Source organism: Paramormyrops kingsleyae, chromosome 13, assembly GCF_048594095.1.
Source record: "Paramormyrops kingsleyae isolate MSU_618 chromosome 13, PKINGS_0.4, whole genome shotgun sequence".
NCBI classification, from domain to species: domain Eukaryota; kingdom Metazoa; phylum Chordata; class Actinopteri; order Osteoglossiformes; family Mormyridae; genus Paramormyrops; species Paramormyrops kingsleyae.
The window spans coordinates 14,806,955-14,929,225 of record NC_132809.1 but is presented as its reverse complement, the minus strand read 5'-3'; the positions used below and the strand labels follow the sequence as shown (position 1 = coordinate 14,929,225).

The 122,271-nt window shown below is 44.4% G+C and overlaps 4 protein-coding genes across 11 annotated transcripts; 1 reads left to right on the top strand and 3 right to left on the bottom strand.

Moving 5' to 3' along the window:
* Positions 1 to 1,554: 1,554 nt before the first annotated feature.
* ptpn9a (protein tyrosine phosphatase non-receptor type 9a) lies at positions 1,555 to 27,210 on the bottom strand. 5 transcript variants are annotated; one of them, XM_072698242.1, is made up of 14 exons: positions 27,075 to 27,210; positions 26,128 to 26,220; positions 17,349 to 17,492; positions 14,078 to 14,167; positions 12,667 to 12,791; positions 12,410 to 12,515; positions 12,003 to 12,113; positions 10,049 to 10,365; positions 9,772 to 9,859; positions 9,247 to 9,316; positions 7,908 to 7,986; positions 7,417 to 7,567; positions 5,010 to 5,214; positions 1,555 to 3,484 (listed from the first exon to the last, which is right to left on the bottom strand). In XM_072698242.1, exons 1-14 carry the CDS (start codon positions 27,147 to 27,149, stop codon positions 3,306 to 3,308), a joined length of 1,833 nt encoding a protein of 610 aa, XP_072554343.1. In that variant the 5' UTR covers positions 27,150 to 27,210; the 3' UTR covers positions 1,555 to 3,305. The 5 variants fall into 5 exon arrangements, with proteins under 5 accessions (XP_072554343.1, XP_023678582.1, XP_023678583.1 ...); XM_023822814.2 differs by lacking the exon at positions 27,075 to 27,210 and adding an exon at positions 26,489 to 26,769; XM_023822815.2 differs by lacking the exon at positions 27,075 to 27,210 and adding an exon at positions 26,619 to 26,769.
* A 4,015-nt stretch (positions 27,211 to 31,225) lies between these two features.
* Positions 31,226 to 36,674, bottom strand: snupn (snurportin 1). Its single transcript, XM_023822796.2, has 8 exons — positions 36,517 to 36,674; positions 35,777 to 35,927; positions 35,272 to 35,376; positions 34,683 to 34,779; positions 33,593 to 33,690; positions 32,247 to 32,324; positions 32,076 to 32,156; positions 31,226 to 31,981 (listed from the first exon to the last, which is right to left on the bottom strand). Exons 1-8 carry the CDS (start codon positions 36,672 to 36,674, stop codon positions 31,682 to 31,684), a joined length of 1,068 nt encoding a protein of 355 aa, XP_023678564.2. The 3' UTR covers positions 31,226 to 31,681.
* A 7-nt stretch (positions 36,675 to 36,681) lies between these two features.
* snx33 (sorting nexin 33) lies at positions 36,682 to 51,213 on the top strand. Of its 4 annotated transcripts, none has more exons than XM_023822794.2 (3): positions 36,682 to 36,824; positions 39,251 to 40,698; positions 48,743 to 51,213. In XM_023822794.2, exons 2-3 carry the CDS (start codon positions 39,273 to 39,275, stop codon positions 48,994 to 48,996), a joined length of 1,680 nt encoding a protein of 559 aa, XP_023678562.1. In that variant the 5' UTR covers positions 36,682 to 36,824; positions 39,251 to 39,272; the 3' UTR covers positions 48,997 to 51,213. The 4 variants fall into 4 exon arrangements, with proteins under 4 accessions (XP_023678562.1, XP_023678560.1, XP_023678561.1 ...); XM_023822792.2 differs by having other exon boundaries at positions 39,244 to 40,698; XM_023822793.2 differs by lacking the exon at positions 36,682 to 36,824 and adding an exon at positions 37,566 to 38,421.
* Positions 51,214 to 65,541: 14,328 nt separating this feature from the next.
* On the bottom strand, positions 65,542 to 111,070 carry cspg4 (chondroitin sulfate proteoglycan 4). The gene is made up of 10 exons (XM_023822802.2): positions 110,787 to 111,070; positions 87,263 to 87,426; positions 82,716 to 86,273; positions 81,758 to 82,222; positions 79,109 to 79,285; positions 77,041 to 77,239; positions 75,948 to 76,079; positions 75,116 to 75,276; positions 73,334 to 73,517; positions 65,542 to 71,677 (listed from the first exon to the last, which is right to left on the bottom strand). The coding sequence occupies exons 1-10, from the start codon at positions 110,854 to 110,856 to the stop codon at positions 69,930 to 69,932; spliced, it is 6,858 nt and encodes a 2,285-aa protein (XP_023678570.1). The 5' UTR covers positions 110,857 to 111,070; the 3' UTR covers positions 65,542 to 69,929.
* Positions 111,071 to 122,271: the final 11,201 nt, after the last annotated feature.

The following is a 122,271-nucleotide window of genomic DNA, read 5'->3' as shown; positions in this document are numbered from 1 at the left end:
ATCAGTTAGACCAGGGGTGGCCATTCTTATCTGCAAAGGGCCGGTGTGTATGTGGGTTTTCTCTGCAACTCCCTAATTAGATTAGTAATTAGAGGACCGATTGGCTGAAGAGTCCTCACATCTGGGTTGAACAGCTGACCTAAAGGTTACTACAAAAACCTGCAAGCACACTGGCCCTTTGCGGATGAGATTGGCCACCGCTGAGTTAGACGAAGGAGACGGTGGTGGACTTCATGAAGGCTATTGTCAGTGAAGACGTGGCGCTGCTGAAGACCTTGGGGTGCAGGCAGGAGTGGAGGATCAACGCGGAGGCTGTGGAATAGGAGGGTTCGAGTCTCCTGTGCTTCCCGAGGAGACCGAGGCCCTTGGGTATGTGTGCAGGTCACTCCCACATGCCGGCCACCCGTCTGCTGTTGCCAGTGCAGTCTTTCATGCAGTGGTGTGCTGGGGCAATAGCATCAGTGCAGATGATGCCAAAAAGCTCAAACTGATCCAGAAATCCGGCTCAGTTCTAGGAGTCAGTCTGGATTCACTGGAGATAGTGGGGGAGGAGATACTACAGAACCCCACCCTCTGCGCGTAATCAGCACTTTCAGCTACAGACTGAGGCAGCTGTGCTGCTCCACGCAGTGCTACATAAGGTGGCCCCTACCTTTGGCCATTACAGTCTACAGCAAATCACCCTGTGGGGTGGGGGGTGACCGATCTGAATTGCTAAAACCACTTAGGAACATTCACAGAGCATCCATCCATCAACTTTAGCTTCAAAACATGCTTGGAGATGTATATAAGGACTGACCTTCGGACGAGTGATCAGATATCGGAACATATGATGCATGGAGATGGTCCCCTGTTGTCTTGGATAATAGAGAGGTCATCACTCTCCCTGCTTGACTGAGAAAATCAGGAAACTGATTCACAGGATGCTGTAAGCCACCCAAACTACTACCAAGTACTAGTGACTGGTTGGATCGAACCCCCTTGTCTGATGATTACATCTAAAGAATCCACTGCAAAATTGGGGTCAGCTCAGGTCCAAAGTGAACTGAGAAATAGATTCCAAATTTATCCTTTAATTATAATTGAATTGGCCTACAGCATAGAACACTGAAACCACAACTAAACAAAAAATACCATTTGAAGTTCATTTTGCAACCACCTTGCAAGTGGAATAAAGTCCAATGATATCCAATTTAAATGGCAGAAATGTGTGATTAGATAAATTCAGTAAATATAACCTTTTATAAATCTGAATGCTTGGTAACAGCTCATCACACATCAGAGAAAAATAATTCATACTTGACTTTGATTACACAAATAGATACTGAAATGTGAGTGAATGAATACATCTAATTGTATCTTCAGATGTTATTAAAAGGTAAGCCAAAGATCTCGCAGTAGTAATGCTGGTATTTGCACTGGGAAATATACTTCAGTTCATGCACGACAAAGTAGGGACTCGCTGAGGCATAACATCAAAGAACAAAATGTTTTGAAGATTTGGTAGAAGCCACCTTAAGAGTCATTTGAGACAGAAAAGGAACAAAACGAGTGTGAAGGGATAACTTTTCCATTTAATGAGTTTAAACCTTATTTTTCGACTTCTTTTGGGGATTAGACAGTTCAATGAGGACCTACTACTTAAATATTACTGACAAAACAAAGAACTTTGCCATAAAACAAAAACCATATAAAAATACAAGGGTAAATATAAAGCAAGTATATCAAATTTGATTGTTTCATAATGATCATACAGAAATATTAGTTATACCAGAAAATGTTAAAATATAAGTTAAGTAAAAATTAGAATGAAAACCCGTGAAGTAAATGATAAAATGGGATTTACTCAGTTTGTGCTGTAGATGAAATATGAGTGCAGAGGAGTCAAAGAAAAGTTCTGTGAGCTACAGAACTACAAGCAATTTGAATATGAATTCAGCAGCAGAATGTCAGGTAGGAATGACAGAATGGAATGCATTGCTGCCAAGAGCCAGAGAGAGATCCCAGGAGGTTTTAAATCTTTCGAAAAGGGACTGGACGGTCCCTCTGAAGACAGCCATCCACAGCTCCTCTGGCAGGAGAGGAAGACCCATAACCACAGCCTCGGTCACCTTGGTGAATGAGCAACTTCCTGATTCAGGGGAGGTGGTCTCAAAATAGCTGTACTAACAAACACAAATTCAAGATCAGTTGAATTCTATTGCTACAATGTTATTACCCCGGCAAGACACTGGTTACTTATTCACAAATCTATTTAAAAATATTTCAAAATTAAAAACAAGAGCAAACGAAATGGTCTTTATGGAAATGGGCTGGTCACAGAACTGTCGTGGAATGTGATCAGTGTGGGACAGAAGGCATTTTTGACATAATGCATTGAGTATGCACTGGTTACTGAAACCATTAAGCAATCTTTGGATAGGAAGCTTTTAAAAATACTTGGATTGTACTTATAACATTCAGGCCCTTATATATATAGCATTGGCTAGGCGGTGGACAGGAGAATGTGCTCACAAAACCATCTGCAAGGATTTACATACATAGATACATACATACAAAACAATACAGCTGCTTTACTCCCTCCTTCATTTCAGCATAGTTTTTCCCTGCTGTCGTCGGTGAAAATATCATGACACTGCTGATAAACAGAAAATCCTGACCCAGTTTTCCCTTGAATGCTTCCTGCATATTAAGCAGTCAACTATTTTACTGGGGGGAAAAAAAAAAAAGAGGTATCTTCACAAGTTCGGTCAGGTCTCCCCATTGGCCTGGAGCGGGCCACAACTAATCAGATCTTTAAGGTCTTGAAATGAAGTGCTAATTGCTGACAATTATCAGGACATTGTATCAGGGTATCAGGATAAAGCACCCAGCTAAAGACTCAATATTGACACATTATCCAGCAACAGCTTTGCAGGAACTGGAAAGCAACCCCCCGCTGAGATGATGTGAAGGTGCGTGTTTACCATGATAGAGACCAATTAGACTGCAATGAGTACCTTAAACACTTCAATAATTAGCTGTACAGTACTTCACAGAATACTCAGAATACTCGGACTATAATAATGGGGGGGGGGGGGGAAAGAGAGAGAGCCTAATGAAGTCTGGGTGTTCTCATTCAAGTGAAGGTCATGGACCTTTAACTGGTGGTCTTGTCACCAGCCCAACTGGGATCCAGAGAGGAAGGTCACCTTTCTGTATGCAGTCAGTTATGTTTTGTTCAGTTGGGGATCCCATCGGCACCGTCGCTGCTGGCCCGGCCGGATGCCCAGCCTCCCCTTAGTGCAGCGGCCTCACCGACTGCCTCAGAGCAGGTCCCGCCCCCGAGCGTGCTCCAGGATGGCAGAGTAACAGAAGTAGTACTGCTCTGCTGTCTGGATGCTGTAGGCCCGCTGTGTGCGCATGTGGTGGACCGTCTGCCAGATGTTCAGCGTGCCCACATCCTGCAGCTGGGACAGGCAGATGTCCAGGGCACACAGGGTCCCTGCAGGTGGGTGGGGGTAGAGGGCACAGGAGAGATGCTTAGACAAATGGGGGGGTTGTAAGTCTATAAAGGGCTGGTGGTCAGTCATAGAGACCTGAAAAAGTCAGAGACTTATCCCAGGACAAGGCATTGTGGGACTTTAGAGCCAAAGTTTCCACACTAAATTGATGCAAATCCAAATTACATTGAAATCCAAATCACATTAACAACTTCACAATACAAATCATAATCTGAACACTAATTAATCCTTTAAATCCTATCCATTTTTGAGCATTTTTCTATCCCTTTGACTTTACGCCTGTTACATTGTATGTACATGAGTCAGCCACATATGCTTTACGGTTTTGTTTTCAGGACATTCTGAACTGCTCAGATGTGCTATAATTTGAAGTGTAAATGCTGACACAGTCTTGATATCATCCTTTATATTAGGGAAAAACTATTTGCGCTTATTGAAATTTCTCAATTTTTAAGTCTCATTAATATAAAAATTTGCAGGCAGTACAAATATCTTATAAATGTTGAGATTAGAGTCTCTATGATGCGGGAATGCAGGGGCTTCATTGGGGACCTTTCTATGGCTTAGTACTGTGAAAGGATACATGGTTAGTGCCAGGCTGTAATGAATATCTCTGATTTTGCATCCATTTGGTAACTTGAAGTTATATGATAGACAGCAATACATGTTTTTTTTTTTATTATTTATTATTTTATAACATCTGAAAGAAACTGAAATAGAAAAATACTGCTTAGTTTATGATCCAGTGGATAAACACGGTTACAGCAGATGGCTTTTGAGTCTAATGCGGAATGTTTCTCTTTCTTGTTTTTCTGCCTATATACGCCATGACTGGCAAAGTGATATCTGAGAATGAAACTTAGTCGGCATTTTTGCCTCAAACAAACCGATGCTGTAGCATGTCATTGCGTTTATATATGGGAGGTGTTCCACTTACATGCCTTCTATTTCAACTGTTTTGACAGAGCATGTGAATAAATATTGCAAAAAATATAGATTTTTTCCCCCCCAGAAAGGTAGTGTGTGGATCATTGCAGAAGCTGTTTTCCATCTAATATGAATAATAGATGTTTTATGGTTTATTAGGGATATTTTGGTGGAAAATGTTTAAAATACATGCCTCATTGCACATAGGATTACTCTGGAATGCTTCAAAGCACAATGTTGCAACTTGGACGAACGGATTGAGTAAGTTCTGATTCTAACGACATGCGATTCATGCCTGTGTGTTATACATATCCAAAGTTAGGAGCCTGTGATCTATGGGTGCGAAAATTAACGCGTTTAGCTTTTGTCAGGTTCTAAGCGTTAAACTGAAATGGTAACATAAAACTTGGAAATCCATTTATATGTAAGACTACTATCAAAACCAAAATTAGAGTATTTTTAGAGAGATCCCCAGAGTACAACAGGGAGTACAACTACAATTCCTTAACCGCTACGCCACCTGCTGACCAAAACAAAGTGTTCTATGCAATGTGTGCAAATGCAGAGATTCTCCCATACCTGTCCTGCCAATCCCAGCACTACAGTGGACGACCATGGGCGGTCCTTCACTAAGGTTCCACCGTGATTGGGCGGCCTTGACAGCTGCCCTCTGCTGTCGCTTCACAGTGCCCAGGAAGTCGATGAGAGTGACGGCGGAGGTGGGAACACCGTAGTCCGGCCAGCTGAGGTACTGGAAGTGGGTGACTTGCCTCTGCTCACAGTTCTGGGTGAAGATAGAGTCACAAAGAGTGTTACGGTCACTCAAAGCCACCTCTGTCATCCTACATACAGTACCGTGCAAAGTCTTAGGCAGTTAGAGAAACTGATGCCTAAATGATGTTCATGTTGGTGTAAAACAGATTTTACCTGTCAAAGTGTGTTAGGTTAGCCATTTCAAAACCTCACTTATAGTATTTGCAGCAAAAGTGCAAAACACCAACATATTTTTTTACTTGACCATTAGCACACACACACTTTGGCTAATTAATACCTCATTGAGTCATTTAAATTATCTTAATTACTTGAGTTGGTCATGAAATGTAGCAAATACATGGAACGGCTGAGGTGCCTCTGAGGAGAGATTTAGGAACTGAAGTGGTTCTAGCTGTCCAATGATTTTTCTGGGGATAAATTGTTAGTTTTTATTGTGCTAATATTAATCTGCATATATTCTAATGTTAAATTGTGTGGGTATTTTTCTGCAGAAATGTAGACTTACTGTACAGATAAACAGCATTTTCTTTGACTGCCTAAGACTTCGACACAGTACTTTATGTCACCTACAAAATGTGTGTTATGTAGCCTGGTACATCATTATGTCTAATTAGTTCCAAAATGCCAGGAAGACCACAAACTTGTCCATATATTTTCCATAACTGCTTGGTTCAATTCAGCTTATTTTAATAAAGCTCATTTTCTAAAATAGTTGTCTCAGAGAGCTTTAGACAGAGATCTACAAACATGCACTGCATGCTGGACAAGCAGAAAGAGGCCAGAGGAGAGGAATACATGCACCTTTGGCTGCAACAGAAAGAGCAAAAACCTCTGGGGTCAACTGGCTGTCTGCCTTTCTTGGGCATGCTAACCATGCAGGTTCAGCTCAGATATCAGTAGGAAGGTAGTATTCTACTAGTACAATCCTGGTCTACAGTTGTCCAGTACTGGGTTGTGCGAGTCTGTCCCAGTCAGTACAGGGATTAGGCTGGGAATACAATGGATGGGATGCAAGTCCATCAAAAGGTATATACAGTCAAACTTCGTTACATCGTACCTCGGGGGACATTAAGAATTCGTACATTATAACCATAGTACATTGTAACCAAGTCCCTCAAAATGAATGATAGAACACAAAATGTATATATAAAAAAAAACTTTTATAAAACACCCCTCAAGTTGACACTATGACATACAGCTTGTGTAGTTTGAAGAATATAGTTCCTATTCTGAATAGGAACTATATTCTTCAAACTAGGTTAATATCAGTTACTCATAGACAGCCGACATAACGCAAAATCCACTGCCGGCCTATCGTTCAAATCGCCTTACTGTAACCTAATATCAAACCGAAATTATGCACCTGTATGATTCAATTGGCTGAAATAAATTTAGATACGTGTGTTAGACATCGGTCTTTTGTTAATTTCTTTCACTATATGTCACACAATTACCCCAATAACCACACAGTTTCAGAACTTAGTTCACGTCGGCAGTATAAGGCTGCCATGTATAATTCTGAATTATTTCCACCTTGTCGGTCAGCGAAATCAGTTTCCTTTTAGCAGGCATCTTGCTTGATATGCGGCAGCATGACACCATGCAAAACCATGAAAAAACGGGGGCTGCATGCAAGGAGTCCGGCCGGCGTGGAATGCTTCGTGAGGATAAGTTCATACAGTTAGGCGTTGCTAAGCGATGTAGATGGCCGGCAACAGCCGATTCTGAATTGTGCGCGCGCTCGGAAGATGAGGCTGTACGTTGTAACAAAGGTCAGTTTGCCTATTTTCCTCTGAAAATCATACGTTATATCGAACTTTACAGTGTAAAGGTGTACGTTCTAAGCGATACCGGCAAATGGAATAATGCATTACGCGAATTCGGGACATCGAAATTTGAACGTTGTATTGGTGTAAACGTTATAAACGGGGTACGTTGTAACGAGGTTCGACTGTAGTCACATACTATGGACATTTTAGATGTGCTAATTCACTTAACCAGGAAGGACCTGGAGGATCTGAGGCTATAGTGTGGCTCATCATGCCACCCTGATACACTCTTATATTCATTTAAAAAACCAGTTGCCTCAAAACATCCTATAAATGTCAGGTGTACCAGCACCTCCCATCCACTGGGTGGCACTCAACACGTTGCCATCAGCCTTGCAGTCACTCAATATGGCAGCAGAGTGCTTCTGGCGGCTAGCCCCTACCTCGGTGTTGTGCAGCTCCAGCGTGGTCTGATTGTAGTGGGAATGCCGGTCCACTCGCTGGTTTACGACGGCGATATGGCCATAGACCTCCTGGCCCCCCTCTTCTGGTGGCCAATACTGACCGCACTTATGGCGCCCCCCCTCTTCTGTTCTGTGGACCCGGAACACAGAAGCCCCACCCCCTCTTAGCAAGCGCTCTCAGTACCTTTTAAAAGTTACTTCCATGTTTATTTCGAACTAAGATAAGTATTAACCCATCCAGCAAACATCTAGTACTGTGTCATGTGTTAATACTGACCCATTTATGACCTTACTAACATGTAGAAACAATAACCTTACACACGGAACCTTAGATGGCTGTTAATGTTCAGGTGGACCTGTCACAGAGCATCTGGATGTGGTCAAAGTGCTAACTTTGAAGGTCAGTGACCTAGAGGACCCCTATGAGGAATGTTCTGACTGGAATTTGGTAAAGCCCAGAGGAATGGTACCTTGTCGTCATAACCATGACCAGAACATTCTGCTCCCAGACCATCCTCCAGAAATGGCTGTAAGTTTTCTCCAAAGGTCCTGCAGAAATGGGCAACAGCAGTTATTTTCCTCAAGAATCCCTGAAATGCTGTTTAAGTTACAAGGATAACCAAAATACAGATATACACGTTATTGAATTAGACTATATATTTCCCCTAGGAACAGGCTTTACACCAATGAACCAAAGCATTATGACCAGTAGTATTTGGCTTCCAGTAAAAACGTTCTGGGATATAGTAGTTGGCAAGCTAACATTCACAGTAGACATATTGAATGCGGGAGAAATGGCCAGGGATAAAGATCTGAGTGGCTTTGATAAGGGCCAAATGATTATGGTCAGTGCAGGTCAGAGCATATCTGAAACGTCAAGGCTCGTGGAGTGCTCACAGTAAGTCATGGTGAGCACCTACTGAAGGGCTACGGTGCCACAAATGGCAGATAATTTTGATAATGGTCATGGGAATAATGCGGCACTACACACAGTGCATGGAGACTCCGCTGTGCATGGGCTATGCAGCGGTGGATTTCACTTGCCGGTCCAGCGCTTCCCACAGGTGCTCGACACGTACCCGCATCCCCACTTGATGCGACAGAAAACGGGATTCATCGGAACGGGCGACCTTCCGATGTCTCAAGATCTAGTTCGGATGCTCGCGTGCCCATCGTGGGCGCTTTCGACGCTGTGCTGGGGTCAGCATGGGCAATCTGACACTCATACGCAGCAGGGCCCGACGCACTGTGTGCTGTGACACATTAGTCCTATAACCATCATCAAAATTATCTGCCATTTGTGCCACAGTAGCACTTTTGTTGGTTTGTAGTAGATGGGATAGCCTTCATTTATATTCCGTGTCTAGTCATAGCCACCAAATACCTGACGGCGGTTCATGGTTTTTCCCTCCTCAGACTGCTCTCAGTAGGGTCTCACCATAGCTGATCATAAGCGGCCCACAAGCCTTGCCGTTTTGGAGATGCTCTGACCCAGCGATCTGGCTATAATGACTTGGTCATTGTCAGTCACTTAGATCTTTATCCCAGCCCATTTCTTCTGCATTCATCATGTCAACTATGAGTACCAAATGTTAACTTACCATCAAATATATCCCAGACCTTGACATGCACCACCGTCACTAGACAATCAACATTATTCACTTCTTGTGGGGGAGGTCATAATGTTTTGATTTAATGTTTTGAGGCACTATTCCCCTGGTTCCAAATAAAAGCACCAAGACTCCAGCAGAGTTTAGGGAAGGCTGGACCCTGAAGGATGCTGCATTTAATGACTGCAGGTCTTCGTACCTTGAGTGCCGATGTAGGCATTTTTCTGCTTGTATCCGTCTATAAAGCTGGCATTAATGTAGTCAGAAATCTGAGGGGGGGGGGTGGGGAAACACAGCTGGTTACCACAGTAGCTACACAGACAGCTTTTCCAATTGCTAGTTTGCTGCGGCTGACGAATATAATAAGGGAACAGGACTGAACAAACAGCAAGACTGCTGAGCAAACAAAGAGCAAAGGTGAAAACGGGGGGGCCGTTCCAAAACTTCATTCTGTTCCCGGACTCCAAGGGGAAAACTGCCTGAGCATTGAGGCCGTCATACTGATTCTCCAGTAAAAAGGGTCACGTGACTGGAAAATGCGGATAAGATTGTGCTGGACAACACAGCGCAGCCTGTTTAAATTTACAAAGCTGTCCATGCCGTGTCTGCGCAGCTTTGTAGGTTTCTCTCTCAAGAGGTCAAGGGTGAATAAAATGCAAATTCATTCCCCAGAAACAATTCTTAACTCCTACTGTGAATCTTTCTTAGTTTGGGTGAGACGTACCTCTCCCATCCTTGGCTTCAAGTGGACTCGGGATTGGTCAAGACACAGGACATCCCCATAACGGTTCCTCTCCTGGTTCACAGGAGTCCTGCATGGACAAAAGCGTTTGGCTGCACTGAGAATGAACTCGGCTGCTAAACCAGTGGTTTGTAACCATTCACCTTCAGCTCTTCAATCCATTAAGTCTAATATAACTGCACACGTGATCACACCACACGACCATTTGTTAAACCCAGAGATGCTGTCTGAGGTCTTAGCGGTTAACACGTCCACTCACATGGCACAGTGGAAGGTTCCAGATGGCATCTCCTTTCGGATGTCCTTGTACTCCTGGTAGATGCCAACGCGTTGAACCCGGGCCACGTGAGCTGCCAGTTCGGCCAGGTTCATGGCATCAGAGCCAGGGGTGTGGATGGAGACGTTGCGTGGGGGCAAGCCCACCAGCTCGTCCACCGGGTCCACGCAGCCGTTCTGGCCTGCCAGCAGCTGCCGGTTCCAGCCACATGCGTCCAGGACCAGCAAGCCGCCCAAGTGTTGGGGCAGGCAATCCTGAGGTAGGTGCTGCCTGAGGTCGGCCATCTTTACCATTTGGACCTGCAGAGAGTCAAAGGGAGACGATGAGAACGGTTCAGGTTAAGGGGAGGCAGACGGCTCAGTGATAAAGCAAACTGAAGCGTATCCAGAATCTGACTACGTTGGGTCCGATTCTGCTGCTGTTCCTTTATGTAAGGAAATCTACCTCGAATATATAGTTATGTATGCAAAGCTGCTTTGAATGTTAACAAAACAACCACTTTAAGCAGGTCTTCGCTAACGGAAACAACTGCAAAACTAGGTCAAAATTGTATCATGGCCATTAATCAACTTCCTAGCTGGAGTACAGCTGTTTTCCCCCCTTCTTTTGGGGATTGGAGGTATAGATTTCATTCAGAGATGTCCCAGACTCGCTCACAGAACAGTGCAGGAAATGTACAACAGGACATCCTGGATGATGCCTTTGAATGCTGTTTGCCAACATATAGCTGAAAAAAGTTGAGTCTATCGATACAGGTTTATCCTGCAGCCTAAATGATTTTGCCATCAGGAGGAATGAAATACAACAATACAACAACCAATCCCTTTCATGCAATGACTTCCCAGGGGTCCAAACAACATGTGGACAGACATGAGCAGCCTTTTGATGGCACTATAATGGAAATCTAACCTGAAAGCGAGTGAAATGGATCTGCCTGACAGCAGGAGAGAAGCAGAAAAGGGCAAGCAGTTTGCACACAGCGCAGAGACTGTATGTACATACGTACACACACACACACACACACACACACACACACACACACACAGGTCTAGGTGGCTGGAGCAGCGTAAACAGAGCTTAAAGATGCCATTGGTGAGGAGAACACTATTACAATTGCTGATCCCAGTAGGGATATGGCAAATAAGTCAAACTGCAGTTTCACCCTGTTTTTGGATTCATCAATAGAGAGCATCTTAATTAGAAAACAGGAATAAAAAAGTAAAAAGATTATACCCTAAACCTTTACAAGAACCAGCGCCTGTATTTATAAAGCATCTCAGAATCAATCCTAGGAATCGTGCCAAGACTCTCACTAGGGTTTGTCCTGCCTCAGCGTAGGACGTGAGAAGTAAAGAGCTTCCTATGCCCACTCTCAGTTAGGAGGAGGTCGTCACGTTTGAGAGAAAAAGTGACGCGATGATCTCGCAACACCCAGAGTGAGCAAATGGCTTTAATGGCAGCATTTTGTAGTTCTCTTATGAAATCATGGTGACATTTTGTAGTTCTCTGGTGTTGCACAAATAATAATAAACAATGGTGAACTTTAATTTCGTCAGACCGTGCAAGATTCCTCCTTGTAGATTACGTCATTATATTTGTAACAAACAATATTCCATCTCTGTCAACCCGATATTTTATAAGCTCTGTGTTGTCTGCCATTCGCTGGAATGTGCGTGCTGATCTCCACCTGAAGGCCATTGTCTGGCAGCTTCTAGTGGCTTAGCACAGGTCTGGAGTTCTCCTAAATCCTGCTCAAGCCGGTAGTGCTACTCTTAAAGTGAGGACCAAAATCGTCGTCCCTTTAAGCCTTTTGGGGAACTTATGAGTGTTTTCCTACTATGAGACGTTTACAAATATGGGCATAGGTGTGATTAAGGGGGCTGTCCCCCACCCCCCACCCAGGCCAGGCCTCCTATTTCCCATCCCACCCACCCACCCTCTCTCTCAGCTTCTCCTTCAGCAGCAGGCTCAGCAGGTTGTATGGCACACGGAACCACACCGGTGCTCCCACGATGAACACCTTCTTCAGCCTGGCTGGGAACGCCCCCTGCAGGAAAGCAGGAGAAAGACACACCGGTGTGCATAGACTAGCCTAATGATGCTCTGATGACGTGTCGCGTCTGAGCTCACAGACATCCAAAGAAGATCCCGTCTGAAAAGTGTACACGTCATATACACAACGATCTTGTGTCTTCAAAACAAAAGTGATTTCAAATCGTTATTTGCAATTCCTTAATTACAGGTGACAGCAGTTGATATTAAAAATGAGATTAACGCCATCACAGAGCTTTTGGAGGAAACCATCCAGTGTTAGGTGAGTGATGTCGTAGGCATATCCCGAACCTTGAGGAGATTCAGTATCTTCTTGCTGAGGTCCAGCTCGAAGTTGGTGTAGCTAGAGCCAGCCATGTCGTAGATGAACACAAGGCCATTTCTCTGCGTCTCATAACTGAGAAAATCAAGAAGAGAGCGAGGACCCAATGAAGGTGCCACTTTCAGAAACGGACCCCCGACATCTGTGGGTGGGCCAGCAATCAAGCAGCTTGTAACTACACAGGTGAGACTAAGGGAAGAAGTACAGCGCCCCCCCAGTGGCGTACCTCTCCACAGCCCGGTCCAGCAGGTAGAAGAGGGCCTGCAGGACCACATGGTTTCCCAACTTGTTGGGGTGGTGCAGCTTGGCAGTGTAGAGGGCGATGGAGGCCCCGGCTGGGTCACGGGCGTCCTGAAAGTAGGGGGAAGATGGAGTTTCCTCAGAGGTCCCCATATCGTAACTGAGGTATTCGATGTTATTAGACAAACAAGTTAATCTTAAATTTTGTTTCAAACAGAGGCTCAAAAAACCTATTAGTAGGCAAAAGGCCTGCTTTTCTTTCATTCCTTTAACAGCAAAACACAAAATATTACTCTAGTACTCGTACAGTGTAACTCCTACAACCACCACTAGCCCTAGTTTTTCAAGACCGCCGCACTGCTGGTGTATTTAATTACACATTTTGCTTTGTGGATTTTGCCCAGGTATCTTGAAATTGCTTAGGACTCGAAAAGGGAGAACATGCCATTCCAATACTGTCCACACGGGGGAGCCCAGAGCAAACAAAACAAAAAAGGGAGAGGCAGCAGGCAGAAGGGAAGGCGGATTCAAGCCTCAATTTCATGAGTTTCAAGAGAAGAGAGATATAGGCGCCATTACACAGCATTTCAGGAGATCCAGCTGTTAAAATGCTGAGAGAGACATTACAGGCAGTCAGTCACGATAAAATGTCGTGGGGCACCGGGATTCAGAGGAATCGGCGAATAGGTTTCCTGCGGTCAGCAAGCTGACCAAGCCAGCAATACTGGCGTTTCACATCCCACTTTGCTAAGCAACAGTAACCAAAACATGCAGGAAAAAAAAAAAAAAAAAGAGAGAGAGAGAGAGAGAGAGAGAGAGAGAGAGAGAGAGAGAGAGAGAGAGAGAGAGAGAGAGAGAGAGAGAGAGAGAGAGAGAGAGAGAGAGAGAGAGAGAGAGAGAGAGAGAGAGAGAGAGAGAGAGAGAGAGCCCCCCCGCCCTTCCAAAAACCAGCATGAGTGCGATAAGCTTCAGTAGCCGAATTTCAAATGTTTACCAGGGTCACTTTGCTTGTGTGGGAACAGAGTCAGGCTGTTTCCCCTCTTAACTCACAGCTAAAAATACTTTTGACCGGATGTGAGGTTGGCTGATGAACCGTGTGAGACTGCTTTGTGTGTGTCAGCGTCACCATGGGGGGGCTTGGTGAGATCGGGCTACGGAGCACACAGTGCCGTTCGGCTCATCGCCTTGAAGCTTTACGCCCCTCCCTAAATTCCTGCGACCGATCCCCAGGCATCCCCACAGCCCATGACGACAGCAGGGCAGATGCCAGAGATGAAGATGAGACTCTGCTGGTTGCCGTGACAACACCCAGAGCTGGGAAGCCGCATCACTGCGTGTTGTGATGTATGTTTTTTTTTGCCCCAGCCTGTGTGTACCCCTCCCCATCCCACACTCACCAGCACAGTGAACTTCCCACTCAACAGCTCGGATCTCAGAGGCTCCTCCTGGGGCTGCAGCTTGATGATGCCCTCCTTGAGACGAGTCTCCTGGAACGTGCACATACAGGAAAATAAGCACAGGCCTTACTGCGCACAGCCTGAAAGGACGGCCGGTGTCGCCCCTACGGGCTTCGGCTTACAGTGTCGCCACCATCACCTTCGGCCGGATTCACCGGAGCCACCCTCCCGACCGAAAGTTTCGGCTGAAAGCCACCGACAAGCGATTATGTAACGTGATACGTAACACGAGCCACTTCACCTTGCCGCGACAGGGACGAAGAGGCCTGCGAGAGCTCGCACTAAGCTCCACGGGTTACCAGTGCCCGGGGTCGGGGGGGGGGGGTATCACTTTGCCAACTTCCATGCCCATTTTCAGCTGAAGTTTAAGGATGCATCTGGAAATGTGGAAGAGGCTGCTATTAAGCAGCTTCTGTGCTGAAGTGAACCACCTTAAACAGGCCACATCTGGATCACCATCGCTCTGCACTAGGACAGCCATTTCATAAAGCTGTCACAATTACTTGATTATTAAAAAGCAGTGGTTCAAATTTTCCTTCTCGAGTACTTGGCAATATGACGGAAGACAGAACATAGTGGATGAGGGTCCAAATAAAGAGTGATAGCATCAGTTGTTTGGAAGCACTTTGCATTGGTGAATGAGAATGCAGTTATCGGTCAGTATTATAGAGCAGAACTTGTATTTGCATTGCAGGCCTGCTGTGGTGATATTCATCTTGAAGACGACTTTCGGGTTTGACCGAGTCACCCCATAAGGCAGAGTTAGCCATAGATATGCGCCCTTTAGCTTTTCGGAGTACCCTACCCTGTCTCTGTCATCACTTTGACTTTATATCATTTTGTATAATTTACTTTATACTTCCTCTATGGCTAAATAATCAATGTTACAACAAAAGTTAGCCCTGTCACTTAGCTGTATTATCTTACATAATACGGTACATATTAAACATAAAATTATTTTTTGTGAACATATTGTGAATAGGGCTGAATGATATTTGAGTTGAAAATTAACTATACAGCCAAAGGAACTTATCTACCTATCAAAGTCTGTCAATTAAGTTGGTGATATTGCTGGTGTTCCAGCAGACACAAAGCAGTGCTGAGAAATCATTTGCTTTTGCTCAGTATCCTCTCTACGAAATACAAAATATTTCCATACAGCAGAAGACAAATGTCTTTCCATCACAGGTTCTTGTTTGCCTTTCTCCTCTTCGCTCGTTTATGTTTAAATTTCTCACAAACGAGCCAGATGATGTATGAGTGAGTCAAACAGCAAGGACGAGAATGATTATGAGTCTCAGAGAGCTCATGCAAAAGCGGTAAACTTTAGACATTTCTTTTCTAAACATACGCTAGATATTTTTGAAAAGGAACCATTCTTAAAATTTCCAAGCTTGCTAAATTTTGTTTCCTATGTCAGCAATACCAGCAAATTATCGCAGTCCTTGTCACGTGACAATTGCATGTGCATGATCATATGCATTCATATCAAGCCTAGCAGGGCAGCACAGTGGTGCAGTGTGGGGTGCTGTCACTGCACACTGCCGCTTTGTGTATGTGGGGTTACATGTTCACCCTGTGTGCCGTCTCCAGTTTCCACTGTCCAGAAACATGTAACGTAAATGAATTAGACTGCCTTAAATTGGTATGTGGGACCCTGCAATGGTTGGTTTGTTCTTGCCTTACATCAAATGCAATGTATTATACATTATAAACAATTACTCAATGGGTCGTCAGAATAAAATCAGTAGATTACTCCATTGCCCTACTATTTAAGCATCTGGTCAGGCTTCCCCTACAGTGGGTTATGAATACGATGAGCACAGGTGCATAGGAAGGCTTTAGTTTTCACATCTTGTTCTCCAACAGCTCACACATGCACAGGTGAGAACAAAGCTTGGGGCAGAGGGTCAGGCCTCCATTTGAGTGTTTCCCAATCCGATCCTGAGGGAAACACTGACAATCCACATATTACTGAGTGTTGGAGGGAGCAAAAATGTGAACTGTCTGTCAGGGAGCTGGGAAGGGAGCAAACATGTGATCTGCAAGTTGGGAAACACAGCTCTAATTACCCTAGAGCAGTTTTCAGGTTTAACGTCCAACAGTGACATGATCACTCCTCCAGCCACGGGATTTGAACCAATATCCTTCTTAGCATGGGCACGTTGCCTTACCATGCAGAGTCAAAGACTTTACTTGATAGAAATCATCTTCAAACCATCCGCAAAAGGGACATCAAACAAATTCTGAGTAACCTTTAAAGCAAGTGCACTGAGACTGAGGGCAATGTCTATGTTCTGGTGATGTACGAGCCCCACCGCAGTAAGTGAGCAGCTCTATGGCAGGAATCTGGTTATGAGTATTGGTCCAGAATCTTGCCAACACAGATTCCACAGTGGCTGAAGCAGATTCAGCACTGCTGTGAGTCATGTAAGTTGTAAATCTAATGAGTCCACATAAGGGAGAACAGGGGCTGTGGTTCCATCAAGACAGAAAAATTTTAAACTATCAGTACAGAAGAGAAATAGAACATAAGTGCTGACTGCACTGTCTGGGGAAAGATTTGCTTACCGGTATGCAAGCACAACAAAAAATGTGTTTACTTCAGAGCATAGAGCAGCAAATACAAAACTTACGTAACACATTTATGGAACTGTGCAAACAGGTGGGTCTTCGGCATCTGCTAAATAATAAAAAATAATGCTATAGTAGCATGTGCTAAGCTAACAGCTGTGATGCGAACTACTAATCCAGCAGTAAGGGATGCTAAGCTAACGTCCGCTAAGCCGCTAGCTCTCATGCTGCATGGCGATCGCATGGATCTGCCAGCCTGCCACCAGGCTCTCCAGTTTCTCCGCTGAGATCACTTCCTTTGCTGCTCAGAGCATAGGGCCGGGTTCCCAGGCATGTGAGAAGAATGCAGAACAGGAACCAGCGCTCGCATGGTCAGAGTGATAAGGCAGCGATCCCAGTGCAATGTGACGCATTTCGCAGAAGCCAGCAGGCTGCATCAGCCCTCCCACTTACACACTAACCAGCAGTAATATTATCCGAAAAGGGAGATAATTAACATACTATTTCTGTAAATAGAAGAAAAGGTGATCTTCAAGAAACCTTTGGAATATAGCTTTTGAATAGTACATATCATTGGTTTTCCAGGAACTGGGACATTATTTCGGCAATGAACATCTACTTCCACTCACATACTCACCCTATAGCTGTGGAAGAGCTCGATGGCTCGGAGGACGTCAAATTTTCGAGCCATGAGGAACTTGACAGCCACATTCCAGGACAAGGGAGAGACCCCATGCTGTGTGGTCCACTTATTGATCTCCTCCAGAAACTGCTTTGTGGCCTGAGGAAGCAGGGGGGGGGGGGGGGAACCACCACAATAAATATCCTGGGCTGGTTTTCAGTTATAAAAACAGATGGGATGCAAAGGAGACATCATGATTGTAACAATGTGGTAAAAAAAAGTACATGGAGAGATCAGGAGGTCTGTATATGAACGGCATGGTTAACGCTTCTGGATCACTGGCATACACCAGCTTTGGGGTTCATCCCAGAAGAACTTTCCCTCACGAAACAAAGAGCAGAAACATTCACTCTTAAAATAGCAAAATCCACCAACACAAGATGCTTATTGTCCAAGGCTGGTCTTTATATTTAAATGAAAGACCCCATCCATCTGGCAGAGTCACTTTTCTCTCCCCCCCCCCCCCGAAGGAGCTACTGTACAGATCCATCACGACTTAGACTTCAAAATTCAGGAATAGATTCTTATTATTTTTAAATCACTGCCACTTTAAACTTTGGCACCTTGTTTACTTGTATTTTACTGTGCTTTGCTTGTATATTGTATATATTGTATGCAATTGATCACTCATCATTGCTGTTTATTGCTCCTTATTATTATGCAATGTCTGCAGGGAGGTATGGAAGCAAGTTTCATTGAACTTGTACAAATGAGAGTAAAGGTTTTCGATCCTTGAATTTAACTGAAGCTGCTAAACTCCGAAACGCCTGCCAGCTCTTCGCCGTCACGACAGATTTAAAAGGGCGCTGCGTGGAAGGACAGCGTGCGAAGCTTCCAGGCTGCTCCGGAAGCCTCGCACGTCACTGCTCCCGGCCCCAGGGTCTCCTGGCAGCAAACACCACCTCCCCCCACTCCAATCCCAAAATGACCAGACAAATTCACAGTCTGCACTCTCCATCTTGTGTGACAGGTCACAAGCCTTCGATGATCACAAATGCAATAGGCTTTGTGGAAACCTATACCTTCTGAAGCTGGGACATGGTTCTCCATGCTTGCACTACATGGAGTGTCCTTTTGTAGGTGAGACAAGCTTCTCATTACAGAGTAGAATGTTCTGGGGCATGGTGGTTTGTTTAACACAGTGGAAGCCATTTTGAGCTAAAGGTTAACCGGATTTACGTTAAACATCCCTCATTCTGATGCATCGTGGCGTACATCAAATGATAACTAAACAGAAATGTAGAGAAGTCCTGACTGCAGCACATTCCCACATCCTCTAGGTCTGGAGACTTCACTTAAACAGGAACAAACTGTTTAGTGTATCTCTGCCCAGATATTTCAGCTATTTAAGCCAATAAAATAACCTGTTTTTTTTTTTTATAACTGTGGGTGTACCATCACTGCAGAAAACTTTAGAAGAATTTAGAAAGATTTAGAAATTTGGAAAGTCAGTTGCTACTTATATGCAAGAGGCCTTCTGCTTTCAAAATATGCCACATACAAAATGTATGTGTACATTAAATATATCAAGTGTTCCAAAGCAATTCAGGCGTGGCTTTGACCTGCATGGCCATATGTAGATGAACACACACACACACACACACACACACACACACACACACACGTTCTTCACAATTATACTCAGGTGTCATATAGACCTGAGAAGACTCCTCAAAGCTCTTGTGGCTGGAAAGGGTTACAAGAGGATTTCTAAAGACCTGAGCCTCCATCACTCTACAGATCAGGAAGGTCATTTATAAATCAGAGGGAATCACTGCCCTCCCAAGTTGGGAAGGTTAAAAAAGAAAATCAAAGTAAGCTGGGTTTACACACACAAAAAAAACAACAACTTAATTCAGTGAGAGGGGTGAGCCTGTTTGGCATGGAAAGTTTTGCGATGCCAGGTATTACTGCAGTCACCTCCAAGTGCAGGGAAAAAAAAGTGCCGCATGCAGTATTGAGCAGGCTCTGTTAACCTGCCCAAACACGTCATAACAGGGAATGTGAGAAGTCGTAATCACCTTGAAAATGATTCAGAAATGTGTTACATGATGTTATTTCACAGTGATTTGGGTTTGTATTTTTTTTTCCAGCGCCCACCACAAATTACCATGGTCTGACTGACCACCTGGGGGCACTTCACGTACGACACTGAGAACTCTCAGTTTAGACCATTTGTGAATAAAGACATGGATGTATTAAATATTTTGTGGGTTATCATTAAATAAGACAATCTTTATTTTGAAGAACAGATCACGTCAATTCGGCAGAATAGCCATGTCTGTGGGAGTGTGGGCTCTTGAGTGAGGCCCTTAACCCCCAGCTCCATGGACGCCGCTGCAGGTGGCTGACCTTCACTGCCAAGCTCCCTCTCACCTACAAGTGTGTCTGAGTGTCATAGAGCAAGATGGGGTTGGTGAAGAGAGAATATTCTAATGAAGTGTCACAATTCTTATTAATTCATCTAGAAATCCAGAAAATTCCAATGGGTTCACAAAATTTTTTCCTCACGACTTATCTACCATCCATCCATCACCCTCCGCTAGTCCGGGGTTCGGGTCGCGGGGGTAGCAGCTACAGTAGAGATACCCAGACCTTTCTCTCCCCAGCTACCTCTACCAGCTCCTCGGGGAGGACGCCGAGGCGTTCCCAGGCCAGCCGAGAGAGATAATCCCTCCAGCGAGTCCTGGGTCTGCCCCAGGGCCTCCTCCCTGTAGGACATACATGGAAAACCTCTCCGGGTAGCTGCCCAGGAGGCATCTACTACGGCTCCAAAATGTCTCAATGGATATTGGTACACACTTCCCCGATATTACTCTCTACCAGTGCCCAAGTACAGAAGATTTGACATTTCATTCATAGCTAAAATGATCAATCATTCATACAGGAAGCAGACTGAAATGGGATCCATTAGCTGAAACTGACAGAGGATGCTCTCAGCGAAAGTGTCCTTGGCCCCCGCAGTGTTACATCACCATGGTGGCCGGGGGGAGCGCTGGCCTTGAACAGGCTGCCTCACACACAGAAATACTTTACGGGTGTCTCTAAACCACCATCACAGAGTATATTATTAGCCAGACAGCGCCCTGTACATGAGGATGGTGCCGACAAGCGGAAAGGAGGCCTTGCCCTCTGACTCCCCTGCATCACGGCTCTGCAGTGTCTGCTGTATGCAAGCGGCAGGTCGGATCGAAGCAGGATGTGGGGAAGGATTGGTGAGCCTACACTGCAAAATGGCCGTGGGTGTTTGTCTAATAGTTATTAAACTGCGTGTGTGTGTGTGTGTGTGTGTGTGTGTGCGTGTGTGTGTGGGGGGGGGGGGGTCAGGCTTAGGTTAGTCCTCACTTCCTGCTCCCTTTAAATCTGCAGTTAGCCAGAATTTAGGAACAAAGCGGTGGCCTAAATTGCCTGGTTTCCATGATGCCTGTCCCGCACTGCCTCCTGAACCGGAGACACTGAACAGGAGCCAGCTGAAGATGAAACCCGGCGCCTCGGGAAGACAGCATCAGCAGCAATTAAAGTGTCAGTGTTCAAGGGGAGTTTAAGAGGATCACGAGCACGCTTCCTCCAAATAACTACAGAAAAAACGCCACCTGGACTGAAACAGATGGAGAACGTGCTCCTCGCAGACTTTAGGAAGCAAACACTCTTCACTGTATCATTCAAGAAAGCCATGAAATAGGAACAAAGACTAAATTGCAGAACGAATACTGAGATGGTCTATCAGTGTAGAAGGGGAAGAAGGAACTTCTTCTGAAATCCAAGGTGATTCTGTCGGCCAAGCTGAAAAGCGTAGTGAATTCCTTTTAACAAGCTGATTACTGGCACAACTTTTTAAAGACCGATTAAGAATTACAGAGAAGAGGCCCAACAGCAAGCATAAAAACACACTTCTGCTTAAGACTGTAGTTGCCTTGTCAGTGTACATCAACACAATCGCATCACAATTTGGGTCTTCATGATTTATAAGTAATATCAACAAGCAGCAACATGTGCTACCTCGGTTTAAATGATATATGATCGTTTCAAATTAATTCATAAACACAAGTCTCAAAATATTACTGCTTCTAAAAGACCGTTAGCAACCAGTCCTCAAATGTACACATACTATAAAATAAATGAGCTCCAATGGGCAATGTGATAAACAACCCAAGGACAGGAATTGTGTAGGTTTAAAAACATGTTAAAATAATAAAATAAAAGATGTTTGTAAAAACAGAAGTAATAAGTAAATAGGTTACGCAATTAAGAGAGATTCATAAACTGTGCAGTTTAATAGATATTTCCAGGCTTCTGGGTATAATCGTGGGAATCCCATTTCAGGTGAGGTGCAATGGACCATCTAGTGGTTTAAAAAGAAAAACCTACTTCAGATAAGCTTGTTGTAAGTTTTAAATCAGGAAAAACCTCCCCTACACTCTTATCCAAAATAAACATATCTGCTTCATGACTCGGCAGAACTGCACATTATAAAACTAGATTTTCATTAAATCAAGAGATTAAGCAAGCATGTATTACATCTGTCACATCCTTCAAATGAGGAGACGTTCTGAGAAATGGAAGGATATTTGGATGCAATTTTAGGGTTTGGGTAGAGGTCATCTATCCTTAAACCTACTTGGTCTCCTAACTCTACCAGCTGGAACCTTAAAGGTTCAGTTTGCATGTTAAACTTATGAATACCACTTAAGTGACTGCCATTGAGCAAGGGATTCTATTCCCAACAACAGTGTCACTATGTCTTCCAAAAGATCCAATCTTCACCACCAAAAAAATTTGTCTTACCGACACAACCATAAAAGAAAAAAGGCACAATTAAATTGAACTACTGAGCATTTAGAACAAATAGCCAAACTTCGTCATTCATTGTTTTAAAGGGGATCCAAAAGTTCCAGCAACACAAAACATAAAACATTACTCCACTCATCATTATTTAAAAAATGTGAAATCAGTCTAGATTTTATATATATATATACATATATACATACATACACACACACGCATATACATACATACACATATACATACACACATACATACAAAAAATATTATTTTACCTAAAAAAAAAAAAAGCTCTTTCTGAGAAAGGCAGCTTTGCCAACAAACCGTGAACCCTGGTACCTCCACTGAGGTGATTATGTCACTTTTGTGGTTCCATTTATCTCTGATGTCATCTCCTGCTCCAGGAATCAAAGCTTTTTCCACCAGAAACAGGAGATTGTGTCTTTCCAGTCCTTCATGCATCACACAATGTTTGTTTTCCTCCCTTAAGAGAAGATGCCAAGGTCCACAGTCATGTCATGAGAGTTCAGTAGTAGAAGAGACTAAAGTTCTCAATCTGAGAATTAAAACAAAAATCTTTCAACTGACAGAAAAACCAAATTGGATACACTGTAGAGGATGGTCACCCATAAATTCTGACATAAGGTCAGGGCCATTATGTTTCCAAGTCAAAAATCACTTTTGGATGTCAAATCCCATGATTTTCCTCTTGTAAACAGTGACTTGTGATCATTACCCATCTCAAGCAGATGTATAAACCATTGCTGTATGCCATTATGAACACCTTTGCACTGGGAAGTGTGCCAATCATTACTTTCCCTAAGAGTGCTTAATCTCATTTACAGAAATCTTTAACGACAAAACAGCTAAAACGTTATGACCCACATTTGGAACTCCTACAAAAATTATACATTGTTCGACAGCTATGTTTAGTAAATGCCCCAGATTTCACGCGACCCAAGCCTGCCCGTTCCCTTCAGCCTCGCGTGGGTTTTCCATCCACGATGCAAAAATACACAGTTTCCCCCGCAAGTGATGAAACACTGGCTATGAAACCTGCCCACAACAGACAGTGCACCCCCCAGACCTCTGCAGCAGGTCCAGGGCAGGCCCCAAATCACCAAAACACTTCCAAGTGCTTATGTTAAATCGCACGGGTTAATTTTTTAATGTGGGTATACACAGGTGAGCTGAATCTTACCCAGTGCACCCATGGGTCCAGCCCCCCCATTTCAAACTGTGTTTTGCACTTTAAGTATTGTGTAAACCCTCCCTTTGCCACTGTTTGCACGTTGCGCTGTATACCTCAATATGAATGCTATGTCAAAGCCCAGTTGACTTGACATAACTTGATTCCTTGGTACTGTTTTTATATTTTTCTTTTGCATGTGATCCTCTTGACAAAATATTTGCAAAATGTGAGATTAGGACCAATTTGCTTAGAGTTAAGTTCTAAAATACTAAGAACCGACACAGAGATACAGGTACCAGCATAAATGCAGGCACATGTGGGCAATTGCAATAACAGGTTAATCTGAGGCCCAGAGTCTACATTTGGCTTCTTGCTGCAATCTCACCTCATTAGCATGATTAGAAACACAGATGACATGCTGATACAATCACCTACTTCTGCTACCCAGAGCTGTTCCTGGAAGTCAAATCTCAGAGGAAGGAAAAAAAAAATACAATTTTTTCAAAAATGAAGACTCAATTAAAAGGGAGAGAGAAAACACAAACCCCCAAAGTCTAGTCATGTTTTTACCAGATGAAGAGATTACCGATAAAGCCGGAAATTAATACAGATAATGTTCTTGTGAAAAAAAAATCCCTTTTCTTCTTTTCTCTCTTCGTCATTCAAAAGCATTGTTCTTGTGCTGCCCCACGGCTCGACAATAACACCCGAAGCTGTGGGCGGTTCTTGTAAAGAACCGTCTCTTGAAAAAGTTGGGGGAAATTAAAGGATGCGGGGCAGCCTGTGCACAGGCCTCTGCTGCTGCACTTAACGCACATCTCAGCTAAACATCTTAACGCTAAAGCCAGTCAGCCCAGCTCCAGAGCATGCCAGTTCAATTATGGCGATGTTTACACAGATGTACAAGGTGTGTCATACATCATTCTAACACTGGATGTGAAATCAGGACACTAACGGACATAGGATTAGCTTCAGACAATATTAATGACAAAAGCCTGGGCATCACACTATAATAATCTTCAAACCCTTCATTTTAAGCTACGAGTGGAACATCCGCAGAAGCATCTGGACAAGGGAGCCTCTTGTATTTGAAAACAAAGGTCCCTAGCATGCAGTAAATGCTTCGAAGAGTCTCCTGAGCACTGAATCCTACTGTGCTGGTGAGTCCCTAGGTGGGTGGTAGGGGGGACTCAACCTCCGGACATAGATGGGCCATGATCCAATTACCAGAGGCAGCCTTGAACAGAAGCAAAGTGCCAGCACAGGGCTGCTATCCAGATGGGAGGGAAAGGGGGCGGGGGTTACGTGCTAATCCATTTTAAAATAAAAAGACGTTACCACAATAATAATAATAAAAAAAAGAACTTCACCAGCTGGGTGGGTGATAACTACTGACTAGAATTTTTAAACATCCTTGCATCCATGGTAACATTTGAAAAAGTACCAAATCACACAGGCAAACTAAATTAATGGTGCCAACCAGAGGAAGTCACAACACAAGACATTTCCTGCCAAACATGTTAACGTCAGTGACCCAGCGTTAACCTCCGCTTCATTTCTTCATTACGTCCACCAAACAGCTCGCTGCTACTCCTTAATCTAGCCGTTTCCTAAATGTGCACAGGACAAAGTTAATGCTTTTGTGCAAAATGGCACGTTATGTTCTTTGACTGCATCAATTACTTTCCAGCAGCATCTATGCAAGAGTTCAGTGTGTCGTTTTCAGACCTCCTACTTCGATCCCTTCTGGAAAATAACAGGAAAGCAGCTGTGACACTAAAACGGCGCCACATGATCGCACCGTTATGGGAGGAAACAGCGCGACTCAATGCATTTTGTTACCCGGTCCAGTTGGACACGCCATGCGTGTCAAATCAGACCTGATCGGCCGTGACAGTCCGGTCCACCTGGCCTCAAAGCACCCGAATAGGTGCAGTAAAATTGCGAATGTCCAATCTGACAGATGAGAGTTGCTTCCGATTATATGGCAGCAGGGCCACGACTTCCTGTTGGACACTACGGCTGTGCCACTAACCGCATCCTCCCAGTCCGGAACAAACTACCTGCAGCCACGTGACCGGTGTGTCACCACGGCCACACGTGGCCCTCGTCCCCGCGCAAGCGTGGACAATAAATTAGAAATTTAATGGATACAATGGCTCTGAAAATACCTAACGTACAATACCGACCCTGTGGATAACTCATCGAAAGCAAAACTGATGCAAACCATCCAGCTAGCCATCAGCCAGACGGAAAACGACGTGTCCGGCAATGAAAGCGTTAAATGAGATCGCCCCTCCAGCCAAGAAATTAAAGGGACCAAACATTCCTTAAATGGCGGAGGTACTTTTTTTTCGTTACTGTTACTTGAATTTACAGATATTCCCCCACTCTCTCGTTAACGGAAATTTAGTTGCGAAACCACGGTACAAAATGTTTGCTTTATGTTACGGGCAGCGCAACTGGAGCAAAGAAAAACTTTCTCCCTATTGATATTCCCTTAACCCACTGCTTATAAGCGTATGGTGGGAGGAATCAGCGGCCCTGTACGTCTGAAAAACCAAGAAGCAACACTTAATGAAGAGGACATTATGCCGCGATTATTTAATCATATGCCAACTTTTAAGGAATATTTCCCCGTGTTTGCAACGAATATATTTTACCGTGTTATTTAATCGGCTTTTTCTTGTCCATTCCCCTGTATTAGCGCGAGCAAGACAGATCTTTCACATGTTCAGGAAGACACATTTAACACATTACCTGCTCCTCCTCTGCCGACAAACAGGCGGCCATTCCCCACGTCCGTGTCTGTCTTGTCGATTCGGTTATCCTCACAAATGGCCAGTCGAGATCCTTCAAGGTTTAAGTAATAAGACGCCGTTTTACACAACCAGATATAATCGACAGTCGCGTGCGTTTAACCACGGATCACGTAATCGTGCATGGCAGCCACGATAGTCAACCAGTCAGATAAAAAAATACACACAACCAGCGCGCTATGAAGTAATTAGTATATTTTGGCTTTTAGCTATGGGCACTTTTCCCAAAATTAAGAGAATCACTACAACGATTCGGCTTCATTAAAAAAAAAAAGGCATGTGCATCTAAAAAACAGGCTAACTTAGTTATATGCGATGGAGATCGGCGACCGAGATGGCGAGAATCATGTTCTTCCGACGACCCTAATTAATCATTTTAGAGGTATGTTAGTTAAAAAGTACGGCGCTGCCGAGTCCCGGCGTCACACGCACTGGGAACCGGACCTCACTGAGCCCCCGATGTCCCCCTGCTGGTTACACTAGCAGCCCGGGCGGCGCGAGCTCCCCCTCCATTCATAAAAACGCAAAAAAAAAGAAGGCGCGTCACAGTCTCCGTAACGCGCTCGCGGCCCCCGCGCGCGCAGCGTCGCTCTATTTACATAAGTTAAGGAGTAGAATGTCACCGGCGATGCTTGAAGTTAATTACTCTCCACCCCCATTTTCATCGGTAAATGAGCCCCCTCCACCCCGCATCTCGTCACCGTGCCTGCGCTTTCCCCAAGCCTTCCAGAGTTTTTGTACACTTTCTCGGCAATAAAATATAAAATAAGTACTCATATTCCAATGTTAAAGTTTTCTGATGGTGCGTGACTGGTTCTGATGGTTGGGATTTTGCCATTGATCGGAAGGTTGCAGGTTCAAATGCTATAATCGGCAGAGTGAATTCACCATTAGGCCCTTGAGCACGACCCTTAAGGTCAGTTGCTCCAGGGACTGGCTGACCCTGCTTTCTCGGTTGTGCATTGCTTAAAAAAAACAGCCCCACCCCACTAGTAGAGTGGTACACTATGTATGGCGAAGTCCCTGGTTAAGATTATTCAACCACTGTTTTGTCAGCTACAGTTGCAACCTATATATCAGTTTTAATCTTACACATAGGAACAGCTAGAAGGTGCATCATGTCATCTGCTTTTCCCCCATTTACTGGAAACTACGTCTTATAGTGAGACACCATATCCCATTTTCCCTGGAAGGGCCCCCATCAAAGATATTTTTCTCTCCATCACAGGGGCACTACACCATGTTTGCTGACTTGCAAGGGCACTTCATGAGGAATTTCTACACGAAAGGCACCCAGGGGGAACCTCAAATGTACACAGCCGTAAGGGCACCTTATATGACATCGCATCACGTTTTCTCCAATGGAGAGGCATCGATTAGGACAATTCCCCACATTGTCACACATGGACTGCCCCACTAGAAAGGCACCTATTTGGACACTTAGTCATGTAGGCGTGGTAGAGAGGCCAATTCATAACAGCACCCTTTTACATTGGAAGGGCACGATACAAAGCAATGCATCCCACTTCCTCCACTAGAAGGGCACTCAACGTCACATTTCCTTCCTGATCCCGAGATGCTGGGTTGCCAACTCTCATTCATGACACACTTTGAGCCCTTTATCTCGCACTAGAAATCTTACGGCAAATCTGTATTACTCCATTATAAACCTAAAATTAGCTACTTCAAAAGCATTGGTGCAGTTTGCGAACCCTACAGACTATTTTGAAGGTAAGAAATGTACACAGGCCTACATGTAAGTGTATGTGCATCCGTGTGCATAAGCACAGGCACGCATGAGAGAAACTAGCCAGATGACCAAAGTTGCCAACCCTATAGATGGAGCTAAATCATGTTGAAGGGCAACCAAAGGCAGCGTTTTCGCCACTTTAAAGGGCACTTTAACGACATTTTTTTCAGGCATGGGGGCATTGGGAGGGTTGCCTCCCTGATTGAACAGGCTAGGCCAATGTGACTCAATCATATGCCGCTTTGGACAAAAGCAACTCCTAAATAAAAGTAAATGTAAATGTATTTGGTGCTGTGTCGGGTTCTTGAATTAACACTGTAGTAGCTTTTAAATTGTACATTTTAATTATCCGGAGCATGTTATGTGGGATAGGCTATTGTGCTGCCTGAGGCAAAGCTCACAATTATAATGAATTTCATGTCGGGGAGTGAAACAAATTGCACAACATAAGGTGATGGGAAAATTCCTGTCTGTACTGTATGGCAGCTGATGGCGAAACGTAAACACCACGAAGCACGTCACGAAGCACCATTTGGCCGTAACTCGTGAACCAGTGTAAGGCGGATGATGTGGATATTGGCGTGTGTTCTGCTCAGTGAAGATGGCGTGCCATGATGGACCAAGATTTATTCATGTTGACTTGTAAAGAAGGAGAACCTAAATGTCAACAGTAATAAGGTGACCAGATAACCCATGTCAGGGAGGACACTTCGAGCTAGGATGGGTTTTGTCAACTACCATTTCAATTAAAAGAACCCAGATTTCACTTAAGCAGAGTTCTTGCTGTATGCTGATTGGTTAGTCTCCTATAATCATGTATGTGTCACTAATGTTAATTTGAAACAGCTAGATGAGTCCTTCCATCAAAGAAACAAACCAGTCAAAGCACAAGAATTGAATTATTTAACCAAGCAGGGGAGCCTATCAGTTTTAAAATAGTTTGTAAAACCTGAAGTAGCTCAAGTTATCCTCCCTGACATGGATTATCTGATCACCCTATATCAACAACCTTGATGTTACAAACTGAACTGAATCAGAGGCAAACAAAACCCACAACCGTTATGAACTTTATAAATGCAGGGCATGTTGCTTTACTTTCAGGGTAAAGGGATTGAATATATAGAAGTAAAACAGAAACAAACATGTTTCCTGGAAGAAGATATACCCCTTCATGTTAGGGCAAGAGGAAAGTCCCCTTGCCCCCACCATGCGTCAGTGAGCCCCCTTGGAGAGCAGAGCTGACACCGCTGAGGGAAGTGGGCAGCAGCTTTATGGGCAATCATTACTGATGGGAGATGTGAGAAATCGAAAGCCGTCACTCAGCATTTTGGAAGTGGACAGAGGAAGTCACATGACCGCACACTATAATGTCAGTCAAAACAAAATGCGTTTTTGCTTGTTAGGAAGGAAAAACCACTATTTACAGTATAATGTAATGACAGTCCACAGTTCTAACCACCGCTGGTAATTACCTCTTTAACCAGGCTAAGGTCTGGTAAGCGCTACTTCTGTCTCTCAGTGAGAACTAGGTGGCTCAGAAGGACCTACTCGCATCAGACCATCAGACTACTCAGCACATAACTGACAGCTGTAATTAAACACTCGCTTCTTACTCTACTCATGCACTTTACTGGAGCTCGTATGTGGTTTTCCTTTCATTTCTCTTTATTCCCAGTATAACCATATTGTTCCCGATTTATTACTTATTTATATACTGTTACTTTATGCCTTATTGCTTTTCACTAATTCCTACTATGGTGGAGCTGACTGCCTTTCACTTCTCTGCAGGTTATAGTCGGACTGTAAACCTTACATGTGGCAAATAAACCCTTAATGACACTTGAACTGATGTGAAACGTTAGCATCAGCGTGCCAAAGACCATTAATTACATTACAGTGATATTAAAATGAGTCGTCTTCAGCTGCATTAACTGATTCAATTCAATTCTCCATGCTCATATCCATCCTATATCCCAGCTACAAGACTTCTCTTGTTGTTTGGCTTCAAAATCAGAGCTGATGACAGATTCCGTATGGTGCTGGTAGGCACAGGTCATGTTAGAGCTTGTATTTTTCAATGGGAGTGTGCTGGTATATGCCCTTCCAGTAGGGTCTCCCCCATACACAAGAAAGCAAGAGGTTTGAAAACAGGGCCCTCCGGGAACCATGACTTTTGATGCCGTTCCTGGAAAGTGTCTGGTGACTCATCTGCAGACTCACCCACAGCCAGGTGGTGAAGGCAGCACCGCTCCCCTCCCCCTCCCCCTCCCCCACCCCCACCCCCACGCAGCATCAAGGGAGGAGGGTACCCACTCATTACCCATCATATGGGGGTTGGCCAGACCTGACCCCACATTTTGCGAAATCCCTCCCCGCTCTGGTACCCAAAAAAACAGGCTGTTAATTCCTCCTGTCCCCTGAACCCCAGTCATTCTCCCCTACACATTATACACACAAAATGCTTCCATTACCTTTGTAAACCTTAAATAATATTTTTTTTTTAAAAAAAACACCCTTGAAAGTTAGAGTATAACCACGTGTGGTATATTTGACAGCAGGTCACTGAGATTGCCCTTGTGTGTGGCCACATCTTCTGGCTGCTTTCAGGTTGACAGTATCATCTCCATTTTCCGAGTCCATAGATTACTCAGATTACTTCTGGGATCAGGGCTGCCGGCTTCCCACCAAACACAGAAAAGCCACGGCTTCCCGAGGAGTCATCTTGCTGCCGACTGGTCGGAAACCCGTCTCTACAGCAATGTCCGCCTCAATCCATCCAGAGAGACTACGCCTGCTCACATGAAGCTGGGCGCTGACAGTCAATGCCACCGGTACGCAACATGCTACCCGAGCATTTTCGGCATGGACTTTTGGCCACCCTGCACTCTGTCAACACCCACACCCTAAATAATGTACACAAAAACGTCCCGCTCTGCACCTAGTTCCTGCTGGTCATGGCACTTCCTGTTAACAGCCCATAGGACCTTTGATCATAGCCAAATACATTCAAATGGCTTAATATACACCAACAACATTGACGACACACACACACACCATCTCTGATGTGCTTCTTCCGGCACCTGGAGCACCTCAATGGGTCAACATACTGACCGGAACCAGGTTGGTGCTCTATGTAAATAATTCAGTGGTCTCTCTCAAGCCTGCAGTCGTTGGCATTAATAGGCTGCTGGACACCACCCCCCCCCCCCCTTACCAGGCCTGGAGTACAGTCCTCCAGTCCAACCACTCAGATGGCGTCTCTGCAAAAAGCACTCAATGCACCAGCTGGTTAGACTTCGTAATGGGTGAAAAATACAAAAGAAAACTTTATTAATACATTAGTATGCACGCTTAAAACAACAAAATTTGAAGATAAAATCCAACATTTTAAAATGCCAAGAGACAGAAATATCAAATATACTATGTACATGCATAGTTTCTAAATTCCATTCATTCCAAGGGTGGAGTTTGCGTTAGCTGTGTTAACACACTGCGGTCACGTGAGTTCCAGCTAAGTTCCAACCCTGTCGCACTTACATGCAGGTCCAGAGAAGGATACGGCGCCCTGTATGAACAGGACTGACCTGTATGAACAGGACTGACCTGTAAAGCAATGGAGAGGTCTTAAATGGTGTGATGATGTCACCTTAGCGCTCTTTGACTGAGTGTGGCCCAGGTATGAGCAGCTGTGGTTGTTCACGTGCCCACAAATGAGACAAAAGACAGGAAGCAGAGCCCCCCCAGCTCAGCTCTGCATTCGAGGGTTGGCGGGGGTGTCGCTCCGCGGCTGCTCCTCCGGGGTCGACAGGTGTTCCAGCTCGTAGCGGCCGTTTGGATCAGCCTGCCGCACCTCTGTGGAGACCTTCTTATGCTCCAGGATCTGCTGCAGCTGGTGGCTGGCGTAATCGGGCTTGGTAACGAGGGGGTTCGGGGGCACCTCCACGCCCAGGATGTCGGGCACCATGTAGGGTCGCAGCCAGCCCACAAGTGGGGTACTGCCGGGGGTGTAATGTGTGTGCCGGTGGTAGAACAAAAGCCCATCCACCTGCAGGGGGCAGCATCAGGCCAGAATTAAAACCGCCCCTCAAAAGATCAGGCCGGAACCCCACCCTGTTTCCCCAAGGCAATCCGAGTCCCACCTTGAAGCTGTACTCCACTGAGAGCACCTGTCGGATGGACTGGGCAGAGCAGTCGCTGCTCTGCAGACTCACGAAGCGAAACTGCAGTGAGAGACGGGCAGAATTCACGTCACCGGCCGCGCGAGGTCAGAGGTCAGGGCCGAGAGCATGCCCGCGATGCACGGGACATACCGGGTTACGCTTGCCGACTTCAGACAGGCCTTCGCTCTCCTGGACCTTGGACTGCAGCCAGTAGAATCGGAACTCCGTCTGTTGATGTACAGTGACATGACAGGCAGATGATGTCCTTCAAAAAACCACCCAGTTACCAGGTTACAGTCACATCATTAAACTGTCACAACCCAGGCAGACTCCGCTACTATATAAAACTAAGGATAATGGTTCATCAGTTGGAAAAAAAAAATAGTACTACAGACAACCTTGACTGAGAAGCAGGTATACACTTTCTAAATTATCCATCCGTCGATTGATCTCCTAACCACTTACGCTGTTCAGGGTCACACGGTGACATAAACAAATCCATAACAATTTTATCACAAATTAAATTTCAGGGGCAGCATAGTAGCTCAGTGAGTACAGCTGATGCCTCACACCCAGGGGCGGATTAAGGTGTACAGAGGCCCCTAGGCTACAGTAGTCTGTGGGCCCCCCAACCCCGTCCCCCTCCGCGCCAATGGGGGTCCCCTTGCAGGCTGGCACACGTGGGGCCCCTAGGCTTAAGCCATATCTAGCCTGTGCGTTAATCCGCCCCTGCTCACACCTTCGGTTCACCATGCAGTCACGATGACTGGCGTCTCCAAATTACCCCCTAGTGCATGACTGTATGTGCCCTGCAATGGACTGACATCCCATTCCTGGGGGTACTCCAGGGCCACGGAGACACAGCGAAAATCTGTTGTCAGATTGTCCATCACACCGGCAAAAAAAAAGAAAAAAAAAAGAAAAACAAGAACAGGCTTCAATGAACAGTCATGTCTGCCAAAAAGATCTCTGCTGTCAAGGGGGATGAATGCCCTCCAGGAGCTGCACTCCTCCTGAGTGTGCAAACAGGCAGGGAAAATCATCACAGGCCCCTCGCACGCAGGCCGCAGCCTCTCTGAACTTCTGCCCTTTGGCAAGCGCAGTAGATTACTGAGCTCCAAAACAAGCAGGTAAGGGAGGGATTCCTTCCCGTAATGCCGTCGCTTTCATGCTCAGCAGACCCAGAGGTCTCCCGTGCTCCTTCTACTTATCCCGCTATTCCTTGCCCTGACATGCACCCCCGAAATCAACCAGACTGTCTGTGACCATCATCCTATGCATGGGTGCATATATGCGGGCCATTGACAGGTTCCTTGTGTGTGTGAACATACTTGGCCAATACACCCAATTCTGATTCGAGACACTGATCAAAATAAAGGTTGGAAGGTGGATTGAATTGTAAGCAAAATGGTAACTGAGCATAAACCTGCATATCCAAAGACTCACACACACACAGACACACACACACACACACAATCACACACACAGAGTCTTACCGGACAATCGTACACAGGATGACCTCTCCAGCACATCACGTCCAAAATGTAGTAAGTCCTGTCCACTTCGCTGAAGATACAGTCCAGGATTGTGTAATCTGCCGGGAGACGTTCCTTAACTGGCCCCAATTCCACTACAAAACCATCTTCAGTGCTATACATCATAATTATACAGAGTCAGACGCAATGTCACTATAATAATACCATTTTACCGCAATGAAAACCGCAAAGCACTAATTTTGCACAAGATTACATTGACTTTCATTCTAATCTGTGACACATTCAGTTCCGTCTTATACTATGCTAGACCTCTTCACGGTACTCAGTCGGAGAAACTTGCATCCCAGGAGTGCCAGGCTGTAAAGCAGGACAACAGGCTAGTGGGCTGCTTCACAGAGCCTGGCCCCGTTACCTACGGCAGGCGGAGCACCGCGGGCTGGAGAAAGCAGCTCGATCACTGAGGTTCAGGCTCACATGGCAAACATTCCAGTCATGGTCATTATTTTAAATGAAATGAAGTGTTGGGAAAAAAAAAAACATGACATTTTCACAGCTGACAAAATGTCATTTTAACTATTAGGAAAAGAAATTGACTTTTATTTTATCGAGCATGTGTCAAAAGTGTACAAATGAGGCAAACTGCACGTTACAAACCAACAGCGGTCAAGCAGCAAACTAGGAATAAGGGCATCTTCCGATGAATGCCCAGATTCAAGTGTAAGCAAAACTGGAGCAAGAGCGAAACTATTGTACTCTTTCTGTGCCAAATAAAACCACTTTCCAATAGGAAAAAAAAAAAACAAGGACACCACAAACTCGCAGAGAGACTCTGCTGCATGCAGGAGTTTTCCGTCCTCATGCAGACTTTATATATCAGCCTACGACCCTCAAAATAACAGCATCAGAGACTCGCAACCTCCATTTTGCTGGCGGGGGGTGGGGCTGATTGCAATAACAGTTACAATGTATTATTATTATTTATTTTTTTTACATTTTAATAAACATACTCTGGAGATCATCTCACCCCCCCCCCCCCCCCACTGGTGACCCCCATTTTTGGGCCCTGACTTAGAGGATGAGGAAGAAATACCTTTTCCCATGGCGGAATTGTGCCTGTTGCCCCCGGGAAGCAGAGACGGGAAGCGGTTGATGCAGTAGCCGCTTTTGGTGAAGGCTGCCGTCGATCCCTGATGACAAAGCAATCATCATTCCGAAGAACAATCGAGGTCGTCTGCTAAACAGGCTCTTCCCGGGAAGTGCCACACGAGTTTCTCACAGACTGGAAATGACGGTACATCACATCCCCAAGGCAGGATAAGAAGGCGTGTCTGAAGAAATGACACACTGGCAAACAGCCTGTGAGGATTTGCTTCAGTGTAATAAGCAGCATTCTATATAAATGAGGAGACATCCATCGGTCATAATACGAGGAAACAACACAGAATCAGCTTTGCCTAAGTACACTGGAGTTACACTGTCATTTGTTGTTATAATTGTTAAACATTGTGATGGCTGTCATGTTGCTTCACAGTTATATCTGCTTTGCTATGAAGTTCAAAATCTGCCTCGTTTCTCCAAATAAATCATGAACGCGGGGATGCTGTCAGAGGCCCGTGAGATCAAGGGGCCGCGACCCTGAGGGGACCACGAAGGCGCAGAAGCCATGTGACGTCGCTCACCTTGGAGGCGACGATCAGGGACCTCTTCCCAACAGGACAGAGCACCAGGAGCCACTCTGTGTCCAGCTCCGGAGGCACGTCCACCAGCCACTCTGACAGCATGAGCTTTATGAATGAGTGTGGTCACAGGGGAATAAGGTATTAAACTTTAACAGCGTTTATAAGAATGTGACTGGCAAAACATCGTAAATACTCTGAAACCACAGTATGAATCAAACCTGATACTGCCAAGTACTGATGTACTAAGTGCACTTCATCACCATCAAGGCTTTCTGAGTACTGTACGCTGTAGTTCGGGTGCAATTCATATTCGTTGTTTCACTACCAATGCGCCCTCTTGTGGTCAAGGAGGATAACAGAATGACCACAAATCGTTTCACAATGTGGCAATTTAAAAAGAAACGACTGGGAGGATAAACATGTCTCAATGTAGAAAGTCTCTGATATGCGTCTTAGAATTACACCAATTCTGCTATGTAACACTGAGGATCTGCCTCCTACTAACCTGGTTGGCGTAATGCCTTGGTAGCTTCTTCCTCTGCTCTATTTCCATCTCTTCATCTTCCTCCTCCTCTCCCGCCTCTTCATCGCTGTCATTCCCTGTCCAGTCCCCATCCGCCAAGCGGCGAGCATGGTTTACATAGTTCAGTCTTTTCCTATAAGAGGACACGTGTGGTTAAGAGATTACGGTGAGAGGAATTGGAGTTCAAAGGCAGTCCCAAACAAGCCCGGAGATGCCGCTAACATACAAACCATCACTCTGGTACAGATGTCAGTGTATTTAGGACAAGTGTGCTACACTCATTCAGTCCCTGTAGGGATTTATGTTTTAGAGATTATTAAAACGTTCATGAGAGCATAGCAGTTAATGATGGAGCTGACAGCCCCAAACAGACTGTGACTCGTGATCAGGCGTGACGTCAAGGAGATCCTGTCTGTCCATAATGCACATGGAGCCTTGGACCGTGGGATTTTTGCCAATTGGCCAATTTACTTACAGCATGTCTGGTCTGTCTCTATAAATAGAAATAAAAATGGAATTTTAAGGTCCCCCAAATATACCGATCACCAACGATCGCCTACAATTTGCTAAGGGTGATCCCCCCCCCACTGAGTACCTGTCCCTTGAAAAGTGTCTACATGGCACTGCTTGTAAGTACTGCAGTCATTGCTGCAGATGAAATAAGACTGCAATGATGGCGTAACGGGAGGCCCACAGATACGAAGAAGCCCGAAATCGGCTACTTTTTCTGCAGATCCAGGAAACGCCGCCGCCTCTCGTCCTGCTCCAGGGCGCTGGACCGGCTCTTGTACTGCGAGAGCCGCGGATGGGGCGCTGACGTGCTGTTGGGCTCCACGGATACCGAGAAACCGGCACCGATGCTCCGAGTGAGCTCATCCATCGCCGACCGGTCACCTGGGCCGAACAAACAAGCATCGGGTAGAGAATCCCGATCAACATAACATACCGGTGGAACAATGGGGCAACTGCTGGTTCGATTTTTAAATCAAGTTCATCAGTTGTCAGATTATTGCAGATGACGGTGCATTAGGTGAGTCCCAATTTGCTGGCATCACACATTATACTCAACTACCGAAGACTAATGGAAAACAACATCAACGGTGCGCATCGGGAGCAAACGAATACATAACCTAATATTAAAGACACGTGTAGGGATAAAACGTTACCGAAACGCATCGAGTAGCAACTTAAGCAAACGAGCGACCATTTATTTTGATTGTATTAACATTATAAATAAAAAGCATCCATCAAGCTACTAGTCTAGCCAACAAGCAGCAAAATGTAATCAGTGTTTAATATCCTATATAAATATAACTAACTGTTTACCTTCTACGAATTTGTGCTGAAGAACAGCGGTGGGCCCAGGTGGCGTGAAAGGCCGTAGGAAATCAACACGGAGTTTTTCAGGAGCGCACCATTCGCTGTACGACAAAAAGCATTTCCTGAGTTTTTCGGCCAGAGCTGTATGAGAATGAGATGACAGTGTTTTCAGTTTAGTTTAAAAAGGTATCACGCGGTTCAAGGTGTAATTATAGCACATTCTATAGTTAAAGCATGTTAAAATAAATATTTCGACTTTTAATCCCTATGCATTTTTAATCTGATTTGAAATATTCATGCAAAACCGATTTGCTGAAGAAACAGGAATTGTAGAATACAATTATGAGAGGTCCGGAGAGCTGTAATTGCTGCAATGGGAAGATTCTTAAAAAGTTAAACTTTATAAATAAAACAGTTATATGCAATAAAAAGAATATTTTGACTTTGTCAATGTATTGCCTATAATTTCTGATACCTAGGTGAATAAAAAAATATCAATTTCCATTTCCATTAAAAACGTGATTTATGGCTGACTCCAAACATTTTAAATCTATTTTTTTAATTTTAATTTAAAGAAAAGTATTATATTATCAAGCTAGCCAGTGTACGTGTCAAAGCATATTCCTTTCCGCCTGTAAGCGGCAGTGTAGTTGTTGTTCTTCTTGCACAGAAAGGGGGGAAATCCTTCAATAAAAACTTTCCTCGATTGTCCCTACCCTCACGTCACGGAAAGAGTTACATTGTTACTTGGTGGAGATATAGGGTATTGAGAGATACGGTCCCGGCATAACACGAAAAAGTCTATTTTATTCTGCTAGTACAAGGAATAGACAGCACCATCTAAATGTATAGGTGTCCTTAAAATGGAGCAAGTTTTCAAAAGGACGTGGATTGAGCCCACAATGCACTAGGATATTATCATATCTCTCTTTTCTTTTCTGAGCACTTGTGCTTTAGGTTGGAAGGAAAGATTGCACCGTTTTGGTGTCGTGTTTTCTTTCTGCGCATTTGGGATGTACAACACGCCGTCTCCCTGTTTTCCCGAAAACCCTGCTCGGTTTTCTGGACTAGCCATCAGATCTCCAGTTTAACAGGCAGCGCTGGGATAAGAAGAAGCGATTTACTCTTTACTTGGTGGGATTAACTTTTGGATTTACCGCGGCGCCGCATCAGTTCTTAATCTACATTTTTGGGGATATATAGATACATGGGTTTTTTTCTGTCTTAAGGATCCAAACAGTAAATGAAGTTAAGATTGCTTCAGACGAGATGTAATGCAGGAAGTATTTGAACAGATATCTTTAGAGGTAAGGTTTACTATCCGAGAAACGTACATATATTCGCAGAGATATAGTTGGGGCATTATGAAACCGTCTGGGTTTCCTGTTTGTGATGTTTACGGCATTAACGGGCAATCGATCTGAGCTCTGATCCGTCCAGCGCAGACATTTAACCCCAGTTAGTGGTATTTACAGCTACTTTCGTGAAATATAGCGACCATATTCGAAAATTAAAGTCTGACCTATTTGAAGGAATAGCCTGATGAAATGAGGCTGAAGAGCAACCCATTAAAAATAAGACCAGAATTCAGGGCTGCGCTTTAATTCCATGCTTATGAGGTCAGTCCATTTTTATACCAGTGTGTAAAATAAGCACTTCTGGATAATGTTGTATTTCGAGAGTTTCTGACTTGCAATAAGAAAAACTACATTACAAGCGATCTGGTCCTGTTGAATTCCTAATCGTGAGTGTTATATTTAGTAACAGCACACATCTGGAAAGGGGAATGCTTTGCACTAAGTTTTAGTCTAAAGCGAACTGAGATGAATGATCATCGATTCGGTTGTCTTTTTGAAACAAACCGGTATAGCGAGTTAAAGCCTAGAGCTAGATTTTATCTGGTTAGCTTGAGCCGCCATAATTAAAAATACATGGGTTTTGTTGCACCTTAAGTCTTGGCGGTTCGAACAGGTGTAGGGCCAAGTGCTTGCCTGGAATTTACAGCAGCTGAATGTGAGGTTTTTGGTTTTGTATATGTTAGTAGACTAACTCTGTCAAGGGAACAGTGCAATGATCTGCTGCTTTAGGGAGGAAAGGGTTTCAGTCTAAACTGTTTTTTGTTTTTTGAGATCACAGACAAAGCAAGTTTTCCGTCAAAATGTCACTACGGGCCAAAGCACTGTACACCTTTCAAAGTGAGAACAAGGACGAGATCAATATCCAGGAGAATGAGGAGCTGGTTATTTTTGATGAGAGGCCTGTAGATGGCTGGTTACAGGGTGAGAACAGTCGAGGGGAGAGGGGCATCTTCCCAGCCTCCTACGTGGAGATAATCCGCCCCCGCTCCAACTCCAACATAACGGACAACTCATTGAGCCCTGCAGGGTCTCCAGGAAATGACTCCTCCTATTTCCCCTCTACCCCAAACACATCTTTACGCCTGCCAAGCTATGAAGATGACGATTGGGATGATTGGGATGACTGGGACGACAGTTCGACAGTGGTGGAGGACGGGGATCCTCGGCAAGGTGTTGGGGCCAATGGCCATGCACACCAGAGCTCCTACAACAACCCCAATGTCCACTATCGGCCCAAGCCCCATATGGAACGACAGGACAGCATCTCCAGTTCCCGAAAGGGCAGCATGGTGGGCCGCAACCTCAACCGCTTCTCCAGCTTCGTCCGGTCGGGCGTGGAAGCCTTCGTACTGGGTGACGTGCCCATGATGGCCAAGATAGCGGAGTCGTATACCATCGAGATGGGCCCAAGGGGCCCCCAGTGGAAGGAGAACCCTCAGCCTTTCACGTGCTCCATCGAGGACCCCACCAAGCAGACGAAGTTCAAGGGCATAAAGACTTACATCTCCTATAGGGTTACACCAAGTCACACGGGACGACCTGTGTACCGCCGCTATAAGCACTTTGACTGGCTCTACAACAGACTGCTGCACAAGTTCACCGTCATCTCCGTGCCGCACCTGCCAGAGAAGCAGGCCACGGGACGCTTCGAGGAGGACTTCATCGAGAAGCGCCAGAGGAGGCTGATCCTCTGGATGAACCACATGACGAGCCACCCCGTGCTGTCACAGTACGAGGGCTTCGAGCACTTCCTCATGTGCGCCGACGACAAGCAATGGAAGCTGGGCAAGCGGCGCGCAGAGAAGGACGAGATGGTGGGCGCCCACTTCATGCTCACCTTCCAGATTCCAAACGAGCACCAGGACCTGCAGGATGTAGAGGAGCGGGTGGACACCTTCAAGGCCTTTGCTAAAAAGATGGACGACAGCGTGATGCAGCTCACTCACGTGACCTCTGAGCTGGTGCGCAAGCACCTGGGGGGGTTTCGCAAGGAGTTCCAGAGGCTGGGGAACGCCTTCCAGTCCATCAGCCAGGCCTTCACGCTGGACCCGCCGTACAGCTCGGACGCCCTAAACAACGCCATCTCCCACACTGGCCGCACCTACGAGAACATCGGGGAGATGTTTGCCGAGCAGCCAAAGTATGATCTTTTCCATATGCTGGACAAGCTCTCTCTCTACCAGGGTTTGCTGGCCAACTTTCCAGACATCATTCACCTACAAAAAGGTAAAGCCTCCTTTTTAACTTTTATCTACTTGAAAACTTAAATGGAGGCATACAAGACTGTTGTAAATTTTAAAGAAACACATTCATTTATATTTGTTGTTTTATATATGGATTTAAGTCAACTGTCATCCTTTTTAGCAGTTTGATGTCCCTTTGATGAGATTATTGAACACAGATTATTTTCAAGGATCATTTTAAGAATAAGGTTAAAGGTCAATGAATCTAGTGGATATGGAGAGATTTCCAATGTCTAGGAGTCAGAAGTAAACATGGCATTAACATTTGGCATGAATTTCCTGGCTCACTGTGGTGTCACGCACTGCGTTCTTTATCCGGTCATCTCTGGAGCACATTAGCATGGGCTAAAAATGACAGATCTTTGTCTCCAGATGATTGGAGCCAAAGATGATGACCTTACAATGAAAAGAAAACGAGAAATTAGCCTTTTTTTGTACTTGGTAAGCGTGTGTTTGTGTGTGTGTGGGGGAGTTGCTCATTTTTAGGTTGTTAAAGTCATCAGATTCCTTTGAAACGCTTAGTAAAAACCTGTTCAAGGCCTCAGGCAGGAATTAAGTTTAATTCTGCTAGTGCTGCTTGTTTGCTAAGTGCTAATAATCAAGGGGTGGAGTTGGGGAGGGGGTGGAGTGGGGGGGGGCACAGCGCCAGCGTCGCCTTGTCCTCGCCGGCGCACTGCAAACGTATGAGAAACTTGACTTCACTCATTGTGCTTGGGTTGATCTTGTGGATCCTCTTTGTTTCTTCTCTCCTTAGCTAGGACGCGTTCGTGTCATCTGCTCCAACTGTAAGAACGAACAAACGAGCACAATGAAATGTGAAGCAATCGGATGAGTCGCAGTAGCAGCTGTACATTAGCATGGCTGCATGACTGCAGTATCTCTCAGGGAGTTTGTCAGTTTGTTGGGCCAATCCCTACCGATCCTGAACCTTTGGGTTGAGTCAGCAGACTGTATCGAATGTCAGACTTGCCCTAATGAATATTCATGATGAAAAAAAAGTGGTAAAATGATGCCCGTACTGAAGGGTGGAGAACAATGGCTCGGTTGTCCCACGAGTCCTGGTCACTCTGCTCCCTCCGTGCAGTGCCCCGAGTGACTATGGCAACCTGTCACCGTGGAGATGTGTGTTGACATACAGTGACAATGTAAGTAGCACTTCAAAAGCCATGTCGGGGGTAAGAAATCAATGAGATGGGTGCATTTCCAGAAGGAATGTGAAACGGACCAGGTCTGAGCAAACAGCTGCGGTGGCATCGCCGCTACGTGAAACAGATGTGCTGCGCTGCCAGATGTTCTCTCCTCTATGGGGGTTTCTGTCAGATTTCTACTTCCCATTCGTGGGCAGCCTACATCTGTAAAGATGGGTACCAGGTGTTCTGCTGGGTCATATGACCAGACCCATAACTCTTCCATTTCAAATCTAATTTTTTGCCACATAAATAAGACACTTCAAATGTAGTGGGGGGTGGGGCAGTTGTGCCCGATCTTTGGTGCAGCCTGCATTTGTTTTAGCTAAATATATTGCATCATATCTCCCCTTAATCGCCTGTAATGCATATGACAGGAAAGGCAGGGAGACGAGAGAATGTTGACTGTGTTCAGAGGTCTTTGGTTTATGGAGGACATGCTGGTGGTGTCTGTGCATTAACGCCAGGAATCAGGAAGGGGAGATATCAGGATTAATCATCCTGCGACATCAGCCAGTTGACCTTGACTCCTTCAAAGAATTCCATAGCCTTTGGCCCTGACCATCCAGGCCATGACTTTGTGCCGAAAGCAGAGATCATTCATGAACCTTGTGGTCCTCAGCTTAAGACTCCACCAGCTGCAGCGGCTGAGATCCTGCACAAAGGCTCAAAGCGGCGAATGAGCCGCTAGTGGCTCATTGGACGGGGGTGAATGACTCGTTCCCGATGGGGGGCGGTGCTAAGGGCTGAAGACTCAGTCAAACAGCGGTCATACCTCAGCGTCCCTGTCTGCAGGAAATATGTGTGCTGTCACAGCTTGGAATTCACGCACCATGTTGCTGAGCATCACATGTCCAAACCTGTCAGATTGGTGCCTCTAAAAGGGTAAGAGGGGGGAGGGGCATGCTGCATTTACTTCTCTTTAGATGTTAACTCAAATTTGCGAGTTTGTTCTTCTGTAAGGGAATGTGCCGCTGTTTTCTCTCCAAATCGGGTTTTTGCACAGCAGTTTGTGCGTCGCACTTTTATACGCATGCCTAACCTCACACAAGAATGAATGCATAACTATGTAAAACACCCCCCTGGTGTTCTGCCATGAACTCCATCTGGCTTTAGTTAAAAACAAGAGAGTTAAGGATGAAGTGATATGAAATGTTGTTCCTGTTGTTATAAACAATAACAACCACAATAACAATAATGACAGCAATAATAATAAAAGTAATTATCTGCAATTTATCCTATTATTGTTAATATTATTATTATTATCATTGTTGTTGTTGATTTTGTCCTTTATCACTTATGTCACTATGGATATTACCATGTTCTGTTTCTTCTTTATTTATTATTGGTTTTCTGATAAGAAATGAGGAAATTCCTGGGTTGAGAGGAAATCTGACTGCTTTATATAGGTGAAATGTCACTGGCTTTTCTTTCTCTGGAATCCCCCTCTGCTTGTGTGTCCCTGAAGTTTACTAAAAGTGTTATAGGAAGATCCAAATTTGCTCATAACCCTGTATTCCCTGTATTTTATTGAATGCTAAAATGTGCATCAGATTTGCTTTTCTCAGAAAAGAGGGGGAAGCTGGTATGAGCAAAGCATACTGACTTTGTTGTTGTTTGTCAAATTAAAATAGAGCCGCTTCCCTCATTTCTTACATGCAAAAAAAATAAAAATTGGCCCATGGACAGAAGTCTGATGCTGCGCTCATCCACCGGGCCCCGAAGCGATCGGCGCTCTTTCACCGCACGGCCGGAGTCCAGGGTTTAGATGGGTGACGCGAGGAAAGTATAAAACGGTGCCATGTAGCCTGAGGGGACCCTGGAGCGGACGGAGCGCCAATGGAACGAAACGGCCCAGACTGTCGCTGGGGAACGGTATGCGGACTCGGAAGAGGTGAGCGCTATGTTAGCTTAGCTTCCCTTAGTTCTGGTGCAGACTTTCCATTACTATGGTGCTGTTCAGTAACGGCTGGGAGAAACACTAATGGGCTCTTCAATACCACGAGTAGAAGATAATCGTTAAAGAATGGCTGCTTTAGTCCAAAACTGGGCTGTACGGGGAGGATTTTAACAGGCAGTGTAGTTAAGCTACTGGGTACGAGTACTGTTATTTACCCACAACGTCCACCTCCCTGCAAGCACACCATCTTCTAGAACAGGGGTTGTGTTTGTGTGAATGAAAGAAGCCCATTTACTGCCCAAAAAGGGGAAGGTATAGAAGGTGACCCCCCCCCCCCCCTCCATCTGCCCTCCATCCTACCGCCACCCTCATGCTGGTGTCCACCTGTTATCATCTGGGCGCTGCCTGCTTCTGGTCATATGAGCGTCAATGCTGTGTACATCTCCACTGAATGACTTACACCTCCTTTTATCGGTCATAAGCTTCAGCTGTTTGTTTTATCGGAGAAAAGCAGAGCAATAAAGGAGGGTGCAGGACTGGAAATGCGCGGGAGGCCATGAACTCTCACAGCTTTGAACTCTGGGGCTCTTGTGCAAGTTGTCATAACAGAGATTCGGGCCGCGTTACAAAAGCTACAGCGCCCCTCCCGGGGATGGGCTCTGGCCAGCGGCGCATCGGGAGGGAAGTAGTGTTTGCGTACCTCGGACGTGTCCCCAGATGATGCCCCTTATCGTCACCCAGAGCTGTAGAGGACACCTTGGCGCTATTGTCACCCGCAATTTCAAAGAAGTGCACATTTGGTGAGATTTGCCAAGGAAGCATCCATCTGTGGTGGTAAAATCAGGCACGTGGATAGACGACTCTTCGGGCCATCTTCCCCGGGACCTTGCCATGTTCTGTGGAAATCTGCTTTTGGTTGTGGCCCTCCGCGTGACCTTGGTCATTCTGCAGAACTCTGAAGCCAGAGCCCTTTCTCTTTCTCGAGGATGTTTCTGTTATGTCAGATTTTTGTGCCGCCCTGTGAAACTCAAACCCTGGCTTCTGCTGTTGCTCCGCTGGGTGGGTGGGTGGTGGCCGGGGGGGGGGGTGTTTGGTTAAAGCTTTTAAAGTTTTTATGTGGTACCGATTCGCAGTGTGTTCCCTGGCGGGAGGGTCCCGGATCTCTCCTTACAAAAATGGGGTCAGACTGATTTCCCAGTGCTGCAGAGACACGCAGAGCTTGTAAGTGTGGCATGGCTGGAATGAGACCTCCTTCCTCCTCCATTTGGGGGCGCCGGCAGACTATAGGGTCATATCCCTCAAAGAGGAGTAACAGGAAAGCCGCCAGCCCATGTGGAGCGTTAATCACTCCGCTGATGGTTAATCTTGCTGCCCTTCCTCCTCAGTTAAAACTTGGATTTGGTAAATAGTCTGAAATGAAAGGTACTTCAGAATAACAAACATCTCCTTAACTGTGATCTCATCTCTGTGCCCTTCTCCTGGGAGGGAAATGTCGCATGCGCTGTTAAAGCCCTCCGATTGGCTGTTTGTGCTCTTCATGGTTTTATGGCGTGTGAGAGAGTCTCTGTGCGAGTTTTGCCACAGCTCTGGGGGGGACTTGGGCTGGGAGAGTTCATCACCATTCGCAGCGCTTGGCACAAAAGCCCCCCCCCCATCTATGCTTTGTGTTGCTCTCAATTCGTATTTGTTTGCCATTCAAGAAAGCCGTTCTATCCCGCCGGGTCATCTCTCTCATTGTGTGACAGCAGATGGATCACCACTGACCGGAAGGTCAGTATCTTGGTCCAGTCCCTTTAAATGTTGGGATGAGGGCCATTTCAGTGAGTGACATTAAAATTAAATGTATTTATGCACTACAGAATTAGCTGTGAGCAGTGTCTGTGTGGAATTTGTGTGTTCTCCCCATGTTTGTGATGGTTTCCTCCATGTACTCCGCTGAATTAGCTGGGGCCAGTGTCTGCGTGGAGGTAACATGTTCTGCCCGTGTTTATGCGAGTCTCCTGCAGATACTCCGGCTTCCTCCTGCATTCCCCTAGTCAAATCCCCCTTGGTCTGTGATTACCTGTCATCGTGTCCAGGGTGTCTAATGACTAGTGCCCTTTACTCCTGCTAAAGGAAATTGCAAGCAGATTGCTGAGTCTGGACTAAATCACGTTAATTGTGCCAAGTCGTTTTTAAAACCAAGATGGAGTCCTAAAGTCCTTTTGATAAAATTAGGTTTTTGTTTTAGCCAGTCTTCAGTGCTGCTGCTTAGTGTCCCGTTGCAGAGATTCCTTTGCTGCCCCCAGCATGGTATCGGGCTCAGGGTGAATCCATCACAGGAGGTGGATGGGAAGGTTTTCCGTCATGCCGACGGTGTTTCGATCCGGTGTAACGTGTGCGTCTCGCGTGCAGCTACCAGACTTGGTCATTGCGTAACACCAGCATTCCTGCTGAAATGGGCCTCGGTCCCCCGGGCCAGGCCTAGCTGGAAATGGTGTTATTCTTTGTCCCGACCCTGCCCCCCCCCCCCCCCCGATTCCCTCCTCTCCCTCGCTCCCCTGTTTGTAGTGTCTGCTGCTACCTTGTCTGTTCATGTGGAAAAAGCATTAAAGTGGGTCAGAAGCAGGGTCTGCTTCTCTCTGTGCCCCCCGAGACCACAGGGCTGGGGTGGCAGGGGGGGCAAACCCATGAATCCTTAAAATCTTAAGCTGTCATCTTAAGTGTAGGCATCTTTTGTTGTACGTTAAAGAAGATTTTTCTTATTAGCAGATTTAAGGTCAGTCCCCCCCGTTCAGTTTTAGGTCTCCGCAAACACATTTATTACGTGCTAAACTCTGGGCGTCGGCACATATGAATATGATTACAGTAACAGCTCTTCTCAGCATGGATTACACTGGCATTAAGGAATCTGACCCCTTCAGCACTGCTGTGGGCGTCTGAGTGTTTCTGTGTGTGTGTGTGTCTGTGTCTGACTGTCTGCGTCTACGTGTGTCTATGAATGTGTGTGAGAGTGTGTGTGTGTGTGAGAGTGTGTGTGTGTGAGAGAGTGTGTGTGTGTGTGTGTGTGTGTGAGAGTGTGTGTGTGTCTGTCTGCGTCTATGTGTGTGTGTGTGATTGTGTGAGTGTGTGTGTGTGTGTGATTGTGCGTGTGTGAGAGAGAGTGTGTGTGTGTGTGTGTGTGTGTGTGAGAGAGTGTGTGTGTGTGTGTCTGACTGTCTGCGTCTATGTGTGTGTGTGATTGTGCGTGTGTGTGTGCGTGTGTGTGTGTGTGTGTGTGTGTGTGTGTGTGTGTGTGTGTGTGTGAGTGTGAGTGTGTTGCCCGGTCCTGGGCCTTCCCTTGCTACCCTCAGCAGGCTCCCTGAGATGCCCTCTGGCCAAGCAGTGAGTGGTGTGGCTGGTCCGTTTCTGACTGTGACTCAAGTCTCAACCAGCATGATTCCAGGTCCTGCTTTGTCAAAAATGAAAGCAGAGCCTGTTAAACAGGAATGTGCCAGACGGGGATGCTTTAACCGGACCTGTGGCTGAAACAGGGTACGCTACCATCTAGCATCTACCCATCCTTCCCGCCGTGGGTAAATGCATCAACAACAGCAAGTGAAGCAATTCTTCAAGTATTATTGGCGCTTTGGATTCTTGGGGGTGTGTCCGTCTTTCCAGGGCAGGCAGAGTGGGAAATTGCTCTGCTGATTAGCCTTGTTGAGCCATGTGCTGCTTTGGCGAGATTTCAGAAATTGATGGTTAGTTAACCAGGGAAACCCACAATAGATATCTGTCAGGTATTTTCATTCATGAATTCAGGTTGGAACGCATGAATGCCAGTCATGTAAGTCTGTTGCCGAGTGTCATACTTTAAATTGGTAAGTAGCTGGAAGAAGAACTGGTGGGTTTTACCTCCATCTTGTATGATGTAAACTGAACAATACCAGTGGCGTCACAGTGTCGAGTGCTGAGGCGTTGTGTTTGTGTATGAGCAGGTGACTGCTTTGTTTCATGGTACTCCGGGTTTGAGGTGCGATCTCCGTTTGCACATGTCTGCCTCTCCTGTGTGCATACCTGGAGGTGAATGCTGTCCCACCCCATTGGTCATTCGGAAAGCCTCACCTGTGTGCATACAGGGTTGGGATCTAACAGCTAAAGATAGGAAGCTGCCCTTCTGAGGGCAACGTTAACTGGGCGTGCCCAGTGTGCGTGGCCATGGGTTACCGACATACACACTGGGGGTGGGCGATTTGATGATATTAGATCATGAACGATTAAATGTCTCCACAGTCTGCCTTTACGGAGCGATCGTTAGCTTCATGCTACAGTGCGCATTCCGTCAGTTGCAGTTCTATGGCTCATAAACGCATCTGAAGCTGTTTTGTCAGCCGAATTTGTTTCGACGCACCGGTTAACCGGAAATAGCAAACGGTATGTAGTGCCTTGGATTCCTTCCTCTCTCCATCTTGCGCGGTCGTCCCAACGTGCAACATGCAGCACGTTACCCGTTTGGTACCGTGGCGGCATGGGTGACATGGAGGAGCTGGTAGTTAAAAGGAATTTGACATTGGTGATATGGATCTTGTTTGAATGGCACAAATAAGAGTTATTTTATGAAATTCGCAATGATAAGGTTGGCATGTCAGGTAGCTGCACGATGGCCTTCAACACCTCAGAAGAAAACCTGCTGAAGAGTTTTGGCTTTTAGGTTTTATTATGTTTTTGGGCTAATTTTTTTTAAAGTAAGGGGATTAGTTTGGTTGTACTGTTAAGTAACTTTCAAAATAGTCTTAAAAATGAACATGAAAGATAAGACCGTGGATTGCGATCCTGCCTGAAAAAATATCGTGATGTATTTTGGTCATATCGCCCACCTCTAGTGCAGATGTTTTCAAAGTGGTGTCGAAAATGACCGACTGGACACCAGGCAGACCCACCCACATGCTGTGATTGACCTGGTTTGCCTATGCCCTTACCAGGTGCCTTCGCTAAGGTCAAGGAGAGCCAGCGGATGAGCGACGAGGGGAAGATGGACCAGGACGAGGCGGACGGCATCCGCAAGCGCTGCCGGACAGTGGGCTTTGCCTTGCAGGCGGAGATGAACCACTTCCATCGGCGGCGTGAGGTGGACTTCAAGGAGATGATGCAGGCCTACCTCAGGCAACAGATAGCCTTCTACCAGCGGGTGGGCCAGCAGCTGGAACGCACCCTGCGCATGTATGACAACCTCTAGACTGGCCACTAGGGAGGCGCTCTTCTGTCCCGGGTCTGCTCCGCCCCCGACTTGTACCTCCCACCACTGTTTCCTTCTCACGATGCCCCCGAGACTCATCCCTCATCCCTTCTGCTTTTTTGCACTAGGCAGCCGCTCTCCTTCCTACCCCTTCTTCCCTCTTTCCTCTCCACATCTCATGTTCTTAACTTCTCCGATGGTCTTCACCCTTCACTCCCTGTAAATCTTCCTCACATATTTTCTACGTGACCCAAGAGAAGATCCACGCAACCTTCCATTCCACCTCTGGGGCAATAGGGGCGCCTTCTTCCGGCGGGCAGACATGGTGTCTCAGTCCAGGTGCCCCAACTTGCTCCACAGAAGGTGGCGTTTTATTCCAGTGGAGTGGCATCTGAGTGTTTCCATGGAGGAAAATGAGGACGTAACAGCGTCGGCTAGCCGTGTCGTTGTCACTGTCATGGCTGGATGCAAGGCCTTAACGTTCGGTTACCTGGGAAAACCCTCAACATGGATATGTGTTTATTTTCATTTGTGAAATTTATATGACGTGACCAAACACAATTTGCACACACATCCACGCAGTTTATTTAAATATGTTGCTTTGTGTAATGTATTAGAAGCTGAGGTTGTATTGGGATGAGTGGAATCTGTTTTCCCTGCAATCTCCGTAGGCCTCAAAGCATCAGTTAGCACTAAACACCTCAGAATGGCCGAGTTACCTATCCAAGTTTGATGCCTCTCCATTTATCTACAGGGAAGAGGCATGCGTGCGTGCGTGTGTGTGTGTGTGTGTGTGTGTGTGTGTGTGTGTGTGTCAGTGGGCGAAAGGGGAGGGGTTTAACGCAGCCCCAGCTTGCTACACCTGGGGGGAAGCATGTGACACTCCTGGGCCTATCACATTTATTTAATGCCCGCCCAGCTGGTCTGCTTAGGCGGTTTCAGGGTCCTAAATTACATCCCTTTAGGAACAGGGCACATATGTGTTACAGAGGGAAGTTAAAAAACAAAAAATACTATTTGTAGCAAGTGCCTGAAGGAAACAAAATGTAGGGTTTTTTTCAGCTGCAGTTACTTGTCTGTTGGAGGTGAGGCATGTCTTGGCACTTTTTAATGGTTTATTTCTTTTCCCATTTCAGAGGAGCCTGGTCAGGGGACCTTCTGGATTATGTCATGTCTGAATTTAAATGCTCGGGCAGTACTGTTCATTAGTTCCTTATGTTGAAATGTTGCATTGGTCTTAACATTACTTGATAATATTCTTTTTTGCTTTAATATTCAGTGTATTTTTTATTTTTTTGAAGGGATGCCCTGTAGCACATTATTTTTGTTCTTTGAACAAGAAACGCTCTGTGATACATAATTTCTATCACCAAAGTTGATGTACCCAGTCTAATTCCATGTTAACCTGCAAATTAGTTTGGTGTCCTGGTTTTACAAGATCTTTTCACAGGAAAGCTTTTGGGTTCATTTCTCAGCTTTTTATACATGATTAATTAAAAATGGGCCTTATGAAAAGTTAACACCATCTAAACTCTAAGCAAGTGGAAAATAAGCATTATCTATTAGTTGCTTTGTACTTTGAATTAGCTATTATAAATTTTGAAATAATTTATCTTAAAAAGCAAAAAAAACTAATGTTTTCTGTATGAATCAGTTCTTGGGCAAGGTTTCTTAAATGTTTTTACCATAAACTCTGGTAACCGCAGAACCACAGAGAATTTTGGAATCATTTGTGCTATTCAGAATCATCTGAACTGCATGGTCATTGAAAAAAGACATTGCAAGGCTTTTTAAGGACAACTGACTGCCTTGGGATTCTGGAAAAAAAAAAAGTAGGTCACATGTCAAATTAAGCCTGTGACCAGGAATTCTGGACCCAGTTTTACGGAGCACGGCTTATCCTTTAACAGAGGAAGTTGCAGGTGTGAACTTGATGTCTCTTCGGTCATGTGACTTGTAGTCTCCGGACACTCCTTGTTTAATGTCACAGGCCTGACAAATGGTCACGTGTAAACAGCTGTGACAGCGATGTCATTCTTTCCGGCTACAACACAGCTGTTGCACGCTACAGTGGTGTGGCTCTACCAGACCAAAGTGTCAAACCATTTATCGAGGTTTGTGTTTATTCCCAGGGATTGAAAAATGTCTTTTGGCCTTCTACTGTAAATAAGAAAGTTTTACATTCCTCAGAAAGAAATAAAAATGGAAAAAAGTAAATCTATCAAAGATTTTTTTCTTCTTATTTTTTATTGAATGTATTTGTGAAAGAAGGAGCTTTGTGATGTTGTGGAATGAAATTAAAGTGATAGAAGAATTAAGAAGACTGACAGGCTTTGCTTACTCTGGTTAACAAATGGTAGGATGTACAGAGGTATCTGGATTGTGATACTGGAATCCTGGTTTGTTTGTTAGATGCTGATGTGAAAGCTGAAAAATACTCGTGTTTGCTGGGTTGCAAGGTGACTCAGTTCCTGGGCCTAATTTATTCCTTACTCTGATCTGATTCCTTCCACTCCTTTCTGTTTTCATGTCTTTGCTTGTGGTAGTGTTACACAAAACTGTTCTGAGGGCAGAATGAAAAATGTTTCGTTCAGAGAGAACCAGTCAGATTCAAGAGGAGGTGGGTCCAAGCAGCTAGAGGAGGGAAGACCAAGACATCCTCTGTAATCTGGTTATCTCTCTGAACCAATCGTTTTTTTGTTCTGCCCTCAGAACATTTTTGTCTCCCATGAGCGGTCTCTCTTCTTCATCCCAGCTGGTTATATCTTGTACTTTGACAAATGAGAACCACCCGTGCTTCATTAACACTTGACTCTGTGGTTTTATTGGCTGAGTAATTGGCTATTCCAAATAGCAACCAAATAGCTTTTGTTTAACCTTGGGTTTTAAAAGGCCTTTTCACTGAATTTAAACAGGTTGTTAACTGAAGGGCATGTGATCTCACAGGTGTTGATGCAGTAGCCATTAAAATGTATTCCCTAAAACTCGCCCATTTTTAGTTCCCGATAACTAGGATTGGGCCATGCTTCATTACAGAAGATGTTTTTCCTGCACACAAATATTGATAGGCCTAACAGGAAAGTCTGCACAGAACAGCCCTGTACAGTTCCCCCCCCCCCCCCCAGTATCAGTATCCCTAAGGTTGGCTGTTTGGATTGCTGCACAGGGGAGATGTTGCTTGCTATACAAGTCGAAAGTGAGTTGCATGCTGGGAGGTCATTCACTGTGCTCTTGGAAAGCTGTCAGACTATAGTGGCATTTTGACAGAGAGGTCTTATTATGGGTACGGTTAAAAAAAAAAAAACAAAAAGCCGAACAGATGGTCACTTCCTAACGCAGATGGTTTCTTCAGATCCGTCCTGTAGAGACCCCTCTGCTGCCTGCATCTTGGTGGTCAGTCTATTCTCATCCTTCCTTCCGTTCAGTTGTCCAGCTTGTCGCTGCCCTTCGCCCAGGTGCAGTTGTGCTGTTGAGGCTGACAGTAGCAGCCTGGATGTGGGCACAGCGATATGTGCGAGGGCTACGGTTAGAAGCCAGGCTACTCCAGGCTCTAAGCTTCTGTGTGATGTCACCATACAGGAGCGGGGAATTATTTACTCAGCATTGGGAAATTGTACAGTTCTGATTGGCTTGAGTTGCGTGGTCACTCTTATTTCCATAAAAGAAACACTCACTCCCTTGTAAAAAAAAAAAGTATCTCTGAAACTGTGGGGAATCTCATAGACTTGTGGTTGGGGGGGGGGTCCCTAATGCCGCAGCTATTATTACAGCATAGAGGGAACACGTTTTGGGGCTGACTTTACTTCTGACATCCATGCCTCTAGATGTTTGACATGCTTCACGGAAAATTATGTCGTACGTCGCCTGTCAAGGCCCTCGCCACAGACGGTGAGGAGAAAAGAACCAACTTTAGGGATTTTTTTTACCATTAAGTTAGCTTAGCAGAAGCTATAAAACTTAGCCTGAAAGATAATAGCTGTTTTAACATGGGGAACTTTAGCTGTTACTGCGGAAAATATTAGAAAGTTGCTGAGAGTGAAAAAAAGCACCTAAATGCAGTACTTGTTTTGTCGTATCTCATTCCTGGCCTACTGGGGGAAAAAATGGCCGCTAATATGCAGCGGTTCATCAGTGTGGTGTGACAGGGTTTGTTATTGTGTACATCAGTGCTTATGAACATCTCCGTTTGAGGAGTGTAGGACAGCAATAGACCATAGATGTATTGTATCTCAGATTTGTGCTTCGTAGAGATGGCCAGGCTGACTCCAGGGGTCTCCCGGAAAGTAAGATGCCTTCAAAGCAGTGCATCGCCACATGTGTGCCCCCAGTGCTGAGTGGGTGTAGATATGCTGATTCTGCTCAAACTGAACGGAGACATTCCAGTGGTTTAGCTTACGTGGCCCCAGCCTTAGGATGGAAATTCGTGCTGATGGCTCTGTGTTTATGAGGGTCGTCGGACAGAAAATACGACGAAATGTCTCATTCTCCGCTCTCCTCAGCGCTGCCATCTTATCCGAGGCTCTGATTGCCCTTTTGGATGCTGTGCAACGACCGTGCGTTATGTTTGTGTTTTAAAGTTTATTGTTTATGTCTCACTTTTCCGTAATCGATGCGGTTTGTGTAAATCCAGCCAGAAACATGCATGCTTAGAATTTGGTATCAGGAATGATGGCAAAGGAAGTCGACTTCACCGTATCAGAGCACGACCGCCTCAAATGAAGCTTAGAGGACAGCGTGCGTCACAAGTTTGTTTGTACTTGTGAAAAACTTTTCTTTGTGGTCAGGCAGCAAAGTAATTGCCCTGAGGCCACCAATTATGAACTGAAGGAAAAATAGATTAGCCAATCAGAATAATTACGAAGAATATCAGTATCTGGATAGCATCTGAAGGATGATCTTACTGGTACCATGAAGGAAAGCAAAGGAACTTAGGAAGTGTTGCAATAAACATCTCATAAAGACCTGTGATTCTCAGGGATGTTTTAGTACAAGACAAGTTTTTTTTGTTTGTTTTTGAGCAAATTTTATACACAGAAGTCATTCAACACGCTTCATACGAAAATGATAAAATACAATAAATACAATTGAAAATAAAAAACTATTTATAGTTCATAGAGCAATTAATCAGTAGTGAAATAAAAAATCTTGTAAGATGTTGAAAGTAGTATACGTGCATATTAAATTAAAATAATGAAATTGATAATGGTGATTTCTTTCCTAGCAGTGGACACACCCCATAACTGATCCATACAGGTGCTCTCTAAGCTTGCAAAGAATGCCACAGCGACTCCAGGCTCTCAGTAGGTTTAGCGTGAAGACTGAGAGCACTTCAGGCATTGTTCCTCATTTAAGCAGTTGACTGTTTAAAGCATTAATTTTTCCTCCATGTTTTTGGTTAATAAATGTCTTTAAACTATAAGAAGGTACTTGCTGGAGACCAAGAGGCTATCCCATAATCATCTGAAGATAGCAGGGGGGTGCAGTGGTTAGCGCTCTTGCCTCACACCTCTGGGACCAGGGTTCGAGTCTTCTCCAAGATTCCATCTGTGTGTTGTTTGACTTTGTGAAGTTTCCTCCAAGTTCTTCAATCCAAAAGCATGGTAAGGTGAATTGGGAGTTACCAAATTGTCTGTAGGTGTGTGTGCTCTGCGATGGGTTGCTGCCCTATCCTTCATTGTTCCCTGCCTTCTGCCTGTAGCTTCAGGCCTCAGACCCCTGCAGCCCTGAATAGGACAAGCGGATGCCGAAAATGGATGGATCTAGAAGAGCACTCTCCTTAGAAACATGACCACTCTCAAGGTCATTCTTTAAATGCGTCAGATGTGCACCTGTGTTGTCAGGGTGCCTGTTAATCCCTGCGGACACAATGGCTCGCGTTATATAATGTGTAATTACAGTGTGTCTCTATGGGCACAGCTTGAATTGTGTTGATTACGGGCTCGAATATGAGGATCTGTATCTATGCAGCAAACCTTGCTCAGCCCATAAGCTCTAAAGAGTGACAGGTTTGCGTTCCGGCAAGTCTGGGCGGGTCGTATATATATACACCTTTCTGGCACTCAATGAAGGGCAGGTGTGAATCATACAGGGTGAAAGCAGTCTGCAGTGTGGTCTTTTTCACAAGGCATGGGAATGTTCTAAAGGTGTGGTTCACCTGTCCACATTTTTGGCCTGAGCCATGTAATCAAGGGCTTTGTAATTAGCTGAAAAGTAAAATCAGTTGTATGGAGCAGAACAAAAAATGCGGACTGGATTGGCTGAACGTCGGACCTGCTCCCTCTGTAGATCTGTGTATATTCCTACATTCCCTTATGCTCTGCATTGTGGAACGTAACCATTGGTGCATTACCATACTGTAACTGCCGCAGGAAAAACACGTTCTGTAACTGAAAAATGCCAAAACTGTAAGTGCTGATTACTCTGTATATCATACTCTGACATGACTGACAGGGGGATATTTAGGTATCATGCAAAAACATTTCCCACAATCTTCATAAAGTTGCGGAAATTTCTAAGTGTGCGGGCAGCATCATTTTTAGTTGTGTTAGTTTTTCCAGGAACTTCAGGATTTGGATGGATGGTAAGATGGGGGGGGGGGTCAACTTGCCATCTGTCTCAGGTGAGTCAGGTGACCCTCGCTGGTGGCATTTCATACATGCTGTGTTCTGCTTTTGTTCTGACACTAATCCTGGAGCCGCTTTTTGACTGACCCGGTTGTTCAGGCTACTTGAACTCGACAGGACGAGACTTTGGTCCACCTCGAAATCCAGTACTGAGATCCTGTTTAGGAGCTAGTGTGAGCCTATTTTCTAACAGCTCAGACAACATGTGCCGGCCCGTGACAAGACATTCATCCAGTATGGGCGTAAGCGATGAAGTCATACACCGTGATGTCCGCCAAGAGAATACTCTGTCATACTGCCTGCAAAGGCAGAAGCTGAATGGTTTTCTCAATGCATCACTTTACAAAGTGTTTATCATCTTTTGTTCTTATTCCATTCCAAAGAAAGAACCTGATAAACCTGATATTTAGGTTAACATCACAGATCCCCGGAAATTGGTGACAAACTGAGTGTGGGCACCGCATGTGGAACATCAAAGCCAACCCATGGTGTTGGGCATGATCATCTCGCTGGCACCATTTGCTTCTAGTGCCTGCTGGGTCACAACAGCGGTCTGGGGCAGAATCGGCCACAGGGAACTACACTGAAGGTGCTGATTGCAGAAAGTCCAGAAAACTTGAGCGTGGAGAGTAACTAGAAGCTCTTCGGGGGTGGGGCGTATTTAAAGAACACAAAAGCATGGCGTGTAGTTTAGGAGACAAGCGGCAGGAGTGAGATTACTTACATTCTTTTTACTCACAGTCATTCATTTTGAGGCTTGATCTCATGTGAAAATTGAACACTTGATGCCACGACTGAAACATGGTGGTTAAATAAGCTGATTAATAATAAGCTAATCGCTGTTTAGCTTTCATTTTTATGGCTGAACGGAAGCTGTAATATTCCTGCATCATGTCTTTAGCTGGTACTCACAGACCAGCTTGATAAGCTGCAAAGGAGGGGGGTCACACGCTGTACCTAAAAATGTGAGGAAGTCTTGCACCTCGGGGGCGGGTTTGCCACCACCCTTGCTGGGTGTGGCTACTGGCCTGAGACTTAACCTATAGGTAAAAAACAAAACCCTGTGTGTTATGTCAGCTTCTGATGTGGGACCATGTTGGCCAAAAGGAGGGGTGACATTCCTACTTAAAGTTCATGATTAAAGTTGGAGTAAATTGTTTTTTTTTTTCCTTTTTAAAATTTTTGATCAATTTGATCCACCGAGCAAAGAGCTGAACTGTTCAGGAGTGGAGGGGGCGTGGCCATGTTGAGAGGGAGGGTCATGTGACAGGCTATATTGTGTTGAGTCATACAATACTGTTTCACTGAGACTACAAATGCTGCCAAAATGTCTCTTACTGATTGTCTCCTCTGACCACTTTCTTGCATTGTCGCCATCGTCCTGAACAGGAAATCCCAACCGTTTGACTGTTGTACAAAATATGTCTTAATTTAGTGCATGAAGTATGACATACACTTGATTTAATCATTCAAACAGGAAGTTGCAATGATTGTAAATTACTATATTAGGTTTTCAATAAATGAGGTGCAGATTATAACAGTACAGTAGAAAACTCACAATCTAATGCTCTTTTGTAATATTACTCTATTTCTCCAGTATTCAGTTTTAATACAGTCCTTCATATATTTTCAGAGTACGATACATTTATTTTAGCCAGCTTGCTTACCCATGATTAAGTTGAATTAAATCCACAAAGATACGAATGTTAGGAGCAGTGAAAGCCAAGCCAGCTGGGTGCTACACAGCCACAGTAATCTGATCCCAATGTATTGACATCTCACAACTGTACAGCTGCACTTACATGGTAACCAGGGCCATACGCAGTCTGCTGTGTGGTGGTGGGGGGGGGGTCTGATTCTCTTTATTTGGTCCCTTCGGAGGTAGTCGTGTAACCCCCCGGGGTCAGTACTAATGGCAGCATTGAAGTCGGGATCGATAATAGGGATTGAGTCACAAGGCAGTTTTTGTGGGGTTAATTAGGCCACATGAATTATTAATGCTGTAATTCTAAATCCACGGACATATGGGAGAGGTCTGCTTAACTGGGCACGTCTTCTTCTCCAATGTTAATGTCACGATCATCAGAACATTAAAGAAGCAAAGAGCCCCTCTGCCACTTTCTTGCAGTGAACCTCCTCGAGCTCAGCAATCTCGTCTTATTTGGCTATGACCTCTGCCCCCCCCCATACTAATAGCTCCCTTTGATCTTCCCCTGAGCTCTCATACCAACAGCCTGTTGACTCCTTCAACAGCAGCAGCTCCTTCAGAACTCCAGAGACTCTAATACTAACCGGCTTTGTTGACTTCTTCCCTACGGAAATATCCCAGTTGCGTGATCCAGACTGGCTCCTCTCCCTAAAGCCTGGCAATAACACCTTTACCTCTTCCAGTAATGACCCCAGTAGCCTCCCTCCGCTCCTCACCCTAACCTCTCACACCGGCAGTCCACTCTGGCCCCAGATACTGACACGGCTCCTTCACCCGTACTTCTCATACCGATGACCTCCTATAGCTCTCCCATGCAGCTGTCAAACCAGACGCTTTTACTGGCTCCTTCCCCAGAGCCCCCCCTCCTCCTAGGGCCAAAGCCAAGATCCTTTTGGACACAACAACACGCACTTCCTCAGAACTCAGAGAGCGCATTCCTCAGATTCCAAGTGGCCCTTATAAACAACATTCTATCTTGGGAAAACCACACCGCACTCTCTCGCTCTCAAAAAAAAAAAAACATTATTTCAATCTGTTATTCTCTCTCTCTTTCTGGTTTAATGAGCCTTCAGACAAAAGGACAGTAAAAACTGCAGCATTACTTACATTTGCCTCTGTGGCAGTGGAAATGGAATGTGCTCCAGATGACGTGTTCCTTAAGTCAGACTTCACCTCGGCTGAGCATATCACCCAGACTGGCATTGCATGTCTTCAGTTTTCCTCTTGTGGACGAGCTTAACTCACAGAGCAGATGTCTAGATGGCTGATATGCTGTCCAACCTGAATGAAGTATGTGCTTGCAGTGGTTTATAACGCAGCAATGAGACCGTAAGACATTCTTGCCCCTCTCAATTATTTCCTTAATTTTGTCGATGGTTCTGTCCACGTGAACCATTTTAAACACTAAGTGACCATTTTAAACATTAAGGATTTTAAAGAATTTAAGTCTTCCTGGTGTGCTGAGAATTTGATACCTTAGGGTGACATGTCCAGTACTTCCTAATCAAAGGCTATTGTAACATTCCGAGAACTGATTATGGGGCTTGAAACCTTTCCTAACATTTTTCTAGGAGGTACACATAAATAGGAAATTCTTAGGTAGCCTTGTCTTATTTTCCCCTAAAACGATTCCCTTTGCTACCAAAATTGTTGTTTCTGGTAATTAGCTAACACCAAAACCATGACTCAGGCTGCCATCTGTGCTTCTGCACGATGTTTAACAATCTGTGTAATTCGTGAAAATAAAGTAGTGGAAATCACCGTCATTGCTAACGTTGTTTGTCAATGGGACAGTCACATGCACAGCCTGATGGGCAGGGGGAATCCGCAGGAGCCCTCTGACGGGTTCCTTTCTAAGGAACCTCTGAGGAACTCTGGAAGGGCCAGCCTCATGGTATCTGCTGAAGTGTCCAGTAAGCCACAAGAACCACATACCATTGGATGAGTAGAAGCAGAGAATGAAGCTTTATTTTGACTTCGGACAGAAGGGTTAATGCCTGAGGATCAGGTAATCCATCACGATACACATCAGCTGTCTCTGGTGAAACTGGGCCATGATTCAAAGCCCACATTGGAGCAACTAAAAAAGCTTTAAAGATTTCCAGACAGAAAGTATGTGGAGAATCTCCACATGAATCAAAACAGCACAAAAGTCTATTGCAAAAGTGTAATCCACAGTCACAGGAGAAACCCGCAGGGAGTGCAGTCACAGTTTCTCAGGCTTGTTTTTTAATTCACATGGGGATGTCAACAAAGGTCAAAATGTCCCCAGTTTCCATTTAAGCAAATCAAAATTGGCTGCTCTGTGTATCATATTTGGTCTCTGCGCAGACACGGAAATCCGTTTATTTCCTTGTATTGTCTCATGCTTTTGGTTTCTACATTAAGGCACAATAAGAATGTAAAGAATATTGATAATAATCCTATAAAGTATTGTTATTATTATAATCCGAATCCTTCAGGTTCTCGGGTCAAAGCTGTGTGAACAGTCAGAATCAGTGGAATAACAGTTGTGTTTTCCCGTCAGGTCTGTTGGGTTGTAGATTACCCTCCTAGCTGGTCTCTGTGAGGACTCTCTGTCACTCTGTAGTGAAGCTTTTTCGGGCGAATGAGCCACCTACATAAGGCGATCTGTCCTCACCCCCGAAGGAAGGAGACGTCCTCATTCGACACTCTGCTGCCCCCAAGAGCACACAGCCTCAGCGGCCTGCCATGCTCACAGCACCTATTTCCCAGCTTACCTGTTGTCATGGCGATTCCTCTCCATTCCACAGACATCCCTGCACTTCAATTAGTCACAACACAAAGTCAGGCCAGCTAGATCTACACAAGAACAACTGGTTTTTACACTCTAGTTTCCAGTGGCTGAGACAAAGCAAACAGTTTAATTCTGCTGGCCCGGAATGATAAATTAGCTCTCCCGGCAGGTTATAAATCGCGGTTACATAAAATTTTATTGTAAAGGTTGAAGCAGACGATGTAAATTGGGTGGCGTAAGCCTGGCATCTCCTGAAACAAAATTTGAAGCCTCTAATCATGTGGGTGTGAGTGTTGGACACATTGAGCATAAGACTTTAGGGTTGGAATTGAAAAGGCTTCTTTCTGCTTATGGGGATAGGAATGAAAACAATGGGAAGTTAAATTCCCATCCCTTGCATGTACTGCTTAATGTGCTTAAAAAAGAAACACTTTAGGGAAGTCTGAGTACGTCAGAGAGTGCATCCTCAGAGTTTAATTGGGTTTAATTGGCTTTATCTGGCTATTCCAATCTGCCTCTGGCTTCCACACACTATGACGGTATTTGAGCATTTGCGTAAATGATCTTGGGACTCAAAAAGCTATAGATCCCGGGTGTCGTGAATGCCGATCTACCTACCATCGGATGTACAGAGAAAGATGTTATGGCGGTTGGAAGACAAAGAAAGGCTGGCTGAATGATCAGACCCATGTGCAGCGACTTGCGCACGGCCAGGCTGTAAAACAGCCGTCACCGAATTTTCTGCTAGATGTGCGATGACCTGCTCTACCACGGTAGATTGCATTTACTTCCTTGTATTGTCTTGTGTTTTCAGTTTTTATATTAAGGTACAATATGTATGTGGGGAAAAGCAGAGACAGGACCGGCAGCATAATATTTGGGTTTCTGTCTCTGCCAGATCTGTAGGAACATTGCATTCATGCTGGGCAGCCTTGCTGTTGAGTCCCGCTAGTCCCCACTGGGGGATGTAAGCTTCCAGACCTCGCTCTATGAGGCCCACCCCATACTCCTCACCCCAGGACACTGTCCTGACAACCTGCCATGGTTTGCATACCGCATGCCAACCAACTTAAAAAGAAAAGAAAGGTATTTCACCTTATTATACTATAAAGATCCCCTCAATACTGCGTTCACTTGTGGATGTCTTCATAATCCAGTCAATAGCGATGAGGAAGAGGAACGGGGATAACAAGCATCCCTGTCGGACTCCCATCTTCACTTGGAAGCTGTTGGTGAGCTGCCCTCCGTGGATCACTCTGCAGGTTATTCCCTCGTATGAGCTCTTGATGAGGTTGACCACCTTGGCTGGGATGCCGTGGTGCTGGAGGAGCTTCCACAGGGTCCCTCGACCCACACTGTCAAACGCCTTCTCATAGTCGACAAAGTTGATGTACAACGGTACAGAAACGCCAAAAATAATTATGACACTTTATTAAAATTCTCTTTTTGCCGACCCCATCTTGCTTTATGACACTCAGACACACATGTAGGTGACAGGGAGCTTGACAGCGAAGGGCAGCCACCTTCAGCAGCGTCCATGGAGCTAGAGGTTAAGGGCCCCGCTCAAGGGTCCACAGACGTCACAGCTTTGCGGAACCCTGGACTTGAACTGGTGACCTTCTGGTTATAGCCTCAGAGGCTTAACCCACTGAGTCACACACTGGCCCCAAACATCGGGGGGAGCGTGAATGCAGCCCCCGCTACCAGAAATTATTCAGTCAAGATTCCTACATTTGTGCAATGGCTGAGCCTAACCTTGGGTGAACCACCTTCTTGATCAATGTATCTACAAGCATGACATGAGGTCAATCCTCAGGAAAGATCAGTATCTTTAGATAATTCCTGATTAAGACTGATATATATTACACTGAAACAATTAAGAGCCACACAAATAAACATGAGACTTTCCAGACTGAATTTTATTAAACTGCCAGGCAGGCCTACACAGGAATCCAGATGTTTCATACGCAAACTGCAAGTACAGGGGGCATATTTACATCTGCATTTGTTTTCTGTAAGATAACAAAGAGATAATGGTGTTATCTGTACCCTGGCCGTCGCCATTCCTCCGGCACGCACCCAGCTTGGCAGCGAAGAACACTGGTTCCTTTTGTGCAGACTAGTTTTCCTCAAATGAGCTCCAAAAACATCCGGAAGAAACCAGCGTGGTGACCCATGCCTTTTAAACTGGGGTCACCCATTACAACGGATATGAAATGTGTCATGCCTTCCCTTCGAAGTCGTGATAATTTTGGATAATTTCCATGATAGTTTTTAAAGTATGTGCAGTTTTATGTGCATGTCTAGTATCTTATTAAACATTTTCAATATGTCACGTAGGCTACAGTTTACACAAGCAGCGTTTTTCACTGGAAATGCAGTGAGTCCTGTGGGTTTTTGAGTGGATGCCAGTCTGAGTCACACAGTTAACCCTTGATGAGGGATTTGGGACAGGAGATTGGATGATTGTGCAAGGCAGAGCACTGGGCCCGGTCTGTAGGGGGCAAAGGTAGTTCAGATTCCTGGTACCTCTCTCTCCAGACTGCCTCTCTCGGTTCTGCAACACCCAAATGTGGCTGCTGGACTGTGTCATGGGTTCAGGGGGAAGTTGAGAGTTATGGCAGGTCTTTGTGAACACTTCCTGTTCCTGAGGTCTGATTAGGTCCAGCCAGAAAAACATGCATTCTGCAGACTGACCGCATTCGCTCTCCACTCTTCTTTTACCCTCCTTCAGGAGTTTTGTCATTTGACCACACAGTAAATCGCCGGCCTGTGATTTATTCTGTTCTGTAGTACCGTACATTTCGCCTTGCTGAGAGAGGCACGCAAGACGGCTCAGTTTTAAGGTCGACTTTACCAGACGTACATTTTTAAGTACTTTGGCTGTCTATAGTGCTCCAGTGGTCCTACACTACAAATGTATGATCTCCTCTAGTGCGGCGTTACAGTGTCCACAGACATTTCTGCAAGGGTTAACAGAGAGTGAATTTAAAATCCTCCCAAATCCCCCTCATAAAAGCAATCCTGAATGGTTTATTTTTTTATAAAGGCGAGGCACAGTGACCCAGGGCAAAATGTCCAACTCTGCACACATATTTCCCTTTATTTTTCCACAGAAAGGTCAGGTATAGTAAAGTTCTATGTAATCCAACTAAAGCACCCAGATGTGTTGTGCTTACGCTACTATGCTGAGCTGAGGTCAAATGCGTTGCCTCCTTCTCTCCCATGTAAACACACGCCCACACAAAGATCTACACACTGTGTTACATCTCATTACAAGGCCATTCTGTCACTGTGGATTTATTGTAAGTAAAACATATTGTTAGAGTTGGGACATTACTCACGTATTACCAGCTTCAGACCGTCAGAAGCAGACTTATCTTAGCTTCTTATCACACTCCCTGTTGCTTAACTGAAATTATTGCTGAGACCTTTTTGCAGTCGGCTTAAATTCTTCGTGCCTTTTAAAATTTTATTGAATTTACAGACTGACCAAATTATTGCATCTGGCTATTTCTATTCATAATGAATACACATTCACGTCAAACAGGTTTGAAAAAATAATGCAGAATAATAAACTGGTTAAGTGTAGAACCCCAATAACAGTTATGACATATTTTCTTCCAGATGTAGCAAGACGCTAATTACCACCAGTCTTCTGTTTAACAGTAATTACTGTCATTAGTCCAGAATAAAGCCATCCGGCCCCAATAGCCCCAAGACGAAGATATTTGGAATATTTTTTGGAAAGTTGTCAGAAAGGTGTGGATCAGGAGATGGCCGTGGCCAACATTTTCAAAGGCTTTAAATATGCTTCCAGTGGTCATTTTGATGAAACTGCAGACCTTTTAGCCAAAGAATGACCAGTTTGTTCATGTTATAACAATATAACCTCTAGGCAAATCTGCTTTCTCTGTGGAAGGATGCAGAGAAGTCGTGGCTCCCTGGAGCCCACACTGCGGGATGTGTAAGGTATGCAAAACGACACTGGGAATTTGGGGGCCATGTGGAAAAAAGGTTTCGTGGTCTGAAACCAACACTCAGTAAAGAAACGTGATGCCTGAACACAGTGAATCTCCCAAAGGACACCATCCGCACTGCAAAGGATCGTGATGGTACCATCTTTTCATGAGGAAGCTTCTTTTCGTCAGGCTCTGATGGTCTGTCTGGAATGTTTCTGAACCTGAACATGAGGAATGTGCAAATATTCCCACGTACTGTATAGCTGGGCTGTCTGGGATGGTAGCAATAATTTGAGCAGTGGTTTGCGGATTTTAATTAGATTTTATCTTTTGTAACTTGCAGACAGAGGTGGTTCTAATCTCCTTTGCTTCAACTGAGTTTCTGGCTCTTTTTTAGGGTGCGAACACGATGTTAAATCAGAGCATGCTAAAGTAACTAGCCACTGCTTCCCACTCCTCACCCAGCTTATTGCAGGAAGCAGGATCGTAGCCAGGTATTAAAATTAGGGGTTTGAACCCCCCCATGACATTTATTTCTGGCTATGGGCCGGCAGTAAGTGTTATATACGCTGTTTGGAACGTTATTCAAATTTAATTTGCTGAATGGGTGTTACACAAAACAAAGGCTTGCTTTTACAGGAAGATTTTAACAAAGGCAGTTCCTCTCCAAAGACTCCAGCAGTACCTGGCAGCAGTAGGTTTTAAGTTCAATTCATATCATTCACATGAAAATAAAGCAGGGTTTATTTGTTTAAAGGGGGGGTCAGTAATGCCCCCTCGGCGCTACGATCACGGGTTTGTCAGCTTGTCTGGAGTTTGGCTATGTGGACATGGTATTTCCCTTGGGTCTCCTTCCACGGTCTAAGGAGAGCAGCACAGCAGTGGTGGTGGCTCTGAACTGCCCACAGTGGCTCATAAAACGCGATGTATGGACGGCACTGCTGGACGGCTGAGGGTCTCCCGACTGATGCACTGATCTACAACTGTTAATCTCTCTTAATGTCCAGAACACAACAGTGCGGAATTCTCCAAAGATAAATAAATGTGGTGCATTTACAAATGCCCTTCCTACCAAAAAAAAAAACACAATGGAATTTATTATGGAGTTTTTTTTTTTTTAAACCAAGCTTCGTCCATTACGAGAAGAACGATATATTTAATGCAGCAATGAGGGAGGCAGAACAGAACGGTTGACCTGTTGCAGCACTAGGCGAGACAAAAAAGGAAATGGGACAAAATGTGCTGTGAAAGTGAAGAAACCGTAGGAAAGAATGACTGCAGATGGGAGAGCTGTTAAATGCTGAAGAACACCTCAGAAGAGGAGGAGCGCTCTGCATGAAAATCACTTCTGTGACCTGGCCCCACCTGCTGTCCAAGTGAAAGTACTGCACGAAAATACCATCACGAGCTCCGTTTCAAAAAGTGCTGAAGTTGTAACATGACTCATACAATGCAGGATTGCAACATACGCAAGAACGAACACAGACTTCTTCATAGTGTCAATTTGTTTCTTTATTTCTTTGTATAACTGCGCCTCTATACATGGTTTTGTTTTTCCAAGCAATCAGATAAGTTACATGATCCAAATGCCAAAAAAAAACAAACAAAACAAACAATTTCCATATTGGTCAGATTAATTTATCTGGGGGCCCAAGGCTGACATCCGCATGAACGCTCATGTGTTACCAATTTAACTAACCGTTCCATTTTTTCTGAGGCAGGGAGGAGCTCTGATGTTTGCCAGGGCCCTAAGATATAGCCTAGGATAGTCTATGTCTTAATCTGCCCCCCATGCAGCAACAGTAATGAAAAACTGAACAAAAATATGACTAATTGTGAATACGTTACCAGTGACTGGAAGGAACAATGTTTCCACCTTCAGAGAACTTTGTAAAGGAGTGTAGTAATCTGTATCTGGGATGAAGCAGGTAATTAAAAATTGAAAAAGACTTTTAATGCGGTATGCAGAGGCATTTGAAGTTTAAAGGAGGGGAGGTGCATGTTGAATATACAAGCCCAGGGTAATGCTAATCGGGGCAGTGCTGAGCTGCAGCTGATCTGACCATCACAGAAGAGTAACACCAGGATGACGGCAAATGAGAGTAAAATCTCTTAACTTTACAACATGTGGTAGCTTTCAGGGAGTCGGAGGACATACAGGAAGTCATTTACTGAGATACCTCAGTTAGCTCTCAGCCAGGGTCTGTGAATGAGGTGACACACTAACTGCTGTGCACTTCTGCTGGATCCATTTGATCTAGCAAACTGCAGGCCCCTCTCACTCCATCCTTTTTTACGGACAGTTCTGCAGAGCTGTGCTCTCCAGGATCTTTCTTGATCAACAGAACATGCTTGGCACATGACACAGAAATAGAACCTCTCAGCACTTTCTACGAACCTTCTTGTCCTCAAGCTTCTAGACCAGGTGCCATTAAGCGCATTGCTCACCATTTATACTGGGACAGAATAGAAGAAACTCCTCCTTGCTGAACTCTGATAAGACAGAAATGCTGTTACTGCCTGTTGAGTTATTCGGACATACCTTCTCACTGCGGCTGGTCGATGCCGACATCTGAACAAAAGACCTCGGAGTTACGACTGAAGAGGAAACACTGACTGTTACTCTTTCATCTACAGAATGAAATGAATATCAGAAACCTAAAATGATGCAGAAAGTGAATGGTGTATGTATTAATTACCTTGACACTATGTTATTGCAATGCTCTGTTATCTGCCCGTGAAACGCTTCCCTGAATGTCTTCAACTGGTACAGGATTCAACTGCAAGGGATCTTACTAGTACTAAAATGTATGAATTTCAGGCCTGTATTCTTCTTCCTATACTGTCAAATATAGTATATAAATACTCTTTATTGCCTTGAAAGTCTAAAGCAGGCTTGCATGCGTAAATTTTGAAGATATACCTCTATAATTTTTAGCACTAGATGCTGGCTATCACATAATAGCAATGACTGAGGCCACAGAAGGTAACAGAGTATTGTTACACATAACTCCTGATTTATAGAGTAGCCTAGGTACTTATGCCCGGGATTCACACAAACTCCCTATTTTCACTTCTGTAGTAATAACTGTAACGTATAAATGCTTGCGGAGTCATTGCATGATACAATCCCCTTAGCCTTTCTATGCCTTATTCTGGAGTTGCATGTATCTTCAGTCTCACTGAAACCTCATTAGATTCACCTGGGCTCTTCTGAATTTGACCTGGTTATCTGTGAATCGATTTAATCCCCTTTTTCTCATCTTTTATTAATTTAGCCTTTATACAAAGCGATATACAATTGAGAAAGCAGGGTCACACAGTCCCTGGAGCAATTAGAGCTAAGGGTTTTGCCCAAGGGCCCAACGTCAAAATTTTACTGCTGACCATGGGATTCGAACCAACAAGGTTCTGACCATGGCATCCTAAATGATTGAACTACACATCCACCTCCTACTTGAGGCTGGCTGACTCTCAGACAATCATTCATAAACTAGACCTAGTCAGGAAAAATAGCTCACTGACACTGCCAACTGTTGGTCCTCTCAGTCCTTTTCTCCACCAGCTGGGTCATGACCTGTTTCCCTCATTAGTTGTCATCCATCATTATGAGAATTTTACATGCATGTAATTGTATTTGTCATTTGGACTTTCATTCAACACTATTTACAATGAAAACTACTATTTTTCTAAGGCGTTGTTGAATCATTAAAAAAATAGTTTTTTCAAATATTGACTTGAGAGACTTACTTGTAAAAATATTTTACAAAAAAACAGTTTTATGAACTGATGCTGAAAGAAATCTTCACTACCCTCATGTTATCCATATTATGAGCTTTCCTTTTTCATTGATGAGAATGAACCAGAATTTGCATTATTAATTAAAGTCTATTTAAATGTATTTCTTGATCTGTAAAATAAACTACACAAATACAAACTATGCACCTTTCTAGCCATAACTGATGCAATTATTTATTACAGAAACATACAGGAATACTTTCTTTTTAAATATTTTAAATAGTACGGCATTGAAGTAACCACAAAAAAAGCAAACACAGATTCCTCACAGTAGAGCATAGCCAAAATGACTTAACTATCAAAGACAGCCAATATAACCCAGCGACGTTTTCTACACCAAAGCACACTGTTAACGTGAAGGACTGAAAACCATTGACAGGTCAGTGGAGGCTTATCGCTTTTATACAACAGCCCTTCTCCTTTCTCCATCAGTCACTTAAGAATATGGTACTTAATTCCACACACCCGAAACAGGTTAATATCTTTTAAGATGACGATTTCCTTCAGCCAAAAGTCAGGACTCCCTGATCCCTCGTACAAATTACAACCTTGAACAGTAATGTGGAGATTGGAGTGACACTGATCTTTCAAAACTCAGGTCTGCAGCAGATCTCTGCCATGATAAAACTGAGAAATTCCTACTACCATTCTGTGGCCAGCATGTTCAGCACTGCGTAGAGCTACCCAACTGTAATGACTCTCTAATATTTGCCAGCTAAATCTTTTTTTCAATTCAATTCAATTCAATTCAATTCAATTCAATTCAATTCAATTCAATTCAATTCAATTCAATTCAATTCAATTAAAACTTATACATCACTTTTCCCCACATTTTGCTCCAAAACACTTAACAAAGAATCTAATAACAGAATGATTTCATACTCAAAAACTTCACTAAGGACAATACACTCATTAACTCTACAGCAAAAATGTCTTACCTTAGAATGACAGAAAATCCACTAAAATTTATGAAAGATTAATACTCAGTATTATATTCTTAAACACATAAGCTCTGTTCCTCCTTCATTTTCCCGTCTTTCTCATTGCTTATTTCTTAGTGCACAAAAGACTAAATAAAGATGGCAAAGAAACCTTGACAGAGCTCTGTGTTGGCAAATTGTTAAAACATGTCACAGAACGCCAAGTCCTTTGCCTGAGATGGCATGACCTGAATTCACACTACTACAGCAACCATCTCGAAATATTTGAAAAAACAGAGAAAGCAAGAGCTTAGTAAGACCCTTGTGGCAACTTGATTACAGGGATTATGGCTATGAATGACATCACTCATAGCCAGTGACTTGGTAGGATCCAACCACAGTTGCCTCTGAGTCATTTCCTGCCTGCGATCACACAGACACACTCTGCTGAGAGGATTTCAGTGCCGTCAGCCTGTCCAGTGAATCTACGATGTGTTTCAGGTGTCCAGGACTCACCTGTAGCGTATAGTCGGTGGGCCCCACAACCAAGACCCCCAAAAGCAAATAAAAAATACATTTATAGAAAAATAAACAAAAACTACTCAAAGGTGTAGTTTGTCAGTTTTTTTTTCCTCAGAGCATACATATTTTGAGGAGTAAATGCAAAGTCATTTACTATGTACACGCTAGCCCTTTCCCCATTAAAAATAGTAAATTCTTAGCACACAAAAATACTCCATTTGTTTGTTGAACTTGGGTATAGCTGACAGTTAAAAACAAAATCTAAAAAGCTTTCAGAATGTTCCACTTTGCTGCATTATTATTTTCTTTTATAAACATGTTACATTTCTGTCTATATTAAATCTTGGAGAGGTCTAGTAATCGTGTAACACATGTTTGCAAACTGTGGCCGCCTTTTTTGTATTTTAAAAAATGACTTTTTTAGACTAATACATCAACAATGATTTATAACCTGAGGACTGGTGCACAAGACAGGCCTGGAGAAGCACCAAATATTATTATAAAAGATCTTCTTGGCATAGTTACACGATAGATTGATATAGTCAGACATCTGTAACACTGTAAGGAATGATTCCAAGATGCTTTAAAAGGTATGAAAATGGCAGAGATTCAGTGTTTCTCTGTGTGACGTGTTGGAAATTCTCATACCCAATACTGATTCTTTTTCAGAGCTGGGTTTGTTGTCCGACAGTGCTGTAATAGTTCTGGGTCAGGCTCTTTGGAGTCCACATTGGACATGGGAATGTTGTTGGCTGGGTCTGTTTTTCGGAACGTTTCTGGGTTAGCCTCGCCGTTTTTGGGCTTGGAAGAGACCGTCTGGACATTGTGCTTGCCGGTCTTGTTCCGCCTCACCAGGTAGTAGGCCAGCATGGCTGCGAGAACGAGAAGCAGAAGGACAATCAGAATGGGAATGAGGATGGCCCAAAGATTGTTCCTTGCTGACACCCCATCTCCTCTCTGCTCTGGACTCGATGGAACAGTCCCAGTAGTGTCCTTTTTGGCAGTGTCTTTGAGAAGGATGGCTTTGTAGGCCGCTGAAGCATTGTAGGGAGCTGTCCTGAAGGCCATTGCTCCTTCTGCAGGTGGCACACCGTGTGCTGCGAGGAGAAACCGGGCCTGGTTGCCGCGAACCTGGTCTCCTGCTCTAGTGTCATTCAGGATCTCCAGGCCCACGTGTCCCTCCTCCAAATCTTTCTGGGAGAAGTTGTTTATTTCCTGTCTTTGTTCCCCATCGATCCAAACAAACCTGGCTCCGTGTGGCTGCTGGATAATCTTGAAATTTGGAATATTCTTGGTTTTGTTTGCCAGTGCTGAGGCATCTAGAATGCTGGGGTTAACTAAGATGGTTTTGCCTCGTGGCAGGACTGGGTTGTCGGGGAGTTTCACTAAAGGCTTTGCGGTTATATTTAGAACAGTGGAGACATTAGCCGCTTTGCTCCTGGCTACGAGTGCCACACTGTCCCTTGGGGATGTGGATTTGACAAAGCGGACGCTCACCCGCCCTTCTTTGATCTGCTTTTGTGTGAAAGCTGAGGTAGGCTGCCGGTCCACCATTACAGCAGCGTATTTGGGATTGTTTGTGATCTTGTAAATAACGTCCTCCTCGTTCGGCCCACCTGTGCTTGCTTTCAAAATGGATTCTGTGATCGGAGTTTCATCATCCCCCTGCTTCACCTGGACCTCCTCAGCTTTGGCGAGCTTCAGGGTCCGTGCCAGGATGCCAATGTGTAGGGAAAGCCCCTCTATTTTGTACCTGCCATCGAAAGCTGTGAACTCCATAAATCCATTGGCCAGAGTGCCATCGCTAACAAATATCACCCTCCTTTCATTGATGTCCTTTTGGGTGAAGACTTTGATATCTTTTCTGGTGTCTGCGTTCATTAGGTGGCCATTGCTGGGGCCTTTGGTAACAGTGAAGACAATCTCCTCGGGTGACTTCTCTTCATCAGTGATACTGAGGTATTTGTCAGTGAGGACTGCAAAAGAGCCCTGCACAACCTCCAGCATCAGGTCCAGTTTTGGTGGGGTAAGTTTCTGTTGTTTGATGGAAATGTTGAACGCCTCCTCTATGAACGACTCTGTCTGGGCCTGCAAACCTCGCCCATGGGGGTTGAGCCGTACGCGGAAGGAGAAGCTGTCGGAGGAGGCCTCGGCCTCCTGCTGAAAGTACTCCAGCTCCCTGCTTTCCAGATCTTCCTGTAAAAAGTACGGGGCCTCTCGTGTCAGGTCCTGACCACTCAAGATGAGTGTCCCATGGATGGGGAACTCTTTCACCTCAAACACAACATCCAAAGAGTTCCTCCGAGACTCTGGGGCACTGGCCAGCAGATTGGAGGCATCTAACTTGGAAGTGTCAATGACATCTTTGTGACCTTGTAGGATCCTGAGACCTGGGACAGAACACAGAACGCACGTTTACTCTCAGTATGACATACAGACACACATCTGTCATGATTTAGAAAAAATGTTAGCCACACTCTAAAAGGGGTGGACAAAATAATGGAAACAACACATGAAAAAGAACTTCAGCTTTGAATTAAATTGCAATCACAAATTCAACTACGAATGTGAGTCAGATTAGGCCGAATGCCAACTATCCATATGTGGCACCTGAGATCAGACAATCAGCTTCTCAGAGCTGGAATTTACGGCAGAGCTGCCATTCAGAAACCCCCTGTATTGAAAACCAATAAAAAAGGTTAACCAGACATAAGGACATAAAATGGTGTGAGCCCATTTTCCAACATCTGGACTCCTTTATGTGTGGATGCCTTCAGTATCTGTTGGTATAGGTGGCCATGTCATTGCACCCAATGATTGCTCCGCCTGATTGTATAATGGCTGAGGAATATGAGGTCATTTTAAAAGACCAATTCCTCCCTGCTGTGCAAACATGATGCACAATGTTCCCATTTTCAAAGATGACAATGACCCCTATAAACTGCTAAAGCAAATATGGGAGGTTTAATGTTCACCAGGGTGAAGTGGGAGCCATACATAGACTCCCCACTCAATGGCCCAATATCCCACACATGTATGAACGAAGGACTAAATTTGTTCTAAAGGCAAAGGTTGATCCTACGCCATATAGAGTCATTGATATTAATATATTGTCACTTGATTTCATTCTTTTGTCCAACCCCTGAAAAAAGGTTGTGAATATTATTATAAATAACAAAACTGACAAATAGCAATAGCAAATTAATACGGAAAGATAATTTTTTTAAAGATATCCCCAGCCTGTATGATTTACCAAAGCACTTTCTCTTTTGCAGATACTGAACATTATTTAGAAGGATAATGCATACCAGATATACTGAATTTATTTGTGCGAAAAGGAAAAATAAAGCAATTGCTTTGAATTTAAAACACATGTTCCAGACAAGGTGAATAGACAAAATATTAACTAGGCTCCTGAATGCAATGTTTATAAGCAGCTGTACTTCCTGGCAGGATTGTACTCAATTTTAAACAGAAAATAGGAAACAGTGATGAGTAAATGCAGGCCCAGTATGACTGGGAACATACAACACTATTTGATGTCCAATTATTTCTTAAAACAGAACTTTGCATAAAAAAGAAACTCATCATAATCACTTAAAAAAGTTCAGCCCTTACCAGCTGAAACAGCTTAATTAATGTCGATTTTCTTCAAGAGTCCTGTGCTCATTTTGTGTTTACCAACCTACATGCGTGATTTTCAAAAAACATGGATGACATAAAGCGCGCAGGTTTTAAAAGCATAGTTTGGGTTATTTTCTATATATATACCCCAAAGGGGTGAGTTATTTCCAAATTTATTTAATGTTAAAGTGAAATGGGTAAATAATTGTGGGATTTCCAAAATTATGCAATTGCTTATATTAGAAGGAACTCTGAAACAGAGCAAGGAAGTTGGATAAGCAGAAGAGGAAAGCCAGCCAGTTAGAAAGAAGAAGTTGGGCAGGATGGAAGAGAAAGTTAGATAGGGGTGTCGGAACAGTCTGCAGCAGAGCAGGAGACAATTACGGGAACCTGGGGGCAGAGCGATAGCAGATTCCCTATACCTGTGTTCCTCCAGAGCTGTGAGGCATTGCCGTGCGTCTCCATGTCGTAGGACACCGTGACAAAGAAGGTGTGTTCCAGGTCTGGGGCTGGGTGTGAAGACAGTAGGAGACGAATGGCATCCTGCACCTCCCAGAAGGGCTGGCTGGGCATCTGATGCTCATAGAAGACAGAGCCAGACTCCAGCTGTCTCAGCAGGGACGAGTCAAAGAGAGGAGTCAGAGTGGGAGAGTAGAACGTCACACACAATATCAAGCAGGAAAATAAAAAATAAAGCTGTTCAGGTGCGTGCAAATACAAGATTAGATATACAGGTTCACGCAAAGTCTTAGGACACTTACATAGTTCTGTAAAAATGTTGAAAATGTATTGGTTTCATAACAAAAGTCCGTTGACAAGCAATGTTTTACATCTGCACATATATTCTACACGGACATTTTCTTTTTAGAGTCTTTAAGTGTCACACTATTTTTGACTGACTCATTCAGTTCTGTTTTTACCATTTTCCTATTAATTGAAATTTTTGTCAACAGCTCCCAAAGGGATGCTAAAGACGAGTGTTTGGTGTTTTACTAATGTGTTGCTAATTAAAAAGCACCCAAGTCAGACTGCTTGTCAGTGAACTTTTTAACTCAGAACAGCTCTTTTTGAAATGTATCGTGGGTTTCAATTTATTACTACTTGAAATGAATGTTTTACTTAAAACTACTGGTTGTTTCTAATGTGATACATATTTTTGTATATTTATAGATGAATAAAGTAATGATGATTTTTATTATGAAACCAAAAAAAATGTGAGCACTGTCGGTTTCTAAAATGTACTTAAGGTTATTGTTCCACACAAAACACAGGATATGAATTTGTAATATTTGAGAGAAGGACATACAGGTAACCAAAATCACACCCAGGTCACCCGCCCAAAGACAGCTAAACCCCTTCCACTTCTGACACTAGCCCGGAAAACTGCTACCAAACTTAAATGATAAAGGTTAAAAAGGGTTCATAAAAATAATGAAGTCTACGATGAAGCCTTTGTTGGGATTTTATATGGATTATTAAAATTTACGCTGTGCTCTAATGGCGCCCCCTGCTGGCCGGAAGCAGTATAACACGAGCGGGCTGGCTCAGCACAGAGGAGCGGTGCGGGAATAACGTTTCTTGCTGATGAACAGCGGATAACTTGATTCCTCACCCGAGCTCCAGCAGATCTTCTCCACTGGAGAAAATGGAGATGCGGGGGCTTTGAATTACACGCGGCTGTCACCCTAATTAGCAGCTAATCAAGGTGCGTGAGGGTCGCCTGCTTGTGATGTCGTGCTAAGGGCAGGTGGTGCCACCTTTCTCGTGCCGGAGTATAATTTCGAAAGAGTTCACCGAACAGCACGTGTCAGAGTGGGAATTAGCAGGGAAATTAGGCTAATTAGGCTAGGTGAAGGCTGTCACTGTGCAGTGTGATGTCAGAAGTGCAGTTATGTGCAGGTTTTTTCTAGAGCACGGTAATAATTCAGATGTGCTCCCTCACGTCCTTCAAATGATTAATGCTCCATTGCTCTGCTTCTTCTACAAGGGCCTGGCATGACGCAGGGCTGTCGTGTCCCTATTACCTCCCCCCACTGAAATCACCCATGATGAAGACTTTATAGATGAAGTATTTTGTGAACTCAAATTAATATGAAACAACCAACTTTTACAGTAAAATTTTACGCTTTTCTTTTCCAGCTGTTGGTTCCTTTGAGTGCTGTTTTGAGTATAATAATGAACATATTGTCTACGTATGTCTTCACCTCGGACTGGGTGAAACTGGAGATCTCCTCAAACTGGTTTCTGTCGTTACTGGAGATAAGCCTCCCCAGGTTAGGCCCTCCTATAACAGTGTAGGTGATCTCGTCTCCGTCCTCATTGGTTACGGCTTTCAGGATGTCGTTCGTGATTGGCTGTCTTGTTCCTTAAAATAAATAAAAATGGTTGTTATGTTTTGTACTATAGAGGATACAGATCGGTATTCTTCCATTGTGTGCTGGATACACATGCTCTGTAACCACTAGCCAAATCACAGAACTAGTTCCTCTGTGGCAGTGATTAACTTGCATCTAATGCTAGACTGTTGTTCTCCATATCTGTGATCTACATATTGTGAGTTGGCCATGTCTGTCTGGTGAGGTGTAAAATAAAGCACAGATGAATAAATTATCTGTAAGTCTTTCTGCTTCGCACTCGGTGGGGAGCACTGTGGCCTCGTTGGCTAGCAGGTTTCAAAGCTCTGTGGCTCTGTGTTTGTGGAGCTTATATGTTTTCTTTATGTTTTCCTAACTTTCATCTAGCAGTCCAAAGATATGACATTTATCCATAATGTCTTATTGAGTGGGTGTATACGTGTGTCCTGCAATGGAATGACATCCAGTCCCCTGAAATCTCTCGCCCTGTGCTCAGTGCTTCCTGGAATGAATGCATCAGTGGTGTTGATGGATGGATGGATGGATGGCTGGACTTGTTACAGTAGCTTAGTCAAATTTTACCCATATGGATGCATATGCCCGCGTGAGGTGTTCACGTTTGGTGACTGGTAAATTTCGGCACAGCTGAGAGCACAGCAAAGCCAAGAGCAAATAGGGGTACCTGGATAGACCAAGAGCTCCCCCTCTGTTTCCATGGAGATGGTGAGCTGCCTGGTCTTCACAATGAAATGGTACAGGGGTGAAGTGTGCTCTAGGTCGGTCACCGTGAAACCAAACCATCCCGACTGGGACCCTGAGAAGACACATAGTGTGACACTACACGTATGACATCACGTGTGACATCACGTCCAGCTTCCGGCTTTTGCGGCTCGCTGACTCTGACCCACTTCCTGTCTGCTGTACAGGTACTCAAAATAAATGTGTCATTCAAGTAATACGTTGATTTAAATTAAACTTTAAACATAAAACATACTTGAAGTTCATTTGTGCATCACAACAGTCAACATTAAACAGGAACTAGCAAAACTATATATTAGTATAGATATGACATATCAATGGTGTCCAACCAGCTAGCGGGGGTGGGGGGCTCCTGATATATTTTGCCATTTGAGGGGATTTTAAGTTGGTTTGCGACTGACTAGAATCATCTTGGTGATCGACTGGTTGGGAACCCCTGAGAGACATAGTTGTACCTCTCAGAACAGAAATAACATATAATGTGCTTTACGAATCTGGATGAAATTACATTGCCTTTCTGTCGAGCTGAGGCCTGTTTGTTTATTAATGATGGCCAAATGAAGCTTCATGAACCATTTGCTGTATTTTTGACCCCACTAGATGGTGCTGTTGGTTTGCTTTTGAGCATGCTTTGAGCCCTTTCACGAACAGACGGCACCATCTAGTGGGGTCAGAAAATACTGCAAATGGTTCATGAAGCTTCATCTGGCGATCACTAATGGTTTTGTGCAATTTTGAGTCAGCTCACATTAAAGAGGATGCCGGTTTGCCCCAGACAAAGCTGGGGGGTCAGCCAATGGAAACTGACATGAGAGCTATGAAGGGGGAGCTTATTTTTAATATCTGTTTAATTTCAGTATCCCTGTGAATGACAGAATGTTCACTAAATGCAAAGAAAATGATTAGAGAAAATCAATCAGTTTGTGATCAACCAGAGGAGGTCTTCAGGTCAGTTTGTGGAGTCACCCTTAGTTTTTAAAGAGTTCAGATTTACCTGTTTAAAATCCCAGGCTTACCTGTGTGGATAAAGACCACCTCGCTGTTATTAATTTGGGCCTGCGTGAAGTTGCGGATGTCCTCCTCCAGCGAGGCCTTCAGGGCCACTCTCCCACTGGAGGAACCTTCAATGGAATAGACCAGCTCCTCCGGGGGGGTGTCCTTATCTTCAGAGTACAACATGTTGGCTGTGATTTCTGCTTCTTCCCCTGGAAGCAGCTGCAAATTGCCAGGCAATTAAATGAAAACCACAAGGAGAGCAAGCGTTTCAACAACTTTCCTTTTCAGCAGTATCAGGTACAATTGCCTCATAGATGGTTCTGGGTTCCTTAATGCATAGAGGCTTGACCCATTATCTAAAGATGGATCACATTGCACTGAAAGATTTCTCTCACTGGGCTTTAGTTTAATGGCCTTCTAATGACCTTGGTGCTGAAGGGGACATTAATGGACAGAAATGGAGCATATCTCCTGAAAGAGATTCTGAAATAGCAAAACTCAACAGAGAAGGGCTTGTGAACAGCACTGTATTGATTTTATCTGTTACTGGCCCACGAGAAACTGTCTGATTGACTCTCCTGCAAGTAAAATAAAACCAGAAGGAAGCTATCACCAAATATAGCACCAAGCCTCAGACAAAGTGAGCTGGCTTTATTATTATTTGATGTTAACTTTCTTAATCCTTAGTTCAACACTGAAGGCCTTAAAAACTCGGGTTGCAAACATAAATGGCCGTAATGTCATTACTCCGATGTGTTTTCCATGTGCTTTGTTATTTTATATTTTCGTGCGAGTTTGATGTTCTGCTGCCCTCTATTGGCCATTTTGACAACAGCACCTAGATGTTACGGAGTTACACCAGTAGATGGTGACATGAGCTTTGAATTTATAATGATTATTTATTTATCCATCTCTGTATTTAATTATTTTTAAAATTGATGCCAGATGCTTTTCCCATGTTCATGGGCTCTATTCTGTATCAATCATAATAATGTCTCCAATTTGGCAGGCAGCAGCTGAATGAATTATCTTGCTTTTGTACATAAGTCTGTGTGCATATGATTCACTGTACACCTCTGTATGGATGACAATATAATAATGCCCCACTTAATTTGACTTTGCCATTACCTGTGGATGAGATTTATGTTAAACAAATAAAAAAATCTGCATGCAGGGTGACCCCTTAATTGCTGACTTTGTGAATAGCGGAAAAAAAAATCAGTTGAAATCAATTGAACATTCTAATTTTCCAGTGACAGTGACCATTGTGCCAATGACATCAAGAAAGGGGTAGACACATTATCTCAAGGGTGACTGCAGAATGAGAAGGACGCAAACCATTTTAAGAAAGCGAAGTCATAAATTACACTGCCAGTGTTTTAATGTTACATTTCCAATGAATACAATATGTGCTCAATTTCAAGAAGCAGGTTACCTAACCTACAAAGGGTGCTATTTTTGTCCCAAAAGGGAATCCCTGCAGCCTAAGCTGAGGGGGATTTTGGTTACGGCTGTTGGTGGTGTTGCAAGCGGCGGTGCAGACGATAGGAAGTCAGGGAATAAAGGACCCATTCAGTAAAAGGAGGGCTAATTGAAACCAGCTGTGGCCAGCTGTGGCAGGAACTGAGGGAGGGGGAGGGGTATGCCCAGTAGGAGTTACCGTTGTGCTGTGTGTCCTGCCCAATCGGGGGCCACAAAACTCCTGTGCAAAAGCAGAGTGTTCCCCAGATCGAAAGACCCTCCGCGAAACGGGCCAGTCCACCATTTATGAGAGACGTATCATTATGTCACAATTTGTGGGATCTAGGAGCGTCTTCTGATTGGCCAGTTCTCCAGCTGCCCCAGAAGTGGATTTGCAGCCATGGACATGTAGTGTCCAAAAATATATGTTGCCGGGGATACGTGCAACCACAGATGGAGTCGAAGCACTGAATCATACTCTTGGTTTCCAGATGATTGTGGGAAACTCTCCCCACCACCCCGCATCCCCAGCTCGGCAAATCCAAGCTCCAGCGAGCTTTGGAGCCCTAAGGCCCATGCTGTGGTTGGAGGTGGGGAACAGGCAATGCAGAATAGCACCATACTGACCTCCAGGCCTGTGTTGCGAATCAATCTGGGTGGTTCATCGTTGACAGGAGAGATTGTGACATTTACGTCGATCGGCTGACTCTGCCTGCTGATCTCGGATATGTATGCCAGCAGGGTGAATCTGTCGCTGGTGGTCTCGCTGCCGTCGTGTACGTAGTAGACTTGGCCATTCCTCACCTAGGGGAAGGTCAGCGAAAGATTGGGTGAATAATAATCACGCGGGCACCACCAACAACGTAAGCATGTTGAAAGAGTGACTTTACAGTGATAGCCCTGTTCGAAAGGACAGCCTTTAGCTGTACATTTTGTTCTGCGGTGCTCCATAGGAAGGGAGGTCGCAATAAAACCCTCTGTAATAACGAACAGCTGGAGTCTTAACTAAGCTTTCTCCATCCCGCCTGATGCGGACACAAAAACATCATTCAAATGCTGCCCAAACCCTGGCGGAACGTTCAGCCTCCGGTGCCTGCAACTCATTCAAGGTTATTCACCTTAAGCTACAGGGCCATCCAAACCAGCAAAGAAAGACCAAGGCATGGACCTTTAAGCAACTGGAACCTTTTACACACACACACACAGACACACACACACATCTTTGTGGGGACCGTTCATTCATTTCTGTGGGCATAACCCTAATCCCAATAATGACAACCTTAAGGTCCACACACACACACACACACACACACGCACACACATGCACATACACACAGGTTTGTAATTATATCTTTGTGGGGACTCTCCATTCATTTCTTTGGGGAAAACTCTAATCCCAATATGATGACCTTAACCCCTAACCTTAAGCATAAGTAACCAAAGACTTTTGCCATTTTTAGTTTTTTATTGCATTCACAGATCTTTGTGGGGCCCTGAAAAATGGTCCCCACGACGTTAAAAATAACGTAATAAGGTTTTTATCACATCGTTGGGGACATTTGGTCCCCGCAATGTAATATAAACCTAATCCACACACACACATGCACACACACACACACACACACACACACACAGTCCATATATGCATATCTGTACAGGGATTCTCCATTCATTTCCCTGTGCATAACCCTAGCCCCAATAATAACAACCTCTAGGTTAAGCTCAGACCTTAACCATAACTAACCAAACAAAATGCAAACAAAATGTGTCTCCACAACGTCAAACTAACATTTAGTCCCCACGATGTAATGCATACGTAACCTACACCCACACACATACACGTATAATAATAATAATAATAATAATAATAATAATAATAATAATAATAATAATGATGATGATGATGATGATGATAGTGGGCGAAGCCAACCCATTCATACAAAGCAACCTGAGATTTGTAATGTAAGTGTGAATACAAAATGATAACAAAGTTCAACTGGTTTTCTTAAAAACTGATAATCAGAGCTAAGTCATGGCTATTTTATGAATATTCGACAAATTTGAGACTCAACAATGGAGTCTATGTGACAGGTGTTGTGGAAGCGTTTGAGGGCTTAGCACACCCTCACCGTCATGGCAACGTAATGGGCCCATTTATTTTGGCTCTGGCTCTCTGGGTTCAGAGTCAGTTTTTCCACCCCTTTTCCAAAAGCAGACTAACAGGGTGAATGTAGAGGGGTACTTATGCCGGTCTTCAGTGGAGTGACTAACCGACCTCACTATGCCGAATGGCATGTCCTGGACGAAGGGAGATTTTCCAACAACAACCCCTTATTTTATTTCTTTCTCTTTCCATGCGTAAATGCGTAAAGCTTCTTGGTGACTTCGTCACAGAGTGTGCTGCCACAAACAATATTTTTCCAGAGGACTCCATGCGCTAATTGCTACATCGCCTGAGTGATAGTAATTGTTTCCTACTGCAAGTAAGACCGATGTCTAGGAAGACAAGAGGAAACTCCCAAACTTTTTAAACTATTCATAATGGATCAGATGAAATACAAGTCAAAATAATTTGATATTTTGTGATCATTACCTTAAAAATCTGTTATTAAGATACTTATTTGCATGTCTAGGAGTGTCTGAACTGTCATTAAGTTTTGAAAGAAGCAATGAAGATGCCAATGGTGTGTTAGCTTCTGTACTTTTTAAATACACTAAGTACAAAACATTTATTTACAGTTGTTTAATATGGCCTTATCCTCTCCCCAAGGTAGCTATTTGCTGTTGCACAAAGGTTACTAATTTAAATGTCACTCTGTTCCAGGGCTCCCTAATTTCAATCCTGGAGTACCAATCTGTAACACAGTTTGCAGATTTCCCTGCTCAAGCACATCCTAGTCAGCTAATGACCAGGTTTAATAGGTGTGTCTGAGCTGAGAAATCGGCAAACTTTGTTGCAGACTGGCCTTCCAGTACCAGAACTAGGGAACGCTGCTCTATTCACAAAGGATATGGTGAACATATATATCCTGATCTTTTTCTATGTGATTTACTGGATATCCAGTGACAAAGAAGAGCACTTTAGACAAATATTTGTATAATTCACCACCTCCAACTGCCAAAATACTGAAGGGTAGGAGTGTCCCTACAAAGTTTTAGGTACCGTTGACTGTGCCATGTTCTATTTCTCTATTAATTATGACTAAACAAGTAGTCAATACTATTTTAATACCCCAAAACAAATTTCATTTTATAATAACTTTTATAATGACTCACCTCATCCCAGGTGAAGGCACTCAAATCATCAAAGTTGTCAGACAACTGGATGTTTCCGTGTCGTGGGTTCTGTTCTACAATGAAGTCAACGTGGTAGGAGCTATACAAGGGATGTGAGATATTTAAAGCGTCATTTAGAGATGTGCTGCCTCCTTCCTTGACTACGAGGTCCACCACCTGCACTGGAATTTCGTGTGGGACGATATCCACGTAAACCCTCAGGGAGTCCAAGGTGGTGAAGCCATTGCTGACATCCACACTGAAACTGTCTCGGCCCAGCTCCAGCGAGGAGATATAGTAGACCCTGTTTTGGTTCAGGTCTTCCTGAGAGAAGGAGTGAATGTAGTCCATGTTGGGCGACACTGTGCTCTCTGGGTTTTGTATCGGCATGACCACGTGACCAAGCTGTGGAGGCTCCTTGATGGTGAACACCATCTCTGAGGGTAAGATGTCTGCCTGCTCCACCTGAAAGGAATTGCAAACAACTGAAGTGTGGATTTTATGTAAGGCCGTTCTGATAAGGGTCAGTACTATACATATTTGTTGGTGCAAGCTCTTAAATGGAAGCTCCTATATTATGGCAATATATATTGTTCACTGGTAATATTCAATTTTTTTTAAAACAATATTAATTAGAATTGCAAATATCACTTCTCATTTCATCTATCTTCCATAATCACTTTTCCAGTAGAGGGTAATGGGCTCACCATTATTATTATTATTATATTGAATCTTTGAAAGCTAATAATCCATTTTTCATAACCAATTATCCATTGTAGGGTTGTAGTGAGCTTGTGGTCTATCTGAAGGTTACCTTAGTAATTATAAGTTTGCTATATTGCCTAAAATCTCTAAAATATATTCTGAATGCAGTTCAATAATAGCTAAGGAACAGAACACATTTCCATCTGAATTTCACCCAGAAAAAGAATGAAAAGGATTACGAGTGTATACATACCTTTAGATGATCTTGGCTTATTTTAGTGTGCTCCCCCATGTAACATAAGATTATCTCGTTAGTTATAACCTTAGGCTCTGACAAGTAACCCTGCTTAAATATTTTTATCCTGAATGTACCATTCTCAGACAAGCCTTTAGACTTGACACGAAAAGCAAAAGAGTCCTTGGACCTCAAGCTCTGTTCATCATGCTGGTATGACACAACACCTTTTCTCAGGTCTTCCTGAGTGAAGACAGAAGCTTCTATTCCACTGACGATAACGCTTCCATCACCTGGGGGTGATGTTATCTCATATACAATCTCGCTGGGGTCTCTGATATCCATGTTGGACTCAACACTCAGCAGACTTGTATTGATGGTCTTGGTGCTACCATGGTTGATAACAGCCATAGAGTTATTCACCACATGGAGATAAGGTTCGCCGGCCTGAAGCTGAAGCAGGGCGGTGATAGTGTGACGACCATCAGACACTTGCAGCTGGAACTGTTCACGGTCTGCACCATGGTGCACAAAAAGGACCTTCTTGTCCCTAAGGTCAGCCTGAGTGAAGCGGAAGAGGGACTGGGAGCTGTCCTCGGCTGATACAATGTGCCCAGAGAGGATTCCTGCACGCATATACAGAAGCTGGGATTCTTTGAAGTCTGAGTCATCATCTTGGAACTGGATGTCGTCCGTAGTCAGCAAACGCTGTGTGTTTCGCACCACGTTGAAGGTCTTGTCCACCACCCGATAGGGCTCATGGTCATTTACAGATAATATCATTATTTTGACAACGCCCTTCAAGACGTCTTTCTCCTCGGGTTCAGTAGTTGTGCCTCTCTTTGCTTGTTTGAAAACAGCAAAAGTAAATTGATCCTCACTGCTCTCAGATCCATCATGCTTGTATGTCAGTCTATTAAAATGCAGGTCCTCATTGCTAAACACCCTAATAGCTCCTTCAAATCTAATTTGCCCAAGAGGAGACTCTCTGATGATACGGCCATGCTTGGGATCTTCTGTGATCCTGTACACAAAATCAGTTGAGTTTTGAGCCTGAACCCATAGAATGGCATCATTAAGAATTCCCTCCCCACCCTCCATCACTCTAAGCTCTTTGTTAGTTAAGACTGGAACATCTGGGTCAGCCAGGATCTTTATTGGGTAGGTGTACACTGGAGAATGTTGTTCTTCTGCAAAAACTTGGAATTGAAACTGATCCTCCACATCCACAGCTCTGTGGACCCTTACTTTGAAATTCAAATAACCATTTCTGAGATCTTGCTGAGTGAAATTGCTCCCCTGAGTCAGGTCTTTGTTGTGAATTTGTAGAGTTCCCATGGTCGGGGCCTTTAAAATGAAATATCTCATAGACTCTGGCTTTGTGTTCTTCCCTTTCATTACAGCTTCGAGTTCTGTGTGTTTTATTACCCTTGTATGTCCCTGTTTTATCTCTAGTGGAACAATTTTTGCCATCCTTATTTGTGATGGCGTAATCTTAACTAAAAATGTGTTGTTTGGCAGAATAAATTTTCCAAGGTGGGCATCAAATTGAATGCGTTCCACAGCTATCTCCCCTTGATCTTCTGTCTTGGTACTCATGTATCTTAATACACCTTGCTCCAAATCAGCCTGCCGGAATGATGTCACCTGCTTCATTGCATTATGGCTTGTTAACACTTCCAGTTTCCCCAGCTTCAAGGGATGGGTTACATTATACAGAATATCTCCATATCTCGGTATGGCTGACACTGATAGTTGCTGAATGCCAATGGGAGAAGCAGCCCCCTGAGACAGTAAGAGGCCAGTATTTGTGACTAAGGTCAGACTGGGTTGTGTTACTTCTAAGTTCAAGGTAGTAACTGGACCAGTAGAATGTCCATTTGATATCTGCATATCGATCTGATGTACATTTCCGCCTTTGTGAACATAGTAAATTTCCCCATCTTTGAGATGTCTGCATGTGAACTGACTGACGCTCCTCCCAGGATCCTCTGCATTTTCCAAATAACCCTCTTCCATGGGTTTCTTGGATGTAATGGTGACAAATAACTCTTCGCATTGGATATCAGAATCCATAATTTTTATTAGGTTAGGACTCAAACGGGTACGCCCATACTTTGCAACGGCGATTACTTCATCACTTAGTTGGGGTATGTCACTGACAGGTTTGAATTTAACTGGAAGGACGTACTTTCTGGAAGTTTTTAAGCACTCTGGTAGATTAACAGAAGAGTATATAAAAACTTCCAACTGTATGTAATCTCCATATTTTTCATCGCTGTCATGCATATACTTTATTTTCTTATTGACCACATCAAGAAGAGTAAACTTTTTGGCTCTTTTACTGTTGATGTTCATATCCACTATTCCATACCAAGGATCATTTTGAAGAGTGAAGATAATCTGAGACTGTCTGACACCAGCTTTATTCAAATCAAAAGTAGGCTGGAGATTGCGAATGTCAAGAAAAGCCTCTCCACTCTGAGGGACTAGCAGAGGAGTAACGTCAAGGAGCTTTGTAATATTACGAAAAATCTCTGGCGTGTTTTCATCTGGGTAACAGTGCCTTTCATTGGGGACAAAATCAGAGTGTACGATTCTAATGGGAGAAGCTGTTGTAACTGTCTCTTCATAAGAACTTGAGTAATCGTAATCTCCTTCACATTTAACATGAATGTCTTTGGTCACTAAGGCATCTTGTAAGGTTCTTTCTCTATGGTTTGTTTTTATTTCCCCCAAACATCCGATAAAGGACTCTGACGTGATCTCTTCTTCCATGCGAGGGAACAATCCAGTGTTTCTAAACACTTCCTTCATCTTCGCTGGTACACCCCCAACGTACAGGTTTTCAGTCAGGTCCAGAATCTCAGGACCACTTAGTGAAGCTGTAGTAGAATGACTGTCCACAGTCATAGTAAACCTGTTCTGGTTAATCTCAACCTGTATACGATGCCACTGATCATCATCTAATCGCATTCTGGTGTTATTCAGCACAATCATCCCACTACCACGGTCGACAAGACCTTTGAGATAGCCAGTCACCAAACCAAGTGCGATAAAGTCATCTTGATGGCCAGAGTGGAAAATTAAAAGTGCATCCTCGATGGTGGTCTTCATGAGGAACTCCAGTATCCGGGAGTCAGCCAGCGTCCATGTTGGAAATGATATGAACGAATCAGGGCTTATAAAACTGATTGCCTCTCCACTCTCGGCATCAAACTCACTTGAACACATTTCCTTGGTCTCCTCACACTCTGTTGGCTCTGACTTCAAGATGTCAAAGTTGTGGGACTTGAAGACCACATTGCTTATGCAGCCTCGTAGAGGTGGGATGGTTTCATCCAAGTAAACTGCCCGTATGCTACCTGCACCCCCCAAAAAGACTCCATAGTCAATGTTAAGGCTTTCCTGAGCTATTAAGGGGAGGCTTAGAGAGTCATTGTATAAGTTGTTGATTGCCATATCCAGGCTGGATCTCTGCAGGGTGACCTTCACCGTGTGTTCTACCAAGTTGTTCAGTCGTAGCCCAACCGGTGAAAACAGCGCCATGACGCCAAAGCCTATGTCCATTCGCACCTGCGGGATGGGAGGGATCTGATCATTATCCACCGTCTCATTTATACAACCCTTTCAGTTCACTTGTCATCATTTTGGCTCCATGCCACATGAAGCATTCCATCCAACACTATCAGAATGATGAGTTTTTTGTTTACCATGCACAATTTATGGAGGGTTTAATGACAGCATATTTGATACTAATCCAGTTTCGTGCATAATCTGTAAGATGTTTTATTATAGAATTATAATGGCGGGAACTTCATTGCAAAATGACAGAGGAGCAATTTACATTGTTTTCTGAGTGCTGCATCATTGATGCTGCCATTGCTGTATAATTAATGAGCGTTTCTCTGGCTTCATGAATAAGAAAATTGCATTACAATGGACACAAATCACGATTCACCCCCTGATGCTTTGGCCCGACCTGAAAAGTTTTTTGGCACCACCACATATGCTGCAGCACAAAAGGAAATTTCAGTCCTGCACTCAAGGTCAGTAATTTGTCTCTGGTTGGATTCGTTTGAAGGGGTCTGCCTGCAATTCTTGAAAAGCCGAAAATTGGGCAGCTGCTAGATCAGGTAATGCAGTGCAAGTACATGGTAATTCTTAGAGACATAATAGGCAGTAACATCGTCATAGCACTCAGGCCATCAAGTCATTTAAAAGGTCTTTGGAGGATATAGAAGACGGCCTATGTGAAGCATACAGTTGAACAATATCCATCAGTATATATTCGACCTGATGTACTCTTATTTTTTGACAGTTAATCCATAGCAATTCTAGGAAGGCAGCAATTTTTAATGAAGAGGAAACTGGAATTGCAAATCAGAGAAACCAATTTGAGATCTCAGGAAATGCCCTGCTGATTCAGTCAATGAATTCAGCCACACAAAAGATTTAACTGCAACAACATAAATGAAAGTGACCCTGGACAAATGGCATGATCTTAAAAAGAATAACATTTTCCTTCCTTTCACCGTGACGGAGTCTGCCAGATTTGTTCTCACCCGCAGTCGGCCTTCTTTGAGCTCTACGGCCAGGTAGTCCCTGTTCCCTCCAGCCAGTAGGAGCAGCCCACTGCGTTGGCTGGTCTTAAACTGCAGGGACAGCTGGAACGAGGAGACATCTTGAACGGCGTGGATGCGGCAGAAACTGTTCCCATAGTACGACACTGTAAACACAAAAAGCAGCACCAGATGTAACGGCTGTGAGCAGCAGCTACTATAAATCTCATGCTGGGAGCCACTTTCGTCCATGTGACTTACATCACTGATCTTGTTAAGTAGCTGGACCCGAAGTGAAAACAGCAAGATTCCTACTGACAATTTGACAAAGTGATGTTTTGGTCATAAAGTCATCTTCAGCCAGAATGACTAGAGTAAATTCAATCACTATGTTGTTTTACTGTAAAGAAATATCTGCATCAATTACATCCTTATGTGTTACATACCAAGCAGGAGTGCTTTCTAAGTTGTAATTTGACACAGTAATTTCACATTTAGACATTCTAAAATCCTATCACTGAAGGGCAAATTAATCCACTTTATATTTTGGCAAAACTAAGAATAGTCATGGATCAGTGAGCTACAAAAATGTAGCAGAAACAACTGAACATCTTAAACATCTTGGTGGAACAGTTGAATACAATGAAAAAGTAAGATATCCAGCAATACTATCATATGCAGCTCACAGGTTCCGTGATTTCCTTCCACATAATATTTATCTACAATAATTAATCTCTATTGTCATACATTTTCCCTAATTAGCACTGAGATATTGATCGCGTATTGAAGAGATAACAATAGCTAGCCTTTTCCATACTTGTATCCAACTTATCTGTTAAACATTTGTTATGGTCTACAAACAACATCTGCTTGTATTCTGCAAAGGCAGGCTAGGCTGATATGATCTGATGGGCTGATTGGATTGTTTGTTTGCTCCAGGTGACAAACTCAGCAAATCTGTAGCTGCTTTTGAGATGCCAACATATATAAACCATCACCACATAGTCTAATAATGCTAGTTATGTGAGGGACTCCTATCACATTTAACAGATAACATAATCCCAGGTCTTAGTGGGTTACTGAGAAGCAGTTAAAGTCCAATCACTGAAATTTCTCCAGGGTATCACAAGGGTGACTGGGGCAGGGGGACCATACCAAACAAGAAAAGAAAAGCAGCTAGCTGTGTTGGTTTATTGCCAGAGTGTTACTGCCTTAAGAAGCATACTGAATGCATACTGAATGGATGTGATCACCCTGAACGTTCTGTCCAGGTGGCAGAAATTTAAACCAGCCCATCAGTATCAATTAAAGCAAGCCTGAGGTTATGAGTAACATTTGAAGCAAATTTAGTGTCCCCTGTAAGTTTGGGAGGCTTTATACAGGGGCTGCACTATTCTCGTGGCTGGACGGCACCAATTCCGTACATCACTGCCGGAATGGAACTCCTAAGCAGAAAGAAAATATTAGTTCTTTGCTCCATTAGCCGAAAGAGGAGAAAAAATTTGCACCTGAAAGCTAAATAAAGAATCTAAAGTTAGCCTAAGACGTCATGCTTGTGTAACATACGCTCGCAGGGGCTACAGTCACACACCAGTTTGGTTTCTTCTCGCCAGGGCCTGGCGTTAATCGCCTCCTCTTGACTGACCCCACCCCATTCCTGCATGAGCGCCGCCAAGGAAAGCAGCGTGTGAACGAAAGCTTCACGGCTGGCCAGACGATTGCGGTCAGCTTTGATTAGCCCCAGAGCAGCGCTGCCTGTCAGCGAACAAAGAATGCAAGTTCATCTCCTGATCATAGGGAAAAATGCTTACCGCCTTATTCTTTACCCAAATACGACACTGGAATGAAAGTTTGACGGCTGCTTTGACTACAAAAACACAATGCTTTGTGCAGAATGAACGAGAGCAACTTCCAGTGTGGTGAGTTATGAAGGGTTCAGAAATAGTAAAAATACACTTGCTCTAAGCAGAATGGCCCAAAATGAGGCAGATCAGTTAGCTCACATTTCTGAGCAAAAATATCTACTGTGAGGGAAATACTGTATATAAGCGTAGTGAATAAAGACAGATGCTTTTTTGGCCATTTATATAAGTATGTCTAACTACAAACACCTAGGGATTTGTTGGTTTTCGCATATCCCATCTTGCTGTCCTGTGAGAGGTGAGAGCAAAGCTGGGGTAGATCAGAGTCTGCCCTGTAATAGTAGAAATGTAGGCGTGGTGCCCATGCAAACCAGACCCCTCCCCTGTGCAGCCTGAGGCCCATGTGACCACGCCCAGTTTGAGGTTACCCAATCAGATGTAGGCTGTTGTTCAGGTGGTTGTTTGCAAAACAGTCCACCTCCATGGTCACGGCTGTACAGATAAGTCCAGTGTAGGGTGTAAAGTGCACTAAATGCACCCATCCGTCGTCCAGTATAAGGAACCAGGCAGGAGTTCACAGACAGCAGTCCATCACAGGACACGAAAGTTTAGTGACAGCCGTTAGCCTGACTACATGTGAACGTGTGGAATCAGACTAGCCAAAACACACTCGCATAACACATAGACTCCACACAGACCACAGATTCGAACCTCCAACCCTGGAGATGTGAAGGAACCAGGAACCATAAAATGCACAAACAAATGCGGAGACAGCATAGTAGCCAGGACATTGCAGCTCTGGCTTTCTGTTTTGTGCAGGCACTAAAGATCTAAAGAGCGTGGAATGAGTTTAGAAAACTCAGTGATATGCTACATATGCTAGTCGTTCCGTTAACCCCCCCCCCGAGAAATGTCTTACGGTAATTTAAACTAGTCCACAGGTCCACGCCCTGGGTTGGTAAAAAAAATTACAGGACATCAAATGCATCTGAATCACAGCCTCTGGGCCAGAGTTGGAGCTGCATGGTTTAAAATAGCTGTATTTGTGACCTAATCAAACATTTCTGTGGACTAAAAACACTTTATTGCCATTATAATGTTCCACCACACCCTTGGGCACATTAACATGCCTGTCTGTGCATTTCAGGTCAGGTTCCATGACCTGGGAATGTACTAACTCTCTGTCTTCTCTGGCCCAGACTGTCCTGTCCTGCTTGCTGCACGCCACACCCAAGAAACACTGACTTATTGTGGGACCAGTGTGTTCTGGGTCCGGCCCAGTACAGATGGTGGGTCATAGAGATATATATAGAACACAGAACTAACACGCTGTCTCTGGTGCAAGAATGAACTTCCCCTTGTTTTATAAATCCTGCCCCCCCCCCCCCTTCATGCACCCATCCCCAGGCTGCAGATATTTTCCGTTCCATTCTCAGGCTTCTGTGCCCCCTTTTGACGTGGCTAACAATGGATTCTGCTTCCCTGGGTGGCCTTGGGATTGATGTGTTCCTAGGGATGCCTTCATACTAGCTGATCATACTTCGTATCTGAGGAACCAGCCCCAGATCAGCGTTCATGGCTGCTTTTTCTGTTACTTATGTCTTAAAGTACAGAAGCCAAGGACAATAGGTGCTGCTTCCATGTTGCTGTTCAATTAGACTGATCGCTGGCCAGTGTCTCCATTTCAGCCTTTAATCTCAGACTCAGGGGGGACCACGTTTCCAGGCGGGTTCCGGTGACTCTGCTGCCATGGCGACAGAAGCTGCCGACCACAGGTTTGCAAAACAAGCTGCCTACGGGGGTCACTGCTATAAAAAGCGGTGCAGCCTGCGGTTGTTAACCCTGGGAAGACCGTCTGTTATTTTTTTAATCCAGAGAAGTAGGGTTAAAGCTTCCTGGACATGGGGGACTTCTGCGCGTTTGGGGGCGTACAGGCGCACAACGGACTGCTTACGACAAACGAGCTATTTGGGGAAACATGGGAGATGTGTTCCTGTGATTCAGAGTAATTGAATGCCTTGTTAGTAGGAGAGTCATCAAGAGACCATTTTAAGCAATAGAGGTGTGATGTGCTTTACACACAGAATATCTGGCCTGCTGTGGTTAATGTTAACTAAACCCAAGCTTGTTATGACAACTGTGAGGGGAACATTGACGTCACACCGTTGTGGACCTGGGGACAGAGCAGGGCTGGCATGAAGGGGATACGGGTACACAAATATAGCGGTCTGGCCTGCTAGGGAGGGGTCGGTCAGGCACGAGGGGGAGGCCCTCTAAGGCAATGTTTCCCAATCTGGGAATCCAGGGACCTGCAGATAGTACATGTTTTTGCTCCTTCCCTGCATCTAGTAGGGACTTTTGAGGGAGGAAAAATGTGGACCATCTGTGGGTCCCTGAAGACGTCACAGGCACCCGCACGGACACACACAGAGACCATGTATTGTTTGTGAGGACTCTCCTTTCATTTCTGTGGGCATAACCCTAATCCTCCTACCCAGTTTTTTTTATTGCAGTCACAGATTTTTATGAAATTGAAATTCCCCTTGTGGGAACTGAAAAAATGGTCCCCACAAGATCAAAATAACAGGTTTTTATTACATTGTAGGGACATTTGGTTTCCACAATGTAATGTATGCCTGGCCCACACACACACACACACACGCACACACACACTCACACATGTCGGGTAAACATATCTTTGTGGAGACCGATCATTCATTTCTATGGGAAAAATGCTAATGCTAACTATGACAACCTTAACAGACTTGGGAAAATGCTTTTTTTAAGACTTAGGGTTAAAGGCAAACCTCACAGTTTTGCAGTTGTAGAAATGAGGTGATTTGTCTGTAAAAAGAATCCTTTTCAATCCATTGTGTGTGTGTGTGTGTGTGTGTGTGTGAGCAAGCGGGTATACCTTACCTTATGGGAACACAATGTCCCCACAACATGATGAATACCCATTTTTTTCTCTTTTGGGGACCAGAAAACTCAATTTAATAAAAATCTGTGACTGCAATGAAAAAACTATGAATGCAAAAACTCTTGTATTTTGCTTGGTTACTTATGGTTATGGTTAGGGCTGGGTAGGGGTTAAACATTCCAGCACACAAACACACACACATGCAGAGCTGTGCTTATATGACCAAGCTGAGCGACAGCACTTTGGAAGAATTCCCACTGGAGAGATACCTTTACAAACATCTTGGACCGATTCTGAAGACTGGGTCCAGGTTTGCTGAAGAACAGAAATATGTTGTCACTCATCTGTAATAAAAGCTGCCCTGTCGACTTCCTGAGAGATTTTTCGAATGGAAGAAAAATATTAAATATCTGGCCTTCGTGTGACGTTTCCATAACGTGGCCTCTGTGAAAGAATCCACTGTGGCCCATCGGGACCTTGCAAAGTTAAACTGGAGAGCTCTTGGCTTCTAAGGGGAATGAGTGCTCTCTATTTTCCGAAGGGAACCAATCACTGTCCTCCGCGTGTTCGGCCCTGTGTTGAGCTACAACAGACACTCCTTCAAGAAATTAGAGGTTGTAGCCTAGTGGCTACTTTTACACAATGATGTCCGGGTGCTGTTTAAGGCAAAGAGTAACTGAACCCCAATCCATCACCCTGGGTAGAAAGACCCACTCAGAAAGCCTACATTGTATTTCTGATTCTTCACCACAACTTCAACCTTGCCAGCTTGCGGCGGCTTTTTGTGATGGCCTTCAGGGGGAGCTCTCACATATCGTCACATTTTATCATTTGATTAAAACCCTAGGCTGGCTCCTGGGTGGGAATCATGGGGATCGGCATGTGAGCAAGTGGGTTATTTTCACAGCTGTAAATAGCCCATAAATATGTCACACTTTAGTTTTTCTAAATCACTGTGGGCCCACCTACAGTGCTTTCTGAGTAACTATCATATGGGCAACAGTTTCTATTATTTTTCTTTAAAGGGAAATAAATCTCATGTTAAATCTGCTGCTTGGAAGGGCTTGGAGAATTAGTGTGAGTCATGTGTGCATGTGAACCCAGCATTAACCCTGGTGTTCCTTGCGTATATCTGCGCAGCAAGGGAATGGGGGGTGGGGGTGGGGGGGGGGTTCATGAAAGACTAAATGACTTTGATGTTATTCTGCAGAATGTGAGAGGGGGGCTAAACTGAGTGGTTCAAGTCTTTCAGCCTGATATTGATCGTCGGAGCGAAAACACACTTGTCAATGTTGTCAGACGGGCAGCACGAGCGATATGAGAACAGGGCCGATGCTGTGGGAGGGTCATGTGACCTAAGAGGTCTGGGCATCTGGCGGGACGGTAGCACAAAGGTGTCTGCGTGAGGCACTCAGATGGTTAAACCCCAAGCTCTGTAACGTCAGGCCGTCACCCTGCCCTCCACCACTTTCCAATGAAAAGCACGACCGTGAACGTTTATGCTTTGGTGCACCAAGGTACCCGCACCTCCCCGATTAAAGAGTCTCCCCCAGGATCCAGCTGTAAAATACCGCAGAGTGCATAAGCTCGGTACTCAGCACAGGACTCCGTGCCCCACCCATCGCCCCCTCCTGGATGCCTGTGGCATTGACGATTTAAGAGGAAGCTTGGGAATTACACCAGAGAAGGCGAAAAATACTTAGTCATTGTTATATCAGCCTAAACTGAATGGCTTCGAAGAAACTGAGTACTGTGTGTGGTGATTAATAAATGTAATGATGGTGCTCAAATGGGAAAAACAAAACGTTTTGGCTGAAACGTTCAAGGATTCAGCGATTCAAAGATTTGAGGTTTGATTAGTCACACGCAAGGTATACAGTCAGAATATAATCTACAGTGAAATGAACAGAAGTCAACTCTACCCCAATAAAAATAGTGAGCAATAAAGACATAAAAAGTAACAATATAATAATTTGTAGAGTAATAAATAAAGAACAGAAAGCTATACTGAAAAAAGACCAGAAATTTGCAAAACAGTTCAAATAAATGTGTTTGGTGCATGGGTAAGGAGTGAGAGTTGAGTTATAAGTGTTGATTAAGTGTTGCATAACGTGATGGCCTGATGTCAGAAGCTCATTCTGAGCCTCTCAGTTCAGCAGAAGCACTTTCCAGACCTCAGCCTGGAGAGGAGGTGGTTGTTTGGGCGGGTCGTGTCCCTGTTTACTGCCGTGTAGCGTGACCAGGGATGTTTCTCTGTATGCTATTTTACATCATTTTCCATTGCCGTAGCAGGGTGGACGTAGTCAGTTAATGGATTTATCCCTGTCCCCCCAATATTGAAGACACAGTGACGCCCTAGTATGAATGTTCTATGAATGCATTATGAAAGTTCACTGAATATCCTATGAATGCATTATAAAGGCATTATGAAGATGCAGTTAATGCAAAGTGTTACCAGTTTTTTTGTTAAACAACATAATTCAGTCAGCATTTTATCACCATCTCTGGTGCCTTGAGAGAACACAGCAGGCCCTTTATGACGGTAAATGGCCGTGCAGTTTACGAAGCAGGCTGAAAACTGATCATTGTGGTGGCACGCGCTAGCATGAGGTGGCATGCGACAGGGAGCTCAGATCGTATCACTGATGATGTTTCATGCCTCGAGCCTCTGGATGTGAGACCTGGGGAGGTTGCTCATAAAGAAGCTCTCTCACAACGGTGGGCCCAATCTGGGGCCCCGCCTTTGGGAGGCTTATCTTCACTGTACTCCCCACCCCAGTCATTTTCTGTGAGAGTTCCAGTTGCGGAGCTCCACGGCTCCACAATTTGCAGCTCTAGTAGAGGAACCAATCAAATTTCACAATATTGCATTGTTCTCTGTGCTGATGAGCCACTCAGATTTCAACTTCAACTTTCATCGCGCACACCAAATAACTTAATTGATGGAAAATTCATTCACAAATGGATAATACTGTCTAAATAAAAGCTGAGAGAAGTATTCCGTTGTAAAGCATACAATTTCAGAAAAATAATCTATGAAGACAATATTTTTAAAATATTTACAATCAAGAATACAGAACCATACATAAGAAGCAACAAAAAATACTAGACTGAAAACAAGTCTTTGTCTTTTCAAATCCTAACCCTAACCCTAAACTAACCTTACGATAACATTAGATTGCATTTGCATTAAGTGAAAATTTCTGTGGTATAATACCATAACATTTACATGGTATTGAAAAGACACTAACTTTGAACCTGCTTAATTTTTCCTCTCACTTTTTAATACTGCTCATTATTCATCAAAGCACTTTTATTTTAAACTTCAAGCTACTCTCAAACAATGTTAGATAAATTCATGCTACATAAACGCATAAATCAATTGGCCTTTCAGCGCAGCTCTGGAATTGGATACAAGTTCCGTCTTTCAAATCATGTGACAAAAATACACAATCTGATTGGTTGGCTGTGAATCATGGAGCTGTGGAGTTCTGCAGCTGGACTCTATTGCATTTTCCAGCTACTTGGCCGGGATGACCAAAATTGAGCAAGCTTCAGTAGTTGGGCTACTGTTGGTAGGCCCACCCTGTCCCATCTGTATCTCATAAGTAAAACAAATGAACCAAAAATGAACTTGGAGTGAGCAGAAAATGTGGAATCTGCAACTCAGATGAGACTCTGATAAAACATTCACGTTCATGTTACTTCTTGGGATGGTGGTGTATTGTCCCGACTCCTTATGAGAGCAGGCCTGAATGTTCTTATGCAGCAGCTACACTGATGCATTTAGTATGTTTTTCTCTAAAGTATCCCCCAGAGACAAGCCTGTTTTCTAATGGCTGCTGGATACTTCGTGACCTTGATAATGCCCACATTCCTCCTTATAGCCTACAACTATGTTCCTATTCCTAATGTTAATCCTCCATCAGATCTTAAACCAGTTTAACCATCCAGCCATTAAAAACAGGTCTATGAATTGCTCTCATCTTTCCTTAAATACTCCAAGGTCAAGCTATACTAACTCCTTTCCTGAATTAAGCTCCTTGTCTAAGTGACCTGTTGTCACCAAGAAACCTCAGATCTCATTCAGTGATGCAAAGGTAATTATACATATAAATTGATGTGTAACACTCATTCATTCATTCATTCATTCATTCATTTATTCATTCAAACTCAGGATCAATCTCAGAGCTGGGAAAATCCTGCAGATGATAAGGGGCAGATCCCAGAATATTAGCTGTGATCTCACATTACTGTATTAACACTTCATTACCCAATTGGTCAGCAAACCCCAATAATGCCGGCAACCCAAAGAATACCAGCCAGTTCCTTGTGGTGGACTGAGCTAGGGGAGAATCGGCTTGGAATGATATTCTACAGGACTTCTTTAGTACCTGGTTTTATTGGAAAAAAATCTTTAATTTTTATAAGGTTGTTGAAAGAAATGAGCTGGTTTTGAGAAACGGCATGGCATACAGAATAAACGCACAGCCCACAGATGGATCCAGCACATGCAGGAGAGCAGCACAGCACACATCTGTCTCTGCGGTTTCACACACAGCTCAGATGTTCTGGCAGTGCCCCTGGAGATTCATGAGCACATTCCTTCGGCCTGCTAGGGAGTGGTGTGGGTTTTTCCACGCAGTTTGCCTGAACGGTATTGACATTGCTGTTATCCTGTGACGAATGCATGTTCTGTGAGAGTGGGACCGTAATGTGGACATCCAGGGGGAGGACTGCAAACATACAGATGCTGAGAGGAATAGGGAATGAAATCGAAGAAGAACACCTCCAGTTCTCACAGCTCAAGGCCAGGTCTCATTCCAGCCAGGCCTGCTCTGACTGACTGACTGACGGTGACCCTATAGTTATAGAAAATGCTAGACTGTGTCCGAGTTACAATTATTGTTTGTAGCTGGATACTGGTGGATTTCTCTGGGAATATGCACCCTTAGACATACTGTCTCATTTTAAACTGAATTTTCAGAAGCAGTAAATTAAAGTCACCACCCGAAGGAATGGTGCAAACATTTTTGACAGGATTTGGGATTGTGAGTTATGGTATTTATTACACAACGCTGCTGTTTATTACATGCACAGTTAAATATGCGGAGTTAATCAACAACAGCAGAGACTTGGGTATAAAATGCCTCGCCCAAGACCACAGAGGCAGAGACTTGGGTATAAAATGCCTCGCCCAAGGGCACAGAGGCAGACTTGGGTATAAAATGCCTCGGCCAAGGGCACAGAGGCAGAGGTCTTGGTATAAAATGCCTCGCCCAAGGGCACAGAGACAGACTTGGGTATAAAATGTCCCGCCCAAGGGCACAGAGACAGACTTGGGTATAAAATGCCTCACCCAAGGGCACAGAGGCAGAGGTCTTGGTATAAAATGCCTCGCCCAAGGGCACAGAGGCAGACTTTGGTATAAAATGCCTCGCCCAAGGGCACAGAGGCAGAGACTTGGGTATAAAATGCCTCGCCCAAGGGCACAGAGGCAGACTTGGGTATAAAATGCCTCGCCCAAGGGCGCAGAGGCAGATACTTGGGTATAAAATGCCCCGCCCAAGGGCACAGAGACAGACTTGGGTATTAAATGCCTCACCCAAGGGCACAGAGGCAGAGGTCTTGGTATAAAATGCCTCGCCCAAGTACACAGAGACAGACTTGGGTATAAAATGCCTCACCCAAGGGCGCAGAGGCAGATACTTGGGTATAAAATGCCTCGCCCAAGGGCACAGAGGCAGATACTTGGGTATAAAATGCCTCGCCCAAGGGCACAGAGGCAGACTTTGGTATAAAATGCCTCGCCCAAGGGCACAGAGGCAGAGACTTGAAGCTGCAACCTCATCGAGAGCTTGGTTCGTAACTGAGATGTTACGTAATTCCTATATTCACGGTTGCTATGGCGCCTCAGTAGACGGCAGTGTGGCCTTACACACCCAGGGCTGGTGTGTGTGCGGTTCTTGTATGTTGTATCCTTCCTCCAGCAATCTAACACATACTTATGCCAACTGGCATCTTTAAATTGCCCATAGTGTGTGTGTCTGTGTGTGTGTGTCTGTGTTCCTTGCATTTTATTAACAGCGAGATGAAGTTCTTTGTTCTTTGTGAAATCAAGTTACTTGAAACCTCATACCCCAATCCAGTCAAATAATCATAACCAGGATAAGCAGTTGGAAGATGGATGGACAGCTGAGTTTGTGCAACTCAAGTAACCTGTTGCGTTTACGATCATTCAAAGTTACATGTAAGACCCCCTGTTCTGAATGTGGACTCAAAAGATCAAGCACACTTTAAGACTGAGAGCTTGTCTGCATCTAACAGAAGGGAGAACAAGGATGTTAACCTTCATGTGCTCAGGCAGATTGATCCAGGTAGTGAGTCTGTCTGAGTCACGGGCAGAATGACTCCTGGAGACGTGATCTGGGATGAATCAGTACTGTGAATCAGAATCACGGGTATGGAGTTTGACTGAAACATTTACTGCCTTTATGGAGAACATTAACTATAAGGAATAGAAATAATTCTAAGACTGATTCATCATTCAGTAGCTTTCTGAAATTCATGGATCACCTCTGATCGATAAATGTCACAGAATTGATTCATGGATCATTATCCCTTCTCTTTATTACATGTTATGTTAAACAGTCATGGAATGTACTGTGTTTTTTAAAAAGGCACATCTGAATGTACTTTGTATAGTATTTGAAAGCCAAAGTATTGACACATTGTTCAGCTTTGGAAAAAAAAAAAACAACCTTAGGCTAATAGAATAAAATCCTACTCGTGACAATGTTAACAAAGAAATCCCTTTTTAAAAAAAGGCCATAAATGTAATAATTTGCATCGAGGAGGAAGAAAATGATTTGTGGCTTTTCCCAGCATGCTCCACAGCCCACCTCAGCCATGCTAAGGTGTCCTTTTGTAATGTCAGACCTGAGTGACGGTGCACATGCCGGATGCAACACACTCACAAAGCAAAAAGAAAAAATCAGAAGAGTGGAAATCCTCAGCTTTGGCCTACATACAGACCCATCCATCCATCCATCCATCCATCCATCCATCCATCCAATCACCTTCAGGCTGCTTGTTCTCATTAGAGTTAGGATAATATTATTTCAGTTTATTTTTAAGTACTTATACAGTAACTCTCCCCGAGCCTCTCCAGAAAGATCAGGCAGCTGAAACTGCACAGCAGATGGACTCGACAGCAGTAAACGCTACACGGCTTTTCCCCGAAAGATGGTATGGAAGGACAGCCAGCAGACAGAAGAAAGGAAATGCAACACTCCTCGTGTAGCTACAGGAGAAAAAACCTCAGGGTCCAAGGCCAGCTGGCTTGCTAGTCAAACAAATAGCTATCAAGCTAATAAAGTATTATTAGTTGTTTAAAAGTATTAAATAAGTGTTTCTGTTTTATTACAGCTATAGTTAGGAGAGGATCAGTGCTCTTCTCTTTCACCCTTCATTGGCCAGCAGGTGGTGCTGGGTGGATCAGCCCTAGGAGAACCTGAGTTCCTTAGAAGAGCGTGTTAAGGAGTCGCCAAGAGCCTAAGAACAGCGAACTAGGGTGACTGACGACCAGGCAGAATGTAAACCGGCTCCAGCAGGCTTTCCTTTTGCCCTTAAAAGTAACCGGCAGCACGTTCATGCGATAGCCAAACATTCCTGCCGTCGCTGTTTGCTTTATTAGGACGGCGTCCTTCGCCGACGGCTCCACCCAGTCTGCTCCGTTATTCCACATTTTCACACATGCATTGGAATTCGACCGCAGAGATGCCGGAGAGGCTGACAGAACCCAGCTCTCTGCTTCATACTGTGGCGTTCATGCAAGAAGGTTGCAGACAGACAAGCTGATAAATGGCTTGTGGCAGAATTGGCAGAGAAGAGGTTCGGCAGAGGTGAAGCCTCTTACTCAAGTGCAACTTCAGTGGAACCAACAGGGACAATTCTGGCGGCATCTTTAATAGCATCTAAAGTATAAATTTACAAAAAAAAAAAAAAACAGGTGGGGTTTGCATTTCAAAGTAAGAGAATTAACACAGAACAATATATTCACAGTGGCAGGAGATTCCTCCACTGGAGATGAGTCTTGAGCCTACTGTTTACTATACTGGGCATCGTTACTGCTAATGTGATGTCATTCCTGAGGTGACCAACCCTGGAGTTTAAATGACAACATGACAAGTACCTTGCTTACATTGAGCTGCTGATTGGTACCACTAGATGGCAGGCATGTTTACATATTAATGGACCAGTGTAAACCTCCTATTCCAACTACTAAAACCAGACAAATCTAGATTTGGTGGAATGTTCCACCAAAATTATGACTTCATTTGCTTTTGAGGCCACCCCAGTTGTGATACAGGATTATTTGTAAACAACCATGTGGTCTCCACCTTTCGCCCATCTTTGCAAAGCTGGTGGTTTCAGTTCCTGGAAGTAGAGTGAGAGTGGTGTGCATCAATTGACCAATAGACAGGAAAAACAACAGTTTGAGTAATGTTCATAGATAACGTCGATGTTTCATTCAGAAAAGAGGTGGGGCTGTGTGCATTTGCAACAACAGCACTCTGTCCTTCATTTCTACACTCCTTTTGACCTGCTGAGATTAGTCTGTATTCCTCAGAAATGGTGCTGGAACGTGAATGTCTAGGTAAATGTGTGGTGTGCAAGGACACAAAAGAAAAAAAACGAATAGTCATATAAAATTTAAGTTGTGGAACAAGAATGTGGCCATACATCTGTGGCTTCCCGTATCGGCTTAACACTAATGACTAGGCTAATGACAGCCTTAACACAAAGTAAAGGCTTTGCAGAGCCTGAGCACTCACATGGTTCTTCAAGGATCCAGGAACCTGAACTGGTGAAGGTGAACAGTGAGGTGTGCCTTCAGTGATTGTGGAGCAGATGTTCTGGAGATCCTGAGAGCAGCGGCCGTGCATTTCCACAGATGGGGGGGGTTACTCCCGGGAGGCAGTCAAGTTACTCGTCCCCAATGTGAAAGGTTACTGCTCACCTCAATGACAGGATGATCAGCCATAACGCTTTGCATGAATACCAGCTCAATATACCAATGCGCAACTGGCTCGCAGGAACCATGTAAGATAAAATATATGAATATTTTTTCAGGTCTGTTTTGTGTTTTAATCTGTAAGCTGGTCCACGTGTTATGAAACCGCTCTGTTTTTGTCGTGTATCGCTAACTCCAGTGAACACCTTTAATTCCATAACAGGCCGCAGTTGAGCATAAACAGCCTGATGAAACGGTAGGAATGCATTTTCTTCACATACTGGACCACAGTCAAATAAGACTCACGCAATATGAATCTAGGCTGAGAGAAATGAATTCTGATGGAACCAATGAAAACTACCTGTTTTTAATCAGCAATATATCGTAATAGAGAGGCTATTGTTAGGGGTAATGAGCTGTCTTGTAAAGAAAGCGTAAGTGATTTAGTATGAATTTACTTTAGCGTTAGCACCAGCTAAGACAGTGACTCAGTCCCCCTGACCACTGTGCTGCCCATTCATTTTGCACTCTGTTCTTGCTGGGAACATAAAATCACCCGTGTAGAACTGCTGGTTGACAGCCTTGGGCTGAGCGTTGAGACATGGCTTAATTACACGTACGTGGCATGGAGCAGGGTGCGTGGAAACCTCAGTGACACCATGGTGACTCTGAAACATATAAATCTTGGCTAATGACAGACAGATGCTGGGTCTGACTATCAGGACAGAGCTACCCTGGATGACTTTGCAAGCCACCCCAACACAACTGGACCACACCCAGCTTTCCTCCCCCCCCCCGGGACAGCAGCCGGGTGCCATCCATGCCTCGATTTGTGGGCGTCTGCGCTCCCCCCCGTCCCGACTGCCTGAGGACACTGTTGTTCCCTCATACCTCATCTACCAGTAGCTTGTTAGGAGGTCACCATGAACTTTAATCCTTTTGCTCATGTTTCTGAGTGGGATGGAATGCTTGTAAATGTGTGTGGTGGGGGGGCCAGTATCTGTTCTCTCCTGCTTTTCTTCATCAGTGATTGCTGAAGCTGCCCCCAGGGGGGGGCGTGCGTCCCGCGACTGTACCTCTACCGAGCGCTGTGCCACCATTCTGCCTAGACCTCTGCGGCCACGACTCCTCTCTTCACGGACTGGTGGGATACAGGGGTGCAGGTGGCTCTGGCGCAGGAAGGTGGTCCTGCTTGGGGCGGGGTGGTGTAAGAGGCACACATCAGCAAAGCCATTTTTGGGGGAATGGCTGGAGAATGAGTCTTTGTATGGATAAAAAAAAAAAAGGCAAAAAAAGAACACAAGTTTCCGTTGCCCCACCGACGCCGGGCCCCACCAATCCGGCATCAGTACAGCTGGAAAGAAATCGTCAACGGCTAAAAGAGGAGAAGGCGAAAGGAAAAAGAGAGGCGGTTTTATAAATGAAATCACACTTTGCGGCAGAGGGATCCTTCCAGAAGCCAGCCAGGCAGCCTCATTTCTCAAGGCCCGTGTCTGGCCCTGTGACAAGGGCGTTGGCTTCGTCTCCAGAGCTCTGGGCCTCGCTTGCTGACAGTGAATTTCTGTTTATTTTTACCCACTTAGTCATCTGAGTCTGCCGGCCGCAGGGGAGGCCCATTGGCGCTGGACCTGCCCGGTAGCAGGGCGCTCCGTGTACAGCCGCGTGTACCAAAATCCAGCCCCCTCCCCCGCTGCGTTTACCGCGAGGGCCAGATACCGATACGTAAATGTTCAGAGTTGCCAACTTTAGTCAGCTGACTGGAGTGAGCTTTTCAGTTTGAGACAGTTCTGCACATGCATGTACGTAACAGTTTAATTACCCTGTAAGTAGTCTGTAGGGTTTGCAAACTACCCCACGCTTTTGATGTAGCTAATTTTAGGTTTATAATGGAATTATATGGATTTGCCATAAGATTTCTTGCATGAGAGTCAGAACCAGTCTCACACCAGATGCCCGGCAGTCGGTGACCCAGAATGTTATTATCTGGAGTGATGCTTTGATCTTTTTCCACTTCTCAGGCACGGAAGCTGTATGGCCCAAAGTCTCCTACCACCCTGCGTCTGTCTATATCGTGCGTATTTATATACAGCAGGATACAGGAGAAACAAAGCCCCGATCTTGCATCATGCATTCCAGGCCGGCAAACCGTGAACATGGGCCTTGACCCGGCTGCTGTCAACTTCCTGGACAGCTGTGGCGGGAAAATATCATCTGCTGAAGGCCTCCCTGCAGCGGTAAAGCTGGAGACCTCACCCCCCTTTCACCTACACTCCCAAGCTACAGACACAGAATGTTTTTTACGCTACAAGATTATTGACTAAATCTGAGTCTAACATAAAGAACTGGGTCAGATACATGCATGTTTTTAAAATGCAGGTACCTGAATATGAGTACAAAGACAGACTTGGGTGAAATTTTTAAGTAATATTTTGACGTCAAGGTTCTGTTGCTTGGAATTAATTCCATGAAATATTCTGTTTTTAAAATTGAATTTGGTATTGTAGATGAAATTCGTGAAATTTAGGTACAAGAGCAGACACACAAAGCATTTTGCTCTATTGGGAGATTCAAACAATTCTCAGAGCAGGAGCAGAGTGAGATCAGACCAGACCGTAACCCAGCAAGGCGACTGTCCTCGCATGTGCTTGAAAGCTTCCACGCTGTGGGGCAAATGCAAACAGAGATGTGATCACAGGCCTGGCCGAGAGCCGACCGATGGGCCTGCTTCCTGTTATGATTACCGGCAAGGTCCTGACCACATCTCTCTTGAAGGATTAAACAGCTAATGTATGGGTCCTACTCTGGGATTTACACGTTCCCCTCCCCCAGACCTTAGATAGGAAGCCACAACTGGGATTACGGTGGTGCTGAGGGATGGATTAAATAGATCCGGACTGGAGAGTTCATGACTCAGACTCAGATAACTGCCCCTGTGACAAAACACTTCAGCAATGTTTTAAGATGCGATCTGAACGGCTGGCAAAGGACCCCAGGATCTTCTCCAGAAGTTATCTGTAGTGTTCCATAGCCCATCTATTGGCAGGCATTAGCTTGTCGGAGTCAGCAGCTGAGTCCAACTAGGCTCTTTCCCATTGGCTGTGGGCAGAGCCTCTGTCTGGAGGAAGTTCACAGAGCTCTTGAACTCCTCTCTGCGTGATGTTCAGCTAGATTCCTGCCCTTTTCTCATGTTGAACATGAGGTGCTTTCTCTTCATTCTTCATCTGTCTATATTTTATGAGATGGATAAACTACCATAATCCCGTAACTTTGTTCATAGTTCTATACTCCCTGTTTCTCTTTCTTTAATATACTTTGTATATATAGTGTTTGGCTGTTATTATAAAGTATTGTTTCATAGCAGTTTAGCTGCTTAAAGTATGACTGTTCTAGAGATAATTGTTATCGTTTCAGCAGCAGACGGCAACAAATAGCCAGTCTTTCGCTGTGGAGGGACGTATGAATTCAGCTCATTTTCCTTGCTGCAGGGTCTTTGGAAGCCCAGACTGCACTCTTCCCAAAATAACTTTTTCTCTCCCCTCCGCTGATTCCCTAGATTTCCTCTCCATGGATAGGCATGAACGACATACACCCAGCAGTTCCTTTTACACAGTGGGCCTGACCATTTTTGGATTGCAATAAATGCTAATTTAGAGTTAGCCTGATATTATATCATGCACTGGTCACAGGGAAAAGCTGACTTAAATTCCACTGCGAGAACTGAGGCTAGCAACTTATTAAATGTTCTGCGTCCGAGGGGATAGTCTGCCCTGACCTTTCAGAAGACAGAGTTGGAAAGAGGAGTTATTTAAAGCCAGTGTGATTCACAGGTGACGTAATAATTTTAACCGCTGACAGAGAAATTTGTGCTAACAGTCCCACCCACCATGCTTCAGACAGGAAGCTCCCTCCATTCTTCTTCTCGTGGCACAGCTTCATATTCCCCTGGTATCTATTCAGGACCATCAGCTACCAAAGTCTGGATCCTTCTCGATGCTGCAGAGCCTCTGCTTTGGACAGCACTCCCACGAACTCTCTGGGACCTTTCAGGCTAGTTTGTGGACTCAGGGGGACGAGGAGCCACCCTTGACGTCCAGTTGACATCACAATGCAGTGAGTGACGCTGGTCCAAGATCTCCTACACTTTCCCATTTCTCCTCAGTCAGCAAGTGTCAATGACGGTCCTTCAAAGAAGGGGGGGCAAAGTTACGGTTCTCGTACCCGGAAGCGCCTTGTGACTGGACCCTGATAAGCCTTTTCTCCTTTGTTTTCATCTTGGGTTTTCCTAACAGCAAGCGCTCTCTGAAGAGAGGGTCCAGCCTTGTGCTCCTTTGTAACTGATCTGGTTATAGTAGGTCTAAGAAAAAAAAACTATTTCTAATATAATTTCTAATGTTTCAAAAATCTTGGTGTGGGAGGTAGGGCCACAGTCTGTCCTGGGAGATCAGTCAGGTGACCAGGCTTGTAAAATTTTCAGCCCACGCGATTCTCGCTTGCTTGTTGACTGTCTGCAATCAGCCTAAGGCCCCGGTGGAAGCCTGTACAGTGAGTACTTTTTATTCAGCTTTATAATTTCCCATGGGCCCTCTTTCATTTGTTTGGACTATTGTGCAGTTCACCTCCTTCTCCCGACCCCAAAAGGGAAAGGTCCGTTATAAAGTCGGGGTCCGCTTTCCCAAACTTTCCGTGTCACGTGGCTCTGGCTGACTTTCCCACACTCAGCTTGCCTTTGAAGAATCTGTGCTATCACCTCTTGTAGACGTCTCTCTCGTTCATGCTGAGCATTTCTCTCTTTGCTTGTCTTCAAAAGCAGCACCGGATATGTGGCAGAGAGTTACTCACAGGGTTGGTTATATGGGAATATGTGTAAAAGCGGTGTGTCAGACGTGTTTTAGCGGATATGGCAGTCTCATGCTCACGTGAGGCACACGGACACATGAGCCACCCCTGTGCCTTATTCCCAGGGAGTTACTGTGCTACTTTTAGACAGGAGAGTGGGGGAACTCGTGTGAGGTCTCTGACTTAAGTGGGAGAAACGCTCCACCATATCTCACACCTCTCACCAGCTCCAGGCCTGGTGACCCCATGCAGGCCTTCACCATATCCAGCCAGTGTTTACCTTTCCATGTTTATCCGTGACAATTAATTCTTTTAAACGGATACATCCAGCTGAATCATAACCTTCGGTTCTTGGTAGAGGAAGCCCTTGTTGGGTTTTCCAAGTAGAGAAGTATCAGATATTAAGTCATTCAGGTGTAAGGAATAGCACCAGGGGGCTGATTTTCACATTGATCTCTCAGACGCTTTTGAGTTCACACTTGCACACTGTCGGGAGATGCAGTCGCGCCAATACTAATTTATAAAATGAGTACCTGACTGTAAATGCAATGTTTATTTTGGGTTTGAGTCAGTAAAGTGCTCGAGCACAGGACCGGCTTTGCCCTCTCGGGGGCCCTAGGCAAAGCTGTATATGGGAGGCCCCCTTACCAAGAAAATTGATGATCATTTCACTTCCTAGCAATGCAGGTAATTTGGGGGCCCAGGCAACAACCTATTCCGCCTGTAGCTAGAGCCAGTCGTACTCCAGCCTCTACTCAGTAGTGCCTAAAAATGGATGCTAGGGGAATCCTTCCTTAAATAAGATTCATTATGATAATAATCAAGCTGACTTGCAGGATTGCCTTCTGTGAACGGGGTACCAGGTTTGTCTATATTAGGAGGCCCTGTGGAAGGGTCTTTCGTTAACAGTTTAGGATTTTAGCAAAACCACATGGCAGATGTGAGTCAGAGATCCCAAACGTACCTTGACACCTTTTATAAATCAGACATGCATATTTATAAGAAGGGATAATTTAATTAATGATTATTTCTGCAGGGACTATGCAAGCCATTAATAATACTAACCTTTTAGATGTTTATGCTTCCTGTACGATACATACGATGATGATCTTCGATATTAATCTCTCTGTAATTTTGTTTGTTTGTATTTTAAAGCAGCTTAAATTCTGTGGCCTAATTTCTTCTGCTAACAGACCCCTCCCTCTTAACCCCACAAAAAAAAATCAGGAATACTTATATAAACCGACAGAGCTGCTGTAGCTGCCAGCACTCTTACTGTTGTCACGGATTCAAAAACCTCTGGAATTAAACCACAAGTGAAAGCATCTAATGTTTGCAGATGTGGTGTTTGGAGTGGCTGTGTTTTATCTGACGTGCAGCCTGTTGCTGCTCTCCAGCTGAGGTTCCTCATGCCTCAAAATATCCCCAAGTGCTCTCATCTCGAATGAATGTGCGGGACTGTTATGGTTAATTTGAGAAGTGCCAGCTGCCAGTCTACCAAGCTGATAAAAAGGGAGATGGAATGTGGGCTCGGAGAAGAATGGATCCATGGAACTGGAGTATGGCGGCTGCTTCGCTCTTCTTGATCTTCGACAACATTACAGTGGCGAATCAATGCACTGATAATATTTTGTGGTGTCTGCTTTCAGAATAAATGAAAGTTGCCTCTGCGATTATCGTGACAACCTGCCCCACCCATTAGAGGGCTCTGTGTCCCAGCTGTAGCCTTGGGGATCTGATGAGAGCAGGATGATGGTGACAGTGCTCACTGTTAGCATGCTGTGTAGCCACTGCAGATCACTGTCTGAACTGAAATTCAGCGTCTCACGTGCCCCTGTGACCCTTTTCCAAGAGAACTGATCATAAATACGAGGGAGTTTATATGACTCTTATGACTTTACATTTCTATTAACATTCTATTTACATTCTTATTTCTATTATTCCTCTGCTGCTTCTGAAATGTATTGGGTCACAGTTCAGGTTTGTTCCAGCAGAGGGCACCAGAAAATGGCTGAATCAAGTCCTCTGCGTTGGACTCCAGAAGCAGTGAGATAGTTGTTCTAGTGCTGGCTTGCTTTTAGAAATTCCAGATTTATTGTAAATCCCACAGTAGTTCAACTGAATTGGCGCCTTCTGTCTTTGCCATCCTTCACATACCGACTTATTGTTTCCCGCACCAGGTCAGCCCAGGATGAAAAGGCCATGCCCAACGTGTGGCCACCTGAAGCGGTGATGCAGGCATGGATCTACCATCTACCTCCACCTCAGCAGGAGCACATCTGTCGCTGACACACTGACGATGGCTAAAATACTGTTATTACTGTCATTTATTACATATTTGACAAGACACTGACTGTATTTATTAAGATAAAACAATAGTTAACGTAACAGAACTGGTAGCATTAGTCTATCCATCTTGTAAATGTTATGTTTATTAATTCTGACTGCAGAGAGAGCTTTTTTTTTTTTCTTTCCACATTTTTGTTCAGTAACACACAGGCCCCTTGTGCTGGCCCTAGAGAGCCCTGTCCCCAGCCCGTGGGGGCATCATTATATTACCAACCGCACGCCTCGGTACAAACGCCGTTCTGAAGCTGGGGAGCTACTTTGATTTGCGTTGCCTCCAGCGTGCCTGGCCACAACATCACAATAGGGAAGCCATGATCCCATGAGGCTTCCGCACAAGAGAAGTATTTTCCACAGACATGCTGTCATACTTGTGTTTCCATAAAAATTTATTCCTTGTTTAGTGAAATAACTGGCAGCTCCCTTTTAACGCAAAAGAGGTCCAAAAACCCAAATGGTTTACAGTGTTGATGAGTATCACATCCATGCTACTGGGCTTCCAGATCCTTCCAAGAAGGATCCTCAGTGGTTTTTGAATAACGTGTTTTCACTACTGAGCAACCGCTGACCACGCCCCACAAAACCCAGAAGGAACTGATGCCATTTCTTAGCAGATTGTGACGGTAGGGATGGATATGGGTGTGTGTGTGTGTGTGTGTGTGTGTGTGTGTGGGGGGGGGTCCTCATTTGCACTGAGGACACTGTGTGCAGTTTCCTCACCTCCAGCACAGATGGAGCCCCAACAGAATGACTGGAGGTTGGCCGTAGAATTTTTAATGACCTGACTTTTGGTGTCATGTTCAAAGGTTCTGGAAAGGAACCAGGGATAGACCGTGGTCTTTATGCAACTGAGATCTGAACAAACAACGATGCACAAAGAATTGGAACAAAGAAAGGGCTCTTCAAGCACAGTAATTTGATTTGTATGGCTTGTGTCGTGGCCAATGTCCGATACGCTGACTGACAGAGCAGCTCAGCCATATCAGAAAATTAGTAATTATGTCATTACTGCATAATTATATTATTGTCCTTGGTCCAAAAACAGTCCAGGTGATGAATTACATCAAAAACACTTGAATTTTGGTTTTAAAAAACATTTTTCCCTGCAGTAAGCCAACGCTTGAAAGTGTCAGTGAACAGATGGGTCTTCCCACCTAGACAGGTCAACGTAGGAATGCACCAGAATTCATTGCTCAAGTACGTGTAGAAGTTGTTGATGTCACTGTAAAACTGTGAAACTAATGGCAACTGAATGAAACAGTGCCATGAAGTCTAAGAGAATCTTGTACGATGAATACCACCAGAAAAAGAAATCAGAAAGGTTACAAGGGAGTCAGGAATGGAGCGAGCAGCCGTGGGCTGACACCTCGGGGACAGGGCATGCACGCCTTTGTTTTTCCTGCGTTTATGATTAATTAGCCCCGATTAGCTGCGCGCTGAGTAGATTTAGCCAATTTTGGCTAAACTAAACATATTACTGAAGACAAGGAATCACTGTTTATGGATATTACACAGGCAAGTTTGTGTTGATTGAAAACTTACACAGAAATGACAATAATAAATGAGAAACTGCCTCAGCTGTATTTGTCCTAATAAAATATTTTCCACAATCTAATTCTTACTGACAGCTAAACAAACCAAGAAGCATTAGCACCAAATTAGCATTTAATAACACAGGCACGTCAATAACCACAGTGTAGAATGTACTGTATATAGGCCTACGTTTATGGAATTTATGTGTTAGCACACAAATTCAAACGAATCAGCAATACAATTGGTTTAACACTAATTAAAAAAAAATAATCTGACTATCAATTCAGTCAATAGGTCCATTAAGGGTAATTAATTAAGAGCGGATGGGCATGGAGACTCACACGCCCACTGCTAGATCAGGAGGTGGGTGAGCCTTTGAAAGGCTCCTCTCTGTCCTCCGAGAGTTCCTTCCTCCCAGACCACCGCCCCAATGCACCAAAGGAGCCCCACGCATGCATCCCGGATCTCCGGCAAGCAACCGTGAGCAGCGGCTGAGCCCCTGCATGTAAATCATCCAGGAACACAGCCCCACTCTGTGCTCTGCCGTCCGGCACCCCCTCCCTGAACAACTTCAGTCCTTTCCTGCCTGCATCAGCCAAGACGCCCACACCTCCACACGCCCCCCCGCCCCCCCCCCCCCGCCAAGTCCCTCCATCAGATGAATGAGCCTTTCACCGTGGAGTGTGGGACACCTCAGCCTGTGTTTGGCCGTGGCACTGTGCCCCGATCCCTGCACCCTACAAAACCATCATCCAAGCCCCCTTTGCTCCACCATGGGCCACCACCTGGAAGCCCTCCATCCTGCAGAAGGTGGAGGTGCTCCTCTAGATTATGAAGCTGTCATACACCCCTAAAGCACCAGACACCTTGCTGTAGCTGAGCATGCGAAATGGAAGCACTTTTGAGAAGAGAAAGAGCACGACCAGCAGGAGTGAGGACTCTGCTGTAGCACTTGGTTAAAGTCCTTTCCAAATGAATAATTTTCATGCGTGCAGGATATTCCGGTGCACTTACCTCCAAGGCTGGTCCAGGGCACGAGGAGTAGAGCCAAGAGGGCACTGAGAAGCAGACAGCAGGATCTCATACTGGCAGCCGCTGTAGAGAGTCTCCTCAGTCCTCCATTCAAATAACTGCTTTCCAGTTGGGGCCAGGAGCTCCCTGCAGCTGGTTTTCATGAACGGGGCAGGGGGAGGGAACGCAGAGGGGCTGTCCCGTGCCCAACAGCCCTCCCCTCGTGCACTCCCAGCAGTGAGACGCCCTCCAAGGAGGGGGGAAAAAATAATAATTCTAACAGGCTTCTCTGTCTCTCTGTCTAACTGTGTCTCTCGAATTACAGAGTCTGGCCACTCTTAAAGTCGAAGGGACAATTTTGTTCCTCCTACAGTCAGAGCAGTGACTTTCTGAGTGGCGTGGGGACCAGACTTGTAAGGAAAAGGCGACGGCTGTGAATGAAAGTGCTTCTGCGTGTCTCGGGCGATTAGGATCACTTCCGTGGTGCCTTCTTTGGGGTGGCACCAGTAATGTGGTTTTATTTGAAATGCAGATTCATTACCATAATGAATGGTTTGAACTGCTAAAATTATGGGGCAAAATGCAATAATCGCCACAATATGCAGAATATTTCCAATGAATGTCTCGCAACCAAGATACATGGATTGTAAAAGAAACCTCACGAGATGTTTTGTTGGGATACGAATAATCAAACCTTAATAGTGATAACAACAGCAACAACAACAATAATAATTATAATAATAATACCGTCCACCCTTCTGCATGAATTTCCCCAACCTGGTTGCGATATACGTCTCGGACTGGCACAGGAAATCAAATGGGAACTTTTTGGGAATTTTGCGAGAGCCGCAGACGAGCATATGACACATAAAACATTTAGTCACCCATAAATGCATAAAATGCATGTATAGTGCTAACCTAGAGGACACCAAGTGCCTTTACAGCAGCTTCTCGCAGTGATCTCACAGTGATCTTAGTATCTCACATTTCTTGTATCTCATCGCTTCGCTTACCAAGGGGACCACAATTTTTACATGGCTTTCTAGATCACGGGAAGGGTTGACTATAGTAATAATAATAATAATAGTTTAAATACATTTATAATGAAGTTACACTTTTAGGACAATCGTCTGTATTTTTCAGCATTTAAATTGGTTGTGGGAGATTTCTGAGTATATCAGGGAAATCAAATCGCTAGTTGGAACTGGCTTCTTGAAGTACCAAACAAGACAATAAAACATTACATTTACCATGTTTCAAAAACAAACCATTTGCATTCAAAATGGGTGACACAGAACCATTTGTCTGAGCTGACTTCTTGTATACATCTGTCTAAGCTGAACTGTCCAAACAAATTCGAGAGTAAAACACTGTGATTTACTGCTTCAGCTGATGGTAGTTCTTAGCGACCGGCTGATCAAGTTTATATCCATAAATAACTTTCCCTTAGGCTGTTATAATTTGGTTTAATAGCAGCTACTGTGGTCCTAGTACTATACAGGGTAATATGTGAAGGTGAGACGTGTAATGTCATGGGTCAGGACACTCAAGTTACAATATATAGACAAAAATAATCTCAGCATTGTATCAGCTGAGAGAGGGAAGCGTGGAGGAAGATTGTCAGTTTTACTTTTCCCAGTGCACACCTTGATGTACAGGTGACACAATGTTATGGGTATTTTTCTGATCTGCAGGTAACTGGCAGGTAATTAGAATACACGCACATGTGACCCAGGGACCAAATAAGCCCAATTCCCAACCTTAGCGTGACCTTTGTGGGGCATCCATAATAGGCTCCGGAGTGTGTTCATCACACATCCTTAGTATGCTTCTGTCTCACATTTACTCTAGGAATTGAGTGCAGGTCTTGTTCTCGCTCCTGATGCAGTAATTAGGGAACGGTGGAAGCTGCAGGAGGCTGGATAGTGTCAGGGGGGGTCTGGCCAAGTCACGCTCTGGCACACTCACCAGCACCAGAAGCTACATGTGCAGCTCGCTCACTGGGGGCAATTAGAAAATAGAAATAAGAGTGAGCTCATTTGTTGCTTGTACCTGATAGCTACTAAGGAGATATTTTTAAAGGAACAGAGCGGACCAACTACAGCCTGGTATTGCTGATGTGACCCCACTGGTTACTGGCCGTGTGAACCAGCAAGAGGCACGGTGGGGGCACGGGGTGAGGGTTGGGGGAAGTCACCCATGCAGGTCATTCATCACGGAACTTGTACTACAGTGATGAAGCCCAGCTGGCCCTGATAGGATTACGATGGAATAGTGATACTTTAGTGATCCCTTGGGGAAAGTCTCTTTTCTCCTATCCAGGTAAGATCACATTTGGGGGGGGGGGGGGGGGGGTGTCACAGCACAGAGTCAGCCCACATGCATCACTCCTGGAGCAGTTAAGGGCCTCGCTCAGGGGCCCAACGGCAGAATCAGTCTGCTGGCCCTGGGATTTGAACCAGCGACCTTCTGCTCATGGGCAAGACCTAACCCACTAAGACACGTTCATGTATATTCATAGAAAGAACGTACACTTATAAAGTGACTGATTAATTTTTTTGTTTGATGTAATTAATTGGATTATGATAAATTTTAAAGTAAATGTCTCGATGCTTTTTTTAAATGGACTTTAATGTAGTGGTCATCTTAGGTCGAAAACGTTATTCTTTATGTCGGCAATTTAAAACAATTGACCACTTCTATGAAATGAATGACGGTAGAATGTTTATGCATTAAACTGGTACACAGGTTACCGATCACGGTAAAACAGCCGTGTGGCTCCTGACGTCCGTCCACTTCTTTATTTTTCACATTCAAAAAACAAACTTTATTGCTCCTCTGACACATACCCCTTACGGCAGTCGCAAACCAAAAAGCTAACCGGAGAAGCACTTTCTTGTAAGATACGCTAATAAAACTCAAATTATAATGGCAGGTTTAACACAAAATATGCTAACCATTTACTTAAACAGAAAATACATCATTCTATATAAATGGCGCTTACGCTTGACCTCTGTTTTTAGTTGCTTTTTTTAGATGTTAATGAAGCATTGTTTTTGGTTGAACTAGCAAGCTCTTAAATAAGGTACATATATTAACCTATTTAGTCTGTGTTGAATAGATTATCATGGGTAACACATAAGAATTAAAAATAAATGTAAAATAGGAAAGAATTATAAGTATTTAGTTTTCGGTTAAAGCTCTGTGTACATTTGGAAACCTCAAAAGGAGAATCTATAGAAGGAAGTCCTGTAACTGTTTACAAAATGTTTATAAAACTATCATATGAACCATGACTGTTTCCTTTTTTTACACTAAAGATAGTGCACATTCTGCTGGTACTTTAAAATAGTTTGTTGTCATGCCAACGTGAATTTGAATGGATACACAATACAGAGAAATGGATTCTGCACAACTGTGAACTGCACCGTGCAGAATTGCCTGGAGATGCAGCCTGAAAAGTTTACAGAAAAATGTCATAAACACGCACAGATGGCCTTTTTAATGTCAAATTACCCGAGGCTTTTATCACACTTTTATGAAAAACAGAACTAACTAACTAACTTTGAGCCCTTTATGTCACGGGAATGTAACATATCCCTGGTGTTTAATGACAGAGGAGCCAAGTTTGTGAAGCGGGAAATACAGGCAAGCTGGAGGCACATTGCGTGAGGGGGATGCCACTCTGAACGGCTCTGTGCTGCATGTGTTTTCCCACAAAATCGGCGCCTTTGGCCCCAGACATGCTGCTGATGAATCCCCTGAGGCAACAGCAGGTGGCAGCATTGAGTCGTTCAGTCCAGATGTCAATGCAGCGTTAGAAGTGACCATTTCTGTTCCTGTTTGATCAGGTGATTACTCTTCCCTCTCATTCTCTGCGCAGAAACGCTGCCCTGCATATAAGTTGATGGACATCTCTGTGATGCATGTTCACCATCAGAAATGACAGGCTTAGTAAGTCATCCATCAGGCCTGTTGAATGAACGGCTGTCAAGTTCCGCTAAAAGATACAGACGCACCCCCAAGATTATTCATAGCTGATCCTACTCTCTCCGCCCCACCCCATGCCACAGAAAGATACAAATACACTCACCTAAAGGATTATTAGGAACACCATACTAATACGGTGTTTGACCCCCTTTTGCCTTCAGAACTGCCTTAATTCTACGTGGCATTGATTCAACAAGGTGCTGAAAGCATTCTTTAGAAATGTTGGCCCATATTGGTAGGATAGCATCTTGCAGTTGATGGAGATTTGTGGGATGCACATCCAGGGCACGAAGCTCCCGTTCCACCACATCCCAAAGATGCTGTATTGGGTTGAGATCTGGTGACTGTGGGGGCCATTTTAGTACAGTGAACTCATTGTCATGTTCAAGAAACCAATTTGAAATGATTCGAGCTTTGTGACATGGTGCATTATCCTGCTGGAAGTAGCCATCAGAGGATGGGTACATGGTGGTCATAAAGGGATGGACATGGTCAGAAACAATGCTCAGGTAGGCCGTGGCATTTAAACTATGCCCAATTGGCACTAAGGGGCCTAAAGTGTGCCAAGAAAACATCCCCCACACCATTACACCACCACCACCAGCCTGCACAGTGGTAACAAGGCATGATGGATCCATGTTCTCATTCTGTTTACGCCAAATTCTGACTACCATTTGAATGTCTCAACAGAAATCGAGACTCATCAGACCAGGCAACATTTTTCCAGTCTTCAACTGTCCAATTTTGGTGAGCTCGTGCAAATTGTAGCCTCTTTTTCCTATTTGTAGTGGAGATGAGTGGTATCCGGTGGGGTCTTCTGCTGTTGTAGCCCATCTGCCTCAAGGTTGTGCGTGTTGTGGCTTCACAAATGCTTTGCTGCATACCTCGGTTGTAACGAGTGGTTATTTCAGTCAAAGTTGCTCTTCTATCAGCTTGAATCAGTCGGCCCATTCTCCTCTGACCTCTAGCATCAACAAGGCATTTTCGCCCACAGGACTGCCGCATACTGGATGTTTTTCCCTTTGCACACCATTCTTTGTAAACCCTATAAATGGTTGTGCGTGAAAATCCCAGTAACTGAGCAGATTGTGAAATACTCAGACCGGTCCGTCTGGCACCAACAACCATGCCACGCTCAAAATTGCTTAAATCACCTTTCTTTCCCATTCTGACATTCAGTTTGGAGTTCAGGAGATTGTCTTGATCAGGACCACACCCCTAAATGCATTGAAGCAACTGCCATGTGATTGGTTGATTAGATAATTGCATTAATGAGAAATTGAACAGGTGTTCCTAATAATCCTTTAGGTGAGTATGTCGCCTTGCAAAAGTAGCTGGATTCATTCATTCATGCACTTCCACTGCATGGCTTGAACACCTTAAACCAGGATTTGCACAAACAGGATAATTGGTGCAGGACACCACTGGGTGCTTCGCATACGAGGTGAATTTCATTGCACGTGAGCAAACAGAAAAGAAACATACGGAAAGACGAGGAGCGGGAGCCTTCGTTTGAGCCCCCCGTGTCATGATTGCGGGTGGCTTGGGCACGGGAGCGAGGCATCTGGCACAAAAGGGTGGATGTCCCACTGGTGGCTCCAGGAACACAAGGGGTTTATTAAATAAAACAGAAAACAGTACAAACACAACAAAACCAAAAAGACCTCGAGGAGTCAAAAACTAAAAAGGGATTAATTAACAAAACTAAATAACAAAACCTAAATAGACAACTAATACTGGGACTCTCTGAAATAACAACCATCAAACACAATCAGTACAGACCAACAACAACCCACACAGAACAATGAACCACTGAGGAACTAAACAGAAGCAGGAACTAAAATACTAAAAGGGTAACGAGACTAACACAGGACAGGTGAGGCTAATTAACAAAAACCAGGGAAACGGGGTACAGGTGAAACTAATAACTCAAAGGAACTAAAAACAGGGAAACTAAGAACTAACCAAGGAAACATAAACCAACACTAGGGATTTACAAACAGGTAAAGACAAGCAGAGGCACAAGGAACAAAACCAAATACAAAATCACCAGATACAATAACTAGAAACACTAAGGAGCAATATACAAAACAGAGGAGGCGGGATTCGCTCAACACATAGAGCCACATGACCAGACAGGTAACAGGGGAGAACAAAGACTAACATGAACGACGGGATGACCAGCGACACCTGCTGGCCAAACGGGGAAGGGACACGGTAGGACCACAGCAGGGGCTGAGCCTGACACCCAGAGAGCGATGGGGTACCCTGGGGCTCCATACAGACACACGGCTTCCACAGGAAGGACGACTGGCCTCAGAAATGCAACATTCACATGGAAACAGAAAAATTCCATTCATTTTATGTGCTCTTGTTAGCCCTGCAGTTGTTTTATGATTGAGTATAGAGTCGTTCCTGCTTGTGAAAACACACAGAGAACTGGCATTCCTTGAGCAGGACCTGTGCTAGTCAGACCAAAGGTGTTCTCAAATAAACAATCTTTAAGTGAGATATAGGCTGCCAGAAGGAGCTCATCAAGAAAAAAACAAGTTATATACTTATATAATCCTATATAACTCATTATCTTACTTCTTATTAATGTCCATCCTATCAGACAAAAGCCTACATTGCCTAACTGAATCAGAGAGCCTAATGGGAGCAATGGGAACGAAAGGATGGATGGATTTAATTAGAGGGATTAGCAGTTTAAATATCTGTAATCAAATCATACTACAAAGCAACCAACAACTTAAACCATTTTGAAAACTCTACAATAGCTATAAAATACATCGGTGATAAAGAATATTATATCTGGTGTGAGTGTGTGCCCTGTGATGGACTGGCATCCCATCCAGAGTGTGCCCAGACTTGTACGCTGTGCATGCTGGGATTGGCTGTCGGCCCAGCACCGCGGTATAATGCGTAAGCAGTCATAGAAGGTAGATTGATGGATGGATGGACGTATGATATTTATACTGTTACTCTGCTTTCCTCAGTGTCTGTTCCAGGAGTCTGGGTGACTGACGGCTGGCTTCAAAACAGAGCTAAAGCAACGCAGCTCGCAATGTTATGTAAGGTTTACTTGTTTCCATGGTGAGTAACAGTACAGAGTCTGGAGTGGAAGTTGGTTTGAAGGGCAGGGAAGATTTGAAAAGTTCCATTCATACTGCGGCATTTACTTACCAGTGGAATGGGAAAGATGACCAAGACAGATGATGACTCACACTGCATCTGCATGCTCGCTACTTCCCTCTAGTGGAGGATGGAAAGAGTATGAATTAGTATCAGGTTTGGAAACGCGAATACTCAATCGATTGTGATTAATGCATTAAAAAGGCCACAAAGCAGAACTTCAGATCAGAAGTGCTTTTATGAAGTAATATAGTAGCAATAAACATTATGCACATGATATTTGTGTTACTGTATGTATGAATATGGTACATGTATAAGAAACGTTAACTAAACATTTACTACTGAATGTTAACCTTGAACTGAACTGTATCCGGTAAACATTAGTCGGATCCACATAAATATACCAGTAGAGAAAATAATAAGACGTCACCCAAAGGGAATATGAAGGGTATACAGTGCTCAAGTATTTGTTCCATAAGCATGCCGCTCTCAAGACATAAGCCACAAGAGGCCATGGAGTAATGAGGGGTCCTTGGGAAAGAGCCGGGCAGGATGTCTCTCAGAGCGACGCCGGGGATATCCCACAGTGAGAAGGAGAGAGTAGGAGTGGGATTCTCCATGACTCATCGCATAGCTAACACCCAGCACCGTGAAGCTACTCTAGCTGCCATCTAAGAACTCAGTGACATAGACCACCCACATCTCAGCATGACAATGGAGCGAAGCAGCGGATTGCTGGTTAAATGAAGAGTCCAGAAAGACCGAAGTTTTAAGCTTCCGGTGGGATCTCGCTGGAATGATGTTGAACATGTACTGGCAATGGCAATTTGTGGGTCCGTGACGTGAGCGTGAGACGCAACACAACCTTCTAAGGGATGCAAACAAGATTGGGACTCTTCCAAGATGTTTGTCAGGTATTCTATCCTCCTTGCTAATGCTCTCTAAGGCTTGTAAGTTGGGTTTTCAATTATGGATCATGGATTTGCAGTGGTAAAGCATAAAAGTCAGGGTGAGCAGATAATCCATGTCAGGGTGGACACTTTGAACTACTTCAGGTTTTACAAACTACTTTAAAACTGAAAGGCTCCTGTACCGGGCTACATAGTTCATTTCTTGTGCTTTGACAGGTTTGTTTGCTTGATTGAAGTTCTCATCCAGCTGTTTCACATTAACATTAGTGACACATGCATGATAATAGGAGACTGACCAATCAGCGCGCAGCAAGAACTCGGTGCTTAAGTGAAATCCTGGTCCTTTTAACTGAAATTGTAGTTTACAATTCCTGTCCTACCTCAAAGTGTCCACCCTGACTTGGTTTATCTGGTCAGCTTAGAAAAGCAGAACACTGGTAAACCTTAAGTGACTGATAACCTGTCTGGACTTGAGTGGTGCTCAGAAGCTTCTCAGTCCTTCATTTTCCCAATGATGTTGGAGGTTTTTTTCCTGACTTCAAGAAACAGGCGTTCTTTCATTGTCATTCCCTTGGGAGCTGCTGTTTAAGGATGCTGACTCGTCGCTTGTAAGACGGTGGTCTGTGGGAGCAGAGACACAAAGGCTGAGATGTGACCAGCAGCTAATCAGCCAAGGTTCTCCATCTTCAGGAATACCTGTGATATTCTGATTAGAAGCCCTGGTGGTTCATTCTAATAAAACACACGCAGTGCCGGTTCTGGCAGGGAGGAAGGTTCTGCTGCCTGCAGCTTCATTACATTTTAGGTGTTTTTCCAGACCCATCTTGAAGTAAAAAGCACACTTTCAAACTCAAAAGAAACCAAACGCACCCCAGTCGCTAATGTGTATCTGTAGCAGTTTCTGCGTGGTGATATTTTCACTTTCATTTTGCTAGCAGAAACAGACGGACATGAAAGTCTAGTGCATAACTAAAAGGTTACTGGTTCATATCAATCTTTTCTTAAATTTCAGTTAAAACTAAACCTTTTCTACTTAAAAAAGTACTTTAAAAGCATAAAATGTAAAAAAAAAATGTATATATTAAAGTAAAAAGTAGTACAGTCAATCCTTTCACATGGCAGGCGTTATGGGCACAACCCCCCCCCCCCCCCCCCCGCGATCTGGAAATACTGTGTTAAATTTTTTGGCCCCAATGGTGAGTGAAACAAGCATGTGAATGGCGTGAAAAGACACGAGGAACACGAGATACAAAGATCACTGGGAGATCACTGGGAGATCACTGGGAGATCACTGCGAGATCACTGCGAGAGGCTGCCGTAAACACGCCTGGCGTCCGCTAAACCAGCACTCTACATATATAATTATAATATATAATTTATGAGTCTGCTGACCTTTGTGTGTCATATGCAGCTTCCGTTAAAAACTCCCAATAAATTCCCATTTAATTTCTTAAACCGACCCCATGATATATTGAATTGCAATTGACTATACATACATTTGTGAACTTCCCATAACAGGATATTCAAGCACTATTCCTCCTGCCTGCCCATATTTTTTAAATTGTCTCTTAATAGTCACAAGGTCATAGTCCATCCATCCATCCATCCATCCATCCATCCATCCATCCATCCATTTTCCAAGCTGCTTTTCCAGTGAAGGGAGTTGTTCCTGAGGCATAATCTTTCCTGAATGGGACAGCAACATGTGTGTCACTTTAAAATGAACACTTTAGGAGGTGCTCTCGTCCATAAGTGGAGCTCTCCTCTCCGGCTGCGAGCACCTTCCACCTTTTACCTCTACTCCGTGAGTTAGTTAGCGTTCATGGTTTGCTTCAGCCATCCCTGGGGTTGTACAGGATGTTACTATACATGCGACACTTAATGAGAACTCGGATAACATGAGGAAGAGCTTAACCAAACGCTGGCATAAGTTTGTGGAGTGAGTTCAAGCTAAGCTAATTCCCGTGCTGTGTTTGATACATCTCCAGGAAGCCCGCATAAATTCCCAGGTGGGAAAAATAGCTTCCCGGGTGTACTGCACATTCTGACAGGCAGGGTGAGCTGGCTGATAAGCTCCGCGGGGCTCTGTGTCAGCCGAACCCCAGCTGCACGCACTCTTCTTGGATATGCTGATCTCACTTTCACGTAGGACCTGGCGAAGTTTCAACACTCCAGCAGCTCTTTGCTGGACACCAGCCGCTGCAGGGTGTCGGCCAAAAGCAAAGCCTCACACTGCGGCAGCAGAAGTGTGTGTCTGCCCCTCCCTCCCTGTAGTGGGTCATCGGGGCACCTACCTGTGCTGCGGCCCAACTTTAATGCTAATGGCCTTTGGGTATAAATGAGGGCTAGTCAGTGGAGGAGGGAGGGAGACAGACAGAGAGAGAGAGAGAGAGAGAGAGGGAAGGAGAAACAGAGAGAGTGAAGAGAGAGAGGAGAGACACAGAGAGAGAAGGAATACCAGTGAGGGAGAGAGAAGAAAGGGAAGTGATAGAGAGAAGAGAAAGCAGAGAGGGAAAGAGAACCATAAGAGAGAGGGAGAGAGAGAGAAAAGAGGGAAGAGAAAGAAAGAGGAGAGAGAAGAGATAGGGAGAGGAGAGAGAGGCTGAGAGAGAGAGAGAGAGAGGGGAAGAGAGAGAAAGGAGAGCTCCAATTGTCTTCTTTCTCCGAAAGACAAATCAGTAATTTATTGCTCTCCTAATCCTTCCCTGGGCTTCGAGATCTTAGAAATAAGGACTTGAAAGACGTTAAGGAGGGAAGGGGGGGGTACAGTTAGAAATTTATTTCTCCAGAGTGGAGACAAGAATCCATTTCTTTGTTACCAGCCACACACTTTTTATTTTGGTTTGAAGACTTTTTATATGACCCATTCACATTCAAACAAACAGACCCTCCCAAGCCTGCCAGGAACCCCCCCCCCCCCTCCCAGGAGGCCTCCCTTATCAAAAGGCTTTGCAGAAGTTTTCTGTAAGACAGCTCATCAAATATCAATAAAAATAAAAATAAATCTATAATAAAGCAGCCTGGCCTTTTGCTGGGGGTGACCTCTGGGGGCGGCTGCAGGTAAACCTTGCCATTGCTGGAGCCCTTTCTTATGAAAAACAGCCTGAAAATGGTCTATTCATGCTTCCTTTGAATCCTACAAGCGCTTCAACTCCTGGGTGAGAAGCGAGTTCAACGAACACAGATATTAATGGCGTCTTTGAGCGGAGCTCCACATGGATCTCTCCGTTCATTTGACAGTCTTAAACAGCCCTCGCCAGCATGGCCTGCAGGCAGCGAGAGTCTTAATGACTGGGGGGCTCCAAACTCTGCTGGAAACCCCCAGTTCCACTCAGCTTCCACGAAATCTCCTCACTCCCCCGTCTGCTGTGCACCAGCACTCAGGATTGCGAGTTTCTATCTCTTAACTCTCGGCGAACCTCAAAAGTTCTGGCGTGGATGCAAGCGACCAGGTG

Coding starts and splice junctions, on each gene's coding strand:
- ptpn9a (XM_072698242.1), bottom strand. CDS start 27,149: ATGCACAACCGAGAAAGCAGGGTCAGCCAGTCCCTGGAGCAACTGACC. Junction 26,221..27,074: donor TCGTGCTCAAGGGCCTAATG/GTGAATTCACTC, acceptor TAAACCTTGAAG/GATCTCGACTGGCCATTTGT. Junction 7,987..9,246: donor TGCCTACATCGGCACTCAAG/GTACGAAGACCT, acceptor CCATTTCTGCAG/GACCTTTGGAGAAAACTTAC.
- snupn (XM_023822796.2), bottom strand. CDS start 36,674: ATGGATGAGCTCACTCGGAGCATCGGTGCCGGTTTCTCGGTATCCGTG. Junction 34,780..35,271: donor CCCTGATCGTCGCCTCCAAG/GTGAGCGACGTC, acceptor CTTTGTCATCAG/GGATCGACGGCAGCCTTCAC. Junction 32,157..32,246: donor AAGTCGGCAAGCGTAACCCG/GTATGTCCCGTG, acceptor CTCTCACTGCAG/TTTCGCTTCGTGAGTCTGCA.
- snx33 (XM_023822794.2), top strand. CDS start 39,273: ATGTCACTACGGGCCAAAGCACTGTACACCTTTCAAAGTGAGAACAAG. Junction 40,699..48,742: donor CATCATTCACCTACAAAAAG/GTAAAGCCTCCT, acceptor TGCCCTTACCAG/GTGCCTTCGCTAAGGTCAAG.
- cspg4 (XM_023822802.2), bottom strand. CDS start 110,856: ATGAGATCCTGCTGTCTGCTTCTCAGTGCCCTCTTGGCTCTACTCCTC. Junction 82,223..82,715: donor TAAGCCAAGATCATCTAAAG/GTATGTATACAC, acceptor AATTCCTTTCAG/GTGGAGCAGGCAGACATCTT. Junction 75,277..75,947: donor GGAGCTCTTGGTCTATCCAG/GTACCCCTATTT, acceptor ATTTATTTTAAG/GAACAAGACAGCCAATCACG.